At 43.3% G+C, this 122,605-nt stretch overlaps 11 protein-coding genes and 2 long non-coding RNA genes across 20 annotated transcripts; 4 read left to right on the top strand and 9 right to left on the bottom strand.

Moving 5' to 3' along the window:
• Positions 1–3,410: 3,410 nt before the first annotated feature.
• slc12a6 (solute carrier family 12 member 6) lies at positions 3,411–24,018 on the bottom strand. Of its 5 annotated transcripts, none has more exons than XM_079370800.1 (27): positions 23,816–24,018; positions 20,424–21,024; positions 17,911–18,005; positions 17,420–17,548; positions 16,032–16,178; positions 15,877–15,931; positions 13,393–13,523; positions 12,438–12,679; positions 12,226–12,353; positions 11,974–12,147; positions 11,286–11,450; positions 11,045–11,143; positions 10,872–10,929; positions 10,609–10,783; positions 10,205–10,323; positions 10,020–10,118; positions 9,806–9,925; positions 9,544–9,648; positions 8,890–9,058; positions 8,613–8,808; positions 8,270–8,439; positions 8,041–8,172; positions 7,372–7,479; positions 7,078–7,137; positions 5,176–5,408; positions 4,927–5,060; positions 3,411–4,421 (listed from the first exon to the last, which is right to left on the bottom strand). In XM_079370800.1, exons 2-27 carry the CDS (start codon positions 20,632–20,634, stop codon positions 4,330–4,332), a joined length of 3,546 nt encoding a protein of 1,181 aa, XP_079226926.1. In that variant the 5' UTR covers positions 20,635–21,024; positions 23,816–24,018; the 3' UTR covers positions 3,411–4,329. The 5 variants fall into 5 exon arrangements, with proteins under 5 accessions (XP_079226926.1, XP_079226929.1, XP_079226927.1 ...); XM_079370803.1 differs by having other exon boundaries at positions 7,078–7,134; XM_079370801.1 differs by lacking the exon at positions 23,816–24,018 and adding an exon at positions 23,643–23,769.
• Positions 24,019–24,644: 626 nt separating this feature from the next.
• On the bottom strand, positions 24,645–26,118 carry nop10 (NOP10 ribonucleoprotein homolog (yeast)). Its single transcript, XM_079370812.1, has 2 exons — positions 25,877–26,118; positions 24,645–25,019 (listed from the first exon to the last, which is right to left on the bottom strand). The coding sequence occupies exons 1-2, from the start codon at positions 25,928–25,930 to the stop codon at positions 24,879–24,881; spliced, it is 195 nt and encodes a 64-aa protein (XP_079226938.1). The 5' UTR covers positions 25,931–26,118; the 3' UTR covers positions 24,645–24,878.
• A 2,640-nt stretch (positions 26,119–28,758) lies between these two features.
• On the top strand, positions 28,759–32,566 carry LOC306841715 (uncharacterized protein). The gene is made up of 3 exons (XM_079371669.1): positions 28,759–28,865; positions 29,365–29,460; positions 29,612–32,566. The coding sequence occupies exon 3, from the start codon at positions 29,870–29,872 to the stop codon at positions 32,372–32,374; it is 2,505 nt and encodes an 834-aa protein (XP_079227795.1). The 5' UTR covers positions 28,759–28,865; positions 29,365–29,460; positions 29,612–29,869; the 3' UTR covers positions 32,375–32,566.
• Positions 32,474–40,315, bottom strand: lpcat4 (lysophosphatidylcholine acyltransferase 4). Of its 3 annotated transcripts, none has more exons than XM_079371671.1 (13): positions 40,083–40,315; positions 38,699–39,062; positions 38,475–38,587; positions 36,874–36,934; positions 36,703–36,761; positions 35,539–35,573; positions 34,805–34,859; positions 34,585–34,667; positions 34,374–34,499; positions 33,884–34,040; positions 33,719–33,811; positions 33,493–33,628; positions 32,474–33,144 (listed from the first exon to the last, which is right to left on the bottom strand). In XM_079371671.1, the coding sequence occupies exons 1-13, from the start codon at positions 40,170–40,172 to the stop codon at positions 32,969–32,971; spliced, it is 1,548 nt and encodes a 515-aa protein (XP_079227797.1). In that variant the 5' UTR covers positions 40,173–40,315; the 3' UTR covers positions 32,474–32,968. The 3 variants fall into 3 exon arrangements, with proteins under 3 accessions (XP_079227797.1, XP_079227798.1, XP_079227796.1); XM_079371672.1 differs by lacking the exon at positions 40,083–40,315 and adding an exon at positions 39,829–39,991; XM_079371670.1 differs by having other exon boundaries at positions 33,719–34,040.
• Positions 40,089–40,487, top strand: LOC306841718. Its single transcript, XR_013781571.1, has 2 exons — positions 40,089–40,200; positions 40,313–40,487. It is a non-coding gene; the product is annotated as an uncharacterized lncRNA (long non-coding RNA).
• Positions 40,488–42,314: 1,827 nt separating this feature from the next.
• Positions 42,315–45,096, bottom strand: emc4 (ER membrane protein complex subunit 4). Its single transcript, XM_079371673.1, has 6 exons — positions 44,952–45,096; positions 44,462–44,636; positions 44,268–44,379; positions 43,536–43,689; positions 43,284–43,444; positions 42,315–42,510 (listed from the first exon to the last, which is right to left on the bottom strand). Exons 2-6 carry the CDS (start codon positions 44,569–44,571, stop codon positions 42,475–42,477), a joined length of 573 nt encoding a protein of 190 aa, XP_079227799.1. The 5' UTR covers positions 44,572–44,636; positions 44,952–45,096; the 3' UTR covers positions 42,315–42,474.
• Positions 45,097–45,693: 597 nt separating this feature from the next.
• cyld3 (cylindromatosis (turban tumor syndrome) 3) lies at positions 45,694–54,128 on the bottom strand. The gene is made up of 16 exons (XM_079371460.1): positions 53,552–54,128; positions 52,984–53,101; positions 51,954–52,111; positions 51,299–51,838; positions 51,003–51,108; positions 49,682–50,163; positions 49,416–49,581; positions 49,186–49,327; positions 48,884–49,006; positions 48,616–48,707; positions 48,466–48,529; positions 47,177–47,396; positions 46,977–47,085; positions 46,725–46,843; positions 46,223–46,430; positions 45,694–46,139 (listed from the first exon to the last, which is right to left on the bottom strand). Exons 1-16 carry the CDS (start codon positions 53,720–53,722, stop codon positions 45,955–45,957), a joined length of 3,003 nt encoding a protein of 1,000 aa, XP_079227586.1. The 5' UTR covers positions 53,723–54,128; the 3' UTR covers positions 45,694–45,954.
• A 91-nt stretch (positions 54,129–54,219) lies between these two features.
• LOC306841529 (adenylate cyclase type 4) lies at positions 54,220–67,867 on the bottom strand. The gene is made up of 25 exons (XM_079371459.1): positions 66,849–67,867; positions 64,936–65,133; positions 64,697–64,858; positions 63,643–63,792; positions 63,078–63,232; positions 62,695–62,806; positions 62,472–62,599; positions 61,344–61,502; positions 61,088–61,247; positions 60,789–60,971; positions 60,648–60,679; positions 60,440–60,493; positions 60,248–60,311; positions 60,067–60,164; positions 59,862–59,946; positions 59,052–59,189; positions 58,893–58,970; positions 58,455–58,630; positions 57,593–57,677; positions 57,334–57,492; positions 56,934–57,080; positions 56,736–56,843; positions 56,524–56,638; positions 56,273–56,397; positions 54,220–55,814 (listed from the first exon to the last, which is right to left on the bottom strand). The coding sequence occupies exons 1-25, from the start codon at positions 67,602–67,604 to the stop codon at positions 55,680–55,682; spliced, it is 3,762 nt and encodes a 1,253-aa protein (XP_079227585.1). The 5' UTR covers positions 67,605–67,867; the 3' UTR covers positions 54,220–55,679.
• Positions 67,868–72,669: 4,802 nt separating this feature from the next.
• LOC306841379 lies at positions 72,670–73,862 on the top strand. The gene is made up of 2 exons (XR_013781487.1): positions 72,670–73,008; positions 73,106–73,862. It is a non-coding gene; the product is annotated as an uncharacterized lncRNA (long non-coding RNA).
• Positions 73,143–82,295, bottom strand: khnyn (KH and NYN domain containing). Its single transcript, XM_079371258.1, has 10 exons — positions 82,029–82,295; positions 80,968–81,224; positions 80,376–80,510; positions 76,476–78,256; positions 76,219–76,349; positions 75,634–75,730; positions 75,257–75,364; positions 75,044–75,145; positions 74,264–74,945; positions 73,143–73,863 (listed from the first exon to the last, which is right to left on the bottom strand). The coding sequence occupies exons 2-9, from the start codon at positions 81,184–81,186 to the stop codon at positions 74,585–74,587; spliced, it is 2,934 nt and encodes a 977-aa protein (XP_079227384.1). The 5' UTR covers positions 81,187–81,224; positions 82,029–82,295; the 3' UTR covers positions 73,143–73,863; positions 74,264–74,584.
• A 1,850-nt stretch (positions 82,296–84,145) lies between these two features.
• Positions 84,146–102,126, top strand: ripk3 (receptor-interacting serine-threonine kinase 3). 2 transcript variants are annotated; one of them, XM_079371462.1, is made up of 15 exons: positions 84,146–84,199; positions 84,867–84,942; positions 86,181–86,326; positions 86,407–86,569; positions 86,962–87,117; positions 87,856–88,004; positions 88,437–88,486; positions 88,952–89,113; positions 89,264–89,346; positions 89,462–89,519; positions 89,638–89,705; positions 89,916–89,967; positions 90,078–90,253; positions 90,674–90,862; positions 102,095–102,126. In XM_079371462.1, the coding sequence occupies exons 3-14, from the start codon at positions 86,187–86,189 to the stop codon at positions 90,860–90,862; spliced, it is 1,446 nt and encodes a 481-aa protein (XP_079227588.1). In that variant the 5' UTR covers positions 84,146–84,199; positions 84,867–84,942; positions 86,181–86,186; the 3' UTR covers positions 102,095–102,126. The 2 variants fall into 2 exon arrangements, with proteins under 2 accessions (XP_079227588.1, XP_079227587.1); XM_079371461.1 differs by lacking the exons at positions 84,146–84,199; positions 84,867–84,942; positions 102,095–102,126 and having other exon boundaries at positions 86,173–86,326; positions 90,674–90,955.
• Positions 94,466–100,461, bottom strand: LOC306841193 (cerebellin-1). The gene is made up of 4 exons (XM_079370908.1): positions 100,217–100,461; positions 98,031–98,735; positions 96,787–96,906; positions 94,466–95,697 (listed from the first exon to the last, which is right to left on the bottom strand). Exons 2-4 carry the CDS (start codon positions 98,334–98,336, stop codon positions 95,500–95,502), a joined length of 624 nt encoding a protein of 207 aa, XP_079227034.1. The 5' UTR covers positions 98,337–98,735; positions 100,217–100,461; the 3' UTR covers positions 94,466–95,499.
• Positions 102,127–104,252: 2,126 nt separating the features above from the next.
• LOC306841704 (E3 ubiquitin-protein ligase TRIM39-like) lies at positions 104,253–108,365 on the bottom strand. The gene is made up of 10 exons (XM_079371659.1): positions 108,317–108,365; positions 107,411–107,645; positions 106,950–107,319; positions 106,689–106,784; positions 106,357–106,590; positions 106,120–106,267; positions 106,008–106,034; positions 105,834–105,898; positions 105,479–105,595; positions 104,253–104,918 (listed from the first exon to the last, which is right to left on the bottom strand). The coding sequence occupies exons 1-10, from the start codon at positions 108,330–108,332 to the stop codon at positions 104,535–104,537; spliced, it is 1,692 nt and encodes a 563-aa protein (XP_079227785.1). The 5' UTR covers positions 108,333–108,365; the 3' UTR covers positions 104,253–104,534.
• Between the last annotated feature and the right edge of the window lie 14,240 nt (positions 108,366–122,605).

Here is a 122,605-nt window from a genome sequence, read left to right as displayed (position 1 = left end):
CTGCGGTGCTCTTCAGGTAGCCCGTTTTTATATTTCTTTTTTTTACCGACGGTCCTCAAACGTCACATCAAATAACCCAGACAAACAGCCACGCGCGCCGGGGTTTTTGACAGCTCGCGCGACACCAGCAGCTTCAGACAACGATGATAAAACTCTGTAAAAGGTGAGAGAGACAGAAAAAAAGACAGGCACACCGACCCGGGCCAGCCTGCTCAATCGAACCCCGAGCAACGGATCATTGATTGAGTCAGCGGCGGAGTAAAGTCATGCTGTACACGTGAGACACCGCCGGATGTTTAGTGACGTTTCTTTTCAAAATAAGAGCAGATAGCCACAACAGAGAATAAATTAAAAGAAATAAAATAAAAATAAAAAATAAAACATAAGTGCCTACAATGAAAAACAAACAAACAACAACAATAATATATATATATATACAGCCATAAGAGGGGCAAGAACATCCACACAACAGGCATCTCCCGATAAAGGATAAAAAAAAATAAAAAATAAAGTAAAAACAGACATTTAATCTTCGGGGCCAACATGATCTTTACTAAATGTATTTTGTATTGAATATGCACAGACATAGATGTGATCATCATATTTAAAGTTGTGTAATTAGTAATCATATTTTCACTCTGTTTTCTGTTCACTTTACGATCCAATTTAAACTTTAGATAGCGGTGCTTTTGTTTGCCTCTTCTGTAAATATAAAAAATAATTTAAGAACACTTTCTGTAAATAAAAACAACCCCCTCATTAATCAAATACCATCACAGGCTTCAACCTAACACACATTTAATTCAATTAATTTGAGCTCATAGATGAAAGCTGGGGTTTTGTTTAAAAGATTAATAATTACAGATTTTTTAAATTAATTTAATTAGTTAATTTAATAACGTTATTGTGGCGATCTGGAAAAAAATAGTTAGCTGTTTGTGTCTTTATTTTGAAAGCTGTGACAGGAAGTTTTTTTTTTTAAATGTTTCTAATATAACTACAACCTGACTTTAATACACTAAAATGTAAAATCAAGTTAAGGAGACATTAATGCAGTGTGACAGTAGAAACCAACACACAGATCCTTTAATAAAACTATTTATTTTATTTAAAATAAAAAACAACAATGGTTATTTATCTCACCTGCTGTTCAAAACAATGGTACGGTCCAATCCTCCGGATAAATACGCGCTGAGGTTTGGACTATTTATTTGTTCAGATTTAAAAAATAGCCAATGAGAAATATTTATTTTACAAACTCTGGTCAACAAAAAGAAGTTGACCAAAAAGATTAATTATTAAAAAGAAGGAGCAACAAATTAGACTTTAAAGTCATTATGTTTAAAGAGATAAACAGTCTTTAAAGGGGAATCATTTATTTGTCGGACTCTTAAAGGTAGCTGTGACAACAAGGCCAACCAAAAAGATGTTTTAATTCAATTATTACGTAAAAGACAAACGTGACTCTTTTATTGTGTCGAGCGTTTCTAACACCAGCTACTCTTACCTCCATGCTCACCCCCCGAAAAGTCAATATATTTTGTGTTTATTCCAACTTTTTGTGCGAGTGAACTTCGGCCAGAATGGATTTCCTCGAGTGTCACAAGGCAGCCAAGACTTCCGGGATTGTACGTGCGAGTGGAAGTGACGTCATCACGCAAAACAAATCTGTTCGTCGTCATTCTGGACCAAAAAAAAAATACATATTTTCTATTTGTTTGTGTGTAAACGAATATACATTACAGAAAAGAAACAAGTAATAAAGATAAGAGTAAAACAACAAGTTAATTATTTGAAGGTTTTATACTTAAAAACAAAACAAAAAAAACGTTATAATCCAGTTAAAATCTGTTTCAAATACGTTTATTTTATGTATTAAATGTCGAGTCTAAAGTTTTAGACAATTATGTTGTGTTGGGTTTTTTTTTTTTGATGAAACATGGGTTAATAAATAACCTTGAATATAAAATGGTCATTATGAGGTTATACAAACAGTTTGACCAGAATCGTAAATTTTCTTTCAAAATGTCTTTATTTCTTCCAGTATTTTTTCAAGCAAAGTTTTTTTTATGCTTTCTTTTTATATTAATGTAATTTTAAAAAAAAGATACAACTTGGGATCTTTCTCGTCTTTATGTACAAGCAAGAAAACAAATGTTTAGGAGAAAAAAAAACAATGAACAGAAAAGAATCCCTGCACGATAACAAAAAAAAAAAAAAAAGCATTAAAGTGGAATCAAACACCTCGAAGTGTACAGCACTCATTTACACACAATCTCTGAGACACACACACACACACACACACTCAGCAGCAGGAACCAGCGGGTTACGTTCAGGTGTGTGATGAGGAGGATATAAGCACACACAACAGAGTGCAGCTGATATTCTCATTAGAAGGAATGCATGACACCATTTATTATTTATCCCACTCACACACACACACTCCTCTCTGATTGAAGATGGTGTTCTGACAGCATGCAGTGCGATGGTCCAGTATGTCCACATTAAGAGTAATCTCCATTATTCACTTCTCCTCATTGATCTAACTCTGGAACATTTATAAACAAAGAATAAAATGTCAAACTGTGGATCATTTCTGTGTTTTATGAGATTATATGGAGCATGTGTGTGGAGGCCCATTTCTACCAAAATATGACAAAGAGTGAGTCAAAGGTACGAGAGAATAGAAAATATTAGAAAAAAAGAGAGATCTTATTTATGAGAAAACATTCATTGTTAAATTCCCAGAATATTTAAACACCAATCACAACGTTTTGTCTCAAACTGGATATTTTTTTCGCCTTCATTCCCTTTTAAACTCCAAAGATCAGAACAATATCTTCACATTTTTTAAACACATCTCTGAGCAAAAAAAACAACAACCACGTTCCCAGAATTTAATTATATTTCCCCAAAACTTGAAGATAAAATTAGATTTTTTGAATCCCAAAATCCTGATTATATTTGTACATTTTATCCTTTAAATTAAATCCCTGTGAAATCACTTTAAGTCAGCTTTTTTTTTTCTTCTTCTTTTAATGGGGGGTTGGAGCAGATCCCAGCTGTCATTTAGCGAGAGGCGGAGCTACACCCAGGTCTGTTCACCAGCCAATCAGAGCTGACACATGGAGACAGACGACACTCACGTTCACACCTACTGGTGATCGAGTCACCAGTTCACCTAACCAGCATGTCTTTGGACACACAGAGGAACTGTCCGACAGGGATTCGAACCAGGAACCTCCTCGCTGTGACGTAACAGCGCTATGACCCGCGTTTGTTATTCTCTTTAAGGATTCACATTTTTGTTCTGAATCGATGCGACATGAGAGCAAAGAGAATCGAGGTTGGATTTATTGTGATCAAAGTGTTCAATCATTCCTCTGAGAATAAAGTTCATCATCACAAACTCGATTATGTCAAACCTTTAATTAAAATGTGCAGATGTGATGATTTAAAATTAACTTCAAAAAAGAAAAAAAAAAAAAAAAAGTGCCCTTTTTGATCGTGGATCTTTTTTTTTTTACTCTCTTTGGCAGAAGTGGGCGTCCACACAGGACGAGTTCAGAAGAAAAAAAAACACCCATAAGAATAAAATGAAAATAACAAGCTGAACGTCTGTGTGGATCAAACAATCGGAGGTAAGAGAGGAAACATTTTAGAGACGAGCAGTTATACGAAGTTTTCCTTTCAACATGTTTATAAAAAAGAAAGAAAGAAAAAGAGGATTTCAAGTCGAGTTTCTTCACTTCCTTTGCAGCGCTGTTTCTTTTTCCGTTTGGTTTCTGGAGTGCCGGTGGGTGGATGTTGGTGTCTTCACGGAGAGAGAAAAAGACGACACACACACACACACACACACACACTCTCGAACCTCGCACACTCGTATCTGCTCTCAAAATACATTCTGTACAAAAAGCAACCCTGAGTCTCGTCTGTGGGACGCCTCGCAGCCTCTCGCTCTTTCATTCACATAAAACGCCACACTGGTCCGTCCTCCAGATGACTTCAACACACACACACACACACACACACGCACACACACACGCACACACACACACACACACACACACAGCTGTTCACTCTCAGTTTTTTGCTCGTTCCTGGAATCGTGTCGCGATGTCTGTGTTGTCGTGAGTGGAATGGAAACCCTCGTCATGCCAGAGGAGTGTGATGATGGAGGGAAAAAAGGGGGCTGATGCTAACAGTCTCTCTCTTTTGTTTTTGTTTGTTTTCTTTTTAATATTTCGGCCCGACACCGGAGCTCACAGGACCTGACTGCCCTCTTTTAACGCTGGCTTCCTTCTCGTTTTTTTTTTTCTTCTTTCCCGTTCAGGAGTAGATGGTGATGACCTCACTTCCTCCGCCGCGGACCAACAGGACGCGCTCCAGACCTTCAGTCAGGACCTCGAGGAACTCCATGTCTGATCGCAGCGTTAAGGAGGGAGGCCGAGTGGTCACTGTAGATCTAAAAAAGAAAAGATCAGCAAACACTACAAGAGGAAGGACATGGTCTTTCTTTTCGAATTGTTTCCCAGGAACAAATAAAGTTTTTTGAATTTGAAAAAGACAGGAAGAAGAAGGCAGAAGAGAGACGAAACCAAAGAGAGCTCAACGATAACAGGAGGAAGAAGTAAGCTGAAGAGAATAGACGAAGAAGAAGATCAACATCTGGTTCCATAGCGTGACAAACAGCCTGTCAGATCACTACTGCCCCCTCCTGGAGAGTTGATCACAGGTCTCGTGAGAGGAGCTGGAGCTTATTCAGAACCTCGTCGGCGAAAGAATCGTACATATTGTGTGAGCCTTCAAAACAAGCAAAGATCACCTCACTGCTTTTTTTCTTTTCTTTCTTAAAATCAAGTTTTGATGCGTCCTCGACACAAGTAGAACTATCAGACGAGGTCGGAGCCTCGGCGTGAAGGATACAGTTCTCGTCTCCGTCTGTGTTCCTCGGGGGTCCGGGCATGTTGAGCAGGACGAGCCGAGCATCGTGGGATTTGTTGACGATGACCTCGTTGAGCTTGACGGCGGTGTGCATCCGCCTGACGTTGGAGTGATCTCTGGAGGAGGGGCACGAAAAAAAAAAAAAAAAAAAACCCACAGGTTAAATAAAGGCGCCTTTTCGAGTATCTGACACATGATTGGTGGTGATGACGGGATTGGCGGGGAACTCACGGGCGCATGCTGAGCATGTCTCTGAAGCCCTCGGGGGTGGAGCAGCCCGAGTGCGCCGCTCTGTACTGCGAGGCCTTCTCTTTGGTCCAGGTCATCTGGACTCTCCGGTGGTGCTCCGAGCTGCTGCTGCTGCTCGCCGGCTTCTCTCTCTCGCCGGCGTCCGTGTCGTCGTCGTCGTCCGACCCGATGCTCGTCAGACGCAGCATGGAGTTGCGGTCTTTCACCAGCTGGGCCTGTTTGAATAAACGCACTCAGACATTTCCTCTTCCTCCTAAACCTCTGACCTCTGACCCCTCTCCTCCTCTAAAGCCTGCTCTAGTTTACTCGGATCTACAGGGAGAAACTTCAGCAGAGGACCCGAGTCAAACGGAAACGGGAAGATTAAAGGGGAAACGTTCTGAAAGTAGAAAAAATAAAAAGAGGAGCAAAGACAAAAACAGAAAGACTGAGAGCGACGGAAGGCGGCAGAATATCAAGCGATTCATCCGACTTGAAAATGGCCGATTTCACTTGAAGCCTTTGGCTCGATCTTAAATGTCTGATTAGTAACCTGTCATCACGACTCTGCACTTTATCTGAAATCTGATCTGCTCGTTGGAATTGTTGTTTTTTTCCTTAACTTATTGTCCGTGAACGGTTTTAATCATGACGTGTGCTGCTGCCCTCTTGGCCAGGTCACCACCGTGAAAGAGATCTCAGTGGGTTAATTACCTGGTTAAATAAAAAAATGAACTGTTGGACAAACGTGACTTGCTGAAAGTGTGTCGGGTAGAAACTCCCGGTGAAGTCAGAAGGAAAACTTCGTCTCCTCGTGGAAACATCCGGAGTTTCTCAGGACGAGATTTCTGTTCCTGTGAGCCGAAGAAAGCTTTCCGTGTTTGACTCAGGTCTCACTTGAGTGAATCCTTCAGATAAAGAAGTTTAAATGTGACGAGGACATTGATTTCAAATCTATAAGGACGTCCGTCGATGTGACATTTGTTTTTGTTCGTTTGTTTTTTTCTCAATAGCAGAAGTCGACTTCATCCTACAGCAGCGATGATGAGTCTGCGTTTTCTAAACGTGCATTTTATTGATAACATTTCTAAGACGATGCCGTGAAAGAGTCTTTGTCTGAAGGATCTGAGAGGATCTAAGCACCTCCTGTGTTTGAGGATTTGTCTAACTAGAGGAATCTAAAAGTCTCTACAGCCGACTCTTGATTAAAGTAAAAAAACAACTTACGTCGTCGAAACTCCAGCGTACCCGCTGAGAGGCCCGGTGACCAAAACAAAACAAAACAAAAACAAAGGGTGACACAAGCTTGAACGTCAGAGCTGAACGAGACAACTGATCCTGCTGCAGTTTATTTAAAGAGGCAGAACACGAAACAATCTGAGTCTCATCCTCTAAATGTGTCATCACACCTTCGGATTTTGATTTCCTGAAAACCCCGTTTCATGACAAGTTTCATGAATGTGAAAATGTTAAAATTATTTTAAAGAGCCCGGCGATAAATCAGCCGGCCGATGTCAGCGTATCCAGTCGCTATCATTATCAGCTCGTTATCGCAGATTTCCAAAGTTATTCACCAGTCATAACATTTCATTTGAGTTTGATTGTGTTACGCTCGCAGCTCTCTGTCACCAGCAGAGGGCGCTGTGTGGACAGCAACAAGCAATCTCTGAGACAGATATCGGCCGATACGTCGATGTCCAGTTTTTCCTCGTAATTTGTCCAAAAGTGAACGTTTACACGACACCAAACACAAACATGATGAAGACACACAAAACGTTTTCTATCACAGATCAGCTCTTCTAAACGAGTCTAACTAAAAACACGGGAGCTGTGCTCGGGACTCCACGACACGCTCTACAGATCTGAGTGGAAGCCCACGGCGGTCCAGAAGAGCACTGACCTCACCTGAGACCTCGTCGCTCCGCCTGCCTCTGGCCTACTGCTGCTGAAACCAGGATACGCCTGCTAAAACGAGTCACAGTCACACACACACACATCACGTCTCACACCAGCACTTAGAACACAATCATCCCCCCCCCCCTCCCCCTGAGGCTGCAGAAAAGTCCTTTAAGAAGTGTGAAGGCACGGCGGGGAGTCGTTTTAAGTGTCCGGGCTCGTTTTAAACTCCAGGTGGAGACACTTTGCCTCTTAAGCTCTTTGTTTACACACACGCTGCGCTGTAATCTGGCCCCAGCTTACCTCTTTCTCCCGGTCGGATTTAGACAGTCGCATCTGCCGCAGCATCTGAGACCTCTGCTCCATCATCAGGGTCCTTTCATAGGTGTACGCGCTGATGTCACTGTTGTGCTGCGGCGAGAAGGAGGAAAGAAACACAGGTGTAAAACCTTGAGGAGTGTCTTTAACGTAAACATGATTTGTTGTTTGGGTGAATGAAGGCTGGGCAACGTGTTGAGCTAGTTCTTAACATGTCAGTCAGATGATGGCAATTTTAAATGTGTCAATAGTTGATCCTGATTGATCACTTTTTTTTTCAAGCTTGTTGGAAATTTCATAATTTTACACGTAAAAATAAAAATAGTGAGGCTTTTATTTTGAAATGTTGTGCAGTCTGAAGCTGAGAGAACAGTACTTGTCTGAATTCAAACCTGCTTTTATTTTGAAATGAACTAAGGGCATAAATGTATAAATGAAAACAAGTTCAGGAAACAGTAAATGAGGGAAACGTTTGAGGCGCCGGTGGCCTAGCGGGTAGTTTGTGCGCCGCCTGTACAGAGTCTGTAGCATTTAAAATCATCATGGTGTTATAATTGAAGATTTTGATGAGTCTGAATTTAGTCCCAAAGAACATGTCGAGACATCCAGACTGGGACTCGGGCCTCGGACCCTCTACCCCGTGGGCGAGCGTACCATCTCCACGACTTCCACCTCCGCCTCGATCCGGAGGTGGTAGAGGAACGTCGCCAAGTCCTTCTTCATCTGGATGGAGTTATCCTCCATCTGAGCCACCGTGAATATCCGCATGCTACACCTCCTCCACACCTGAGCGAGGGAAAGACGCACCAGTTGTTCCAGATTAAAAAAACAAAACAACCACAACGACTTAAAAAATAAAAATACCACGGAGGCTTTTTCCTACTTTGTGTTGGCGCAGCAGGAAGGGCAGCAGCATGAGCATCCCTCCGTCATGGACGATCCACCACACGTCGATGTAGCCCTCCGTGCACGGCTCGCTGTTGCTCGGGAACAGGGAGATGTTTTTAGGCACCAGCAGGGCGAGGTGAGCCGCCGTCGTAACCCGCACCGTGTCTGGAGGGAAGAGAGGGGGCGCCGTTAGCCTCATAACCTTGAATTCAAAAACCCTTCTCACACATGCAATCCTTTTTTTTTTTTTTTTTTTTTTTTGGAGGGGGGGAATCTCAAACAAAAAAAAAAACTCTGGACATATTCGGGAGTTTTTGGCAGAAGAAGAAGAAACTGACTGATGAAGGTCTTCCAGGCCTGGGGGTCCTCGCTCTGCCTCCAGGCGTGCGGCCAGCCCATCACCACCGTGTTGGGCTTCATCCCCCCGAGCCCGCTGGACTGGATCATGTGACTGATGCCGTCTCGCGGCTTCTGCGCCACGATGCACTGAACGAAGCCCTTCACTCGCTCTTTGTCCATCAGGTGCTTCAGCGTCTGAAACACATCATTTCTGGAATGAGCCGCGCGAGTCATCCACGCTGCGAGAGCTTTTTGTTTTCTTGGGGGTGTTCTGACCTGTTCGGCAGCGAGCGCCTCCCCGTAGCTTTGCAGGAAGTTTCCGGAGACGACTGTGCCGACGATGGTCAGGCCCTTTCCCGCCTTCAGCTGGCTGGCGAAGGTCAGCAGGCGGGGAGACTTGACGTGGGCGTCCTCGTCCAGTTTGAGCAAGACCAGCACCTGGGGCCTGTGGGAGGAGAGAGAGAGCACTCAGTGTGTTCGAGTTTGAAGCAGGAGGGATCTGACTCATCCGCTGTGAAGAAGCAGGAAGTCGTTTTTAAGTCACCGTACGCAGAGCGCCGGTGATGAAACGGCGTCTCTAAAATAAATCTCCAGCATCACAACGCTCAAAGCAAGCTGAAGAGTCTGAAAGGTCTTCCTCCTCCTTACACACACCCTCAAACAACACGGTTACTACGGCAACAAAGATCAAAGTCCAAGGCTACGTTTTTAGTTTTTAATTACCAACAACTTCTCAAAGAAAGGTCTTTTTTTTTTCCATTTTTTGAAAAAACGTTTGAGTAAAGTTGCTACATATTTGCAGAATAACCGTGCTCGGCTGCTCGCTCACTTTTCGGGCTCGCTCACCCCTCGTGACCTCGAAGGGTTAATTCAACTATCAATAAAGTTGTAATTAAAGGTGAAAATAGTGGGAGAAAAGCAGCAGTGTACCTCCAGTTTTTGGTGTGCGGTGGTCCCTCCTCCAACCTCAGGAGGGCGTAACGGGCGGCGCTGAGCGACAGACCCCGGATCCCGTCCCCCCACTCCTTCTCTGCGCTGTCAGACGCACGCCGACACGCGAAGGAATGACGATCACACCGTGAAGAAACACGAAGAAGAGAAAGACAGAAGATGAATCACTGTGGAAACAACATGAAAGCATGCTGTGACAGGATCACAGCATGGGGGGGGGTACATCTCCATGGTAACATACCCGTGGTACTCGATGTACTTGTAGATCATGCCTGCGATCACCATGGCAACGATTGCGTAGTACCAGGAGGAGATGAACATGAGCGCCAGGCAGATGGTCATCCCCAAAAACGACAAGGTCCTGCACACACAGGAGGCCCGGGTCAGAGTGTGAGTGTGTGAGTGTGAGTGTGAGTGTGTGTGTGTGTGAGTGTGTGTGTGTGTGTGTGTAGTACCAGTGATAATAGGAGAAGCGAGGCCTCCAGTTGGGCGTCCTCAGGAGAGTCTGGAGGCCACAGGCGAGGTTCACGAACAGGTAACACATGAGGAAGAACCTGAAGACGGAAACGTCATTAAAAGGAGGAAGCTCAAGCTTAAGAAAGACCACGCACACACACACACACACACCGCTGTGTCTCACATCGTAAGAATCGGAGCCACAAGGTCCAGAGAGGCGATGAGGATCCCCAGCTCTGCGATGAGGGCCGTCAGCAGCAGCGCCCAGGTCGGTTCCCCGTTAGCCTTCCCGTGACCGAACACCTGAAACACACACACACACACACACACACACACACACACACACACACACACACACACACACACACACACACACACACACACACACACACACACACACACACACACACACACACACACACACACACACACACACACACACACACACACACACACACACACACACACACACACACACACACACGGTCATTTAGTCCCTCGTGGTTCGTTCAGACGGAACCCCGGTGGACGACCACGCCTGACACCGAAGGTCGTAAATCAAGGTGGGAGGAGAGGACGGGTTCTGACCCGGAGGAAGGGGATGATGTTGTCCTTGGCGATGGCCTGCAGGAGTCGGGGGGCGCCGGTCAGCGACTGGAGACCCGCGCCGCACGTGGAGAAGAAGGAGCCGATGACGATGACCCAGGGAGACGGCCAGGCCAGAGTCCCCACCACCAGGTTCCCCTTCACCGAGTCTCCAAACCTGCCAGAGAGAGAGAGAGAGAGAGAGACAAAGAGTCAGAGCGAGGTTCAAAGGTTCAACACCGACGTGGGACGGCAGGGACACTGACTTGTCTCGGAGGACGACGCCGTCGATGCAGGCTCCGAACAGAACCACACTGCTCAGGTCTGAGAGGGACACACTCAGGAAAAAAAACAAAACACTGAGCAGTAAAATCACAACAGAGACGACTCGGATTCAGCCATCAAACCATAAAACAGTGTGAATGTTTGTGAAGGATACAGACGAGGGTGGTGGTGAGGATGGCCATGATGGTTCCGATTGGGATGGAGCGCTGGGCGTCTTTCAGATCTCCTGAGCGGTTTGAACCGGCCATGATTCCTGGAAAAAGAAAAAAAAAAAAAAAAAAAAAAAAAAAAGATTGTCTATTATATTTATATTTCGATGTGATTGATGCGATAAGATCGGATACTTTTTAAGTTCTTTCAAAGAAAAGAAAAGAAAAGAAAAGAACGATCTTTACCCGTGACGGAGGGGAAGAAGATGCCCACCAGCAGCGTGAAGGAGGTAGTGATGTCAGCAAACACATAAGGCTGATGGGTGGAGGCCGGGTGGGCGTCGTTGGACGAGTCCAGGGAGCCTTTCTCCACCACGTCCCCTTTACTGAGGTAGGCGCTCCACAGATTCTCTGTGAGGACGAGATCGGGACAGTTTTAAGGCCAGTTTTTCAACATGTGCTGGACACAAAGAAAAATCTGAAAAAAAAAAAAAAAACGTTTCTCTCTAAGCTCTCGTGTTAGCTAATAGTAGAAAGATTTTAAAAATATAAAAAAGATAAACAATAAAAGTACAGATTTACAAAACTTTCAAGATACCGTGTAAAGAAAAAACAGCAGCAACAAATGAGCCTGGACTTGTATTAACCACAAGTAATTAAATATAAGGCACTAACTTAGAGAATGAATGAGTAATTATTTGTTTTGGTATTTTAAGAGTCCTTTTGTGATCAATTATTTATTTTGTAATTGACATACAAATGTAAAGAAAAAAAAATTTTTACAAGGAAAAGAAGAAAAGAAAAAAAGTTAATAAAAATTACAAAATTAAACCCCAGCTCATGGTAACATGAGAGAGAGTCTTTTTATTTTTAAAGTGACTGATGCTTGTGTGTTGCTGATGGTGGACGTCTTTAGCTGCTCATGATCAAATACCTGAAATCACGCCGCTCGCCAGTCCCGGGATTCCTAAGATCTCTGAAAAGTTGTTGGATGTGAAGTATTTGTCGCAGGACGCGTTGAGCTCCGAGCCCTGGCAGAACTGCTTCCAGAGGTACGTGGTCTTCTCCACAGGGGGCGGAGCCAGGCTGGGGTCCACCGTGCTGTTTTCTAAAGATAGAGCCACTAAAGTTAAATATACTTCATATGAGGCGTGATGCTGTACTACACTCTGACTCTTCTCCCTACCGTTTATCATGGTGAAGTTTTCCCCCTCGCTCTCCCCTCGCTCGCCCATCTGCGTCAGGTACTTCTTGGCGCACTGGTTATCTAAGATTTCGTGGCCGCTGATGGTTCTGTTTCCCAGCATGCACACGCTGTAGGAGCAAGCAAGCGAGCGAGCGCGTCACGGAGAGAGTCAGCGCTTGGATCGTTCCGGGATGTTTGTGCTCAACACTTACGGGAAGTCCGGCGGTTTGAAGGCGGAGACCAGCGCGCCGATGTAGATGGACACGATGGAGACGATGACGCAGGCCAGGAAGATGGACGCCAGTTTGTTGACATATTTGACGCCGACAAAGACCAGCAGGGACATGAGGAGGAGGCAGATGGTGCCGTAGACTCGCATGTTGTTCAACATGGCCGCCCCTTCGCCCTCAGGATGTTTGGCTTCAAAAATGGCCGCCTTAGGAGCAATGTACATCTGAAAGAGGGAGGCAGACTTGAGACTTCTTTGTTTTCAGAAACAATTTTTTATTTTTTTTAACCTGCATTCTTTCTAACAGCCAGCAGGGGGCCAATACATGAGCTGAAGAAATAGTCATTACCTCACTTAAAGGAACTAAAAAACAAAAACGTGACGACAAAATGAAAACTTGCGCTTACAAAAAACAGTCATCCACAAAATCACTGGGTGACAATATTAATGGTAAAACCACAGCGTGTATAAAACATGGACGTAGTCTCAGTGACATCACCTGTTGGTTTGTGCCGTTTTGAAGCCAAATGTTGGCGGTCACTTTATTAAAAATGCTCTCTCCACCTAACAATTGGGGCCAAGGCGGGACTTAAGCCTCTGAGGAAATAGTTAAAACCCGCCCATGTGTCAGTCAAGGCAGGCAACTAATGATGAGAAATGAAGGCACAACTCCTGGTCCCAATATAAACAAAAAGAAACACCCATCCAATGGTTTTTGTCAGGAGAGAAATGAGCTGTTGATACCAGATACATTTTTCTAAACCAGGCTGTCAACATGTTTAATTATGCTGTTAAAGCGGGCATGTTCATATGGGCACTAATGGGGATTTCTTGCCTTTTGGAGCCAGCCCCAAGTGGACACTGAAGGAACTGCGTTTTATTTATTTTTGCATTTCTGTATAGACTTCATAGTTCAGAGGTTTGATCTCAAGACTTACCAGGAGGATCTCAATGGCTCCCAGGATGTACATGGCTCCAGCGAAGGTGGTGCCCAAGTAGAAACACAGGCCCACTGCCCCACCAAACTCCGGACCGAGAGAGCGACTGATCATGAAGTACGCGCCGCCCGCTGGAGGTGGAGCAGAGAGAACGAGAGCGAGAGCGAGAGAGAGAGAGAGAGAGGGGGGTAGTTGGAGAAGATGGAGGAGGCAGAGAGGGGGGAGTAGGGTTGAAGAGGAATGAGTAAAATCAAAGAGAGACAGACAGAGAGATGATGGAGAGGAAGAAGAGATGGGACATAAAAACAGAGAGAGAGAGAGAGAGAGAGTGAGAGAGAGAGAGAGAGAGGGGGAGAGGGAGGGGTGGATGTTAGTGACATTATGGTGTTACAGGAGGTAAAGAGAGAGAAAAAGAGGACAGCTGATGAGAGGACTGGTCCTATGCTTGAAGAAATAAGCATAAAGTTCTCCATGAAACATCGGCGAAAGAAGACAGAGCCGATCTTTGGTCAGATAGTATCTGCAAACCCGCGTTTGTAGCGTCTGAAACGTATGTATAAATGAGACGGAGACTACAAATAGTATTGAAACAAAGTCTGTACGGTGTTTGAGGTCGTCTGTGCGAGCGGCTTTGTCTTTCTGTAATCAGCCGACCCCGGAGCAGTCCGAGTGATTCTGAAGGAAAGGACGCCACGTTCAAATGAAGACCTCTGGGTGCTAATTTGGAAATCAAAAATCAAAACATTTTCTTTGTGAGTTTAAGCGACCAAAACGTGGCAGGTTATCCGTCCTTTGATTGAAAAAAAACAACAAAAAAAAAGAATCAAATCAAAGGCGACCTGAATCACGTCACAACAACGAGCGCTCAAAGCGAGCCGCGACATTAAACAGCAGGCGACGTTTGCAGATACAATTTGAACCAATCATAAAACAGAGATCATGAGGGAATCAGACAGTAAGAGAGACGACTAATACTCTACTGATCGTCAGCTCAGGTTCAGTGTTTGGCTTCCCTTTCACAGCGAAGGAATCCTCCAGGTTGTAAATGAGACCGAGGCGACAAAACGGCCAATCATTTTTTTTTTTAAAAAGCCGCCGTGTGACTGAGATGTTGTCGAGGTAAATGTAGAAAAACGTCGCTCGTCCTTTGATCCACCTGCACAGTGATTCTTCAGTGCGTAAGGAAGCCAAACACTTTGAATGACACTGTTACATGGACTACAGTCGTACAGAACTACATCTACCATCTGACACTGGATGGTGAGAAGAGCGTGGAGCTGATCGGGTGAGAAGACGACGGCGTGGGATGAAATGTTAAGACTCACGCTCTGTGGTTACGGGGTTTGGTGGATTTGTTTTTTTTGTAAATGTCACATGCTCGTGGAAATATCACACTACTTTGACATTTTTAGGCTTTTTGTCGGGAAGGGGGGGGGGGGGTTATCCTGGAGGGGGGGGGGGGGGGTTCTTTAATGTGTGTGTGCAGACAGACAGGGGAGAGGCAGACAGAGGGAGAGACGGGACAAACACAAATAACAACTCATTAGATCCAGTGAAATACATGTTTTGGTCGCCATGGAAACCAGCTCCTGGCTTTCACCGTCAAAAACGTTAATTCTCTGCTGCGGAGCTGTCACATCAGCTGAACCTCCGTCTCCTGCTAATTCATCCATTTACTCCCTCCCTCCCTTCGGCTGCTCAGGCTGGACCGCTTCATTACCGCTAATAACTCAGCTAACGAACTCACACACACACGTATGTTTATGTGTACTCATTTTGTCATGCTGCTGATCAGAGTTGGATTTTTTTTTCTATAATATTTACATAAAAGCACTTTCTCTCTGTTGGTTCCTCTTGTTTTGGAAGCTGGATCCAAAGCCAGCTGGACGTTTTAATCTCTCCTTCTGACCGGCCTCTAGACCTTCAAGCGAGTCCTGGAGGACTGAGAAAGCTCCACAGAGTAAAAGGGATCACGCTGTCCATCAGGAGGGATTCATTTCTCTCAGGGTGATCATGGTGATTAATGCTCAGAGATTTTTGTCCCCCTGCTGAGCACATATGAGACGCACGTTTGCACCTTCGACGCCAAAAGAAACAAATCTGATCTTTGGGAATGGTCGCGTTACAAACAGGAAGCTCCTGACGTAATCGGCTTCATTTACACACACACAAGAAATCTGCTCCGTTAGCTGCACACGTGGACACATGACCTCTCAGAAGCCAGAGGACATTAGACGGGTTTCACCTGCATCCTTGTTTGGACTTTGTCACAAAGAGCTTGAATCAAACTTAACGCACTCCTGACTCCTCCTCAAAGACGAGGATTGTGAGCAGAGAGATCTTCCTCTTCTTCTGATGATGAAGATGATGATGATCAGCTCGAATGCGATCAAAAGAGGACATTTTTGTTCCGCGTGCGGCGTCTAAAGCCCCCGTGTGTGTTCAGAGAGGATGAACGTGAAGGAGCGGAAGGTGAGGGAATACCTGGTACAACTCCGTTTGTGGCGATTGCACTCATGGATATGGCGGTCAGCATCGTCTGCAGGGGAGAGAAAAACAAACACGTGTTGTTTGTTTGTTTGTTTTCCAGCACGTTCAGGGAGTGTCCCCGTGCGTCTGCTCTTCTTCAGATAACTCACACAGCAGCAGCACATGAAGACGATGCAGAGGCCCTGCAGCACGCCGGCCGTCCCCACCACCCAGGTCAACCTCAGGAACAGGATGACGCCGAAGATGTTCTGGAGGCACGGCAGGTAAACGCCCATGAAGGTGCCCATCTGAGGCGACTGGAGGGAAGGAGGACAGAGTCAAAAAGATCCAAAAGATAGCAGACACCAGTAATTCCCGAGCCGAGCCCGACAGAACCAGAGAGTCAAGACGCCTCGAGAAGACATCAAACTGTACGAATGTTTCCTAAAGTCATCCAAGCCAGAGGAAGCCGTCATATTAGAGTCCTAACAGGACGGGTTAGATACACTTTATTCATCCTGCAATGAGGGAAATGTGGTTTTTACCACAGAAACAAAAAATAAATAAATAGGAAATATAAACATAAAAAACCCAGCTATGAGCAAGTTTACATTCATGAAATAAAACTAGAATAAAACATTATGACGTGTTGATCGTTGCCTCGATGTCAACTTCTGTTGTTGTTTTGAATTTAGGTACGCTGCATTTTGTAAACAAGTGACGAGGAGTGTTTGAGCTCTCTCTCTCTCCCTCTGTCTCTCTCTCTCTCTGTCTCTCTCTCTGTCTCTCTCTCCCTCTGTCTCTCTCTCTCCCTGTCTCTCTCTCTCCCTGTCTGTCTCTCTCTCGCTCTATCTCTCTCTCTCCCTCTGTCTGTCTCTCTCTCCCTCTGTCTCTCCCTCTCTCTGTCTCTCTCTCCCTCTCTCTGTCTCTCTCTCCCTCTGTCTCTCTCTCCCTCTGTCTCTCTCTCTCTCTCTCTCTACCACAGACTCATGTAAAGGCTCAGCCTGAACACACGGTGTGGCTGTCTGTGGTGACTGCGGTGACCACATCACACTCTGTCATGGTGAGCCGAGCGCTCCTCATCAGGGTCACATGACATGCCTGTGATGTCACAGCTCCAGTCAGAGAGACAAAAAAAAAACCGACAATAAACGCGTCCGTCGTTTCATGAAGGTAAAGAGCGGCGTTTAAACTTTGAGCTGGCTCCGCCCTCACTGAGCCCGTAATCATTCCTGAGGCTGAGAGACGGAGTGACAGCAGCTCAGTCAGCTCAGCTTTAACAAGAAGGACATCATCGAACTTCACTGTGTGTGTGTGTGTGTGTGTGTGTGTGTGTGTGTGTGTGTGTGTGTGTGCGCCCTGTTTCCATCCATGTGCTCAGTCTGATGTGTTAGATGAAGTTCACAGCTCACCTCATGAAGGTCATTATCGCCACACGGGAACCAACACTTGACTTGTATCCTTGTTTGTTTCGGGGTTTTTTTAACTCGTTCCATCAGAGGTGTTACGTTCAGTTTGTTCCATGTTAACACACACACACACACACACACACACAGACCTTTCCTGCCTTCTTCTTCTCCCCGATGCTCTCCGCCTCCTCGTGTTCCTTCGCCCCCTGCGTCAGGTTGGTGTAGTTGGCCAGGCGGTTGAGCAGAGAGGACACCTTGGGCCGAGTGTCCATCTCCTCCTGTGGCATGAGGACAGGAGGACAAAGGGAGGAGGAGGAGGGAGTGAAGAGGGTCCAAACGCCACAGGGGTTTAAAAGAGGAGGGAAAAGAAGAGCGAGGACAGGGAGGAGAAATAAGAGAGGAGAAAACAAACTGAGCAGCTTCCAAGGAAACTTCAAAATCTATGGAACCTAAAATGATCTGCAGCCAATCGCAGGTTTATTTCAGGCCCGAGACGCTCTGCCAAATCAGCAGCCGCCGTCTGGAGCTTCTGTTTTTAACTCCTTTGCTGTGCAGCGACACGGCAGGAGGTGAACGCGGCCATCGATCGCTCCTCTGACTAAAGGAAGTGAACGTGAGAGAGAGAGAGGCAGGTCGGTACCTCAAACAAGGCCAGGTTTCTGTCGTAGAAGTCATCGTCGTCCACGCCGTGAGTGTTGTTGATGTACACGCTGGAGATCTTGGAATTCCCGTCACCTGAAAACACGAAAAGAGACCATGGATCAGAAAGAAGGAACGAAACAAGGTCACGAACAAGGACACAAACAAGGCTTCCTATGAGGAGCAAACGGACGAAGCGTTGGCTGGAAGTGTCCACGGATGTTCTTTGAGTATTCACACCACAGGGACTCTCTCTTTTGAGAGAGAGAGAGAGAGAGAGAGAGAGAGAGAGAGACAAGCAGGTTGGATTTGAACCTCGGCCGTCTGCTTTGAGGACTACAGCCGGTGTACATGGGGCGTGCGCACTGACCACTAGGCCACCGTTGCTCTGGGATTAGTCTTCTTTAATGGCGATTATTGGCGTGCTATTTTGTCCCTTTGGGCGCTCCGTAGCTGGTTAAGTTTGTGTCCTAACCTTTAACATACCAGAAGAGCCTTCGTTTATTTCAAAATAAAAGCAGGGTGGAATTCAAACAGCAAGTTAAGTACTCTCAGCTTAAGACTGGTCAACATTTCAAAATAAAAGCCTAGCAACTTTAATATTTAATGTAAAATAATGACATTTTAAACATGTCATTGATGGTGACTGATTAATGATATTTTTTAAAAAAGTAATTACTGGTCATTTTATTTTATATGAAGTTATCAATCTGTTTCTTAACAAACAGCAGCCTTTCTTCAGTCTCTGTTCAAATAAACATCCTGAAAAAACTGGGAGAACGCACTTTTACTCTTCACGTCATCGTATCTACCCGCCGTCCAGTTGCACTCCATTCTCACTTCTCTCCCAGACACACACAGAAGCAAGCAAGCAAGCAAGCACACACACACACACACACACACACACACACAGACTCGTGTTCTGCCTCAGTCAGCAGAGAGTCCTGCATCAGCAGCACCTGAGTCAGCAGCATCACTTCCCTTCCTGCTTCGCTGCACGCACGCACGCTAACGCTAACGCTGGCGTGCAGTGTCACACTTTACACTTAACATAACTCAACCAATCAGAATCAATCTAATCCTTTTATCTACTCTGTAGATCCTGATGTGACTGAAACAAAGGGAACATGTTTAATTCATTCTGTGTGTGCAGAGTGCCGGCCCGACGTACAGACGCTACGGTTGGAATCCCAGCCGTAAAAGCCCAGAAATAAACCAACATGACACGTGTGCTGGTAAATCCCCAAGTGCTTCATCAACAGCTGGAAACAGCCAGTCCATTCACTTACAACACACACACACACACACACACACACACACACAGACACACACATGGTGGGTGGGTGGTAACTTCCCATCCTGCTTGCACGCCTTTATTTGGCGAGTGTGAAAGCATGTCACCTGTTCTTCTTCAGCGTCTGTGCTGGGAAAAGATTAACCGAGCGAGATAATCAGGAACGTTCCGACACGCTGGCGTGATTGACGGCGTGTTTATTGAAAACACGTTTATCTCCATTCTGCCTCAAAACAAACTAACAAACTGTTTGTGCATACTTTAAAGTTTCAGATTAAAAAAAACAACACAGGCCACGGGAAGAGGCGAGAGGTCAACCATTGGCTCCGTGTCTGAGGGCGAACCGGTCAGGAGTGAAAGGTAACGAGAGGTCACATCATCAGGGCGAGCTGCAGACAAACGCCATGACATCACTCTGGAGTTCCAGTCTGACTGGACGGACTTCCTCCCACGCACGCAAAAACTGTGCCGATCACTTCTGCTGTCGACTGGCGAGCGGCTGGTCTGAAGAGCGCCAGCGCCCGCGTCTGTACGTTACAGCTCCAGAATGTTCTGGAGACTTAAAACAAGACACGGGGTTCGATGCCCCGACAGAGAGAGTCACCTTTATTTTGAAGGACGGTTCTGGGAATGACCCAGCCGAGGATCTCAGGGTACACGGGGGTCAAGAGGTCAGCATCATAATCTGCAGCTGATCCTCTGCGAGCTTTAAAAGGGATCCAGAGTCTGACCTGGGTACGAAGGCCTCGGGGTCGGTGTGAACCTGCGGCGTTACAGCACTTTGAGCAGCCAGAAGACGAGAGAAACGCAAAACAAGCTCCAGTCCATTTTTGTTTGTTTGTTTGTTTGTGGGATCAGCTCCGAGGACTTTGAGTAGTTCAGTGACACAAACAGGATTTTTTCCCCCAGACTGTTACTGAAAACCGAGCGGCTTCAGAGCCTTCCAGAAGAAGGCAGGAGGCCGGGCTCGCTGACACGTCTCAAACATGTGGATTAAAGTGTCAGTAATGGGCTTAGCTTCAGTGACGGCTTGTTGTGCACACCAGGTGTGTGAGCTGCTGCTCACTCCGCCCTTTTGTCCGCTCCGTGGAGCGCATCAAGTTAAACATGTTCCAACATGTGTGTGTGTGTGTGTGTGTGTGCGTGTGTGTGTGTGCGTGTGTGTGTGCGTGTGCGTGTGTAGGTGTGTGTGTGTAGGTGTGTGTGTGTGCGGGCTTCACCTTGCTCTATGCTGCTGTGTTCGGGCGTGTCGGCCCCTCCTCCTCCTCCTCCTCCTGACGCCTCGCTGAGCGGGTCACTTCGATTGACGCTCTCCCTGGAACCGAAGCGCACGCGGGCGCCCGAGCGCGAGCTGATGTCGGGCGACGTGTCCGACAGCCCCGGGAGGTCCTCGGCCTTGGTGGGCGTCACGGTGAAGCGCACTGATGCCATGGCAGCTCACTTGGGACAAAGTAGAAATGAAGGGTGGGGTGGGGTGGGGGGGGGGGGGGGGAGGGTGCTAGGTTGGGACGGCGCTGAACCTTCAGCTGGGCTGGTCTGGGCTAACTCTCAGGTGATGCTTAGGTAACAGTGGCCTCTTTTGTTTGTTCTTTTACTCCCGCTGTTCTCCATCTGAGCAGAGATGTCGACTGTCAGCGAGCATGAGAAACCTACACCTCTCTCTCTCTCTCTCTCTCTCTCTCGCTCGCTCTGATTCAGCAGGCTGGTCAAACTGATTTCAGGATGTCCCGTCCTCTCCTTCAGCGAGCGCTGACACACCTGATCTGTCCTTCTTACGGCTGAGGAGAACCGCCGCACCTCTCCGTCTGCACTGTGAGAGAGCTGATAGCACCCATCGGTGGCCACGAGCAGGGTGGGGACAGGAAGGGGGGGGAGAAGAGAAGAGATGAGAAGTTAGAGTTTGAAAACAGATGCTAAACAGCTGACTGTAAAAAAGCCGCAGAGCCTGAAGGCTGCGTCGCCCAGCGGGACACGTCCGTATCTGCACGCACGCCGCCGGACACCACAGACCACGGGGTCATGTCGGCGTCCACTCGGGTCTAATGAGTCTCTGTGTTCTTGGTTTTTCCGGTCGAGAGCTTCATGGCCCACGCCGCTGTCACAGCAAGCGATATGACATCACAGGGGAAACGGGCACGCTTTGGTTGGTTTGACGGCGCCGTTAAAGGTCGGTCAGAAGTCACTCTTTTCAAGTCTGGGCTCGTCAGTTCAAGTTCCATTAAGATATTAAATAATGCGAAGGTTGGTCTGGTTGCTGGAGAGATGCCAGGGCGCTTTGCCTTTGAGCAAGGCACTGAAGCCCCAACAGCTCTGTCGATAAAGTGTGTGTGTGAGGGATGGATAAAAACACGCCGTGTCACTCCTTCATGTACACGACGACACAAGCACAGCGAGGGGCCGTCACGTGCAAAGTCAGCGTTACCGTGGACGACGCCCTCCTCCTGGTGAAAAAGTGACAGAGGCGTGTTTGTGGACGGAGCCGACTGTGTTGTTTTAGCCCAGTTCATCATTTAATCATTGAAGGGAGAGCGGTCTCAACCGGCTGCTGCTGCTGCTGCTGCTCAGGGAGCCGCTTCCTCTTCGCCCTGTCCTCTAACCAACGCTCCCCGCGCCACGTGTCCGGCCCTGACCACACACGGACGGGCCGCAGAGAGGGCTCCGTGTAAAATCAGACGCCGCAAACGCTGTTGTTCTACAGCGAGAAAGAAAACACACTCCAGGAAGAGTAGAGGGGATATTTATGACCTCACACTTCCAGCTACATTTAAACCACTCACTGTGTGTGTGTGTGTGTGTGTGTGTGGGGGGGGGGGGGGGGGGGGGGGGACGGGGACCCTGAGGCCTATCCCAGCATGCACTGTGCAAAAGACTGGGGACACCCCGGAGGCTTTGTTAGTCTAGACATAACACATTAACACTTACAGGAAGTAGACGCGTCCCAAACTAGTCCAAGGCAGTTTCATGAACATGTTTCCTCTGTATGTTATCACGACGCGTGCACACACGGCGTGATAATGACACACGGGTGTTTCCTTCTCTTTTGTGTGTGTGTGTGTGTGTGTGTGTGTGTGTGTGTGTGTGTGTGTGTGTGTGTGTGTGTGTGTACGGCTCATGTGTCGTCCCTGTGTGCTGTAAGAGCAGAGCAGGTCATTGAGTTTCTACTTTTGGACTGTGCTGAACATTTAGTCGTCCTGAAATTGCAGCCAATCAGATTCAGGCTGTTTGCATGTCATTCTGTGTCACGTATGAGCGGTTCTTTCTCCCACTGCAGAGCGTTAAACGAGCAGTGTGGCTGACTCTCACTTCTCCAATGAGCCCGAGTATGTCGTTTGAATAAATGGGATAAAGGTTAAACACCACAAACACACAGAAACAGGAATAACCCTGGTGGGGATGTAAAGAGACATCAATTCTGAGGTGTCAAAGTTCACGTGAACCTCAGGAATCTAGCAAACTTAAATCTTTTAAATGGAAAAGGTGTGTGGAAACAGTTTGTCTTGCCCAGGACAGAAAGTGAAAGATCAACACAGCAGCACGACCAACATGATGCAGGGTTTAAATCAACCGAACAACGACAAGCTCCAAATCACCTGAGAAAAAAAAAAAAATAAACCCGACAGACAGGTTAGCAGACATGAAGGAATCTTCTTCAGTCATTGTTTGTCTTTAAACTCATTTTGTCAAATAAATCGTGAAAGAATCGTATGGTCAGGTGAGTGAATCGTCACATCTCGAACCCCTGGTTAACTTTCTTGATTCTTTATCACCTCTTTATAAAAGGCACAGGTCATTTTGTATACTTTCTAAATGTCTGTGTACTTTACATCCTGAAACTGTCTCTTAACACAAGTCTTCATGATGGAAGACATCGCTGCCATTGTTGTCAATAAGGATGTAAACGGGTAAATATACCGTGTGCTGCCTGTAAACAACAACAACAACAAGCAGGAAACTGTGTAACAAACAATCAATCAGGATAAACATCCTCTAATTAATGTAACTGACAGGCTGCAACTTCAGCGAAGCAGCAGCTTGATGCTAACTCACTCACTTCACATTATAAGCCAATTAAGCTAGCCCTAATAATTCTGGCTTGAACCGGTCTGTAAACACCTCCCGATATTAATACACACATACACACACGCACGCGCGCACGAGCTTTCCATTTGATTAAAAATAAGGAGCCTTACTGTGTTTTTTTTTCTCCACTTAGTCTTTTCAGGCTGAATTGTCACGATAACGAGGGGATGCGGTGAAGCTGCCGGTTTAAGTCAGTTTAAAAAAAAACAAAAAAAAAACATCGAAAACGGTTGAAATAAGAAAGGCGCGCGCGAGGTGTTTCAGGGTGAATTTCGGTTGATTAACCGTCCTTGTTATTTCCCCCTCCTCCGTAACAGGAAACGCTGAGCTGAGTGTAAAAAAAAGCACCGAGCCATCACCTGGGGTATCTGTAGGCACCCCGGGGTGAGGTAGGTGGTCGCTCACTGTCGGGCGCAGTTAGCCGATGCTAACGTTAGCCACGCCGTTGATAAACTCCGCAGACCTCCAGCCTCTCTAACGCCCACCGATCATCTCCAAAACCGACATTACCCCCCACGCGTGAAGCGCTTACCTTCCTCGAGTTTACCCCCCTCCTCTCAGGTTGAGTCCCCACAGTTACGGTTCTTCTCTCGGTTACATCTGGGAAGATTTTGGCTCTTCTCCCAGGCTTTTCTCGGCACTTTTTCTTTTTTTTGTTGTCCAACCGACCCGTCAAATAACACGCGTGACCGCCTCGCTGGTCCTACTTCCCTTGCCGTCGTTCCAAACGGCTTGCGCATGCGTAGAGTTAACGAAGCTCCGAACACGCCCAGGGGAAATGTAGTTTTAAAAACAAAACAGGTACAGATAGATTTCCGATAGGTTGCAAAAAAAAAATTTGACATATTGAAGATATCAGTGTCATTGTATTAAAGGTGCACTATGTAGGTTTGATGGTGACACTTGTAAGATGAAGTTAAGTACAATTAATTTTAGCATTTTATATTCTTTTATTACATGAAACAGTGAGTTATAAAATAATTCTTAAACCTGACTCTGCCGGATTCTAAAAGATCACATTTACGATAATGTTTCCTCTTGAGAACTCATTTGAGACACTTCACGTTATAAACTTTTGTATCTTTTACTGATCAGTTTGTTAATTTAAGCTGCAGTTGAGCTAGAACTCATTGAAAACATGCATCTTTATTTTTAAAAGAAATATAAATGTTGCTCTGATGTCACAAATTTATTGAGCCTTCATGGCATGATTTGTCATGATGCTTTGACATCTTGTGTGGAGAACTTTGATTTCCTTGTTGCTGAGATGTTCCTCTAGAAATAAACCGGCCTGGTCTAGGTTTCTATCACAAAGGGGTTTTTTTAGACTGGTTGTTCTACAAAGAGAGACGACAGACAACTCACCAACAACATAGAATTTATTTAGCATGAAAAACAAAATTATAACATTGATCTCAAACAACAATCAATGGTAAACAAACATAAACACCCTTTTGAGCTTTTGGTGGAACTGAAAATCCTTGATCCTAAATGTGGCTTTCTTTACAATGTCACTGTCTCCTTCCTCTGTCTGTCTTCTTGGTCTCGTCCCCTTTCATCGATCCATCCATCCTCCTCCTCCTCCTCCTTCCATCTCACAGCACAGGTCTGGGCTGCTGGGTGAGCAGAAGGCCAAAGCGTTTCTTCACCAACACGCGGTGCCGGGAGAACTTGTCGTCTGGGGAGAAGCGGGCCGGGTGGGCCGAGCTGGTGGGCTGCCCATCAGGACGAGCTTTCTGTTAGTCACAAAGGAAGAAGAGAGATCTGAATAACACGACCATTTACAGACATCAATGAGCCTTCACCCAGTAAAAGGAAGGATTTTCCATTTATTATTTTCAGGTGAAGAAATGACTAACAGAATACATATAGCATCACTTGTGTCTGACCTGAAAGGAAGTTGTTTAGTATAATCAGGGATTAATTACGTAAAGCCTACAATTTAAGAGCACACATTAAAAAATAAATATGATAAAATGTTCGTATTTACTGATTATCTGAATTCATTTATAAACATAATACTGTTAAACATGACTGTAAAAGAAGGAGTATAACATTCATATGATGTAAGAAACGTAACTGTTGGCACATTAAATACATATTTAAGCTTGGTTCTCTGTTTAGTGTGACCATTTTTCAATGTGTGCATTTGTTGTTCTTTTTGACCAGCGTTTTTTTCCTGGATTGTATTGAGTAATGTGTTATTCTGTTCTGTTCTAAGACTTTAAATTTCTAGATGTCCTCTCCCTTTTCATCGAAGTACTTTTGTCCTATTTGGCCTCAAATACATGGCGGTAAAAACGTTTGTGTCACTCGTTTTCGTCATTTTATTTCCCATTGTATCATAATAAAATATACAATAGATGAAAACTGAACAAATCAGATGTTCAAATCCACCTTCATTATCTGTTTAAGAGTTTAATGCGTTTATCTCCCTGCACGTTTATTAATAAATTGCGGGCCTAATAATCTGCTAAAATGATCTTAAAGAATGCATTGTATTCATTCAAAGAGGGCTACATAGACTTTAAAGCTCCATTATAAAGGAATAAAGGGAACTTTGAGGAAGATGTAAACACGACGCGAACGTTACCTTCAAGGTGTAGACTCGGTCCCCGGCCTCGTTTATGTAGAACTGCAGAAACATGTTGAAGATTATTTGTTTTTAAACGCTCAGAATATAAAAACAACGTGTGTTGTGTTGCAAAAAACGACAAAAGTTTTAGACAACACGTTCAGTCTCTTAATTCCACGTGCGGCGAGTTTTCTCGAGGTTCGCACAGCAGAGCGGACATCCGGTTTAGACTTGTGGCCGCTAAGCATTCTGGGAAATGGGGTTTCAATTTCAAAACAACTGTTGTTGCAACTTCATCGAAGTTCTCGAGGGAGGGATTTTAAAATATAACAGGAGGGGAATTAAAATGTTTTTGAGATAAAATAGTCGCACTTAAACGTAACGAAGCCGGTCGGAAACAAAAAGTCAACTTTTTAAAGAAATCTCATCGCGCTTCCTGCTACGCGTTGCCATAGAGACAGTCACTATGCGTCATTGTGTCAGAGCTTTTTTGACCACATGTAATAATAACCATAATAAACATAATTGATTTCAATCAAATCATTAAAATTTAACTCACACTGATTTAACATTTTGAGAACACGTAAAATATGTGTTACATATTTATTAATTAAAAGCTGATTAATTAATCTCTCTGCAACTGTTATGGTTTACGCCAAATAATTGTCTTCTTTCTCTTTCTTTTTTTTAAAAGAAACATTTCTGCACAATTGAGTTAAATAAAATAATAAACCTTCAGCTGTTAAAAATAAACGTGAACAAACAAATGTAAAAACCAGTATAAAACCAGTGAACTCCCTAAGAAGTGTGGAATGTTTTTGTGTGCAGATAATTCAAATCATATCAGTCTGGGTCAAGTTTGTTTTGAATAAGAAAAAAAAACACATCACATGCAAATCGACTGTCGCAGTTCATCACAAGAAAGGTAGGATCAATGATTTAGATACTGAAATGACCACAGACGAGTTTCTTTGCTTGTTTGCACACTAAAAAATAATTGCTAAAATGAGAAACTACAACATTTAGAGTTTTAAGTTTTAAAATGTTAAAATTGAAGAAGGAAGAGGCTGTTAGCAGATGGACAATCTTTCAATGTGCTCTCATTCAGTTTAAAATGATTGGGGGTTATTTTGGACTATTTGTCATGAGTTGAACCCAAATATTTTTTTAAAAAGAGAACATTATATGAAATGCTTAAAAGTATTACAAGACATGTGGAAATTTAAACATTTGTCGTGAGATATTTGTTGCTAGCAAAAGTCAAATTGTTTTTTGGGTTGTTGTTTTTTTTTTTGCCACTCTGAAGTTCAATCTTTCTGCTGACAGCTATAAACAACATTGGCAAAGATCCCCAAAAAAAATGGATCCAGTGTCATTAACCCTCCCTGAAGTCATCCTGAACGACAGGGAAGACTTTATTTCACATCACCACCAAGCTTTTCCTGCTCATGGGTCTGCTTTACAAGACCAACCACACAACCACAAACCATCAGACTCTCAGGTGAGCCCTGAGAACATCAACAGAGCTGGGCAGCTCAGTCCATCAGAGGCTGCTCCTGCATCGGACGAGTCAACGGCAGCGAGAATCTCCGCTGTTGTAGAAATGCTGCGTAAGATGTCCGATTCTGTCCCCAGACCGAACTCATTTTGTTTACCTCAAGGACAATCAAACCAGCCACCTGTGCCACATCTCATCCCAAGCTTTCCTGGGACAATCCCGCTGATAAAACCTTACAGTTGGCCCTTGATTTACCTTCAGACTCCATCACCGAGTCCAAAGCCCAATCCCCCTTTGACACCTGTGTTACCAGAGCTGCAACATCCCCCCTTTCCTCCACATCACGGCTGCTGTATGAACATGACCCCAGTCGCATCCGCGCCAAGCCCTGCATTTGGGTACATCCCATATGCTTTGGTCCCTATCAGCCCGTGTTTAGCTCCTCGTCCTTGGTTCATCCTGCCTGACGGTCGTCCTAGCTGGTGCTCGTGTCCACACATGATGTCCGCACCTCCTCCCTGCACTCCAGACCTGTAAGGGACTCAGCAGCACAACACAAGTTGAGATTTTTGAAGAATTTTCATTTAATGTCATTTTTAAAAAATCCTGCTTGTGTATCTAGATTCAGGGTCCCAAGAGAGACAGCCCGGCAAGTCATCGAGCAGTTCAATGTAACACCAGAGGTTACCGCACCGGGGAGGAAACAGCAGGACATCAAGCGGGCCAAGTCAGAAGGTCAGAGACAGTCCCATTTTGAAGTACATAGAAACATCTACTTTTGACCCTTTTTCAAGTTAAACTTACATATTATGGGAAAAAAAAAGGGATAAAAAAAAAGTGTTAATTCTTTCCCTCGCTTTATCAACGTTCCTGGACTTTCTTTTCTCTCAGAAGACGCACACATACAAAGTAAACCTGATCAGGACAAACTGCATGCGAGCAACATAGAGGACGAAACAGAAACACAGTCTGATGTTTCATGTGGATGTCTGACCTGTTTGAATGAGGAGACAGCGGCTGAACTGGACTTTGAGGACTGCATAACAGCCATGGAATCCATTTGCACCAAGGTAACCTGAGAAGACAAATCTCTGTTTAAAAAAAAAAAAAAAAAAAAAAAAAAAGTGCTTATTTGAATTGTTTTTCTTGCTGCGTTCACCTTGCACTGGAGAAGGAAAAATGGTTGAACGAGAAGGAGGAGCTTGAGGTAGATGACAGCTCATTTCAGGAATTCCTGGATAAACTGTGCAGTGATGAGGAACTCATCCAGGAGGTTAGTAATCAGAGGCTATAATATAATTATCTATTTGGATTAGCTTCAAAATCCAACTTTACAGCACTGAAATCTAGGGCTGTTCTGAGTGTATACGTAAAAAAGATTTTATCAACCGTGTTTTAATCCGCGCTTACTTTTTTTCCCCCACTCAGTTTGGCTTGAACAGGGACCTCGATCCCTGTATTTCTTCAGACTCTACATCCACTGGCCATGGTGTGTCTGAAAAACAAGAGGTAAAATGAGCGGGAAATGTTGTGTTTGTTAACCTTTACCTCTAATATCAGTTAAATTGTGCCACTGTTCTGTATAAATGTTTGCAGGGGAAGTCACATCCACCAACATAGAACTTTAACTGAGGGCAAATGTCTGGTTGGTTGTCATTATTTTCAAAATGAAAATTAACTCACCAGAATACTTTTCCATATCATCACGGTAACTCCCTTTGAAAGTGTAATTTAGACATATTTTCCCTAACCCTCTTAGCGTGAGTTTGAAAGATAAACATCTAAACTGTGTTGCAACCATGAGGCTGTCAAATTGCATTATGGGAAACGTAGGATGAATTGGGATTGTAAGGGGTGTGGCTTCCTATACAGATTACAAATCTCTGCTGCTTCATTTGTAAGGATTACATATATTTATATTCTGTGCAGTGCAAGACCTCCAAATTATTAAAGCAGATTTTTTTGTTTAAATGTCGAAGTGCCCTTTTAATGTTTTTTAATCTCTCAGGTGGAGTCAACACTGAATGCAGAGAACTGGGACTTCCCCATTTCTTCTGACTGCCAGCCCGCTGACTTTCTTCCACTAAGGCAACTTCAGCAAGAGGTAAAAAAAAAAAAAAGAGAGAGGTGGATTTATTTTGTCACTATACACTATTTGAGACTAAAGAGAACTAAAGAGACTACATTAGCTAGATTGTTTTAGCTAACTGTCATTGGTCGATTGTAAATTGAACTGTCTTTAATTGCATCTCTAGTCTATTCAGGACATCTTCGAGCAGCTATTAGATCCACAGTCTGGTGACTCCAAAGTAGCATCTCCTGAAACTGAGGAAAAATCTCTGGAAACCTTCCTCGTCGATGCACCAGACCAAAGGACTCATTCAAGCACGCAGATCGACATAAATCCAAAGCACAATGCACAGACGTGTTTTGTAGAAGAACCACTGCCAACTGGTGCCGGAGCAGCGTCCTACAACGTTCAATACCAGCCCTGTTACCACGGCTCCCCCTGCATGGACAATGGTTTCACTTCGTATTTGGACTTTTTCCCTGTTATTTCCCCAGACAGCAGCATTATGTCTGAGCTTGAGAGAGAATTATCGGCATCCGTTGAGGAACTTTCTTTCTTTTCCCCCTTAAGGGATCTGTTGCAAGAAAGCTCAACTCCAGTTTCTAGCCTTGATGATACAGAGTGGGATCAGACACTGCAAGAGCTTCAAGCAGAACCTTGGGCAGGGGATCTTCCTTCCTATGAGACCTCCTTGTCCCCCAGTCATTCAGGATCCAATGGGGATCCTCAAACCAGACCTAATTTGTTGTGCGTCAGCCCACCAAGGTCATCCAGCCCTTTGAGCACCCTGTTTCTGACAGCAATGTCTCAACTACTCGCTCAGACAGAGGAGCAGGGGGAACAACGTAGTTCTAAAACCATCCTCCCAAAGCCGTCTCGTCTTGAGGACTACCCAGTTCCCGTACAAGCAAATTCACCTTTCCTTACTCATTCCAAACCAGAGTCCTCTGAGTCCCAAGTTGATGCCAACACATCTGACTCAATGCCTGAAAAACCAACACGAGAGACACCAAAACATCAAGAGGATCCTGAAGACTTTCCATCCTCTGGTGTTTCCTCAGAAATCAAGGCAGGACAGTTGAGTGAAGAGGAAAGAACATGTGGCGAAACTCAAGCTAAAGGTCTTGAAACAGCATTTACACAATCGCAAATGGCTTTGGAAGCAAGAGAAGAAGGAGAAACTAAGAAGACTACAGAAGGAAAGGAGGAGGATAAAGACAACAAACGCAAGGGCAGGACAAACAGCAGACGCAGTCAGAGGCTGTCAGGTCAAATCAAGAAAGACGAACGAAGTCTTGGGAAAGCAATTGATGGAAACACTGGGAAAATGTCACAATTCACCTCGGGGAAAGATGAAACACCAGGGAGACGGTCCTCAAGGAGAAGGCAGTTACATGAAAGCAAGTTGAGTGAGTTGGCGGAGCCACTGTCGGAGATGGGAGAGCGGGGACAAAGCCAAAAGATTGTCGAGGAGTTAGATAGTCAAAGGTTGTCAGGTCAAACTGAAAAAGAAAAACTACGGCTGAGGAAACCAGTCATAAAGAGCACTAAAAAAACAGCAAAGTTCGCCCAAGAGAAAGACGAAAAACCAAGAAGATCCTCAAGAAGAACACCTGCAGGGGAGACAGAAGAACTTAAGGCTGAAGACGAGAGGCAGTGCAAGGACAATAACCCCAAAGTGCGCCCTGAAATTGGGGCAGAAAATGCTCTTTTAACCGACATTGCACAAGAGGAGAGAGAGTTGAATAAAGGGACCACAGAAGAGGAACGTATTCCAAGGTCCAATGTCGCAAGAAGTCCTAGAATGATAACAAAGGAGAACCGATTGCACCTGATCTATCTTCCCGAGCATCCTGGATGGCACCTCAAACCATTTGAGATAAAGTCCTCATCCAAGAGGGAAATGCAGGACGACCACAAGCTGGAAGATACACCTGAACGACAGACTCCGTTGCTTTCAAGTCCACTGAAAAGAGACCAAGGTAGAAGAGATGAAGAAGAGAGTTTGGGAAGGGATGACCATGTGGATGCGACTGGACACAAGACCAAAGCGGTCAAGGTTTCAGAGGACTGCAGTCCAGTCTCTCACCCTGAATCTCCTCTCAAGGGCCCGAAGAGTCAGACTCCAGAAGAACCACCTCCTGACGGACAATCCAACAAGGGACACAAGTTATCTTTGGTGATCAGTGGCGGGGAAAACCCTCATTTAAGCCCCGCTCAAAGTTCGGAGACCTGGCAACAAGACAAAACCGTCGCATCAGGTGGAGGTGACGTGACGAGAAGCAAAACTTGGGACTTCTACAGCTTGAGATCGGGAACTTCCAGGTCTAATGTGTCAAAAATGACCCAAGACAACAAGGCAACCAAGATGGCGCACCACCAACCAAACCCCGAAAAGAGTCAGTGCCAGACGGCAGGTTTGAAAAGTGGTGATGGACGGCTAAATGGAGGAGGTGATGCTGGATGTCTTGGACCGTCGAGTCCGACGAAAAGAAGGGCTTCCAAAGAGAGGCGGAGCGGGGCACATCAAAGGGAAATCATGAGATCGAGTCCGATGAAAAGAGGAAGGTGGAGGATCACAAATGAGACACACTTGGACAGCGACGGAGCGCAAGACTCAACTGGCAAGGAAGCGGAAAAAGAGGGATCCGAGGACAAAGGTGAGGCGGGCGCGCCTGCCTGTGAACAAAGATCAACCTCATCAAGAAGAGATGCAAACACTGACAAGATGGACGGTTTATCCCGAAGAGAAACTCTCGTAGGCGGAAAATGCAGCGCAGTGACAACCAGATCGAGCTGCAAGGGGAACGGCGTCCCACACTTGCCCGCAAAGTACAGTGACTTTCTCTTGTTCAAAAGCGAGGGACACAAACGCTGGCTGTCGAAGAAGAAAGAGAAGTCAGAAAGAGGGAAAACACGCAGAAGTGGGAGGAAGAATGATAACTAACGTGAACAAAAAAGCCAAGAGAACAAAAGAGCCATCCACGGAGCACAAAGAGGATGAGCACGCAGACGTGTGGAGACAAACTACACAGAAGCAACCTCCTTAAAAGAATTCACAGTTTAATGAATTGTTAAACATTGAAAATATTCACACAAAAGATATTTCAATTAAATAAAATAAACGTCTTGATTTACAGAGTGTTATATTTCTTGTTTGCACAGACCATTGTCCCGTTGTAAAAACATTCAACATACATACATAACATCATATAAATAACACAGCATATGGCTTCAATGGTACAAAAAAAAAAAAATGAGTTAGAAGGTCCCGTTACAGCATCTGGATTAGCTTTTCTGGAGGGTAATTAAGACATGGTGGTAAACAAAGTGGAAGTCATCAAATACAAACAGGTACAGGATTTAAATCTCGACATGGTTTTCAGCTTTACAAAGTCACAGACATAAACATTTAAGAATACATCCGAACACTCGCGTTCGAGTATAAAAACATTCACCACCGTTATCGCAAAATGGAACGAACTGGACATGGGATTTAAAAAAATAAAATAAACAATCAGCTATTATTACGCACAGAGGCTCATTCAAACTTTTTGTTGTCTTTGTAGTCAACGGAGCCGTTGCTGTTGTGCATTTTTCCGTTGTTGTTTACAGCCTTCCCATTGGCCGGCAGAGAGCCCGCCTCCACAGGCTGCAAGTACTCGCTCACCACTCTCTGATAGGTCGGGTGGGTTGTTAATGTTTGTAGCAGGTATTCTGTGGAGACAAGGCGGACACACGATAAGTGTTTCGGTGGGTTTTTATGCACCCGATGATGATCGTTTCACTCCGAGTCTTTACAACGACGTTTGTCTTAACTCTGTTTTTGTTTACAGCACTACAGCCCTTTAACCTCACAAGAAAACAAACAATTTGAGGAAGACATGGAAATCATTTGAGAGTGAAATCAGGACAATATATCTGTAGAAATGAGACAAATCAGTTGTTTAAAGTTAAAGTAAAGATTAAGTAAAGCTCTTTTTAACCTGCAGTCCTAAAAAGTATTTACTCTCATATTGTCCCGTCATGATACAAAGAATTGAAAGTTTACTTGGAGACACATACCTTCAGTAAGTTGGCCATCATGGCAGGCTTGGGTGTAAAAGTCAGCAGTGTGGTGCTGAGTGTGACCCAGCAGCGCCCCCATGAGGTCTGACAGCTCCTCTGCACTCAGACTGCCTCGGCCCTCTCTATCAAACAGCTGCAAAAACAAAGAGAGAAAACTTCAAAAACACCACCAAAAAAAAAACTGGATCTCTTTATGATTGATGTCAGAACATTCAGGACTTACAGTAAAGGCTTTATGAAGCAGCGACTTGAAGCTCACAAACCCTGTAAGGGCCGAAACGCTAAAATAGATCCATCTGAGGTCCACGCTTTTCTTCTGAAAAACACAAACAACATGATCAGCTTTCAAACATAGTCTTAGTGTGAGATTTAAAAGAACTGATTCTACCTTGGAGTAGAAATCCCAGATGTCGACAGCTGTCCGTTTGTCCGTCAGCCCCAGGATAGAGGTGAACTCCTCTGTGCTGACCTTTGACCCCTCTGCGCCCGACTGACACCTGTCAATCATTCTCTCCAGCGCTGCCTCCACTTTCTGTGACCCCACACTGGGACAGAGAAAAAGACGGTGAGAAGAGAAGATGAGGAATAATAATGTCTGTAATACGACTTTTTTCTTACAGCCTACAAAACGCTTCATGCAAGCACGACCACGAGCACAGCCAGCGCTCCTCTGCCCCAGAATACAACGCGAGCTCCACCATCGTTTAGTCTGAGAGCTGCAATGCATTCTGGGACGGTTTAGTACAACCAGCATGCTTTAAAAAAAAAAAACGAACAGTCCATTCAATATGACGTCATTTAAGTATGAATAATGTGAGTGGGGTTTTTTCTCTCTCTCCAGGTACAGTCAAAGTCTGATGGTTTTTTTCCTCGCTTACCCATGTTGGTGCAGCAGTGAGAGAGTATCCCTCGCGGGCGAGTCCAGGGGGAGAGAGAGACCGCCCAGTTTACTGACAGGAACCCCGCAATCCATCAAATACTGTGTAGCTGGGATTCCCAGAGCGCTGCAGCACAGCAAGAGGAGGGAAATATAACAAACACATCACACTTCATGAAGACCCCCCCCCTCCCAAAACAGCTGCTACTCACTCTGCCATGAGTTTCTGCACGTTCCCTGCGTACAGGTTGGGGTCACTCTTCTCCTCCTCGGACGGATTGTAAACAGGCAGAAACTGCAGCACAACAAATAAACACTCAGTCATGGTTTTTGTTTCGTCCCCTCAGCGGAAGGGGAAAAAAAAAGGTGGGCGAAGTTTTCATGTGTCAGAGCGTCTGATCTACGACGGGGGGGGGGGGGGGGGGGTCTTACCTCGATGGTCATGTTGGTGTAGAGCTGAGAAGTCGTGTGCCACAGCGCCTCGTACCTAACGGGGACATAATGACATCACATGTGAACACTTGAATACAGCCCGTGTGTGTGTGTGTGTGTGTGTGTGTGAGAATGCTACCCCGGAGAAAATCATTAGCTGCAGCTAATGCTAATCCTGTAATCATTACGCGTGTTCTGTGAATTAGCAGCCAGATGGAGTTATTTATTCTTAACTTAGATGAAAGGTCAGACAGGTTGTCGACTGCTCGCTCAGAAAAAAATCAGCTTCTATGTTCATTCAAAGACACGTATGTGTGTGTGTGTGTGTGTGTACATCGGTCGACATGATGCTGTGTGATGTCATCACATGGTTTGACCAGTAAAGAGCGCTCTGATTCGTCTAAGTCTACGCTCTCTGCTCGGCTGATTGACCATAAATACAAACGTTAATAGCGTGATCATTACTCATGTTGACAATCCTTTTGACTCTTTATTAAAAACAGACCTTCAGTAAAAAAACAACTCTCATCTACACTTCACTGGATGCCACGGGCGGCTGTGGCTCAGTGGGTAGAGTCATCGTCTCTCCACCGGAAGGTCGAGGTTGTTTGTGAAGGCTCAAAGGTCTGGGAGCCGGTTCGTGTTAATGTTTCAGGGTCTTATTCCGAGAAACGACGCTCTGATTCGTCTTTGGAACGGGGAGTGTCTCTGTGAGCTGCAGGAGAGGAACTCACCAGGCTGTTCCTTTGTGCGTCCAGCGGACAGTGTCCTGAGGAAGAGACGGAGGAAAGGGAGTCAAACCTTATAACTGACTGAGAAGGCGTGTGTGTGTGTGTGTTTCTGCTCACTTTCACTCACACACACGCCAACAGGAAGCAGTGTGTAAACACACCCGGGGGGGGGGGGGGTGTACAAACATTACAGCATGTCCATAAACAACCACAGGCGACAGTCTGTACAAGCTACAGTCAGATAAAGTGAAGGACAGCCACGTGTACACACACACACACACACTAAAGCAGCTGCTGCACCGTACGTATGTGCAACACACAGCTATGCTACTTATGCTGGTTGCTCAACGTTTGAGGAGCAGACAGGTTCAGTCGTTCACATCCAGTCGTGTTTGGAGGCCTCGTGTCCGCCTGACATCTTTGACAGGGCAGGAAAAAACACACACACACACACACACAAAAAACTGTTTGTACTTCCGTCCCGTCTCCATGACAACAGTCTGTTGAAGAAGCGAAGAGGACGAGGGTTTAGGACCTGAGCCGCAGGACTAAAGAGGGAATATCGAACATTTGGACCAGAGTGTCGCTGACATCAACGACGCCTCTCTGAAAAATGTTACAGATTTTCAGCGCAAGGAGCGAGCTCACAAAAAAAAAAAAAAATGGGGAAGAGGTGGAAAAAAAAAAAAAACCAAACTGGGCACTGCACTTTTGCTCCAGACGCTGACGCTCAGAAAAATATCCGCTTGGTGGACACGGACGCAGGAATTAGTCATTTTGATTTCAACTCTTTTTCACTTGAATCCTCGATCAGCATTATTATGATACCCGTTTAAAAATAGACTGCTTATGGTCGGACTTGAACCCGGGCCGCCCGCTGGAGGACGACAGCCTCCACTAGGCCATTAGTACCAAATAAATCTGCTGTTTTTAAATTAGAGTTTTTTTAATTTAGAGTTTTTATCTTCTGATAAACGACTTCTGGATTCCTTTATAGTAAGAAGTCGAGTCGTTCTTTTTCCTTCCCTGAGACTGTGAAACGAGATCGTCGCTCCCTGCGGTTAAAAACGTGCTGACTCACTTTTCCTCTCCAACAGGACGAACTGCAGCTCAAGGTGTAATATTTGTCATTTTAACAAACCAGCCGTTCCAGCTGACTTTGCTCACCAGCTTGTTGGGGTAACGCAGCAGAACAGGTTGGATCGGGACTCCGGCGAGGAAGGCTCCTGATGACAGCCGGAGGAGAAAAGAGACGAGTTAGAGGAGACGGGAACCAGCGTGTACCCAAAGGCTGCTACGCCCTCGCCCCCCCCCCCCCCGCCCACATCATCCACTCACCGGGTTTGAATTTGATGAGGGCTCTGCCATTAGTCGTGGTGCCTTCAGGAAAAATCAGCATCTGTCAGAGAATGAAGGAGAGACATGAAGACAGCTTTAAGGTTTGAATCGTTCATTAAAGCTCCAGAGATGAGCGAGGGAGGGAGAAACAAGCGTCTGCTGTCGTTTGAGCCGACCTTCTATTAATCCGACATGTTAACACATTTACTGCACATTTCTTTTTCCCGAATCCCAGCCCGACTCTAAATGTGGTGATTTTCCCCCTGAAGAGCTGCAACTCAAGCTGACTGTCGGGGGGGGGGGGACGTCATCTCGTTAATTACTGCTACACCATTAACGAAGGATAAGCACATCCGTGTGTGTGACTGTGTGTGTGTGTGTGTGTGTGTGTGTGTGTGTGTGTGTGTGTGTGTCATGGTTGAGAGGCAGCTGCCCCAGACAGTGTCAGTGCTGTCACTCCCACCAGTTCACTTCACCCTGATCGTCCTATCTCGATGCTGACTGAGGCAAAATGTTTTTGAACCACAGGTTACAGTGTGTGTGTGTGTGTGTGTGTGTGTGTGTGTGTGTGTGTGTGTGTGTGTGTGTGTCTCCTCAGCTGTAACATCAAACAAAGGCAAAATGACTTGAGGACAAGGCGAGTGCCTGGCGGGCTGATTCCACTGGACGTGAAGCCCTCTGGTTTAAATAAAGTTTGGTTTGAAGTCTTAGCGTGTTGGTTTTTTGTCAGCTGTTTGTTTTGTTTTGAGGCTGTGTGCCGAGCGTGTCCAACATGCGTCTTCATGAGACGCAGCGTCCTCCTGCTCAGTGTCAGGACTTTTAGCTCGAAACAAAGCAGCTCTGTCACAGCTGCTTGGTCCGCCGCTCGTCACAGTTCACACAGCTGCAGGACGGCCGAGAATTAAACAAAAATAAAATCTTTTTGGTTGGATAGTTCTTATCATAAATAAAGTTCAATCAAATAACTTTTTTTTTTTTTTAATGAATTGAATCACACCTTCGTTTGTTTCTCTCCACACCAGCCTTCACAGGCCCCGCCCCCTTTCTTCTCTCTGCCTCTTTATCTGCTGTGTTGACTCCAATCATCGCCTCAACATTACATCAAGTCCTCCTGAATTCAAACAACAAACCCGCAGCCTTCATCACAGCAGGGGAGCCGTGGACGGAGACGAGAAAAAAAAAGAAAAAGAAAAAAACCGACTCCCTGACGTCACGTCAGAAACGACCGCTTTACTGCGCCAAGTCTCCCAAGGAGACGTGCAAAAAATGGCGGACGAAGCAACAAAGCCCGCTTTACATCGATGCTACGTGTAGCTCTGCACTCTTTGACTGTGAATATACGACGACTAGCGTGCAGCTAAGTGAGAAAGACTTCGGTTTGGTGTTTTGTGCAGGTGTGAAAGCAGAACGCATCAGCTGCAGACGAGGACAGAAAGAGCAGAACATCGTCCTCATACGACATCTGTTGCTCTTCTGCTGTTGTTTGAAGGAGTACGAGCGTTGACCTGAATGATTCTAACTGTGATTGGACGAAAACAAAAAGCAAGGAGCAGCAGCAGCTTCTGTGAAGTTTTGAGTGGCCGATGGTTCAGACGTCTCACCTGAGGCCAGTAGCCGCCAGAGGTCAGCCTCTCCGTGAGCTCGGCCACCGCCTTCTTCCTCGACTCGGGATCGTTCCTGCTCACGATCACGGACTGGTTGAACTCCAGCAGAGCTAAAACAAACACACCAAGGGAGTCACACAGGGAGAGAAATCGGATCCAGAACCTGGACCTGGAGACAAATCCGGGCAGGCTGTAGATATCACTGCGCTGCATTTCCTCACCTCCGATGACCGGCAGGCTGGTGTTCTCCGACCGCGACACCACCGTGGCCAGCTCGGCCGGACACAGAACCATCATGTCCAGGAAGGTGCTGTGAGGCGCCACCACCAGAACCGGCGCCTCCTTCAGGTCTGCCCGGCGCCCTTTCACTTTCACCCAGGGGAAGCCCAGGCTGAGGAAGATGGCTCGGCTCAGACACAGGATGATCGGGTGGAAAAACCAGCGGCGCCAGCCCTTCACGGGGCGAGAGCGCTCCTCCTCGGACAGGCCGGCGAGACGCAGCCGAGCGATCGGCCACATGATGAGGAAGAGGGACGCAGCCAGGATGGCCCGGAGAGGGAAGAGGATGCTGCCCAAGATGACGCCCTGTCGAACATCAGAATTTGACTTTTTATGGATCAAATAATTTAGAATTAGTTCGGATATCGTTTGGTTTTCCCTCCTTTAGGATTTTTCCTTTTAAAGTGTTTTTTATTTTTATTTTTTAAACAAATGTTGTGAACATATATTGTCAAAGCCACATTTTAAAGTCTGGTTGTTTTCATGTGTGGGGGGGCATTTAAAGGCCTGTTATTATCACTTACAGGGGGATGACTGTCCTAAATCATGTCGTTAGTTGTGATGTCACAAATGGAGAAAATTGTAAACGGAAAATTCTCCCATCATCATCAGGATGGTGACACTATTTTCAGCCGTGATGCCCATCCCTACTGAGGTGACTTACCCGACTGTGCATGTCATTGTGATGTGTCACACTATTCTTTTAGGACAAGGTGTTTTACTTGAAAGACTTCTTTTGTTCTTTTGAGGGATGTTGTTTGAAAATGTTTTGAGAAGGAAAAAAAAAAAAACAGTGCTCACATGAAGATCTCTTAACTGGGTGATTGATTGATCATGTTGCTGTCTGCTCTGTAGTTTGCAACCGACATTGCATTTTTGCTTGTTGATTTATTCTTTGTTTTGTTTTATTTTTATTGTTGATTCCCCCCCCCCCCCCCCCCCTTTCCTGTCCTTCAGTGTTTCAAATTAGCACACGTGCTAAAAACAGTCAAATCAATGCATCTATGGTCTGTTTAATGTTATTGTTATGTCCACATCAAATACACTTGATAAATCAGATACAGGGTATTACTTTAAAGCTCGGAAGGATACCAGGTGTGTTCACATGTAAAGATGCAGCATGCAGGTACGTTGGTGTTTATAGTGAAAGGACAAATCCTGTCCATGTGTTCGCGTTGTTATCTTCTATAGGAGTCATTGTCCAGCCTGTCCGCGTGCTGTTACGACTGTTTAAATTTGTTGCTGAATCGTGCGCAGAGTGTCTGCGTCACTGCGTCACTGTCGTGTTTAAATATGGCGACTTTAAAACGGAACACTTCTTCTTACCCTGATCTTCTGCGCGCGGGTCATCTTCACCTCGTGAAAGAACGGATGTCGAAACTCGCTCGTTGCTGGGTGACGGTCGCGCTTCTCCATGGCGACCGAGCGAAACCCTGACGGGCAAGTTTTGCTAAAAAAATTAATTAATTAATTAAAAAAAAATAATAATTATATATTCCTTTCCTCTTGACTTTTTATGTGTTGGCGTGAAGAATAAAGAGCAAAAAAAAAAAAAGTGCGTACGTTGAGTGACGTGAAGTTGGAAGTTTCCCACTTCTTGGAAAACACGTTCAAAGTGTCTCGCACAGATGAAGAAAACACGGAAAACTTACTGATTTAAAAACAAAAAAGGTTGAGTTTCCCCCCCAAGTAAAAAAAAAACCCCAACAAAAACACACTAAACAACAAAAACCCGTCGATAAGTTGTTAAAAACCAACTTGTTCGGTTTGCAGGCTGAACATAACACAAACCATCCCTTCACTCTTGTACTCTGTGTCCTCACCTGCCCCGCCCCCTCCGTGCTCCTCTAGCAGCCCGGCCCAGCGTCACTCATGGGCGGGTCAGGCGAGTCGAACCGGTCCGCTGAAACTCAGCTACATCCAGACTCACTGGGTTGACTGTACGGATTACTTCTGAAAGCCCATTCAAAAAAACAAAAACAAAAAAAATAATTATTTGAAATATTAAATAAAATCAACTCAAAATTAATAAAAAATAAAACATAGCCTATAAACATGGCTATAAGATCCTCATAACTTGGACTTTTTGTTGTTGTGTTTTTGGCATTGCTTAGATGTATAAACTTTAGTGTTTTATTGGTTTCCTGTGAGCTGATAATGAAGATAATGCACATTTATTGCATTAATATTTATCTCTTGGTTTATAAATGTTGGTTTTGATAGGAGTATTAACCCTTTGGAGTAGTGATGCTTAAAATAGTTTATAAGGATGTTACAGGTTATTGATGCATTTAGTATACTGGGCCTTGGCACTTATCTTTTTGTAATTGAGCTTTTTTTTAACTGTCATTTGGTTTGTTATTGATCACAGAAGACTGTCAGAATGCTTTAAGATATTTAGTGTAATATTTAAAATAAGGACATTTCACTCTAAAATAACCTAAAAATAACATGAAGTGTGTTTTAACTTTTATTTCTGTCCTCATCTCAGATCTTTAGCAGGAAAACAAGACATGAATGTTGCTTTTGGATGCTAGTTGTGTCCTAAAATGAAACTTCCTGTTACGCCCTTTCCTTCTTTTCCTCTTAAAGTAAACAATCAATCTGAACCCTGCTGCCACATTTTTTTCATCGATGACTTTTACTGAGGCAGTTCAGGTTTTTTTTTTTTTCTCCCTCCACCCTACCTGCTTTTGTTCTCCGCCTGGGTGTTCCTGTTGAAACTAACAACACAAAAACACACACAGAGAGAACAGAAGAAGGCATGAGAAAGTCAAGAGAACCTTTGTGAGTGAATTCACTTTTTTTTTTTCTCAGTGAGGAAGTGAACACGTTCACCTGACGTAGCTTTTGTTTACCACTCGTCGACTGCTGAGTTGTAAATCCACGTCGACACACAGTCAGTGATAAAAATAAAAAGTGTATTTAAATCGAGTGCAGCTGTGGCGGCTCATAAAGCAATTTATTCGTGCTTCATTGTTTCATCTGATTGTGTTTGATAAACACACGAGGACTTCATAACACTCCATTCAGAAGTGTTAAAGAGGCCCGGCTCGTCTCTCAGCTGATCCTCGTACGTGGAAATGTTCTCCACAATGACCGCCTTTTAAAACCTGAGTCAAAGCTCAACTTCTTTTATGGAGCTAAAGCGTCCAGCGTGTCCTCGGCTCAACCAGCCAACTTCTTCAATAAGACACATGAGAAAAACAACATTTGACGTGAAGTCATTTGTGAGATTTATTTGATAGAGAACATCTTCAGAGACAGAATCAGTATAAATTAAAACAGAGCTGGAAGTTAAACAGGAGGGTTAAAGGTCAAACTGACTCTATCAGGTGTGAATCTAAAAGAAGGGAACACTAATCTACGAGTGAGTAAGATTATGTTTATAGAAAATAAACTCTGACCTACATGAGGAGCAGATACAGGAGGTTAAAGTTCACTTCTATTCATGTTTACTAGCCTGCAAAATGCTCACATAATTAGCCAAATAACCTCATAAATATTTATGTCACTGAGTAAAGACTGTAGTCCAATCAGTCGGCTGCATCTGTAACCTTTCAGGTTTTCAAAACGTCCTGCGTGTCGCGCTGAAGTTTGAACCTGTTGTGAAAACAAGTTAAACATCTGTACAGTATAAACCTCTGGAAATATATGTGTGTGTGTGTGTGTGTGTGTGTGTGTGTGTGTGTGTGTGTGTGTGCACGCCAAGTCCTCTTCACAGCACCATCCCTCCACCCATGATCTCCATCCTCTGAGAGAGACAGAGAGAGAGAGAGAGAGAGAGAGAGAGAGAGAGCGAGAGAGAGAGACAGAGAGAGAGAGACAGAGACAGAGAGAGAGAGCGAGAGAGAGAGAGAGAACACATTAGAACCTGTAAAGCTGCTTTTTATTGATCCTTGTTTTTACTCTCCTGTTTTTACGGGAGCTGTGTTGCAAATCAAAGCACAAACACACCGGATTTATTCCACGAGGAGGAGCTGCATGTGAGAACGCAAACTCCTGACAGACCCTCTCGTTTTTTGTTTTTTTTTCTCGCAGCAAGTTTGAGTGAGAACGCGGCAGGATATTCTCTGGAGAATTAAGCCGGGGGGGGGGGGGGGGGGGGGGAGTGATGTGTGTATTTATTCCACAGATGATACGTCCTCCGTGTTCTGTGGAGATCCAACATGAGTCTATAGTGTGAAGAATTACAGCGACATCATCTTTGTTAAGATCGTGTTTCTTTAAGGTCTGAGACTGTTTCAATAAACCAGAAAGATTAAGAGCAGGAGTCTGCTGCCCTCTACTGGCTCAGACAAGAACAGCAGCCAGAATCAAAACACACACAGAGCAGGAAACATTCAACAGTTTGATTCATCTGGGGGTTCGGAATAACTCCGACCCGTTCAGTAAATTTAGACGCAGACTGAAGCTTTTATTTAATTCATCTCTTTGGTAACTATTGTTTTTTTATTTTTTATTTGGTGTTTGTATTTTTGATGAGGAGTGAAATGCTGCTCATGTAGCGTACAGCTCAACTCTCACCTGAGGCGGGTCAATGAACGCCAGCCAATCAGACGAGTGCGTCGGCAGCAGTCCCATAGATTGACATTTGTAGATGGCCAAGGCCGAGCCCAGCAGGTTCCCAACCAGGTAGACGAGGCCCTGAAGCCACTGCTGACTGGAGCTCTCCAACAGCTTGAAGGCTGAAGGGCGAAGAAGAAGGAAGAGTTCAAATCAAGACGAGGAGAGAGAGAGAGAGAGAGAGAGAGAGTCAAAAGGTCGGCGTGCACTCACTGGCTGACATGGACATGAGCGCCTGAATGGGCCTCCACGCCATCATGCACACCATCATGATGGGGAAGATAGAGATGGTGTTTCCTGACATGTACATGATGAACAGGTTCATGGGGATCTGCTTCAGGGGCCCGAGGGCCACGTCCCAGCAACGCTGCACACACACAGAGAGAGAGAGAGAGAGAGAGAGAGAGAGAGAGAGAGAGAGAGAGAGAGAGAGAGAGAGAGAGAGAGAGAGAGAGAGAGAGAGAGAGAGAGAGAGAGAGAGAGAGAGAGAGAGAGAGAGAGAGAGAGAGAGAGAGAGAGATGTGTTGACTTTGAGTCTAAGGTGAACAAACACTAATCATTTATTCCTAATTCTTCTTATGTTTTATTTTATTTTGAAATGTACTGATATTATAATGTTCTATTGTAAAGAGAGAGAGAGAGAGAGAGAGATAACTGGACTTTTGTTGGTGAACCGGTCCCAAAATACAGAAGTTGGTCTGGTTGCTGGAGAGGTGCCAGGTCACTTCCTGAGCACTGCCGAGGTGCCCTTGAGCCTGACTCTGACATCTCTCCAGTAATGATAGCAGTGCGTGAACCAGAACAACCCTCAGAGATGAAGTCAAATTAAAATGTAAAAATGCAGTCAAACGAGGGGGAAGCACTGAGTGCATCTCAGTTTATTTTACTTTGAAAATCTAAAAAGGAATCTGTCCAAAGAAAGCAGCGCTCGTCCTCGTCGCTCACCTTCTCCACCAGGTTCTTGTCCGTCTCCTGGATGCTCGTGTCGGGGACCGGTTTCTCGGAGTATCCGATGGGATACACGACGTCTCCCTGGCCGCCCTGCCGGTCTCGACTCCTGCAGCAGAGAGGAAATGGCACGTTTAGAACAGAGAGAGGCAGGAGCTGAGCTGCCTGCACTGGGACTGTCTCTGTGTTACCTGGTGTTTCCCAGGCTCAGCTCCAGAGCCCACTTCATCCTCCTCGCCCCGCTGCCTCCTCCTCCTCTCGCAGACAGAGCTCCTCCTCCTTGTCCCCCCGGAGACGCCATGACAACCGGCTGCTCAGCTGGACCTCAGAGACAGAAAAAGCCTCCACACACACACACACACACACCTACATCGACAGAGAGAAACAGACGAGAAATCAGATCACATCGTTCCTGACACATTTGATCACGCGCACACTTCTTTTTAACGTTTTTATATGATTTCGTCTGTATGAGCGCTGGTTCATCACAGTCCAAGATAACTACCCCCCCCCCCCCCCCCCCCAAAAAAAGGAAGTTCAAGTAGCAAAACAGTGGTGTAAATCAGTTCCCCGGATGTTATCGTTATTTTACAATTCAGAGAAGAGAAAACTCAAACACGACGGAAATCAGCGTAACATCATTAAACATTCACCACAGAGCGGGATTCAAACTCGTCTTACCTTGTTGGAAAAAAATCAAACGGCTGCTATTTCGGTTTTCGCGTCGCTATTTTTGTGGATAAAGCCGAAATTAACCTGCTGTTCTGATACACAAGTCGCCTCCTCGTCGCTGTCGCTCTGGATCCCGTGTCCCGTCGTGATGACGTAGGCACGTACTGAAGCTACGTCACGTGCGCCCTCTAGTGGAACTTCAGGGGAAATACCGTGTACAAGGCAATTTTTAAAATACGATGAAACACTACATTAAAAAAAATTAGAAACAAAAAGGAAACCAGGCACATTTATTCAAATAATTAAAGATTTATTTGATAAGAAAAAAAGAGTCCTTCAATGTTATCGTATAAGACTTATTTTTTTAAGTGGAAAAATAAAATGTTCCATTTACTTTTGTTTAAGTTGGTTGTTAAATATTATTTCATATTAAGGTTTTTGACGTATTTTTAATTCACTATAATGCGCCATCTATCTCACAGCTGAATGATGTCTAATCATTAGCTGAACTAAAGGAATAATCAGTGCATTTATTTATCAGGACAGATGTCCCAATTGTGTGCAGCTGTACTATATTAAACAAGCTGGAAGTATTACAAACATAAACATCTGTGTGCGGCCTTTACAGTCAGTTTAAGGCAGGTATGTCATGCAAAGTAAACAATTACTGACGTGTAAATAAAGGTGTGCAAATGTTAATGTTAAGAGTGTTAACATCATAGACACATTTTTGTTTGCTGTGTGAGCGTTAATAAGGCACGTTGACTCATCTCTACTGCAGGTCAACTCTTTACAAAAGTTAACTCCAGGGTTAATGGAGCTGATTGTAACGTTTAGGACGTTCAGCACCCGTTCTGGACTAGCTCTGGTTACAACAGCAGGACACATAAGCTCAGAAAAGGTCTAAAATCTGATCACTCAAAAGTTAATAATCTTGGACGTCATCGTCTTCCCCTGATGAGTGTCGGACGGTGACGTGCGCCGAGAGGATCTGCGTTTGTGCGACCTGTGTTCACTTGTACAGGCTGAGATCTGGGCTGTGATACAGACACATGTAGGAATCACAGAGGAGGCGGCGGGCGGACTCCCGTAACGATGAGGCGTCTACTCTGCTCAGCGCCTCCTCTGATAGGCTTAGGAAGCGCCCCACCTCCGGACACGCCCTCACCTGGGGGATGTTGAAGCCGTTCTCTCCACCTGCGGACGATCACATACAGAAAGGTGAATACTTCAGCCACGATTCATTTCTTTCCCCCGGCGCACACCCCTCCCTCCGTTACCTTCCCGGTCCGCCATGCTGTCGAAGAACAGCCAATCAGTAGGGAGGGGCCCGTGTTTGACGAAGCTGACGTAGTGGCTCGTCTCGATGCACGTCACGGCGAACAGAGACATGAGCTGACGGGTGCCGTGCAGAGGGCCGGTCCACGATCCCTCAGGAAGAGAAACCTTCACGGGTCTGTGGGACTCCCGCTTCCTGTGAATGTGGACCTGACGATGAACAGAACAGCATGAGCCCACGCCGCCTCAAACGATGAAAACCCGTTTGTTTAAAATGTGCGTGTTGTTATTTCTGTCCGCTTGGGGGCAGTGTCAGAAGATAAACACTCCTGGGCTGAGAAATAAAGACCATCAAATGCTCTAAAGGAAGAGGAGCACCAACAGAACTTGGTGATATTTTTATATTTTAGTTCTTCTTCTTGCAATTTGATCGAGGTCGAGCAGGTTTTTTTTGTTTTTTTTTTAACTGAACTCTTTCCAGGGTCCAGAGTACGAGGTGTGTACCTGTGTGTTGCAGGTGTGGCAGTACTGTTTTAGACGACCGGGGGTGATGTCAGGGTCTTCATAACACTGGACACACTCCCACTCAGCCACAGCCTGACAGATGCTGCACTGTCTCAGAGCTGGAGAGGCAGAAAGAGACGAAAAACTAAACTCAACACAAATATAATAAAAAAAAAACCAGACAAGGATTATGTCTCCAAGCTGACGAGAATTAAACCAAAATCTGCACAAATGTTCATTCTTTTCTCGTACTGTCGTCGAGCAGGTCTGTGATGTCCAGGCTCTGAGTCGGCAATATGGCGTCGAACATTTTGAAGTCTTTTCCAAATCTAGGCATGAGCAGAAGGAGGCAGGAAGGAGCCTGTTGGAGAAGCGAAAAAGCACAAATAAAAGTTGATGATCTTTTAATCTGACGTGTTTCAAAACACAAATGATTGATTTACTCCGGCTACCTCGACAAACTTGAGGCCGGCGTGGAGGAAAGAGGACTCCAGCAGCGCCTGGACGGTGGCGACCCTCATCCGAGCGGAGGGCGGCGAGGAGAGGGGGATGGGCGAGTGGATGGGGGAGAGAGACGGAGGTGAGGAGGAGGAGGAGGAGGGGGGCGAGGAAGGACGCGTGGGCGGGAAGAGCTGGTAGAGGTGACACTCCTGAGGCTGCTGAGTCATCGATCTGTTCGAGGAGAGACGTCAAAAAAAATCACTCGAGAGGATCTAATCTCAACCTCGTGGCTTTAATGAGTCCGACTGTCATTTCTAATCTGTCCAAAAGACTCTTCTCTTTACTTCCTGTTAGCCTCCTCCGCGTGCTCCGGAGTCCTGCTAACATCCACAAGAATCTGTGGCGACCCTCAGGGATCTTTGACTTACAACAAACATCATAAAACCCGCTGAGGGAAACCAGGCAGGTGTGAAAAAATATAGATTTTCAGAGCTAAGGAGATGATAAGTGAGTGTTGGTGCTTCAGCTTTGTTTGGAGTCCTGATATCTGGGAGACGTGGTTGTTGTTCACTCCTTGACGTCAGAGACGAGTCTTGGTGGGTCAATGTGACCCGACCCAAATGGTAATAATAATAACATCATCAGAGTCTGCTTCTGTTTGAGCATGACACTGAACCACACCTGTAATACGTCTCCTGCATCATCTGATGTGTAAACAAGTCTGAGGAGTCGACAACAAACTGCTAACACAAACTAATCCTGGGTTTTATTTTGCTGAAAGACAAAAAAAAATGTCCCACAGTTAAATTGGATTGTATCCATTGTTGCCTCTCACCATTAAAAACCTCCAGTTTAATAATGCTGTTTGACTGTGTTAAAGAAGTCCAGGCCTGCTTTTGTTCCTCCGAGACGTTTAACCACGAGCAGGTTTTTATCTCATTATCAGGTTTAGATCAGAGGTCAAAACAGGACAAACAATCCTGTTCAATCAGCAGCAAAACAATCAAATCTTTCACTTCACTAAATATGTTGTTCTCTCCTACAACACCAGAATTTAAGAGCCGACTTTATAAATGACTTTTTGTTTTTTTAAAGGTGTCTGTAAATGATGTTTTTTATTGATTTATCAGGCATCAGTTTCACATCGTGATGCAACAAACTGAAGACGACGAACCGTCATTTTAAAAAAGGCAGCTGGTGATTGTGTAAAGCGGGGTGAAACTGATGTGCGTGTGAGCGGGTTCGAGGCCTCTCTGTCCGTCCGTCTTTGAGCGCGAGGAAACGACGACGAGGACGTTACCTGATTTTGAGGAGTGGCTCCACTCGGAGGAGCCGGAAGAGCATGTTGAGGAACTCTTCAGGATCTGAGGGAACAGAGAAACGGCTGCGTGACGGCATTCCTAAGCCTTTACTCACACACACACACACACAGACACACAGACACACACACCTTTCTCCTGGTTGGTGAAGCCTTTGTCGCTGTTCTCGGCCTCCAGCAGTCGTCTTAAAGCCATGGTCTTACTGGCACACACGTAGCCGAACCTTCACAACACACAGGCAGATCGTGATTCTGATCAGGTCAAACATTCTGATCGGTTCCTTCCAGTGAAAGTCGAGTCTTAAAAGCTTCAGTCAAACGTGAGTCAGAGAGTTTTAAATCAATGCTTTATATGTTTTTATATTCTTTAAACACTTGGCACCAGTACGAGTTTGCACACCTTCTCAGCGGGTTGACCACCTCGCACCGCAGCAGCTCCTGAGCGTGCTTGGAGTTCTGGTCCTGTTCAGGGTCTGAGGGCCAGAACAGGACCCAGTCTGCCGAGCTGCAGCAGGAGAACAGACTGTAGACGCACACAGACAACGACCAATCAGCTTCCTTTGTTGTGTTTGAGGCTCGTCTTTTTTTTTTTTTTTTTTTTTAACGAGGAACCCCGATGAGAATGGGATTATTTCTGTATCGTTAATCATGGGATCAATGAGAGCAGGATTTAACCATCAAGTGGAGGCGCTGGCGTCTGACCTGAACAGCGTGGCGTCCAGGTAGCAGGAGTTGAGGTGACCCTGGATGCCTCTCTTCCAGCCCTCGTACAGCTCCCTGGCCTCGTCTCCCTCCACGGGAGGAGTGTGGTCGTCCACGCGCTCGCTGCCCCACTCCGCGAACGCTGTCGGCCCGCACAACGCCGCCGCGTTACTTTATACAACAACAACAACAACAGGCGCCGCAAGCTTTAAAAGACCCCGCCCTCCTACCTATGGAGTTGCATCGTTCCACTTGATTGACAGGCGTCTCGGGCGCCGGGAACCTCGAGTCCCGCCGACAGTTGCGGAGCTTGACGAACAGTCCCTTGTTGGCCGGACAACGGAAGTGACGCTCGCCGAGGTAGCTGCCGTCTGTTCCTGCAGAGAGCTCCTGATCCTGAGGAGTTTGGAAGATGACAGAGAGGATAAAAAAAACAAACGAGGATCTCGTACAGACCACGTTCTACCTGCTCCACAAGAAACCAATCAAACCGTACCAGCTCGATCCCCGCCACAGACTCCGTGATCCCGCTGATACTCCCGATCCAGCGGATGACTCCAAAGAGTGGCGGCTCGTTCACTTCCACCATCGACCCCACCTCCAGCTCGCTCTCCTGCCCGGCCTCTCCGTCCTCCCCCGCTGCTTCGCCGCCGCCGTCCGGCGTCCACAGCGGCGACGGGGGGCCGTGTTCGCCGTTGCTTTCCCACGGCTGGTCGTTTTCCGGCAGCGGCGGCGGCAGCGGTGTTGACGGGCTGACGGGTTTGGGAGGCGGCAGAGGGGGAGGGGACAGCGGTTTGTTGAGCGGTTTGGGCGGAGGGAGGGGCGGAGCTCTCACCGCTTGCTTGTTCGGGGGCATCAGAGCGACTTTAGGAGCCGAGGCGGAAGGCGATGACGGGTCGGGTTTAGAGACGGGGGGCGGGACCGGCTTCAGGATGGATTTGGGGAGGTGAGACGGACTGTGGCGATGAGATTTGGACTCTGAATGTGCAGAGGAGAAACAAAAGTTAGCTTTTAAAATCATCTCTAAACAACGACGACATGGTTTCATCTCACAAATGTTTTTATTGGTCAGTTTTGGTGTCAATCAGAGACAATCAGAGCTCTGCTGGTGGGTTAGTGTTGTTGTCTCCCAGCAGGCCCAGGTTCTCCCTCTCTCTCTTCCTGTTTCCTGACTCTGTCCAGTCTCCAACTCAAGGCAGAAAAAAGCCTAAAAATAAACCTCGGAAAATGTCTGAATTCTGTTCAGCTGCTTCAGAGTGCCAGCTGGCTCACTGTCCTCGTACGCTGCATGAATGAAGATGACAATGAGACTTCCTTTGATTGATTTACTTTTTTTCTTCTTGTTGTTGCCAAAAATCAACATATTTCGTAAACCCAGCGTTAAGTCTCAGTCCATAACGTGTTTCACAACCATTTTTTTTTTTTTTTTTAAATTGGAATGGGACAAACAGTTTTATACGATCTCACTCCTTTTTACATCCAGTGGAGTCGCCCCCCGCTGGCTGTTCGGTAGAACGCAGCTTTAAGACCTCAATAACGTCGCTTTGAAACAACAGGCTACAGCTGCTTCTTTTTTCGTTTACAGTCTCACTTTCACTGAGATGTAAACATTGCGATGCAACGAGCCTGACAAAGTGGAGGACGAGTCTTTAGCCTCAACGATATTTTTGACACAATCACTAAAGTTGCGACGTGTCTCCAGGAACAGGAAGCAGTCTGTTCAAGGTTAAAGATAGAGATGAGTATCCATGATTATAAAGGACTCTGAGAGCATTTTTTTAGTTCGAGTTTAGAGAGTTGGAGGTGTTGTTGTTTACCTGGGGACACCTTGGTAGCTGGCACTAGTAGTCCGTAGTCAGGGGAAGGAATGTGGCAGAGCTGCTCTCCTTTAATGGATCCGTCCCAGTTACCGACAGGATGGTCCTGTGACACAACAATCAAACAGAGCTGTCAATATTTATACGCGTTTGTTTAAACCGTTCTATTTCAGCCCTGCTCAGAACAGCCTGTTTTATGCGTCTGTACCTTTAAATATGTAAATGAGCTGTGTCTTGACCACGCCCCCTCTCTGGAAGGGCTAAATATGAAATGCTCTTATTATTCTTGTACTAACCAGCAGGACTCCGACGTACAACCCTGATGAGGAGTGGCCGGGAAGGAGACCACAGAAGCGAACCTCCCCAGAGTGCACGTTGTCCTCCAGGGGGAAACACACCCGCTGACCCACGTGGACAGGCGGAGGCGACGCAGGAGCTCGGACTTGGACCTGGTTTTGAGCCATGATGGGTGCAGAGTCCGCGGTCCGAGGCAGGATGCCATAAGTGTGCGGCTGAGGGGGGCTGCTGGGACGCTGCTGGCGGAAACTGATGTGTCGGTTCTGCTGCTGATGGGGAGGGTTCGGGTGGTTGTTGCTGCGGTGTTGCCCGTTGCCGGGGTGGTTGTTGTTGCCAACGCCGCCGACGCCGCCGCTGCTGCGGTGTTGGTGGTGGTCTCGCTCGCGGGCTCGATCCTGCGCCTCGGAGATGTTGCCGCGAGACCAGCGGCGCACTCTGATGTGGTGGACTGGGACGAGGAGGCCGCACGCATCAGGGCAGCTGAAGAGACGATGACCTCGAAAGGTGCCGTTACTCACTCCTTTACCGACCGCTGAACCCTGCAGGAAGCCACGGATATTTACTGACCTTTGAACCGTGCAGCGTTTGCAGCCCGCACTTTCTGCTACCATCAGAACTAAGAAGCTTCTTAAAACTTTTCACTTTCGAGTTTACCTTGAGCTGCACGCCAAACAGCACAGCGGCGCTCCCTCTGCTCGGCTGCCCGACGTATTTCAGCTCCGCTTCTGCCAGCTCGTCACGAGGGCCGATCTGGACCCAAAGTGGGGCACCGACGGGCAAAGAAGCCACCTGCTGCAACCTCTCTGGATACACTGAAGAAAAAAAAAAAGAAAAAAAACATGACACAGAGGAAACCTGACAGCAGAGGGAGGAAACGATTAAACTAAACTGGAGTCACTTTTTACTTTGATTTGAGCGCACACGTGTGTTTATGGTTTTAAGTTAGCATGTAAGTAAGACAGGCTGAGAGTCAGTGAAGACTAAAACATGATACGGCTGCTTTATATCCCAGAAAACATAAACTGAACTCAGTATTTAAAAACACATCTGATGTCAGGAAGGTCAAATGTTCTCTATTCAAATAGAGGAAGCACTTTACAGTAAATGGATTTGGGCACTTCTTCAGTCCTCTGACTTCTCAAAGTGCTTTTAGGACGCCCTCACTCGAGGAAATCCGTATTGAGCCTGAACATGCTTCACCCCTAAAGTCTAGTTCCTTGATCCACTACTCCAAGTCTACCTCCCCTTCTCTCTCTCTCTCTCTCTGTCTATGGCTCCTTTCACTTCTTGCAGCCTTTGTTATTTATTTCTTGTAGTTTTGTAATGTCTTTTCTAGTTGTAATCAGTTGATGTGTGTCTGTTGAAAACCAATTACATTGCTCCACCTTCACTCATTTACTTATTTTCTATTGTATTTACCTTTTTAGTTTAGTATTGTCTGATCTTTTCTGCTTGTCTGTCTTGTACACCTCACCTGTTGTCACGCTATTGCACCAAGTAAATAAATAAATAAAGAACATGTATGAATGGGATTCATTACGGATGGAGGTGTGACTTGCGGCCCTTTGAGTACCCAGAAGACTAGAAAAGTGCTGAACAAGCTCAAGTCCATTTACCATTCCTACGTGCATGTGTAAAATCTGTAACACTGCGACTTATAACTTAGTAACCAATTATGTCTTACAGAGAAGTTTGAGGCGGGCTTCAGGATCAGCTACAGGCTCAAGCAGGCCGCTGAACTCGGTCGGGACTTCGTGCAGGTACTTCCTCTCCAGTTTCACCATCATACTGTTGTCCAACACCTGGAGGAGAGACGAACACTTTAATAAACACGCATGAGATTTAGTCCCTGGGGTACAGAAGTAACGCACACTCTTACATGTATCCACAAAATAAATACAAAATAAATACATGTGGATTTTAATGCTCAGTCTGAAGGGACTTGGGTTGGGAACCAGAGAGTCACCGGTTCAAGTCCCCAGAGGATCAAATCTGGAAGTTGACTTCCTGAGATGCTGAGGTGCCCTTAAACAAGGCACTGCAAATGTATAAAACGGGCTATTTATATTTTAGACGACACAAAAAAATCAGCAAGTCTTAGTCAGGATAATAAACTATTGCTTTAAAAATGTGTTAATAATTTTTGCCTTATTCACAGATATTTAAATAATCTCTGTGTTAAATGTATAAATCAGTGAAGTATGTTTGTTTAACTAACCCTGAACAAGTTTATTATTAAAGATGTACTGAACCTTGACCCAAAGAGAGTCTCCTCTGCTCCTGCCAGAATCCTGCTCCTGGCACATGAACCCCCTCTGAAGCCGAATGGTTCCGTCCAGCTGGTCCTGCACCTTCAGGTCGGTCGAGATCAAAAAGGTTTTAGGGGGGCGGCGCTTCCTCGTTTGATCGTGAGCTCCTGACATTTTCACGGATTTTTGATTTGATTTTTTTTGTTTAAAGGATTTTAAAGGTTAAAACAGAACAAACGCCTCCATTTAAAGAGAAATTAAGCGAGCAGTTAAATTGAGATTGCACAGGTCGAAGTGAGCCCGTTCACCTCAAATAAAGGTAAGTCCAGGTGAGTAACTCTCTTCATCCATATTCACGCGCTTGATAAAGCCTTAAAGAGCGCGCGAGAGCCTTTCAAAACAAACTATAACGACCGACAAACTAAACTTGTGAAAGCGCCCATGAAAGAAAACAAAAAAAAAAACACTTTCCAACTCCAGGAACTCACACCGTCAACATTTCCCTTCGCACTTTATGCAGCTACGTTTCAATAATAAAACGCACGGCGAAGCAGGAAGCGCAGTGACTGCCACGAGCGTCAGCCAATGGCAAGTGAGAAAAAGTTAGGCAGGGACTTTTTTGTAGCCAATCACAGCGCGTGTGGGCGTTACCGAGAATGGGGGGGAAATTCCACAGTTCTTGAATCGGGGAGGAAATATGCATGAATGACTGTGAGACACACACACACACACACACACATCATTATAGTTGTGTTTTTTTATTGGTTTATAAATAATATATATAACTTCTTCTCATGTTTTTATTACATTCACATGTCAGCCCAGAAATAAAACAACATTGTCAACAATGTATATGGGTATTGCAAAAATCCCTTTTTTTTTTTTTTTCAAAAAGTGCAATTTCACATGTGCATTATCTGGCTTTTTCATGGCACAACATGTGTCGAATCATCAAGAGCAGATGTGTCAAATCATCGAGTGTCACATGAGACACCGTCTTTTAATTTACAAAAAAAAATAATAAGGCATCTCCGACTCCAGCAGAGAGCGATAACACGAGCAGTGAGTGACGGCTCCAAAACCTTTAAAGACGAAATATTGGGAAAAAATCTGAACATTTTTAACATATAAATAAAACCATCCCGTCCTTTTGTTTGTGGTCTGTATGAGTCTTACAACCCAGAGGAAAATGCTCCATTTCAAATGTGCACTCCTTGTGATGTCACTGGGGGATTTTGGTAAAAAAAAAAAAATTAAAAAAAAAGAATCCCCTTCCCTCCCTTGGTTGTTCCACCCATTGACTCCAGCCCCAGCCTGGAGCAAAACTTTAGCCCACGTCCACTATTTTTATTTGTGGTAATGACAGAGTCATGTCAACAATAAGCACTTATGGGAGGAGTTGGATTTAAAGAGACACACACACCAAAACGAGCTGGGTCATACAGGGTCACAAACATCCTCTGGTGCTTGATTCATGTTATATTTGGACCAAAGCAAAGCAAAGGTGTCCCTTTGCTTCATTTTTTTGTCTTCGTCATCACATACATCTTTCTTCTCTCCCCCCCCCTCATAGTTTCTGACTTGTAAAAGTTTCAGAGTTTTGGATCACATAACCAGAACCTTCTTAAAGACACAGCGTCATCTGTAGCTGTACGAGCTCACGTGAAACTTTTGAAGCTGTGAAAAGGTAAAAAAAAAAAAAAAAAAAAAAAGGGAACGCCTTCCTGTTTTGTGAACCTGAAATAAAGTGAAAATATAACTAATTTCCTACAACGTACCTCATAAAACATCTGCAGTACATCTGAAACATACGGGTTACACTTCTCATGCATGAACTGGACTGGAGTGTGACTCAGAAACCAGAAAGTGAAACCTCCTTCAGATCAGGTATTAGGCAGAATAGCCCTGATAGAGTTAGCGGTATGCTAATGCTTTCAGTCAACAGCTGTAGTCTTCATTTCACCGGATCTCAGGATTTTATTTAGCGTCTCATCCTAAAGACGAAGGCAGCTCGTTTCCACACGTTGCGTCAGTGCAAATGTCCATGACGTCTGAGTGCGTCTAAAAATGACTGGAGTGGATTCAGGTTGGTCTGCAGCAGGTCCTTGTTGCTGTCGTGTGTGTTTGGAGGTCAGAACTGAGGAGAGGACGGCTCCGTGTTCACAAAGTAGGTCTTGAGGTCTCCTTTCCCTTTGACGTGGACCACGCCTCTGAGAGTGACGTTGTACCCCACGCTCTCCACCATCTGAGCCGTCTCCTCCGTCACCTGCCAGCAGAAGAGGATTTATTACAGATAGTAAGGACAGGGATTTCCAACGGCTCTTCGAACTCTGGAGTTATTCATGTACATTCGTTTGTTATCGTCTTGAAATGTGCGTTTGTGTGTGCAGTCAAAAATAATATAAAATGGAGGGTCTAGGAACAAATTTCAACTGGGATCAAAACCTCAAACTCCTACGACATAAAAGAGAAAATCAAATAATATTTTTTAATTTTTTTTCCCATTATTTCTCATATTTCTATCTATTTTTTTTAAAATATCGTCTTGTCTTTCTTTCAGTACTATTTTACTTTGTGTGTTTTATGCTTGTATACCTGCTTGTCATTATCGGTTGTGAATAAAACTAAACAAAAATATGGCTGGTAAATCGGGTGCTCTCATGACGTCATGATGTCACACATGTTGATTTACATGGACGCCTCGACCCGGTCTCCCTCTCTCACCTGTATCTTGTCCAGCACTCCGGTACTGTCCATCCTGCTGGCCACATTCACCGAGTTCCCCCAGATATCGTACTGAGGTTTATTGGCTCCGATCACTCCTGCGATCACCGGCCCGTGGTTTATCCCTGCGTGTAAATTAAAGGTCATTAGCTTGACGTCTTGGGTCGGTATCTCAAGGATCCAGTTTGGAGTTTGTGAATGATTCAGTCGATTATTGTTGTTGAGTACTGAGAATAAAAAAAGGGACTCACCGATCCGGAGTTTGAAGCTGTTGAAGGAGTGCGTGTTGATGAGCTCCAGTCTGCCCATCAGAGAGATGGCGAACTCCAGCATGGAGCGCACGTGACTGTAGGACACTTCCAATTTCTGTAGGGGGCGCCAGAGATCACGTCAATGTTTTTTTTTTCCTTTCTAAAAACATCCGGTCAAACTTTAATAAAAAACGAAAAAAAAAACAGCAGACCTTTGTTTCGTCCCCTTGAGGTGACTGCGTCAGCCCCGTGGCGGCCATGTACGTGCTGCCGATGGTCTTGATCTTCTCCACCGAACAGAACTTGGGTTTCGAAAGCAGCTGACGAGCAAAAACAAGAAAGGAGGCAAAGTTAGAGACGCCGCATTCCCAGCCGACAGGCGGAGAACGTCACGTCCGACTTCCACGCACCTCGTCGAAGTCCGATATGATCTCGTTGAGGAGGCGCAGACACTCCAGGCCGTCCCTGTTGACGCTGCTCTCGCTGTAGAACTCTTTGAACTGAGGCACCGAGGCGAACATCACGCACACGCAGTCGTATGATTGGCTGTACAGATCCTGAAACCGGAAAAAAGACATTTATAGTCAGAAATCATTTTGCACCCCGAGGGCCTGATGAGTATTTCTCTTTAACGCCTCTTTTAACCAGCAGACTTCGACTCTTCAGATCAACTATCAGACATTTTTCCTGTCGAACAAACTTCGTCCATCCAGTGGAAAATGAATGGCTGGCTCGAGCGTGAAAAACGCCGTGGTGTGAAGTCGAGATCAGCACGTGCTGTGTTTTTCTCTCCTTTTTTCCGGCGATTACCTGGTTGCGGATAGTTTTTCCCATGAAGAAGGAGGCGACGTGGAGCGGCAGCACGTTCTGAAGGAGGAGCTTGTTGACGTTCTCCATGGTCTCCATCTCCTCCCTCTCCGCCACGAAACAGCGCTCCAGCAAGAAGTCCACGCGACAGCCCAGCTCGTCCTGAGAGAGCGGGGTTCGAACAGATGTCATCAGTGCACACGCTACACAAAGGAGACGTTTAGTGAAACACACACACACACACACACACACACACACACACCTGTCTGGCCAGAATGAGGCACACGATGTAGAAGATGACGAGCCAAACCCCGGACATGATCTGAGGGTCTTTCAGCACTCCTGGCCTGTAAAAAAAAACACACACAGGTAAATCAGATATTTAAAGCTGTACACACGTAATCCCGCCCTCTAAACTCCTCCCTCTCTCCCTCCCTCTCTCTCTCTTTTTGTCTTTCAGTTACATAACTCCTCACAAAGGAGTGTCTTGTATCCCACATTGAATGGGGTCTGTAATCCCCCTGATCGGGCCTCCTGCTGCTGAATAAAAGATGCTGATCTGAAACTCCACACGACAAAAGGCTGGAACTCAAAACCTCGGGCGAGCGGGACCGACGGACAGCGCCGTGACTGTAGATAGACAGAGAGAGAGAGAGAGTGTGTGTGTGTGTGTGCGTGTGTGTGTGTGTGTGTATCTGTGTCACAATAAACAAGGAAGTAGCTCAGTCTGTGGGAACTTGAGCCAAATCAAAGTCTGCAAGGTGGGAAGGTGCCAGCTCACTTCCTGAATCCTGCCAAGGTGCCCCCCCCCCCACAGTGTGCAGCCCCCTCACTGGATCCTGTTTGTGTGTCTGTTTGTGTGTAGCACGGCACAAGGACAGAGTGTAACACAACAACGAGATAAATCTGACATCTTATCAAATAAAAACAGGAGCAGTCACTTTGTCCCACAGACAAAAGTGTTCATCATGTTTGTTTTTGCTTGAAGTCAAAATGGCCTCAAAGCTCTTTGAACTGAAACGTTTCCTTTAATAACAGTGTGTTAAAGCTCCTCTGATCAGCTGCTGCTGTTGTTGTTGTTGTTGTTGTTGTTGTTGTTGTGGTGGTGTGCAGCGGTCGCTCACTTGCTGTCGTTGTACAGCAGCTCGATGAGGCAGTAGGACCTCGGGGCGTAGACGTGCAGGAAGAGGGCGAGGTAAACCACCACGGCCAGAGTGAGCAGCAGAATCTTCACAGACATGCACGTCCTGATGAACACGATCGCTCCCAGCATGGCCAGCAAGCAGCAGTACAGGTAGTACTGCATGTTTGGAGACACCGAGGAGGAGGAGGAGGAGGAGGAGGAGGGGGGTTAGTTATGATGAGTTATGTGTTATGTTCAAGCTGTCAATCAACAAGCAGCAAACAAACAGTGATAATCAAATAACCAATGCTTCTGTTATTATTAATAATCACTGTTCTTTTACACATGCACAGAGTCTGTTGATCTATGTTTAGTTTGGATTTTTGATTTCACACCATACGTCCTGACAGGAGGCAGGAGAGGTGACGTGGTCACTTACAGGCACGGTGTAAAGTTTAAGATCCTCCAGCTCGGTCCTGTTCACCACGGACGTGCAGTTATTTCCCGGCAGGAAGACCTGAAGAACACAGCACGTCAACGTGTGTGAGTGTGTGTGTGTGTGTGTGTGTGTGTGTGTGTGTGTGACAGAATAACTCACAAGGTTGAGAAAGGCCATGAGCATGGTCATCAGCACAAGGAGAGAGACCACGAAGAGTCTCAGTGCCACCCGGGTGGAGACGCCACGAGAGAGCCCCGAAATCCACTGAACACCCGGCGGCATCTTTGAACGCCATTTCTGGAAAAGAAAAAAAAACAACAGACATTTAAATATTGATCTGAGAAGATGAGTTGAAAAACATGGAGGACGCAGAGTGTGAAGTTCACATACCAAACCGGTCAGCTGTTCTCCAGTAATGTCGTCAAATCAGTTTTTTTTTGTCTAACCCAAGAATGTAGCTCCTCCCCCTTATCTGCTGTTTGTTTAGTTTGAAGACGCACCTGTTGATCACCTGTTTATACAAGACTGTTGAACAGACAGATTTCGTCTCTGCTCGACGTCGTCGCTGAGCGTCGGACCATCACAGACTCGTATGGATCAAACTTTATTTAAACTTCCTGATTGACAAAAACCATTTTGGTTTTTTATTGTGACAAAACTTTTAATGCTATTTGAATTTCCCTTGGGATCAATAAAGTATCTATCTATCGATCTATCTATTTTTTTCTTTCTTATTTTCAAAGATAAGACGGCTGAAGAGAGACAGGAAACGTTGGGACACACACACACAGTGACGAGGATTACAGTCTCCATACGGGACATAATGACGCCCGATGCAAATTCCTTCAAACATCATTTCCATGTTTGTAATCAGTCTTCCCTGATACAGTGTGACGGTGTCTGTATCCGAACAGGGTCGACGTGTTAGCCGCTCAGTGTGGCCGACATGAGGCGCACGTGTTTGTTTACCTCCAGGTATCCCGTGAAGGCGATGGAGAGAAGCAGCACCAGAACAGGGAAGGTGGCGCCGTAGGACACGGCCATCTCAAAGTTACTGAAGAAAAAAAACAAACAAACACACACAATCAGTTTAACTCCTGAGCGTTCGACCAATCAAAGGCTAAACCAAGAAACTTGACTTCGCCTTCATTCAGAACAGGAGAGTTTCACTCACTTCTGAGAGACGAGCATCTGGACAGCGAACAGGGTGACGAAGATGAGAGCGATGCAGCTCATGGAGTGATGTAGACCTGTGACTTCTGAGAAGCGGAACTGAAAACACAAACACACTCAGAGTCGCTGACTGAACATACAGACACACGCTCGCTCGCTCACGCTGGGTTACAGGACGCTACCTTCCTCTCCAGGCTCAGGTCGTTAAACAGCAGGGTGAAACAGTTGAGCTTCTTTAACCTCCGCCTTGATGGTTGAGTGCATGAAGGAGAAGAAATAAAAAAGAAATATGCAAACAGGTGAGAAACATCAGCGACAGGAGCAGCAGTCAGGAGAATCCACTGACAGAAACCAAGACTTGAAGAAGGTCTTACTTTGCATGGTCCACAGTGTCCAGTGTTCCCACAGCGCCACTGTCAACATCCAAACTGGAAAGAAAACAGAGATTAGAACCTGCTCCAGTTAAAATCATAAAAACAGGAAGGAGCAAAAACAATAAAAAAATAAAACAATAAAGTTAGTCTGTGAGTGTGTGAAGAGCTGCATGTTGAATTGATGTTGATGCAGGTGTGTGTTTTTTACCTGGAGGGGTTGCTCTGGAAGGATGGTCGAGCCTGAAACACACACACACACACACACACACACACACACACACACAGACACGTTGTCACTTCTGCTGCATGAGAAAAACAAACGTGTGTGAGAGTTTCCAGCGAGCCTTACTGAGGTCAGGTGGGACTGCTTCATGACGTTGGTGATGCTTCTGGGCAGTTTCCTCTTCTTGGAGGGCGTGGCCTCGGGGTTACTGAGGTCAGCGAAGGGGTGGATGGTCCTCCAGGACTGCAGGTACTGAGACATCCGCACCGACGCCCGCTGCCCGTGTTCGCCCGACGTCTGAGTGTTTAACTGAAAGTCAGATCGAGTCAGTTTCACTCGTTTTACTTCACCAAAAGATCGATCGAAACTATTCAGAATCGAGGACAGACGTGGAGCGCAGGAGAGCCTGCTGGTTTTTCACTCACTGATTTTGGTCTGCGGGAGATTCTGCGCGCCTCGTGGGGGTCGATGACCAGGTAGGTTTTCCTTCCTTTAAGAAGCGCGTCCCGACTCCCCCCGTCGCTCTCCTCCACTTGGTACGCTCCGTTTAAGTGCTGCAGCGTCTCCTCTGTGATGTGCACTCGCCTTTTTAATCAACAAACACAACATGAGTTCATCACAAAAAATAAAATAAAAAGGCATCCCTTCATTCTCTACGCTCAATCGGAGTCATCGTCTTACTCGGGTAGCCCTCCAGACTCCATGTGATTGGCCAACGTGACGTCATGTGACCACACGTCGTACTGCCACTTCTGCAAGCCGATCACACCGCAGAGCACGTTGCCAGTGTGGACGCCGACCCGCATGCTGATCTCGACCCCCGTCGCCTCTCTCAGCTTACTGCAGACACAGAGAGAGAGAGAGAGAGAGAGAGAGAGAGAGAGAGAGAGAGAGAGAGAGAGAGAGAGAAGGAGAGAGAGAGAGAGAGAGAAGAGAGAGACAGAGAGAGAGAGACAGAGAGAGAGAGACAGAGAGAGAGAGAGAGAGAGAGAAGGAGAGAAAGACATGAAGTACAACCTGAAGTCAGAGAGTTACATTTGGTAATGGGTAATGCCCCAGAATGCATTGCAGCTCTCAGACTGTCCAATCACAGAGCTCGCCAGCCGACTAACGTCTATAAATGAAATAAATGTACGAGTAAGGGAGGTAGGGAGGTTTGCATTTTCCTGCTGAATCCCATTTACAGCTCGACTGGAGCTGAGTAAGTCACGTGACCTGTATCTTAGCATGTAGCTAACGGCATGCTAACAGTGGAGGTTCGTTGTCTGTGCTGTCTTTAATCCCGTCCCGCTGACCTCTGGCGTCGTTTGTGGAGCCGACTGACCACAAGAACTTGGTCAGTTTTTAAAAAAAAAATCATCTCGGTCAGATTTTTGTGTCTGCAGGACGACGATCAGGAAAATACAAGTTTATATATGTGGAGGTGAAGTGAGTAAAGTCAAACTGTGTTTCTCTTTTTGTTCGATTGCATGAATGACACCACGTCTTCTCGCTTTGTGAAGCTGGGTGAAAATGTTTGGGAATATTATTTATTTTGCTCCCCTGCTTTGTCACCGTGTGATGTTTTTTTTTAGCTTTAATACAAAGGGCTGTTTCAGCTGAGGTGTTATAACAGTTCCAGTTAACCAATGAGGAAGTCTCACACATAGACAGCACAAAAGCCGCAGATGCAAATTAAAAGATCTGACAGCTTTTTTTTTTTTTTTTTTTTTTAATGTGGCCGGATGTTAAAAAAGGGTCAATTTAAGAATAACAAGAGACCGACTGGTGAAAATAAAAGAAGCTGAACTTAGATTCAAACAAACGGACCTGATGGCCGTGCACATGTCCAGCCCCATCTGAACACAGTTCTTTGCGTGGGTGGGAATGGCGTCGGGCAGGCCGGACACACAGTAGTAGCAGTCACCTAAGATCTTAATGCGAAGACACCCGTTCTTCTATGGACACAAACAAACAAGAGAGAGGGAGCGAGTGAGCTTCTCCGACACACTAATCTGTCACTTCTGAAGAGTTCTGCGAGGTTTTATTTCACCTTGGCGATGTCATCGAACCGACCGAAGAGCTTGTTGAGCACAGCGACCAGCTCTTCTGGCGTGCAGCTGCTCGCCAGCTTTGTGAAGCCAACAATGTCGGCATACAGGATGCTGCAAAAAAAAAAAACAACACACACGCCACACAGTGTGAGTCATGTTTGCATGTGACCATTTGAGAATTTGCATCAGAGAGAACATTCCTGTTCGGGAGTCAAATCTGAACACACAGGAAACGGTTTGTCTCTCACGGCTTACCTCGCCGTTTCTGAGGATGATGTCATTACAGAGTCGACTCGTACATATTTACAGTTTGAAATGCAACTGGACCCGAGCGTAAGACGGATCATAAGAGAGGCCCGTTGTCACAGTGCGCTCCTCCTACCTGACGTCTTTGTGTTTGCGGATGTAGAGGCTGTGGAAGTTGTTGACGTTGGACTCGCTCCTCTGATTGGCCGTCGGCTTGGTCAGCCTGTTCACCACCTCCGTCTTCAGCTCCATGGCGATGTAACGCGGCAGCACCGACAGGAGGAGCTGCTCCTGTCGCAGAGGAAACAGAGAGAGGGAGAGGGAGGGAGGGTGAGGGTTTTTTTTGTGAGAGCGTGTGCACGTCTGACGTCCGTGCTCCGTCTCGCGGAGGCTGTAAAAGACGGACGCGGCCGTCCAAAGGCGGCCATGTTGACTCTGTGAGCCACGTTTCATCTATTTGTTTGCTCGCTGGGAATATTGTGCGTCCAGGTTTGCATGCCGGACTGCTGCTCGGCCTCAGACGAGTGAATGATTAACACGCAGCCGCCGCACAAAGACCGTTCAGCGGAAGAGCCCTTTATGAGGACGATAACGATTTTTTCATTCAGAATAATTGAAAAGGGAAACACGATGTGATAAAAAAAAAAAAAAAATCCAATCGATAGAAAAGCAACTTGAGGTTTTTGAGAGTCTGCGCTCACCTGCTGATATTTCCGTACATCCTTCTGGGAGCGGATGGCGCTGAACTCCTCTCTCTTCTGATTGGACACCCTGAGATCACGCTCCGTCACCCACAGGTGGAAAATCCCCACGCAGTTCACGCACACGAAGAGCACGGCGTTGGCAATCAGCTGAGGAGGAATTCAGAGGAGGAAAGGAAAGGTGGTTATCGCCCTCTCGCAACGTCAGCAGAAGGAGAGAAACGAAGCGAGCCCAGGCATAAAAATATGGATCGATCGGTGAAGGGTTAATAGGAAACCTCAGAGATGATTTAATTCAATATGTATCAATCATTGATCTGTTTCATTTTTAACTTCTGTGACAAACATCGGTTCCTTCAAGGATCTCTGCCTCACCAGAAAAGTGCAGCCCGGCTTGAACGTGACCTTCTTTATTTGATCATTGTTTTGTGGCGTTTATCGCTTCAGATGGGCAAATTATTTGCAAGCATTCGCCTCCTTTTATAATTTGAGGTTTTATTATGGGTAGCTTCGACATTTTCCAAAGCTCAGCTGTCCTGAAGATACTTAGATGCACATGACTTTCTCCTTTAGTCAGTGAGCACGAGACATTCCTGGCTACCTCCAGATAACGCAGATTTATTTGATCTCATTAAAGTCGAGAAAACGGAGCTGGCGTCTTCGCTCCCTCTTCACAGCCTCAGCAGCTTCTCCTCCTTTTTGCTTTTTAGTCATCATTTCAACCCCGTGCATCATGTTGTAGTCCTGCAGTCTTTGTAGCCCCCCCCCCCCTTTTTTTTTCCAGATCCTTCTTCTTCCTGCATCCCCGTCTATCCCATTTGTCAAACCGGTTTAGTTTTAGCAGAAGGCATTTCAGCCCAAGCATTCTGCCTGTTCAAAAAATATAAAGCAAATTGTATTTCCCTGTACACAGTAAGAGCTATGTTCTGTCTTTATCTCTCAATAAAAAGACCTTTGAAAAAAATAAATACATAAAGCGATAGCTACCACACTCACGGTTTAAGGAGCCGATTGAAGGCGTTACTGTAAATCGATTCAAAGACTAAATGTTCACCTGAACGGCCAGATCGGGCGTCTCTGGTTTGGTGACAGGGACGTAGACACTAATGATGATGATGTGTGACACGCTGGTACCGATCCCAACCATGAGGGCCCAGGCCATGGAGAGAGGAAGGACCGTGTACACGCTGAGAGACAGGAAGAGGAAAAACGCCACCTGCACAGAGATCCACAAAGTCAACGAAAAACCTCGGCACAAATATTCAACTTCTCCGTTTGCTGCCTCCTTCTCACCTGCTCCCACGCAGTGACGGGCCCCCCGGTGAAGATGAAGACGATGGCAGTGACGTACAGAGTGCCCCAGACGAAGAGGGCCAGCGCCCCGGCACAGCGCCTCACTGTGGCCAGCCAGGGCAGGCAGATGAGCAGCACGGCGCTCAGACACAGAACCACGCACAAAACGGACAGAGCGCCGACGTGGACGTAAATATCCTGCGTAGAGACAGAACGACACCTCAAAAAAAAATAAAAAGATCCACCCAGTATTGTCCTGTTCTAGCTCTGCGGTTTACGACCAGTCAAAGAGGTTTTATTCTGCCGTGGAGAGCAAAGGTATTGTAGTATTTGTAACAGAGCGACATAAAGGCGGACATCTTTTCTCTCAGGGATTTCACACAGCTGTTTGTACATCACAAACAAAGACATGACGTCACAAATCACTGATTCATTACAGTCCTGTTTAAGGGTCATTTGTTAATGAATGCTGGCAGGATCGATAGGCTACGTTAATCGTACAAATAAAGAGGGAATCAGAAATCAGTTTTTAAAAAATCGAATCGTGAGATGGGGAAAGATTCATCCGCCTCTCCCTTAAAGTTGAGATTTATGCATCTACAGCTCTGAGTGCATCTTTGATCACGTTCAATGTGACCCATCAGGCTGCAGGCAAATCACATTTGCTTGTTAAATCAGATTTGGTCCTCGGATGAGTTTCTGTTTTCAAAAAAAAAAAAAAAAAGGATTGAAAAATCATATTTGCGTGTGATCAGATCAGACGTGTGTCTGCTGTTCATCAGCTTATCTTGCACTGGGTTGCTGTGGTAACAACACGGCCATCAGTTACTGTGTGTGCATCCAGACTAGCACACAAAAACAAAACAACCTTTGGCTCAAGATTAGTGACGCCGGAGCAGACGGACTGGGAGAATCCAGTGAGTGACATGTTGTAAAGTTAAGCTGTGATGTGTTGATCAGATCTGCTGGATGAATCCGGAGAGAAAGGACAGACTTTGTTGTTCTTTTAAAGCTTCCCAGTCAAAGTCTTTGTATTTGAGGGGGAGAAAGGTTTCACCGGAAAGAACCGGTTTGAAACGAGGACTTTCAGAGCGTCGTGGTGTGATTAAAAGGGAGGGCACATTTTAAAGACTTTTTAATTACAGCTTCTTTCAGATGACCTTCTCACACCAGGACGACCATGTGTGCCATGACGACGACGCTTTGGTTTATTTTGGCTGACAGAAAAAAAAGAACGTGACAATGATCAGCTCTCGTGCGTTACTGAACGAATAATCAGCAGGTTGTTCGATAGTTATTTGTTTCTGATGATGAATTATAATTTTGTACTTTTAATTTGGTTTGCATTGCAATAATAATGTAGGGGACAAATTGTGCAATAAATCGTTTATAAAGACTTACATCTTGATGGTACGGACTCTTTAACTATTTTTTGATGCATATTTTTCTTTTACATTTTTATCTTTTCATCTCATTTAATTTTGCACTGTTTTCTTCTGCTTTAACACTGTAAATTTCTCCCTTTGCGGGATGAATAACGGATTATCTTATCTTACCTTTTTTATTATAATTGTATCTTTCAACTATGGGAAAAAAAAATCTTTAAATTAAAAAAATAAAAATAAAATAAATATCTTTAAATAAAAAAAAAAATCTTTGTATCTTTCAACTATGGGGGAAAAAAAAAAAAAAATCTTTGTATCTTTCAACTCTGGGGAAAAAAAGCTGTTAGGACTGACAGTCCTAACAGCCTAAAAGTTGAATTTACAGCAACATGTGAGACGCTGGGACCAGTTAAAGCTTTGGGGAGCACTTTTAACGCAACTATTGATTTCAGCCCGGTGTTTTAAAACCTTTTATCAGACACGAGGAAACAACATGCAGCTTGTGCTGTCCCTCTCATCATGTCTCACCCTTCCTGTGGTTGGGATGAGGACGATGAGGGCCACACAGAAGGCCAAAGACAGCGTGAGTCCACACAGCATGGCCGGCGTCTCCTCCACACACTGCAGAAACGCCCTGTGGAACGCCTGATAGCAGCAGCACACTCCCTCTTTCACACTCCGCCCGGACCGAGTACTCCGCCTGTCCTCCTCTTCGTCCTCTTCGTCCCACCTGGCGTCGATGCTGTCCCTCGGCTGGTAGGCGTCAGATGAAACTTCACTAAGGGATTTTTCTGCTTTCGGTTCGTCGGTCCAGTCTGTTCTGGATTCGCCCCCGACATCCTCTGGACTGTTTTTGGTGTTTTTGTCTGAACTGGGTTCAGAGAAATTGAGAGGAGAGATATGGTTTGTCTTTTCAAAGGAGCTTCTGTCGACCTCAGATAACTCGTCATCACCGAGGTCAGGGCTGAAGCCGGAGTTAACAAATCCAGAGCTGGATTCTCTTGTGCTTTGGTGTGCTAGCAGCAGATCTTCATGCGGGGTCACAATTGCACCCTTTAACAAAGAAGTTGCCGTCAGAGGTTCAGGAGCCTGCGCTGTTTTCGCCCTACCAACCTCGACTGAGGTCTTCGATTCATCCGATCCTAATTTTGAAATATTACTTTCCTGTGTAGGTTGTTTTATTTTGCCCTCCCCAACACTGGAAATGACTCTAATGTCCGGAACCAAAGGAACCGGGGATGCTTCTTCTCCAGGCGCCCCCTTCTCCTGTGTCCAATCTGGCATTGTGACCTACGAGAGTGTGAGGGATCTCACAGTCCAGCAACTTGTCACTCTGCTTTTTCTAATAACCTGTCCTTTCTTCTCCAACTCCGTCTACATCACACTGATCCAGAACACAGGACCCGCTGTTGACGAGGGCGGCGTGACTGGTTCTTTCTGAGGTTACTCTGATCCATTAAGGTCCCAAAGTGAGCTGATACGGACTCCTAGACCACAGCATAGTCTTCTTTGATGAGTGCAGATTTCATCCTGGGTTGCAGAAAAGGTGGGCTGCAAGAAAAAAAAGTTTTCAACACAATTAGTAAATAATTACACCATCAGATGTGACTGTGATACTGTCTGAACTGCAGAATTGATTATCAGTGAGTGGCGGTCTATGTCAGTGAGTGGCGGTCTTTGTTAGCGAGTGACGGTCTTTGTTAGCGAGTGACGGTCTTTGTTAGCGAGTGACGGTCAATGTCAGCGAGTGACGGTCTTTGTTAGCGAGTGACAGTCTTTGTTAGCGAGTGACGGTCTTTGTTAGCGAGTGACAGTCTTTTTTAGCAAGTGACGTCTTTGTTGGCGAGTGGCGGTCAATGTCAGCGAGTGACGGTCTTTGTTAGCGAGTGGCGGTCTTTGTTTGCGAGTGATGGTCTTTGTTAGCAAGTGACGGTCTTTGTCAACAAATGATGGTCTTTGTTAGCGAGTGACAGTCTTTGTTAGCAAGTGACGATCTTTGTCAACAAATGATGGTCTTTGTTAGCGAGTGACAGTCTTTGTTAGCGAGTGACGGTCTTTGTTAGCGAGTGACAGTCTTTGTTAGCGAGTGACGGTCTTTGTTAGCGAGTGACGGTCTTTGTTAGCGAGTGACAGTCTTTGTTAGCGAGTGGCGGTCTTTGTTAGCGAGTGACGGTCTTTGTTAGCGAGTGACGGTCTTTGTTAGCGAGTGACAGTCTTTGTTAGCGAGTGGCGGTCTTTGTTAGCGAGTGACAGTTGTTGTTAGCGAGTGACGGTCTTTGTTAGCGAGTGGCGGTCTTTGTTAGCGAGTGGCGGTCTTTGTTAGCGAGTGACGGTCTTTGTTAGCGAGTGACAGTCTTTGTCAGGAAGTGACGGTGCTGAAAATTCCTTCTTCTCGTTCCTACAAAACAGTCAGCAAGTTACACTGTTCTCACAATAGAGGTGAAAATCATTTCACACTAGTACTGGGTGAGGAGTTGCAGCAGGTCATTATTTAGTATATAGCTGGTATCTAATCAGTCACCTGTATCGGCTCATTCACGAATGAGAGAATCTGAATTTGAACCACAAAGAAGAAAGAATAAGAGCATTTCTCACAGAATAAATGTGATTTCTTTAACTGTGTATTTCATCTGAGAAACTGTTCTGATGTTTGTATGCGGCAGGAAACGCCGAACACTAACATTAATGACGTTCTAACTTTGCATTGTTTTCATGCTTTTGATATTACAAAGTGCTTCCATTCATTTACCTGTTCCACAGAAAACTAGTTCGTCGAGCTGTGAGCTCTTCCCCAGTGACACACACACACACTTCATTCAGGTGTGTACAGGTATGACAATGTCAGTGACGCACCCAGTGAATCTTAAAAAAAAAATTCCATTCACTCAGGGGGTGCAAGTCACTTCACATGTATCATCAGTTCACCTTGATCGACCTGCCCTGTGTGGCAGATCACCTTTGTTATACGCTTTTATTCGAGAAGACAATAATCTGGTTTCTTTATACTTTGACAATATTGTGTGACCTTCTGTGGCACTGTGTGGTAATGTGACAGGACATTCATTGGTCCTTCTTGTCTTCTTCCACAGGTGTCCATTTACCCTTTTCTGCTGCTCTCGATGCCAAGCTCGATTTAGCAGCAGATTTCAGTCAATTCAATCCCTCAATGGAAACTAGTTAATAGTATATTTTTATGTAATGATCATGTTATGATATCATTTTGTAGTTGTTGTGTACTAAACTGAAATAAGCTTCATCTCATTTCAGTCTCCTTTCTTCAAATGATTGATGAATCTGGACGTTATATTCTGAAGTCCAGTTTGAAGGCACATCATTATGATCAAGCTTTTCTATAGGTGAGCGGGTGCAACCAGCAAATGTTTGAATACGTTTTACTTAAACTTCTTCTGTTATCATCTGACCTGCTAATAAATGTTTGATGAGTTTGAAGATGAAATGTATGATTAACTAAAAATACATAACTATAGTGAATCAATGACTGTGAACAAAGCTGTCTGTTAAAGGGGACATATTGTAAAAAATGATCTTTCCCAGTGTTTTTTTAATATTTATCTGGGTAACCTGAGTGTCTATTGATTCACAAAATGTGAAATAAATCCATCCAGTCTTTTGTTTGTGGTCTGCGGAAATCTTACAAAACAGAGGCAAATGCTCCGTTTCAAATCTGCTCTCTTTGTGATGTCACAGTGGGATTCTGTGATCCCCCTTCCCCTGATGTCTCCACCTATGGACTCCACCGCAAGGCGAAAGCCAAAGCTTTTCGCAGGTCCACCGTTTTGATTCTCGCTACATAGGGGGGGCTCTTTTCATTTAAAGAGACACACACCAAAACGGAGCGTTCTGAGAGAGCTGGTTCCTACAGGGTCACAAACTTCCTCTGCTGCTTGATTCATGTTATATGTGGACCAAAGCACAGAAACACAGATGTTTCATTTAGAGCACAGGAGAGGGACTATTTGAAAAAGGGGGATAATATGTGCTCTTTAAATCTCACCAGCTTGATCTTTGCATTATTGTTACGCATGATCACAGTCAGCAGGTACACACATCATAAAAAGACAATAAAGTTATTAGTAAGCATGTTTAAAAGTAATTAAAAAAAAATACACGTTTTCTCATTATAAAAGTTGGCGTCATATTTCATATTGACTACGACAGAAAAATTATATTTAAAATACACGGGTGGGTACTTACAAAATAGAGTTAAGAAGGGTGAAATAAAGACAGAAATGCAGGCTTTGGAAATGTATTTAAGGTAGAAGTTAACAAATATGCGAGTTTTTAAAAATGTTCATATAGTTTTCTTACCTTTTTTTTGACGTTAAACTGCTCATGCACGATTATTTTAATTTTCCTTCTCTGTCTTCGTGGCTCCACTTACTCCAAGAGTCTCTGTCACCTTTTAACTTTAATCCCACAGCACTCGGAACAGTTTACACGCTGTTTTAAACAAAAAAAGGCGTAAAACTTAAAAATGATTTTAAGTCAAACTTGTTTTTTTAATGGCAGAGGTTAGAAAGTCTGCGCCTGGCTGGGTTTGTTCGCACGAGCACCTGTGCGAGACTCTCTAAGCAGCGCGAGGAGGCAGAGCTGCGGTGTGGGGGTGTGCGCATGCGCATGCGTGCAGGCACGAACTTCTTTGGTCCAGCTATGCAAATAGATGTAGGATGATGTAGACAGAGGCATAAGGATGGAGAGGAAAGGGAGTTTAAAGGTCGGACTGCAAGCACAGGTGGAGGAACAGTTTAGTTAGGAAAAAAAATCAATCAATCTATAAAATGTATAATACACAAGTAGGGTTGTACTTTCTTTTACTTTTAGAGTACCACAAGCAGGTCTGCACTCTGGGAGCTTAAAGTTGTAGAGAGGCAAGTATAGAAAAAATATCTGATCCTAAAATCAAAATAAATTAATCTCCCTATTTGAGAAGATTTAACTACATTTCTGCCATGAATATTTCCAAGGATTATAAAACAACATCTATAGATCATGTATGAATTTTATGTGAATGGTATTTCCTGTAATGCAGTGAAATTTGCTCCCTTATCAACTAGAGTTAAGGGCTCTATGATTTAATATATGAACACGGTTTTCAAACAGTGTGTATTCTTTGCTCAGTCAATCTATATATAGCTCAACAAACTGAAGACTGACTTTTTCAAAATGTTTATGAGTGGAGTAATATTTCCAAATATTACCAAACATGCAATTTTTTACAACATCGGCAAACACACACAGGCTGTTGTTACGATGGGGCAGCTGCAGGTTTTAGTGGCAGACGGAGGCTGTGTGTTTTTCATTACAGATGAAGCCTTGCATGGACTACGATATTCAGCTATTTCTATTGAATTTTAAACAGCAGAGTGAATAAGATTAAGGTCATTTAAAGATGACATAAAAATACAAACAGCACTATACTCTCATATTTATATTTACAGTTGTAAAGCATGTACTTTCACTTCATGCGTCTCTTTGTGCATTTTTTGACTATTTGAAATAGTTAATAGTGTCACTGAACAGATCTGCAGCCACCGCCCGATGTACTGTCTCATTCAGAGGCGGATCAGACGTCAACAGACACGCTGAATGATATAAACTTGGCGGGCACATTTAACCATGTTGTTTAGGATGTTCCTAAAATAGATGTGCTGTGTGTTTGAACTATTGTTCCAAACCAACTAAACCGGTTAAATATGAATCTATTCCCATAAAGAGGAGGCTTAATCCTCTCGTGTTAAGTCCAAAAAAGAAACTAGGCAGTCTATATTTAGAAAGCTATGTTATTAGCAGGGGTGTGTCCAGACGTTTTTAAGGGGGGGGGGGGGGGGGGGGGGCACTGCATGGGGTGAATGTGGACACAAAAAAGCAAATTATCATTTCTTCTTCTCACTTTCTATCCCCACTATTGATGTGTACTAGGAAGTAACACAATGTGGCAACTATACATTTTCTTTGTTTGACTCTTTAGAGATTCAAAAACAACAGACTATGCAAAGTCGACCTTTTTTAGGAATTTAGAAAGTGCATGTCAACTCTTGTACCCTGTGTAACTGGCAAAAATTCATGTATTGGCAACTAATGAGTGGAACGATCAAAGTCTGCTCTCAAATGGATAGACTCAGACATTCTGTCCAAAAGCATTCATGAGGACATATTAACTGCTTTTTCTGACAATAAATCTGAAATATTACCAACCAAGTCATAATAAACTTAAGCATCTCCTGTCTTTAAGGATATTCTATGTTTTGTTGCACACGCATCGCATGATTTAATTCCTTTTAAATAGAAGAGTGACCTCTGGTGGAATTTATCGCAAACAACATTTTTTCTGTTTTTATTTTTTTAATTAAAGTGATTATTAAGGAAATACATATTGTTTGAATTAAAAGGGATACAAAAGGTACAAATTATAGGTCTATGAATGGACGCATACCAAAAAAAGGCAACCAAGTTATAAATTAAAAAAAACAACCGAATTTTGACTGTTTCTAGTCCTGCTTTACAAATAATTTAAGATAATAAAATTTAGAAACTCAAAAATCAACATGATGTGTGACGGGCTATTTTTCCACGTCATTAATGAGATAAGAAGGAAAATGTCTCTTTCGAAGAGAACCAGTAACTTCAACACATTTCTTATTCCACGCTTACCCTTGTTATGTTCTAAGTGTGTGAGTGACACGCCCACAGCACACAAGATGATGATTTTTCATTGATCTTGATCCTCAAATGTCTTGGTCTCAAAGCAATCTGGTCTCTGTTAGTGTGGTCTTGACTACAACACTTACTCAAACTCTGACATGTTAACAACACTTTGACAACAAACCATCATGTGTTTTATAGAGAGGCAGACAGTGTAAAGGAAACACTTCAAAGAACAGAAGATTTTTTTTTACTTAAATGCGAAACAAAGGCAGCAGTTCAGTATCAAGCTCTAAAAACATACAGATATAAACAATACATATAAGAATAATAAATGTCTCAATTAGTGAACCATAATACAAAAATAGTATCTGAGTGTCTGGCTCAAGGATCTACACTTTGTGTTCTTCGGCCCACCCGCTCAGGTCATGACATCTTTAACCTGTCGAAAAATAATAAGTTAGAAACACCAAGACTAGGAATAAAAAAATATAGTTTTTTATATTTTTCAAAGGTGGCACAACACTTCTGACCCACAGCTAGAGGTACACACGTTAACAAAAACCACCTGATTCAACCAACGCATTAATGCAGCAGCTGCAATTCACAAAGCTTTAGGCCTACAAAACTGAATTAAATAGGGAACGATAAACTCAGAAAGCCTAAAAATAATATTTCTCATATTGCTTGTGCATTAAAAGCCTATTGTCCATAAACATGATTTAAAAGAATAGCACATTTACTTTTTTTTAAATTTTTTTTACTGTTTTTGCTCAAAGGGCCAAAGTGATCAAACAGTATCAAAGCAGGCTACCTCGTTAGCACTGCTGCATGATTAAAACATTTTTAAAAATAGTGCATTTTTGGCTGTTACTCAGACCTTTAACCAACCAAGAGGATGTCAGTATTATTAGCCCTGGTTGTGTTTTTAATCAGTCTTTCAAAGACACTATGAATCTGAAGACAAGCTAACAATTCATTGACTAGGTACTAAATGCTAGCGTATCACGAAACAGAGCTAGCTTGTTCTTCTTGATCGTTTGGTTTCAGCTTCTTAACCAGTAAATAAATAAATGGGGTTGGTCAGATTATTCATGTCATTGGACAAGTAGCCTACAGAGAGTCCCGATCACTTGGTCTCTATCGACGTTTGAACAAAACAAGCGTATTGTTTTAATGTGCAACATCTGGCCTGCCTCTACAGGTGAAACAGGTCTAACTCACCGGGAAGAGAACACAGAACTGTAATTTCTCTTTTTAGTTAAAAAAAAAAAAGAGACAAAAAAAAGACTTGGACCTCAGAGAGAGGTACATGTTTAAAACAATGGCTGAATCCATTTTTAAAAAGAGTTTTAAAATACTTTTTTCTACAAACGTAAGAGTTGTGAGTGGACAGAAATAAATCAATATCACATTAGAAAAATAACCCCTGATTTTTTTTGCAAATTCCATGCTTCTTGTATGCAAACCAATATAGCAAGTATGATCTCTCATTAATCTGTGGAGAATCTGGAATTATAGTATATCCCTTAAACTGGGCGAATTTAGATTAACATTAGTCTTATTTCACTTCATTAAAAACATTAAGACTAACAAGCTGTCTAGTCCATCTGCTGCTGTAAGATCATATCCGACAGCACGTTAACGTCCATCTCGGACGGGTGGCTCTGAAGCACCAGCGCCACCATGTTGTCCTGACCCAGAAACACCTGACAGAGCTGCTCTCTAAGACTCTCTGTTTGCTGTAGACTCCTGTCTGCCCTGAAAGCCAGATCAGAACCTGGAGCGCCGTGCTGTCCCTTTCCTCTCCCTTTACCCCGATTCCCTCCCTGTGTCGCATCCAAAGCGCCCCCTGTAGTTCTGTCGCGGAAGTTCAAGACCTCCGTTTTTGAGCGTGGAGGTTTGAAGGAAGGGAAAGCGGTGGCTGTGCCGGCAAAAGAATGGTTTCCTGGGTCAGGAGTCCTGAGCAGAAACAAGGAACTTCATTAGGACAACAGAGCAAAACTACATTTTAAATTTTCTCTAAATATTTACGGGCCTGTGAAATAATGAGGTGATACCTGTGTTCTGAGCGCAGGAAGTCGTCCAGGTGAGGCCCTCCTCTGCCCAAAGGGTCATCTGGCACCATAAAGTGATCTCCGACAAACGTGTACTGAAGAAGTCTGAAGGAAATTCAATTGGATTTGAGCACATCATTTAATCTAGATCATCTAATAATATAAATTGTACATTGTGTAGTGAAATGTTTTCCGAAGACTGATTTTTTTCTTAACCTCTTTTTGATGATGTCCCTCCACGCGACGGACTCATCCGAGAGGTCTCTCAGGTTGTCGTTAGTTACGATCACTCCATCTGTCTTCTGTGCATGCTGCAGCATAAATCTGTGGAAACAACAACAAAGAGACGTGTCGAAATTTACCATGACAAATCTAATTTGAACACATGTATAATGATAAGCATCAAAGAGCTAGATTCTTCCATATAGATGCTGTGTACAATCAGTATTTATTTAAGATTTAAAATTTAAGATTGCATCAAATCAGAGCGATTGAAAATATGCTACTGTTCTTGTTCTACTGTAATCCAAAGGCATCTCTGGTGGCCTCGTCTGCAACAACATGAACAAGACAGTTCAGTCGAGTCTGTCCACCTGTCGTCGTATGAGCTGATCCTCTTGCCTTGGACCTCTCTGGAGGGCGTGTAGGAAACCAGGCCCAGATTCTGCAGCTCGGTCAGATAGTGCTTCTCTGATGGGCAAGAAAAAACAAAACAAAACACCATGTTTACTTTGAACTAAAAACACTCTTTCCCCCAGATCGGATTTGTTTCCCCCTGGCATGTATGTAAATGAGAATCAAATATGTGCAGGATACATAGTTTTTCATGAGTTTCCTGCAAGTTTGAAAGCCCTAAATGGGCGTCGCCTATGTATGTAAATACGAGCCATCAAAGACTGTCAGACATCTGCTATCTAAAAAAAAAGACTTCATGTTATCTCCATCATAATAGACCAGGACATCACACATCCACTGAACACCAAAATCACCCCATGGAGCACTGAGTAGTTTGGTGGGAACTGTCTGTTGGACAGAAACGGGGCTGCGAAAAGTAATTTCTCCATGGGGACAATAAAGTCTGATGTATTTAAAACGTCCAAATGTTTGCAAACTTTGAGTTTCCTTTGTGTTGTTAAAATAAGAGTTTCAAATCATACTCAAGGAACAGGTAGTGTTACCTTTAATCCTGTTGTCGCTCTTTTGTCTCCACTGGGGCAAGAGGGCGCTGATGTGTCGATGGCCTCGGTCCCAAAAGTGCTGAACGGCCAATGCAATCCCACGGCAAGAAAAGAAATGACCCAACCCGTGGCTATAGGAAACATGGAACAGTGGATGTAGATTTATGGTTTAAGAATTACAACCTATATTCACAAGAAAACATTTAACCAGATAAAAAAAACTCCAAACATAATCCAAATGAATAAGTAATTCTCACCTCATGGCAACATTGCTCCCGTCGATGATGATGTGCCTCAGTTTCGGGTCTCCAGGTTTGTCTGTTAGCTGAAGGTCAAAGCTCACCTGCAGCCCTTCCAGAAAACGCTGCTCCCCTGTTACGCCACGTCGTTCCTTCGCTTTGTTTGGAGACGAGTCAGCACTTGGGAAAAACGAGGGTTGTTGCGCTTGGAGTCCTTGTTTGAATGAGGTAGAAGAGTGGGGCTTTGGGTTTAAGATGTTGTCGTGGTTGGGGTGGGTTTGTTTTGGTATGGCGGTATTGGCTCTGTAGTTGGTTTGGCCAAATGGTTTGTTGATTGGGAAATTGGTTAGTGGCGAATCCAAGGAAGAGGAATAAGTAGGCTTTGGCGGCCCTTTGACATCAGGCAGGATGATCTGGTGGGAAGTTTGTGAGTTCGGAGGCTGGTGATGCTTTGGATGTGACTTTTTTGGACCAGTCGAGGTCTGTGGGGGCTGAACAAGCCAAGTAAGCAAATCTCGCTCTGCAACATTTGGGTTTGGCAGTTCTGCCCATCCTCTAACATCAGATCCTCTCTTTTCAGCGGGTCTGAAAAGCTCAATCCCGACATTTGCTTTGTTCTCTGTTGGTCCAACTTCTGGTCTTTCTTTAACCAGCACCACGTCATCCATCTCTCTTGGTCCTTCCTTAAAGACCCCCATGTCTCTTCCCTCCTCCCTCTGCAGTTCCAGGATCAGCTGGTGGGTCGATCCATCGTGCAACTTGTTGTAGACTTTGGCTACGTTCTGCTCCATGTAGCCGCAACTGGCTGCTGCTTTTTTCATCACTCCCAAGACAAAGTCCTCTTCAGAATCCACTTTTTCCTCATCCATAGCCTTTTCATCAAGGTGTCTTGTTCCTGTTGCACCATTCTTATCATCACCGCTAGGGTCTTCTGCCTTTACAGTGCTACCTATCTGGTTATCTCCCCCAGCTGCCAGTTCTACATCTTCTCTGTGCTCCGTCTCACAAGGCCGATTCCTCTCCCTGTGATTCAAGGCAGCGGTACCTTGATTGTTCTCACGGTCACTGCGATCCTGCTCCTGTTGCACCACGTCCAGTATTTGGGAGGCCTCTTTAGGGCCAGTTCGAGCAAGAACACGTTTCACAACATCCTCCGTGTACCCCATGGCTGTGAAGAACTTTAGGAGAAGCCAGAACTCTTTATTCCCCACTGGTGACTGGAGCTCCAGTAGTTCCCCCTCCCCAAGTTCTTCTTTCACCTTGGTTCCTACAGTTGCCACTTCCATCTGCTCTCCTTCTTCCACCTCCTGTGGAGAACTCTTAAGTCTTTTCCCATCCCCCTCAGACCCCTCTGCCCCACCAAGAGAGCCTTCAGACTGGAAGGGGGACTTCCTAGCTGTGTCTTTCGGCAAGCTAGCAGTTGCGCCTTCAAACCACTGATCAGTAGTTCTGTCCCATCTACCCTCTGAATCCCCAAGTGCTCCTGCCCCTGTGTGTCCATCTCGAACAGTAAAACTGGGGTTAGATCCAGACCCAGAGTCTTTTACCAAATTCAGCAGAATTTCCTTCACTGACCATGGTAGAACCAGAAGATCCAAGGTGTGCCTGTCCTCCCATTTCTCTACAAGGGTTTTAAAGGCTCGACGGGAATCCAAAGACTCCCCAGAGCTTCGATCTCCAGTGTCAGAGCGTCTGGACTGTGTTCCCTCATACCTCTCCACCAGGTCCATAATAAGGGAATAGGCTCGGACCACTGGCTCAGCAAGACCTGATATTAGCAGGAATCCTGTGGAGCCAACCTGGATTGGATTGAGGAAAATGAAACAATGTTTAGGTTGTCCCTTGTTGAGGAAATTACCAAGACTTGACTCCACTACAATAAGACTCCTTAGACTCAAATGGCTCACGTTGATGAAAGTTTATAGATCAGATGAATACAGCAGTAGAAATGGGGCTCCGCTATAAGTTTGAAATCAATTCGTGATTCCACTGTAACGGTAGGGGTTTCTGTATCTGTGTTAAATGAATAATTGGGACATTATCAAACAGACTTGTGGATCGTCTTAGATTTATTTGTCCATGGTCAAATAACATAATAACATAACAAACAATGGCTCAGACATGCTTCATGACCAGAACCTTACAGTGACTGGCATGCTGCTCACAATCTCACATGCTAGTGAACCAGGACTCCGCAGTCACTGGACCTGTGCTTGACCAGGATCTCACGATCACTGGCAAAGTATTCTTCTTCACAGTGTGTACTAGAAAGACAGCCCACAAATACTTCACTCTGTATAAGGCATGAAGAACTCATCTCCTTGACTCAAATGTCAAACATCTATGTTAAGCTAAATCTCTCAGATAACAACAGACACTTGGCTCCAAACCAAATATAACTCTGCTACTACTGTAATATGATCTCTTACACATGTATGTAGTACATCTTCACAAACCTAAATGAATTACTCTCACATGGTTGACACAATTAAAAGATATATCCACAAATGTATCAAGATGAATGAATACATGAAAATACGTACTATCATCCGCATATATTCAGAAGGATCTATGATGTCTAGAAGCCTGGAGTGAACAACACGTACTCCTAAACATCCTGCAGATATCAGTCAGAGCTGTTGACTCTCTCCTTGGTCTCAAGACAAAGCTGAACTCTATCAGGTCTGCCTGACATCAGCAACAGTGAATTAACATTACACATTAATTAAGAAAATACAGAAATTCTATGACATCCCTCACAGTGGGAGGTCTCATGGGGAACACTGGGAAGTAGCAGACAAAGCAACGGACTCCTCTATACAACACTATATTTAGAACTGTTTCCTTGTCAACAAAAAGAAAACTTGTGAACAGAAACCATAATGCAGGATGTAAACGTCACCAACCCCTCCCACTCACTTTTCCTACAGTGTTTTTTCCTACATCTGCTCACCCCGACTTCACACTGGAAAATTTACAAGGGGACTGGCAGTAAAAAAAATCTGGGTAGAGCCCGTGTGAAAGATTTGTCTGTTTGGGTTCACACATAAAAAAAACTTCAGGAGTTTTGTGCAAGTGTGAAAGCCCCATTAGAAAGAGCTGCACACAAACAAACAGTTGAGTGAACTTGTAGCAACTAATGAGAGCAAAAGAAAGGTGTCCACATTTCCTGTGGCTGTTTGTTTACCTTCTCACTAATATTCAGTAATAAGAAGAATAGTCTAGAAATTCCCAATGATGACACTGTTACATAAAGAGGCCATTGTTTCTTCACAAGGGGTTGACACATTTCTTTGCTGGTGACACAATAGCGATCTTGACTAACAATGTAATTTCTTCTAGTTATTGCATCATAAGTCAAAAATAAACTCAGAATGATTTGCCAGTTTGCTTGTTTACTTGGGAGGGGCTACTATTATGATATCCACCTGATAACATCAAACATTTCACTTTTTTTTAAAGCTATTTCCATTTACTGTTGATCCATAACGTGTTCCTTTTTCTGTGGTCGAGTTAGTGTACTGACCTTTGATCTAGGTCCTCACTTAATTTCAAAATAAAAGCATGGTTGAACTAAAACAGCAAAAAATAAAATAAAATAAATAAAAATACTCTCATCTTATGACAGTATTAAAAAAAATAAAGTAAAGTAAAAGCCTAACAATTCTTATTTTTTAAATGTGAAATAAAGGAATTTCAAACGCAATTAATCATGACTAACTATTGAAATTTAACGGCTCATCGCAATTAAAAAAGAATGATCTTTTGATCGCCCATATTTTATTTAAAATTAAAGTCCTTGTATGTTTATTGTTCATAGTGCGATGACATTTCTGTATATCTGTAAATGTGCAGACATTTAGCTCGCTCTCTGCCTCAAATGAAACACCAAAGAGAGACCCTGAATGCAACACTCACCACTATGTGTGCTGAGGTGCTTTTGATCAGGGAGTCCATGAACAGCCCTCTGGCTCCGCAGAAGACGCAGTGAAGGAGCCCGGGATAGGAAACCTCCTGCTGCTCCTCCTGGTTCACGACTCCTTTCACAAACAACTGCAAGAGGGGAAATACATCACGTTAACGCTGCACTGGTAAAGAAAGTAACACACAGAGCTGAAAACAAAATGTGAAAAAAAAAGACTACTTTGTGCACTGAAACATGAGGAGAAGAGTTGTGTTATTTTTTCATCCAAAAGAAACACAACAAAGGGACAGCCATTTTTAGATCAAGCAGACTTTCATTCCAAACTCTGCGGCTTGGCTTTACACCAGGACCAAGAGGAGGGAGCTCGTTGGATCTCAGTCTTATCTGCTCTGTACTTCCTTCCCTTTAGCATTTAGATTTTACATCAAATTCCTCATCCTCACATGACACATGTTTGGAGACTAGAGACCTCCAACAGCATGGTTTGAGTCTGACCTCTTATCCGACGTCTTAATCAATCCACCGTCCTGCCTCTAAACTAACAGCAAACAAGCCCCAAAAATAAACTTTAAAGAAATGACTTACTTTGGCCGCCGTCACGTCGTCTCTCCGCCCTTGTAGTTTGAGCCATATCTGCCCGTTGTTGTCCTGCGATGCATCCTCCACCCCGACTTCAAACTTCACCCCGAATATCCGCTCCACGGTGCCGTGCATGGACGCCAGAGATCCTCGAAGAACGCCGGCGCACGCAAACTCGTCCTCCACCTCCCCTTCTCCACCTCCATCGCTCCTCTCACCGTCCATGACGCGTTTCTCAAAGCAGCGTCGAAGAGTTGAACATTCTGCACAGAACAAAAACATAAACACACAGACGCTTTGACATTAACAAGAATCCAAAAAACAGATTCATGAAAGACAAAAAGCCTTTTGCTAAACGTAAAGAGTAACGCTTTCTTTTCATCAACATTGTTTTAGTGAATATTAAATGAGTTCCAAAAAAAAACCCAAAATGTGAACGTGATCCTAAATGTCAGGAGATCAAATTAAATATTGAATGAATGTGTGGTCCAGTTACAAAATGAGTAATTCCCCCATCAAATATCACAGTTTAAATAAATCCCAGTGTTGTCAAACAGTGAACACGATTGATGATTATTTCGGATATTATGGGGGGGAAAAAAAGCAAAAGTTTGGTTCAGGGAGGAAATCCCCCAGAGACCACATGCTACTTATATTATCAGCATACTCCACATCAATGTAGGGACTGCCCCCAGATGTTGGCTTTGTTACAACATCTGACTTTTTATTTACAGTCTCCTGGAGGTGTCCATGTTGCTTTTAACGACTTGCAACTGTGACGTCACTCCCAGCTCCGACATCAGAGGTGAACACAGAGTCTGAATAACTGGGAATATTATAAAGATTGTTTCGACTGGGCAGGTCTCCCATTATATACAAAAAGCCGAGATACTTTATTTCAGCTTTAGTTAGACACGTATTTTCCAGCTTTTACACCAAACAGCAGAAAACAGCCTGAAACATTTAGTCATGTAAAAACAGACCTGTGGGAAACATGTCTGACTGAGTTGGATAAAAAGGTAAAAATGAACAAACAAAGTGATCGTGTTTCTGTGCTGTGGTCTTACGTGAGGTCGATCTCTCTTTTTCTTTTGCCTTCAAAGTTTCGTTTCCAGCAGCTTCAGCAGCGACAGAGACGCAGCTCGGCTCGCTTCTCTTCTAACGCAATAAAACAATAACAAGGAAGCGATCAGTCCGAAGGTCAACACATCATGTGCTTATTATGTCGAGAAAAAAAAAAAGTCTCGCTCCTGGAAAAGGTTTGTGATCTGACTTTACTGCGGCGAGCAGGAGAGGCGGATGAGGAAGTGTTTTTTTTTTTCAGTGTCTGGACATCAAATCCCCGGTAGAGGAAACCAGCAAGATCAAATCGAAACTAAACGAGAAACTCACGCAGTCCTAGAATATTTTTATTATAGGCTGACGTTGTGTCTGGCCATTTTTCAAAAGACAATTTATAATTTATTGTGTTTTATGACGTTTGAATATTGTTTAAAAAAAAAAAAAAAAAAGATACACGTCTTAGCCTCTCCTGTTTTAAAAATACAGCTTTCATTTCATAAACATCTCTGTTTGAGTCAGAGGATGAAGGGGATTTCCAGTGACGTCAGAAGCGGAGTTTTTTTTCTTTCCTTTTTTTTGTTTTTTTTCCTGTTAACTCAAAGTTCACAAATACAGACTTTTTGTAGCTGATTATAACTCTTTAGATCCGATCTCATTGTTTCAGTGTCTTAGTCAATAAAAAAAAATACTTATAAGAGGATGTGTGTCTACATGGCAAACACTGGTATAAAAATGTTGGCACCTCCCATCCCTTTGTTTACTGGAGAAAAGTATCTTATGATGAACTGGATTTACAAAATGTAGTATATTCTGTGTTTCTCTTCTTGTGTATAAATAGAAAAGCCTAAGGAGTATGATCCAAGAATTTAAATGATTAAGCAAAGTCAGATCCTCCACAGTGAGTCATAGTTTGTTATGAACATGATGACTTTATATATTTTCTGCTATGTATCAAAATGTACAAGTCCACCCCTGAAAATAGTCCCTCGGAATAGTGTTTTTTTTTTAAAGATAGATGCAAAAGGTCATGAGCCTGAGTGAAAAGAGAAATAAGAAGCTTCAGATGTGTCTGTATGATATTGTGAAGTCATGACGTGGCCTGGAGGCAGAGTTGGGCTGTATCGTGTTATCTGGGTTTGTGACTAGTCATCGAGTTCATGGAAACCAACTCATTTACCGTAATTCATGTTGAGGACTGCGCCCTCTGCTGGCCAACAATGAAGATGGATCGACGATTCAGTGTCATTTTTTGACATACACTGCACTACAAAATAATTTTAACAATCAATGAGATTGTCATTTAAAAATCCGACTTTACAAACTCTGGTGTCATGCAGAATTTCTTTTTTTTTGTGATCATACAATTACCACCACGAATTTATTAAATAATTACATAAATAAATAAGTAAGGTCAATCAAAACAAAAGCATGTAGTGATCTTTGATCAATTCTTTCATTCACAAATCCCAGCTGGAGAGATTTGTGTATAGTTAATAATAATCGATGCCTTTTTTTCTTTCTGTTTGCTGAAGAATAAAAACAAAAAAAAACTTTAAAAGTGAAAAAAAAATTGCAGAAAATGTTAAACCATTTCCCCTGCGTGTCTTGTCTCTCGATCACATGTTTTTTTTTGTAAAATAAATAAATAAATTGAGGATGTTTGGGAATGGTCTGGTAGCTTACGCTGCAATACGATACATTACGATGTGATACACGATACACGATAAGTGAGACAACACATCAACAGGTGATAAGATGTGTGATACTGGATGCGTGTCAGCTGACGTCAATCATTTTGGGATACAGTGATTCTGTAATAATTCAAGCTGACCAATGAATTAAAATGAAGGTGTAGACGGAGAAATGTGTTCAAGCGATCTATAAATAAAACCACACTGCAAAAAAAGAATCATGTCGAGGAAAATAACCCATTTGGAAAAAAACAACAACAAGAAAAGTAAATTCTTTCGTAACTGCACACACTTGCCCGTGTTGCTGGGCAGTCCTCAAGCAGAAGTTAGAAAAAGATGTTTGAGAGAAACTCTTTCACTTCCTCATTTTGCCCACAACACCCCATCACACGCGAGCTTTTAATCAGACATTCACCGAATGAGCAGGAGGCTGTTTACACACTTAAAATCCATCTGTGCAGAGACAGAAGAGTTAATCCTTAAAGGTGAGTGTTTCCCCCTTTTATTTAAAGTTCATCGGCCTGTTTATTCAGTCTGTAATACTTTGATTTAATCTGGAAGATGTGATTTTTCATGAATGTGTGCCTATAGTGTGATTATCGGCTCAACCACATCATGTATTAGACGTCTTGTTTTCAGTTTATAAACTACAGTAGAAAGTTGTGTTTGAATAGAACATTAAATCAGTCGTTTGTGGGCTTACCAGGATTCATGCAGATCTGATTTTGAACACTTTTGAGACGTCGCTGTTGTGTTTTTCTCTCCTCTCTCACTTTATATTTGTTGATTTTATTTAACTAGAACAGTGTGCGCATCAATCAACATGCCAACAAATAGCCTCCATGTAAATATGCCAGAGTTTGCATAGAAGCAACATTTCACATGTAGTCCTAAAGCAGGCACAAGCAAAAAATAAAAACACAAAAAAACACAAAACAAATGTACAATTGCAGGACAGTTTGATAGGAACATACAAACCAAACTCAGAGACCATTTTACTAACAAAATGGACACGGCCCTTGTGGCATTTCCATAGTAGGTTAAACACACACGTGATTTCCTGAAGCAGAAAAGAGTTCAAACCAGAAAAGGTAACAGTTATAAAACGTGTCAGAGCCTGCGGTAAGTAACAGTCCGTCTTTATTTGAACAGAGCAGAGACAAGGAGCCACAGCATGACATCGAGAAAGGACATTTAAAGCTCACCTTGAAAAGAAAAGTCAACGCATGTGAGTACTTTATTTTGATTCCCTTTTTCATTCATGAAACATCTTTGGTTTTTTTTTTTTAAACACTCGCAATTTAAAGACATAACTTTGCACAGCATCTGTGATTTTTTTTTTGCCATTTATTTTAAATGCTTACTGTACGAAATAACAAAATATACTCTGTAATCTGTGTTTGTTTTGGTACTTACATGGATGTATGACAGGGATGGTTTCAATACACGTTGAAACATCTGACTTTCACATTTCTGAGTGGTTGAGGAACAAAAACTCGATTTGAAGTCATGAACTCTCTTATTATATCCTCAGTTTGAGCATCAGGAACAAAAATAATCGTTTTGTTGAACCATCTCACTGCCTCCATGTTTCTGTTGTAGCTCATTGATCTAATAGCAAACTTATGAGAGGGGAAAAACAGGGAACAGGTGAGTAAATGAGGTGGGATGGTCAGGTGAGATTGACGGGGAGTCAGCATAAAGGAGTGGCTGGGTCTCTCAAAATGAAACTACAGTTAATCAGTTACAGGAAAAGCAGAGCACCAAGTTGTTGCAATAAGGAAGCTGAGTGAGCGTTGATGACACGTTAAATACAGGTGAGGTGGTTACATAACGCGGCTGAATAAGTGTTATGAAGCATTCCCCTGAGATCTATGGGGCTTTTCAGTCTATTTGAACTGTTTCTTTAATTGGTGCGAGGCCCTGATCATCAATGGTGTTGATCCCGATTTTGATACTGGGGAGGGAAAACAATCTAAAACCGATTTATCGGCCAATATCTTTCATAGGTCTACGTTCGACCTGTAGAGATAGATATATAGTATAAATTTGCATTTATTGCATTGATCACTGCAGGTTAAACAGAGAGATTATGACGATAGATAGATAGATAGATAGACAGACAGACAGACAGACAGACAGACAGACAGACAGACAGACAGACAGACAGACAGACAGACAGACAGACAGACAGACAGACAGACAGACAGATACTTTATTGATCCCGATGGAAATTCAAGGCATCCAGTAGCATGAAGACAAGATGGTAACTGTGCATATACGTGCATCACGGCCTCACAATTTTGCTTAATTCATGATCGGAAACTTTTATTTTGAACATCCGGCATTGTAACGTGAGTTTTAAAATGGGGATCAGCATAATAGGTCAAATGAAATTATAAACCTGTAAAAAAGTTCATGACCTGTGTTCTTTTGCACCTTGTAACTGATCATTTCTTCCTTCAGTAAACCATGGCACTGAGGTGTATCGAATGCTCCAGCCTGGGGGACTGGAGGGTGATTGACTCCGGAGGCTTTGGACACGTCTACAAAGTCAAGCATCGTCAGTGGTGCTCCGACGTTGCCATTAAACTGCTTCGTTGTGATGACAGGTAATCATCATCGAGAGTTTCTATTTTCTACAACCAAAAGTTGTTGAGTGTCACTAATGATGCGAACAAAACTCACTCAGCAAAGCTTTGCTGCGAGAGATCGACATGATGCGTCAAGGGAGCAGCCCGTATGTCATCCAGGTCCTTGGGATCTTCAAGGGTCGACTGCCATCGCACCCAGTATCAATACAGCTTGGACTGGTCATGGAGTTCATGGAGAGAGGATCAGTGGCTTTTTTACAGGTAACTAGTACAAAAACAACAATCAGATATTTTATTTTAATTAATTAAGGATACACACATTAAAAGTTTGCATTAAAAAAAACTCAGCTTAAGTTCAGGAACAAAAATATGAGTAGATATTTTAAAAAAACTTCAACAGCCTGATTGACCAGGCATGGTGTGTTGTTTTAGTTGTTTAAAACCAGGACATGGACTTTTCAAAACAAGGACATGTTAGTGTTTTAGAGAACTTTGTGGGGACTCAGAACATGGTGCATGAAAGTGGCGGGACACTCCCAATGCTAGCATGGTTGCTTTATAAGCACATACAACAGCCTCTTAAAGTAGGAATATAAATAAATAAATGTCACAGAAGCTACTTCCTACTCATAGCTAACATCTTGTTCCAACAGAAAACCTTAGCCGGACCTCCACCCTGGCCGTTGGTCTTCAGGCTGGCACACCAAGTGGCCTTGGGGATGAACTTCCTCCACTCTCTGTCGCCCCCCATGCTCCATCTGGACCTGAAGCCCAGCAATGTTCTGCTAGACCCGTCTCTTAACGCCAAGGTGAGTTCGAGGCTTGAGTGGGAAGGCAGTTTACTGAGACTAGAATGTAATGCTGTCTCAAGTGTTGTACTGCATGACAAGTTGTATGTCGTACACATGCAGGGCAACTTAAAGTCATCATTTTAACTATTTTACATAAATAAGTTGCTTGGAAGACAGTTAATATTGAAAGAAGAAAAAAAGGACTTGCCAATCATCCCTATAAAAACAATGCATGTTTGATAGCTACTTACATAGCTAACAGCTAATGCTAAGATTCAGTCACTTCACACTGTTGTGTTAGCTATGTTAGCTTAGTCTTGTTAATTTGATTAAAACAACTTTTTTTTGACGGCTAGGATTTAAACTTTTTCTTTTGCGTCATTAAAAAGCTACTGAATGGTAGCATGTTCTATTAGCGTCTACAAAGCTAGCGGTAGCTGTAAGGTGGCTGTAAGCTAACGTTAGCCATTGTCCAGGTTTTTTCCAATCACATTATTATATCTTGAAATGCAGAATCAGCACCAGGAATGCCCTATTTCTCTTTGAGGAGGAAATGTGGTTATGTAGCCGCTGTGTAAAATGATAAATGGTTTCCCCCTTAATGATGCAACTTGAGAAAATGTTGGTGACTCCATCTGTGATTCAGCATTTTAATAAGAGAAGTGAAATTAACGCGGAACTATTTTTTTTCTGTAAACTTTCTGTTAAAATACGTTGGATGTGTCCCTTCCTCCTTTTAATTATCTTCTCTTCCAGCTTACAGATTTTGGCCTTTCCAGATTTTACCACAGTAGCACGCGGCTTTCCAAGGACACTGGGATGAAGGAGGGAGGGACACTTCCATACATGCCACCAGAGGCGTTTGATCTGAACTACAAACCGACACGAGCCTCTGATATCTACAGGTATAAAAGAACTAAAACAGAACTTGGATTGTAGTAACCACCTTGCCACCTTTATCAAAATACTCATACTGAGGCTAGTTTGACTGTTATGGGAGCAAGTAAGATGCCTTTGCTTTACTAAAAGAGTTGCTTTAGTAAGCCTACAACCAAGCAAATATTTTCACAGGAAGTAAAACTAACACGAGAGAGAAGTTATTTCTGCTTAGCTCATAAGGTTACAAAGTAAAAGCTTTTACAGTAGCTACTGAATCAGACTTTCAGACAATCAAGTGACTTCCTGGTCAAATAAACAACAACCAGATGCACCTGGACAACCATTGCACTTTTTTTTTTGTTAGTTTAGTTTGGCTGCAGTTTACAAAAAAACCCAAAATACAAATGTATGATGTACTTGCATGATCAAATAAGCTATCCTCTTCCCTTTTTTTCCAGTTATGGTATACTGTTATGGTCCATTGTCACAGGGACAAAACCTTATGAAAGTAAGAGACACTCGTGCCTTTTTGGCCTCCCCTCTTAACTTTGCTTCCTTTTCTTTTCTGTACTCTCTGCCGACGTTAACTAGCATATCTCAGATTTACTGGACTGGCGACTATGAATATCGAGCCGACATGAACCAACTTTTTTTTCCCATATCGAGGCGTGTTCATTTCCAGTTGACAAATACTGGTTTAATATTAACTCTGTTTCCAGCTCTGTTTTGGTCTCCTCCAACTACTTACCTAACTATGCGTGGCTAACGGTAACAAATGCAGTTATTGTTGTTTTTGTAGTTTAAATTCACAGATTGTGTCTGATTTTTTTTATTTTTGTTACCGTTAGCTAACCGCTTCTGAAGGCTCTGCTTTGTTTGCTAACAAGCTGTCTTACTTTTGTTTGCTGGTAAGGTAGTAAAGCAGTTTTCAACAGCACATCTAACCAACCTTAATGTCCTCTCCCTTTTGTAGATGCGACATCCAGCATAGTCCGCATCCTAGTCCCGGAGGGACAACGCCCATCACTGGCTGAGATCAGGAGCCAAGACATGGGGGTTGCAGGTTTGGAGGTCCTTATGGCTCTCATGGAAAAATGCTGGGAGGGAACCCCCAACAAAAGGCCCTCATCCCATGGTGAGAAATACATTTTGATTTACCATGAAAACCATCATGCATACAGCAGGAGAAATGTTAGTATCCTGATAACAACAGGATGACTGTGCCACATAGATATTCCTGAAAGGAATTTCAGTATTAATTCACCTTTTTTTTTTTTTTTTACAGACTGTACAATGGAGACAGAAGAATTGTATAAAATGCACAAACATGCAATTGTTGACGTTGTCCATCAAGTGCTCAAGGAACTGGTAAGAAACAAATTTCCAAATCGACACTTAAATCATGCGTAGAGGCAGAAGGTTTTGGTGATAACTTTTTCTTTCTGAACTGACATTGACTCACACTTTCTCTTCCTCTTTAAAGGACCAGGAAGTAGGGCTCATAGAGCAAGTTCAGGAGTTTCACATCACCGAGGCGTCAGGTGGGTTTTTTTTACTTTACTTTTTTTCTTTTTTTTTTTTACATTTTTAAAGAAGACTTCTCTATTAAATGTTTAAACCTTTATTTTTTATCAATATATTATTATGTTTTTCTTTTAGCAGCTGCTGTCATGCGTAAAGAAGTGAACCTGTGTCATAGCGTGCCAACTGGGCCTTCACCAGTACAGGTATAAACTCGACAGCTCAGCCTCAGTTAGAGACCTCGACATCTAACAGCTACAACTTTAACTTTAAAATGTCTTTTCTTAAAGATTCATTTAGTCCACATTTAAACTATTGATCCCAAAACAGACTTTAAAAGTATTTTGACAAACTATACAAACTGGAAACTAGCAGTCATTTTGATGGTGTGCTACTTGTGGTTTGTTTTGTTGCAGGAAATGGCAGGTGGTTTGATGGCAAATCAAAGATTCAACCCAAGACTCAAAGGTAAAATGGAAGTTGGTGTCTGAGCTGCAAAGAAACCACAAAAGCAGACGTTTAAAAAAAACACCGCTCGTGTTTGAGTGTGATAAAGATTTTGTCCTTCTGTCTTTCAGATTCCCCTTCACATCGTCCAGTTAACGCGTGTGAAGTCGACAGTTCAGCGATGGGACATAAAGTGATGTGGTCGTCCGTTCAGCCCATTTCGTCTTCACAGCCCGCGTCTTCCAGGGTGCACTCGTCCCACAGATCACATCACAACAGAGAACAAAATACATTACCACAGCTCTTAGTGAGTTTTTTGTCTTTAGCTTCAGACAAAAATCCCAAAAAATATTTCATCCTCAAAGAAAGTTTTTGGGTTTTAAGTCATAAAAAAATTAACAATATATTATAAGTCTGGTTTTTATAGTTAATCCTGAATTATCTTCTTTATCAAACTGAAACATTTTAAGGTTCATTTGGTATTTTTGGTTTTATTCGAGAGGACAGGGAATAGAGTAGGAAATCGGGAGGAAGTGGGGAATGATATGTGAAACAGGAGCCGATGGTCAGACTTGAACCCGGGCCGCTATAACTCTGTACACTGGGCATGACCTAACCACGTGGTCATCAGCGCCCAGAAACTTTCTTTTGGATGAATGTTTCTTTTATGCAGAAATATCTGACGGTTTTTCTCACTTTGTATTATTATTATTCATTTTATTCACAGCGTCAGTTTTTCTCCTGCTACCCCTCCGTCAAGATGAGCGACGTGACAGGAATTCAATACGGCAACAACAACACCATGAACATCAACAACCCGGACCTCCGTGAGAGGAGGCGGCACCCGACAGCACCCCCTAGTGTCGACTTCTCATCCATGCAGTCAGGACGTAGATCGGACAAGAAAGAAGGCTGAGTGATGTGAAGCATTTTTAAACTTTTCTTGGTTTTAAAACCTGCAGAGAGCTGCAACCCGGGAGCGTGCACAAACAATATGGGGGGAGGGGGCCGAAGGACAAAGAGGCAGCTGCCCACCCCACTCTCAATTTCTCTGAAGACGCCACACCAGCATTCATCATTACAAACTTTTCATACTGTGCTGTTTTAAAAATTGTACTCCTCAATGAACCAGTCACATTAGATAAGTGAAGATTTCAAGTGCGTAAAAAACTCCTGACATTTTGAGTATTTATTTATTTAGTCGGATAATTAATTAATTTTCTGACTGTTTAGGTAAATCTGTTTCATTACTGAGCAGGAATAGAAACTTCCTTTTGCTTTTGATGACTGAATTAAGGTAGCTAGTTCTGTTGTGCTGACCCACCTTGAAACATACATGGTGCCAAAATTTGCACAATGCACTTCATTGTACTTCTAGCTAGTTATGTAAAGACCATGTTAGCTCGACAGAAACACCCTAAGTTTGTTCTTTTTTTTCTCAGAGTACTTCCTAGTATAAGAGGAACCTCAAGAGAAATAATGAACTCCGAGTTATCGGCTCTTACAGCATTAATGATGTCAGTCTGGGACATCCAGACATATAGCTCACGAAACTCCTTCTATATGTGATACAGGCATCAGTTAGATCTCTCATTGGTTCAGCTCTGTTTGAAAGAGTTCATTTCAGCTGCTGTCTCTTTAAGACCCCCTCACCCCACGTGCCAACTGATTGATCAGCTCCCTAGAGGACTTTCATGGTGATCAGAACGCTGCAGGGCTGCCAGGGGGACGACTGCTCTCCATTGATGGAAGGAGAAAGCCGTTTCATCGGCTACCGATTATTGCTCTCCACATGCCCAATTTCCTCTGATTTATCGGCGCTGTTTTCAGTTGCAGTGAAAGTTTGAACGAGTGAGCTTCCGATTGGGCATATCCTGGAAAGAGCTGCCCGGATGGACTTGTCCGACAACTTTCCCCCCATGCTTCGCTCTAATATGTCGGTACCTGACCTCTGGCGAAATCATTTATTATATTCTCGTCATTATTTATTATGGACACCATTGTACCATTATATGTACAGTATGTATTTAAATGTGGCTCAGCCTCATAGATCTCATTTGAGACTAACACATGACCCAATACAGCCACAACCTTTAAAGCTACCAGTAAGAACTTTCATTTTGAGTTGATTTTGGCGGCCGCTGTGAAATAAAAAAAAAAAGCTTTGAAGAAGCATTTTTATAATTTTTAAAAACATCCTCTTTTGTTCTTTTAACAGTCAAGGGAATCACTCAATGTGAATGTGCTGTGAAACATGTAAAGGTTTTGGCAGTGTGCTCTTAACCCCCTCCTCGGACAGGCATTAATACACTGCAGTGTAGAAATCAGCTTCTTCTTTATCCAATGGAGGCCTTCAAACTGTTAAGATTAAAATCACATATTAGGTTGAACCACAGCTCTCTTAGGTTGGTTTATCCTTTTTTTGTGTTGTGTAGCTTCATTTTGTCATGTCTTTTTTTAATTTAAAATCTGTTTTTTGAAAGAAGTGCTTTTGTTATTTTTGTTTCAGTATTTATTGATTGTGGTTCTCGTCTGTGAACATGTTTAACTTTGAGCCAGGCTTAACACCTCTGTTCTGTCCTGTCAGCAGTGTAAATATCAGCCAAGTGTGTTCATATGGTTTTGCTTTTGTACCAACTGTGGTCAACGAATATTCTCAGTCCCAGTGCCAGCTCACCATCAGATGCCAGAAATTGCCTGAAGAACACATTGACCGATCAAAACAGGAGGATTTATTGTCACACAGAAATGTAAACTTCCTAACTCAATACTTTGTTGAAAAACGGTTCTTGAAGTTTGACTTGTGGTTCTTGAACATAAAATGTATTTTGTATAACTATAAATATTTGGAAAGCACTCGTCTCTGATATGTTGTTTTCTTATTGTTGTGACTGTTTGTGCAGCTTCATAAACCCATGAAGTGCAGCAAGAAAAACGGTGTGGAAAAAATGAATTCAACTTATATTTTTAGATATATTAAGAAGTTTTTGAGACGCCCCCAAACGGTCGTTTTGGACGCCCCTCGGTTTGTCAGATATGAGAGCAGTTATCAGGTCAGCGGAACTGCTTCAGATAGAAGTGATTTTACCCGAGCTAAACACTGAAGCTTCAGTGTCCACCACATGGCCACCTGTGTGAGGAGACGGCTCTCTGTAAGGTTTTGAAATTGGACTGCAGTACCAGTTTTAAACACTAGGTGTCATATTTTTCTTTTAAAAAAAAGTCGTTTTTTTTCTTAAAAGTAAAACTCTTGTATACTAAGTTTATAACTGATTCACGATACAATTGATGTAAAGGTGGTGATGTAAACATGTTGATAGGAATAATTCTTCACTCACAAGAAACATGACGCCAGTTAAAAATCGTAATAATTGCGTGCAATATTTAAGTTAAAATCCTAATTAAACACAATTGAAATGGCTATTTTTGAGCGGTTCCATGTTACGTAACAAATATATGTTCATCCACCTGGAGTCTCCAATATGTCCTGCAGTTTCTTTATTTTTTGTTTGAGTTTGGGGACGTGGAGTTTGCACTTGATGTGCTTTAAGTTTGTCTATGACTGAACCTTGACTGTAGGTGGCGCTACTGCTTTTCAAATCAGCTTTATTGTCTCTTACTGACTTCTGTCTCTTCTCTTATATTACAAACAAAAGAGTTCAGTAAGCACTGACAATGATTATTTACACCTTCCTTTTCATTTGTTCGACTGTGGATAATGTTGAGAAAATGACCCTGTTGGTGAAAATCCTCTCGTTCATGTCGATTATTCTCCGTGGTCAGTTTTGGTGTTCCTCTAGTTCTTGAATGAAAGCCCTCACATTGTTTGGTCCTTCAGACACGAGTCTGTAAAGTGCTTACACAGACCTCTGCTGTGCACCGGGGCGTTGACACTGATCGGATGTGACGGTCCAGTGTGAACTCTGCAGGCTTCTGGCACAGGATCCCCTCCATTTCTGCCAATCCTCCATCTGCTACCGGATCCACCGCAGAGAGACCCACTGTTGCTGCGTGCCGGCCTGACGACAAACTCACAAATGATCCGTGTATAAAGTTGAAGATTCTCATCGTGAAGCTGCAAAGTTGTTTACCTTCATGAGTCCTGTTCAGTTATTGCTGAGTTTCAGGATGTGTTTGTTAGTTTACTCCCTCTGTTGCCATCAGTGAAGCTCTTTGGACACAGCAGGGACACAAACTATCCTCAGAACAACAGTCTGTTTGCATCAGGTGATCGATGGCACATGTACGAGGTTTGTTAGGGGTCGTTCAGAGGCGATAATAGTGTCAGCATTTTCAAGGAGAATGCAATAAGCAGCAGCATTTATGAACTCGGGACTCCCCGTGTCTGCTCACTACTTGACTTTAAGTGAACAGAGTTAGCGACAACTGCGGCCCTGGAGCAGACCAATAATTGTCTCCTGTGATTTCTGACCGTTTAGTTAGAACGGTGAAGCGAAGCAGGAAAAGTTGATACGAGGAAGCAACCAAGTTAAGCTCGCAGATAGATGGATTAATAGATAGAATGAAAAGCAGACAATTAGACACCATGATTTTCCTTTATTCACTCAAAGAAGTCTTATCACTGTATTTCATGCATTAAAAGTTGCGTACACTGTACAATTTCTGACAGCTTTAGAACCGATTTTCGAGTCGTAGGACTGCACTGTGGGCCGTCACGTTCTGATCAGCTGCTCCCGACCGCTCAGATGATTTTCTGGCATGTTCGAAATTTTTGGTTGCCATCAATTGCAAAGTGAGAGCAGAGCCACAAGCCGATTCCCCAACTGTGGGTGTCCTAAACTTTCTCCCGGGACCCCTCCCTCCAAACCCTCGGCTGGAGTTATGAACTGTTATTAAAACCACGAATCTTCCTGCACAAACTGACAGACATCGTCCAAAATCACTCCGACAACAACAACAACAGGCATGATTTGTTTCTGATTCCCCCCCTCCATGACGTCTCCAGCCTCCAGCCTGACAAGGAACAATCTGTTATGATTTAGCTTCCAGTCAGCTTGTCGTTCATGCCCAGCGTGTGATCGAGTGAGTGAGTACTTTTTTCTTACAGGTGATTTTGAGCCGTGCATATCAGACATAATACACGTACTGTATATCTTTCAAGGATTGTGAATGCTCCCTCCTGATTTAACTCGTACATGTGCACATACAGTAAACTGGGAGCTTTGGTTGTGCGTTTGTGGGAGCTGACATTCCCCCCCAAAATAGTATATAATCATATAGGATTGAAAAATTTGTTGTTAGCAAGCATATACAGTACAACACACACAGTAGTCAGACAACACTTAGACAAAGTAGAATAATAGAAATGTAGACTACATTCAGGGTTATTTGGGGCAAAGTCCATTTGATACAAGTCTTTGCATCAAACCAGTTTGCTGTCACTTCCAACGTCAGCGTAGTGTTCAGCTTGTGACCACTGAACTTCCCCCTATTCCTTTCATTTCTTATACTATCTTTTTTTTAAACCTTGCCCTCCCTTACTTCCCCTGTGAAACAACAACAACACACTCTTCATCCTACCACGACCGAGATCTACAAAGGAAACACCAGAAACCCCGAGAAGGTGGAATACTTCCACCCTCCCATCAGGTTTCCTCTCTCCAGTTTGAGGTAAGCTTTGTCTCCCCTCTCCATTATCACCAATCCAGCATTGGTGGCGGCTTCTCTGGTCACGTCCTGATCACCTGCGAAAGCTGATATCACCGGCCAGCCGTTCAGAACCAAACTCACCTGAGAGAGACGGGTGAAGGGAATGAGATAGCATCAGAAAAAAATGCCCAGAAGACATACATTTGATTTAAATCTGGGTAATTAAAGGCACTCTGAATTTACAAGTGTCTATATCAGGGGTGCCAAACTCCAGTCCTGGAGGACCGGCTTCCTCAGACTGTTAGATGTCAGAACAATACAATATCATGGTAGCTAGATGTCTAGGTTAGTTTAACCATTTACTGCAATTGTAGACAGTTTAACCTGCTGGCTAGTTATCTTTCACAGCTGACTCCCAACCTGTAAATTCAGCAGCTTGTTTTAATGTCCTTAAGCTTTGAATCGTAGCTGTCCAGAAGCACGTTGAATATTTGGATGAGGATTCTGCAGTCAAGCTATCAAAAAACAAACAGCAACTTCTGGCTAACTGAATAACTTGGCTCTGTTAAAAGCTAACAAATTCTATAAAGCTGTTATTTCTGAATCTCTGTAATAAATTCACTAACAACAGCATCTTGGTCGTGAAAGAAACGAAATAAGATTACATGTAGTAGTAGCTAATAGTAGATTTGGTTTCTTTCAGATTGACCCTTTCCCATCTGGTTTATATACATGCAATGCAAAAATAAAATCATATTATGGGGCTTTTGTTCTTATTCTGAAAATTTGAACTGAACTGAAAAGTCACATAATTATCCTTCTTTTCACTAGATTTAAATAAGTCTCAGAACTCCCCAAAAACTCCATAAAAAAATCCACTCTGGTACTTGATCATGCCTATAAGACCCTTTATTTCAGTCCTGATGAGAACAGGCTTCTTCTGTGTCTGGAGGTTTTAATGCAGGTGAGCTGTGTTCGACCGCACCCCTCTCTGGGAAGGAAAAGTGGGTTGGGCTTTTGTGCACCATGCACTATTGTTTACAGCGGCTGGCAGGACGATCACCGAGGTGTGGGAGTGTCACCCACCTGGGTGAGGGTTTACATTCTCCAAACAGCCTGTTTGAGCATAAGAAAGACTAAGAAGATGGACTTTATTTATAATTGGGGGGTTTGTAGACAGACTCAAAGTGTATTTTGTATTTTATGTGACCTTTAAGCTGTTGTTCTTACTTGTATTGTCTGCCGGTTGTAAACTTTGACAACATGAAAGCTGAAACTGTAGACTCCTTTTCTGGGGGCCACAAAGATGCTCCTCGCAGGGTCAAAGTGGCTGCCAATGTTTACTAGAATCTAAGAAGAAAAAGAGATGAAGAGAGGTTATTTATGGTCCAGTAAAGCCTTGAATTGGTCTACTGATGGTGTGTTAAATTAGTCAGATATTTTATTGAAAATCTGTTATTGGAGATTTTTCTTTTTTGGGGTCGACAAAAACTACACAAAACAAGTATAGATACAGATACAGGACACAGAAGAAACATTATTATTTATCACTTCAAGATCACGAATAATACAATTTTTATTAGCTTTCAGTTAAAGCTACCCAACAATGAATCACGCACCTTAAACAATAATTATAATGTTATATTGCCAACATTTCAGACCAACATGTTTCACGTGCAGCCAACGTATCGAGGCCTAAGCTTTAATTATGTGATAGTGACTCACACGGCGGTTATGACTCAGACAGTGCTTGTTGATGACACTCTCTGGCCTCAATCACAAGAATTCTTTCTGTCTGTGCAGCACGCACACAGACGAAAGAGTTGGGCAATTCCAGCTTGAACTTTAAATGAGAATTATTTCCCCACTGACAGCAGCAAGAGGCAGTATTTTACCCACTGAGTGGAAAAGTTCACCACTGCAGCAAATGGAAATATTTCAACAACAGTGTGATGCAATGTCTTGGAAAATTGGTAAAGCCATTCATTTTCCACTCAGGATGATTTGGTATAATTGTGAGATTATTTTAATTTTCTACAAGGCCACCATTGTCCAATACTACAGTATACTAACTACTGACCCGACCCTACTGAATGACCTGCCTGAGGAGATAAATCCTTGTTTGTGTTTTGGTTTTTGTGTTGTCTGGGTTCTTACGATGGGTATTTGCATGCTAACAAACTAATAAAGTTGCACATCATCAGTAATATATAAATATTTTTAATGAGCACTGAACACAGAAGGTTTTTTGGTACAATGAAAAATGAAAAATAATTGTGTTCAGCATTCATTTTAAAATGTTTTAAGTTCAAATTTAGATATTAGTCACTTAAGTTTTTTATTTTCTGTGACAATATTTAAGCAGCATCAATCTATTGAATAATTACCACCTAGAAGCATATCAGCTAACATGAGGCTAACATATTTCTTCTTCTTTCATTTATGTGTGATCTCGAAACGTGACTGAGACCAACCTGGTCAAAGTAGATGGTCATGGTTCGGTTGCTCATCTCTGAAGGCTCATGGTTGGTGTTACGGATTGCTGAAAAGGCCACACGACCAGTTCCTGACCTCACTGACATTCCCAGGGCGTTACCCGATGGCTCAGCTGAGGGGGTGGAGTCACAGACCACCAGACACTTTCCCTCCAAAACGATTGGCTCAGTGTCATTCTGGCAACTGACCTCTGTTGGCCCCAAAAGAACCAGAACCAATAGTCCCAGGAAAAAAACATATCGATGAGAAAAATATTGCAAGTAGGAAGGAGATGGAAAGGGCATAGCTCCAAAACTGGATGGGCGTTGCTGGTTTCTGGGCTTTGTTGATGGTTTAACTCCCAGCTGTGACTGAATAGCCACCACGAATCCTCTCAGAGAATGTATCAAACTTTGTGTGCACGTTACTTTACCAGCAGGATCATCATTTATCCTTGAAATCACTCCTCAGCCACAGTGTTCTTGTGTCCCTTAAGACATTTAATGATTCAGAAAAGTCCCAGCTCAAGTTGGATGTGGAGTCTTCTGAATAAAGATTACCAGTTGGCACCGACACGGTCGCTTCCCATAACAACAAACAAAGAGTCCTTATATGGACGAGGTTGAGGCCAGTTGACGGCTCACTTGACGGCAATGAGCGAAACACAAATCCAAACTGGTTCCAGGGCTGAAAGGGCTTCAGGCCTGTTTGAAGCAGGAGATGACAGATATATGTAAAACCAGCACATAAAAAAATGATGACAAGACTGAAGCTTGGCTACTTTATCATCCATTTCTGTTGATTTTTATTTTTTATTTACCCTTTATTTAACCAGGCATGTCATTAAGAACAAATTGTTTTTTTTACAAAGATGGCCTCTATCGGGGTTCATTTCTTGCTATTTTATAAAATTGTAGCAGAGGCACTGGCTGGAAAAGATTTTCAAATTCAAAGTACATTTACAAACTTAGCTTGAAATATGATGTCTATGTTTTTGTGTAAAAACATGGATGTCATCATTTACACTCCACATTCTGTGTAAAGAGGCTTTGTGTGTCTCAACACGAGAAGTATTTGAACGTGCGTTGTGTTGGGAATCTCAAATGCTTTAATCTCAAACGCCGATGGTTTTCTTATAATTATTCCATATATAATCATTTTTCTCTCAGTTGTCAGTGTGAGAAGTTCAAATTAAAAAAACACATTCAGTCAAACTCAAAGTACGACACTTCCTGCAAACGTCAGTGAAAAGACAAACAAGGAGTCAAAACAATCCAGTATTCAAGGCCTACAGCGACATCAGATCTTAGCTTGAGCGTCATATTTAATTATAGGGTTGGATAACAGGTTTCCATATAACCCAGATAAAACGATGAACTGATAAAATTACAGTAAAAAATCTGAAAAATCAAGTGGCAATATATTATTTTAACCTCTTTAAATTATGATATTAGCTTTCTGTTTGTATAATTAACCACCATGTAAACAGAAATAATTAGTTTTACACCACAAAAAAAAAACAGACTTGTATTGCTGAGTGCCAAATTGGATGCCCAAATCTTCTCCTGCCAAAAATATTGGGGTCAAGTTTTTCTTAAGATTCAAGAAAAACTGGAAAAGAAAGCTTCTATTTAAAAAGTGAGCTGAGAGACAAAGTGGCTGGCAATATTAGGAGGAAATTATTATCTGGCAGGAAGATATTAGTTAGAGAAAAATTGATGAGGTAATGGTTTGGCCAGGAAGAATCCCGCATGAGTAATGCCAGCTGGACTCAAGAGGGGGAGGGGGGCAGTAGACTATCACAATCCCTCCATGGAGAGGCCATCTGTGGATAAAAACTCCCACACTTTCTCCCCCTGCATCCTTCCAATTGAAGCATTTTCACTGCACTAGCATTCCTTTACACACAGACACTATAAATAAACCCACTATTAAAAACCCCCCAGATATGGTGATATAAGCTCAAGCATCATACAGTATGTATTCATAAGTATTCATGCAATATATTCAAGGAATTTGCAACAAAATAAGATTTGTCAGAATTAAGTGAAAATCTCACATTTTTATGCAAAGTTGGTTAAATTGGATAATTTGATTTCACAATGCTGCTCATACTGAAACTTATGCTACATGTCAGATTACAAACAACAAATATCATGTTTGAAAAAAATGGAAAAGAACTTACCTCTGACTTTAAGTGTTGGCTCAAATGAAAGTGTCTGCAGTAAATGTCAAGCATCCCAAAAGCCCGGGTTCTCTTTTAGCTTTAGTTCTTTAGTTCTGTTCCTTTTCCTCTATTTTCCCAATCTCGCTTTCTCTCTCTTCCTCTATTACTACCTCTCTGCTCCAGACCCTAGCAGACGTTTAATCACTTCACCAGCATCTCAACCCTTCTGTTCTCACAGCTCCTCAACCCCCTACTGTACCTGTTTCCCCTCCCTCCTCCTCATTTTTCTGTTTTTTTTTTTTACCTCACATGACACAGAAGACGGCAGAACTGGAGGGTTCAAATGCAAACTGCTATATTTAGATTTTTGAGGGGGGGGGGGTTATCGTCTGTTAATAATTAGAATTATAATAAATGTTATTTGTGCACTTTACATTTTTGGGAAAAATCTCAAAGTCTTTTTATATCTAATACATACGTTCGATATGTTCATTTTAGTTTTCAATGATGATTTAACTCTTTTTACTGACACTTTTCTTGTGTCTCTTACTCCGACTGTTTCTGAAAGATTTTGGACGGGTTTGGACAACAAAAATCTTAATATGAAAATAATCATTGTTACTGTGTCAGAAAGTTGTAATAAAAGTCATATGACATGGACTTCACCATTCAGACAATCAATCAGTGAAAAGTTGTGAATAAAGTGAACGCAGACCTGACTATGAGCCTTATAAAGCTTTATATGGACAAACAATTCTTACATTATGTGAGAGGGGAGGGAACTATTTGGCAGTGTTTGTCAGAAGATGGGAAAAAAAAAAAATCTTAACTTGGTATTTCAGGTGTCAAAGACGAGGCCGAGCCGACAACGACTGATGAAAGGAAGCACATAGGGCCGAGTTCCAGCCATCAAGTGAATGTAAGAGGAGTTATAGTATCCAGGACCGCACGAAGAGTAAGAATGAATAATGTGTTTTGTGTATGGGTCATTGTGACCTAGATTAACCTTTGACTTGGAAATAAATAATTCAATCCCACTTCTGGAAATAGATACAATAAATTGAGAATAAAACTGGGCCCAGTATTGAACCCTGAGGAACCTCTGAATGTCAAGACACTGAAAGAAGTGTCCTCACAAATAATAATAATAATAATAATAATAAAGATGACAACTAGTAATGTTGTAAGTTAATAATTGTGCTACCAAAGTATATAGGCCCAAGTGCCATCCATACATTCATGTTTAGGGTATTTATAGCATCAAAGGCCATATTAGATTATACAGTCAGTGGGATCTGGCAAGAGCAGAAAATGGTTATTAACTCAGATATGTTTTGATGAAGAGACATGAGTTGTTCTGAAAGCAAAAAAAAAAAAGGTAACAAAGAAATGTGAAAATCAGTTGTTTTAGATAAAGAAGAGGAACTGAAATATGACGCGTGGGCAATCAGAAGGTCAGGAACAAAAGAGACCATTCATTGCTTTAGTATGGAGGACAAAGAGTCATACACATCATGTTGCATAACGTTTTACAGGATTTTTTTTTTATTTATTTTTTTTACATCAGATCAAGGATATATCCTGGAAATGTGGTCATAACTTTTCATATGACAGAGTTCAAATAGAAGAGAAAATCTGGGCCAAACAACATTTCTTTTGTTTGTGTTACTGGCACTGACATCAACACAATGACAGCTGCTCATCGTTAAAATGTTTCACCAAAAACCACAAAGGTGTGGCGTCTACTGTGCCTGAGGTCACGTTAGTTAACAAGCAGCAGTGACTGTAATGTCTTGTTGTGGATAATTTTTTTGACCTTTTTTTTTCTTTTCTAAATTGTATTTTTAAATGTTAGAGGTTATGGTCTGCTGACTCTCCCCTCCCTCTCTGTTGCAGGTTGGTGTCATGGTTGGGTGAGAGGTCTCAGTGCTTATTGAAAAGTTTAGTTGTTTGTTCTTTGTTATGGAGAACAGGTTTTTTTTTTTGTGTGTGATTTTTTATTATAAATAAATTCTTACTTTATTTTTTATGACAATTTCCAGTCTCCATTCTTTTAAATGATCCTGATTTATTGGTGATTGTTCGGCCCCACATCCCCTAGAAATTTGGGGAACGTTACAATTTAAAAAATGTGATTTTACATGACTTGAATTCAGTCAAAAATATGTCGATCAAATGTCGATTGAAATGTCTTTCGTGCATTGATGATCAGAGGTGGAGTCTGCAAAAAACAACAACATGTTAAAGCAAGAGTGAAGGAAAAACAAGGCAGGAGAAACAGGATTCAAAAGTATCAATAAAAAGCAGCTCAGTGCAATAATCTCCTTCTTTACATGCTCAATGACAGGGAACCAAATGTGAAGAAACAAAGGATGCGTGTTTGACAACGTGTCTTATTGTGCACGTTCAAGCACCTGACTTTTTATTCATCGCATTGTGAATTCTTCAGATTTTCACGAGAGCTTTACGGGATCAAGGTTGGGGAGATTTTTTTTTTGTTTTAGTTCAGGGTGGAGGAGGCATCGATGCTCTTCAACACAACGAAATACAAACCCACACAGGAGAATCTAAATCACGTTGCACTGGATGTGCGATGTGAATGCGCGTCCTAATCCACCCGAGCAAAACTGATTTGTGCCTTTTGTTTCTTAAAACAAAACAGTCGCTTCGGTTGTATTAAAGAAAACAGAGCGCGATGAAAAGAGACTCGTAAAAATATTCAATGACTAATGAGGCCGCGGACTCCACCAAACATAAACAAGTCGTGTCGACGGGTCACATGGCGGCCTCATTTGGACACACAATGCTGACTATCATTGTCGGACAACAACTCAGGGCCTCTGGGAAATTTAGGGAATTCTTAAATAACCAGCAGTTAGCGCAACACAACTTCTCGCCAAGACGTGTTTTTTTTCCCCAGATAGAGCTGTTAAATCTGCAGCAGGGCGCCGAACCTGTTGAACTCGAATCGATTTGCCAAGTCAGCTGTGAAAGCTGTCAATCAAACCCTGATGGGACCAATCAATCGAAGCCAGACCAACTCGAAAAGGGCGGGTCTTTGTTTTTCATAAGAACACGACTTCACCTTGATTTAACAGCCAACAACCGCAGACAGACACACAGTGCATTGTGGGTAGGATTGTTATGTCACTACTAAAACAGCCACATGATGAATGGCGTGCAGACGTTCATAGATGTATTTAGTCAGATGGCTTTAAATGTGTGAAACACTGAATCTACTCGCTCTTTAGGAAACAGCACAGAGGAGACAACATGAAGACAGATGATCAAAGCAGACATCCGTCCTTTTAGTTGTTCGTCCAATCTGAAATTTAAAAGTGTCTGAGGAGCAGGAACAGAAAAGTAGAAGTCAACAAGTCACATCCGAGATGTTTCCAGCAAGAAGGTTTGACCGATAACAGCTCGGACATGTCCCTGTGTCAACACAGAGCAAACCTGACGTTATTATTCAACCATGTTGTGGACATTTGTTTCATGATTTGGACCAAAGCAAACAAACCCGAACAGGAAACAGATTTTCTGTGTTTAGTTTGCTGAAAAGACTCCTGATGTTGTTTTTAACGAGTAATAATAAAAGCTTTGTCAGGACTGTCCCCAAGAGGAGAGAGAGTGTGTGTGTGTGTGTGTATACAGTGTGTGTGTGTATATATATACAGTGTGTGAATGTGTGTATGTGTACACTGTGTGTGTGTGTAGGGGTACACAGTGTGTGTGTGTATACAATGTGTGTGTGTAGGTGTGTGTGTGTGTGTGTATGCAGTGTGTGTATGTGTGTGTGGGGAGGCATCTGAACAAGGGGGAGCCACAAGGCTAATAATGATTAAAGTTAAAATCAAAACCTTGCATGTAAAGTGTCCGTGGGTTTTTTGAAAGGCGCCCTCAAATAAAATGTATTATTATCATTATTATTAAAATATTCCTAAAGTTGTGAAGTTAAATGAGCTGACTTTGCAGTTTAAAGGAGTCAGAAAAGAAGAAATGTCAGCGTCAACATGGACAAAAATTGAAAAAAAATGAGGCGGCAAAAATGGAATAATTTCACAGTTACATTTATTTGTCACGTTGTTTTTTCAGTTTCACACTTAAATGTCTCAAAGTACACATTTGTCATATTTCACAGTTCCTTTCACCACATATAAAGTATCTGATATACATTTATAGAGATCTGCATCATAAAAACAGATCTGTGGTTTCAGCCTGTTGCAGGCCACTCAGGGTTAAATACTAATACAGTAAAATAAACGTGTCGAAACCTACAAAAGGTTCAAAATGTCCGCCGACCTTCCCTCATGATTTTTTTTTTTTTAATTTCAAATCAAACATTCGACTCGATGGTGATCTGTTTCTTCAGAGGACAGATGATCAGGGGGGCCGTGTTCCTCCCGTTGTCTTGGACGCAGGGGTTAAAGTACGGACACAGAGGCTCGCTGAAGGAGCAGCCGCCGTACGTGTAGATGTGAGTCTTCGCCTCGGCGTCGTAGAAGGACACGGAGCCCGCGTCGTGATCCAGGTACACGCCCACTTTCTTGGGGTTTTTCGGAAGCTGGAGGTTGACGGAGGGGCCGGCGCACGCGCTCAGACTGCCGCCTTTCCTCCGACAGATCGCCCAGTATCCGCTTCCGGGACTCACGGAGATGGCCCCCTTCCTGTTGACGGACTCCCTCGCCACGCCGACGTCCCATTCGATTTTATCTCCGACCTGAAACACGACGTCGAACATGGTGAGTCACACGATATTCAACGGGAACAAACATCAATCCCTCCGTTTAAAAAGGCGTCAACATTCATTTAGTAACGTTTTTCCATTAAGGTGGATATTTGAAAAAGATATTTTAATTCTCCTCTGAAAAAATATTAACAATAAATAATAATAACTAATAATCCATGATACGGATCAGCTGTAAGAAACAAAATAAAAAAAGATTTGTGGTGTGCTAGAGATGATTTAAACGTGTTTCATGCCTGTGATGTAAATTATACATTTCAATGCTTCAGGATTATTTATTTATTTTTATCATGTGTTTTTGACCTCGCTGTGACTTCAGTTATTCTCTGTAAAACACTTATTTTCAACCTAAACCCTTTTTTAAAATATTTTTTGACTCTGCACAATCTTAGTCTGTTATCTGTGTCATGTCCTCAAAAAACAAAGAATTAAACCAGAAGTTTTTCATGTTTCTTTGAACAGACAGGACACACAAAAAACTCAAAATCATTTCTTTTCTTGTTTTTTTTGGGGGGTTTTTTTGGATCTCGTACCTCAACTTCCCAGTAGCGCCTTCCAGACGTGAAGCTTTGTTTCCCCAACACGCAGACGCAGGCGTCAAACCTCTGAGGAGTGTCTGTGACGGGATCCTTCGTCTGTTGACTGCTCACCTGAAGGATCATATCAGTGTCAGTGTCACGGTTGTATAAGCCAGCATGTGACCTAAGGTCCCCTCATTGTGACGAGCTTTTTCACCACCACACCCAACCCAGATTAAACGTCTCAACTTTTCCACCTAAAGTGGGACACAAACGAGTTCAGCGTGCTCTCAAATCGTCCCACTAAAGACATCTGAAGAGTTACTGGTTTCCCCTTTCAGACTGTCGAGGTCATGAAATGTGACAATACCTTCTTTTGGTCCGGAGACACGACCAGCCAACCCGAAGCCGTCTCAGGATCCAGAGTGACGTCGACTGCAGAGACAAAGAGAGACATCAGTGAGTCGAGCCGTCCAACAGATTCTAATCAAGGTTCAAACACGTCATTTGGATAAAACAGGTGGATGCGGGTTTGCAAGCTTACCAGCATATTGATGCAGCTTGTCTGCTTCTGCAAACATGAAAGGAGAATAAAAAGGGTTATTTTCAGGCCTTGTGTTTTTTTTTGTTTTAAATTCTGCAGAAAGGTTACTGACCTTCTGCAAAGAGTTTGATTGCGAGTTCTTTCCAGAGTTCGGTGAGCTTGAGGACGGCTTCGCTCACAGTCCCCATGCAGTTATCCGTGTACACCGTGACCTCCGACCACTCTTTGGTCGACGGGAGTCTGCTCAGAGGCGGGAAACTCTAAAATAGAGAAGACACAAGGGATTGTCATGACCTCTTGAAGTGACCTTCCAGGAGCTGTTTGACTAGATTGGGGCGTGTGGATTTACCTGCAGCAGGTGCAGGGAGTTGGGCGTGAGCTCCAGGTGCTGCAGCTCGTTGCTCCTGCTCTGCAGATCTTTGATTTCGCGCTCCAGCTCGTCCAGCAGCTGCTCGGCTCTCCTCTCGGCCTCGCGCTGCCTCTCGGCCAGCTCCTCCACCAGCTCGGCCTGGTGTCGCTCCACGGTGGAGATCAGCACCGAGCACACCTGGGCGCTGTGTTGTATCTCCCTCTCTGTGGCTTTCTGCAGGTTTAAACAGGACGCGTGAATACAAACACTTTCACTCCTTTTTTCTTTTTTTTCTTACTCTTTTTTTTTTTTTTTTTTTAGAGTTAACTCACTCTGCTCAGATCCACCGAATTTTTCATCTGCTCCATTTTCATCCGTCTTGCATGGATCATCTGCTGAATTTCCATTTTTGTTCCCCTCAAACGAGCCTGCAGAAAAAAATCCCCCAAAAAAAAAAAACATTCTTAAAAACGACTTTAGGAAAATAAATGGAGATTTATTTGCATCTATGAGCAAGGAAAAAAAAGCAAACAGAGCGGCCTGATTTCCTTTTTTCAAGCCAATTGATGCCAGGATAAAACTCAATTCCTCACCTTGAACTTCCTGCTTGCTTTCTCTATGACGACGACCTTGTGCTGTTTGTGGCTGCCCTCCGTGCACTCCTCGCACACGGGCGCCTGGTCCTTCCTGCAGAACATGGTCAGCGGCTTGTTGTGCTTCCTGCACAGGTGGCTGCTGGAGAAAGTGGCCGGCTCGGTCAGCCGGTGTCTCTTCAGCGCCGCGTCCTTCAGGTGCGGCGTGAGGTGAGCGTCGCAGTACGAAGTCTGACACACCAGGCACGACTTCACTGACGTCAGCTTGTTCCCGCGGCAGATGTCGCAGGGGACTTCTTCTGCGTGTATCAGCTGGTTCGGGGAATGATTCCAGTCCTCCTCCTCTGGGATCAGTTCGTGCGTCTTGGACCTTTTAGTTTTGAAATCATCGGTTTAGTTTTATGGCTGGATGTGAAAAATCGTGACACGACAGATCGGCTAAAAATGCCGGCAAAACAAACCTTTTAAAGAGTTCAACGATGTCGGAGAATCCGCGGTTGATGCGGAGCTCTGGACGTTGCCCGAACGTCTCTTTGCACAGGGGACACTGAGACTGCTCCTTGGTGTCCCAGAAGCCCTCGATGCAGTCCAGGCAGAAGTTGTGTCCACACGGGATGGAGACGGGGTCGGTGAAGGTGTCCAGACAGATGCAGCACCTGAGCTGTAACTCGAGTGGCACAGAGGCCATGTTTGTAACTGGAAGGGAAAAAAAAAAGAACTGAATTTAACAAAAACACTTCAGCAAAGTGATTCACTTGGAATAAATCCAGAAAAGGCACTCTTACTCATTGGAGCCGTTTGTAATTAATGAGTCATGTGTTCCCAGATTACGACACACTAATGACAAACGGACTTTTATTTTTTTCCAAACCGGAAAACAGACAAATGAATGTTTGATCATCGCTTTAAAACTGAGAACATATAGCTAGTACAAGTTTATAACCAAGCAGGTCGAGCACAGCGAGTAGAAAAAAGTTGAAATCCAAATGTGACTATAATTAGTTCTGTCGCCTGCAACAGGTTGTAATCACTGAGCAGTGTGATGGAGCAAAAGCAACAAAAAGATGAAGTTCACGAGCACAAGATGTTGCAAAATGTGCTGATTTGTAAAAGTCATTTAAAGAAGGATAATCGTGAGCGATTTCAAACAATATGACCAAAAGATAGAAGTCCAAGTAAACATGTTTTTTAAGTTAGTTATTAGACTACAGCCCAGATAAGTCATTTTTGTTTGGATATTTATCTAAATGATTTTTTTTAAAAAGACGTCCACATCAAATATTAAATATTAATATTATTCCAAATATTAAATCCACTTTCAAAGTTTGTCGTCTTTTCTTGCAGGAGTAAAATCAGCGCCTTCTTACCTGTTTGTGTGCTCATGTTGACGGTTAGTGATTCATCTTCGCAGGTGCAGCCTTTAAATAGGTGACTGTACCGTCTGGCTCCTCCCCCTTTTACGCTGACACTCACTCTTTATTCTGGTCTGGTTCTTCTCGTCTTTCCGGGTGGATAAACGAGACATCACATTAAACCCTTTGTGAATGACTCTGACTTGAAGATCCGGAAGGGTTGGGTTAGAAAGTTTGACTGGATGTGATGATGAAATGTGGGATTTTTTTTTTAATTGCATACAGGCTGTAATTAATGGTGTGGATGGGAAAAAGAACTCACTTACGATTATGTTCATCACCTGTAATTATATAATTATCATTAAATAAACTTCACCGGGAACTTTGACCGGCCTAGATCTGGAAGACAATGACTGAGGGTCATGTGCACCCGTCATGAGTCACGACCATCACATCATAAACCTGAAGTAATAAAATCTAAGTCCCTGTTGTTATCTGACGTCTTTGATTACTTAAACAAACTATCATTATTATTTTGTGTTATTATTTATTTAAAGGTGCAGAAACCTGTGGCATCCTCTTAGATGGACTGAGAAATAATACCATTTATTTGTTCATTTGTTTATTTTCTCATTTTGTTTTTATCTTATTTTTATTTTCTCTGTTGAGCGCTTTGAACATCTAAAAGCGCTATATAGATGTAAAGCATTATTATTATTATTATTATTATTATTGTTAAAAAAGACAGAACGTGTTTCTAATGAAATCGCAGCTTCTTTCTTAAAGAGAGAGTCGGTCGTTTTTTGGGTTTTTTTCCCCGGAAAAATATAAAAATAGACTTATAAAAACAGTAATGCTGCTCAATGGTCACTTCTTCTGTTTTGGTTGATGTAGCAGGGATTAAAGTTAAAAAAAAATGTTTTGACTGAGAAAAGATTCGGCATTCCCAACCCACATGGTGTGCATTATATAGTGCTTTAACAGTAGCGGCTGCCACATAGGCACCTATAAATAAGAATGACTATTGGAGATCTTTCAGCTCACAGAACCAACACTGCCTAAACTTCAGCATCAATGACAGAAACAAAAACATTTTCAGGTTGGTCAGAACGGATCAATTCACTGTCAACAAGCACCATCGTTTTCTCCAACTAATTTACGTTGGTCTCAAAAAGGCCCTCAAGAATCTGGTCAAACCTTTTCGGTTTCAATCATTTCAAGAAGGGTTTTACAAAGATGATTTAAGAAATAATTGTCCACATGCATCCCTGTGATGTAGTCACTTTAATGGACGGGTGAGTACAGTTTATGTCAGAGACTGGAGGGGAGGCGGAAAAGAAGAGAGAATATAATGTCAGTGAGGCGAACAGATAAAGCTTGTAGCACACCGCCTGGTTATTAATCCTGCAGGTTACGTGCAGAGTTTTTAGCCTTTATTTGACATGACACTAAACAGAAGTCACACAGAGGGCAGAAGGTCGAGCTTGAACCCAGACCGCCCACGTGGTGGACTAAAGCCTACATGGAGGGCAACCTTACCGCTGGGTCGTCTGAGAATTCAGATTTGCTGCCAGATGATAAAAGCTTAATGTTGTTTTTATATAACATATGCCAACCTGCATACGTAACCGACCTGAGCATTATACAACCAGGGTAAAACTGGAGTCTTCTCTAATATAGGCTTCACTGAGCATTATAATTGTAATTGTGCTGCTGACACATTTCTTTCAAGAGATAATCGTCACAATCATGAACTGCAATGTGAAGATGTCGTTTAAAGAGGCGTTCAGTTCTTCTGCTGTCTGGACGTCAGAATGGTCTCGATAATCGGGCCGTTTTGTGGAGAGAAAAATAATCCTTACTGATCAGAGATTTGTTCACGTTACAGTCGAGTTCACAGAACACGAAAGCTGACGAAGGAAACGCTGATAAGGCGCTTCAAAGCAGCTCACGCCTTTCATGTGAGCTGCTTCGTTAGGCATGAATGAAAGATCCCATTGTCCGAGGTTTCAGCCGATAAGACTTGTGTGGTTTTGTGACATTGAAGGTTTGCACAACACATACGTGTTGCGTGATATTCTTGAGGAAGTAAAAACTGTTTTTTTTAATCAAAATGTCATGACCTTATTTTTCCAATGCATTAGAGGAACATTTCATCCTTTGGATAAAACAAAAACTCAGATCCTGACTTAAATACAAGCAGCTCAGACTGCAGTGAAAACAACAAAGTCAAAGTCACAATAATTCAATAGAAGATCAATGTTTCAAAATGTAGATAAAGGGTGGTTTTAAGACTAAGTACTGATGTAAATATTTATTTTCGGGCTTTTATGCCTTTATTTGGATAGAGGGAGAGAGAGTGGACAGACATGCAGGAGGTGGTCCACGGGTCAGAATCGAACCCGGGCCACCCACGTGACGCATGCACTGCCACTGCACGACCGGCGCCCCCTGATGGCTTATTTTAAATGTGCTTATTATTACCTGTAATAAAGCTGGGGGGGGGGGGGGGGAAAGGGTTAATAATGTAGTTGAATGAAAAAGCGCATGTTCACACAGTCTGACTCATACATGAAATGATTCCAGACTGACACGGACAGCTGATCCACATCTTTCTTAATCATCTCCTCTTTGAATCTTTGGCAGTCACAATGTGTGCAAAGTCCTCGCACTGGCACAGCGCTGCAAACGACACGGCAAAAAATAGACAATGAATCATCCACACCCACGCAAGTTGTGCACACAAGCTGACAGATACGCTGATTCTCCTGGTCGTGTCGTAAAAGATTAAAGGCCCTGACAAAACAAGCAGACGGGAAATTACTAGTGTCGACGACGGCCGACTGTGACGAGTCTGTCTGGCTCGTTACGACCCACCTTCCTGCTTTTGGGACGAGAGTTCTCAATCAAAGCAGCGTGGAAACACCAGTCTCAGTTTTGTGCATTTGTCTGGTCACAATCACACGATCACACGGGCAAGCTGGACCTCTAACAGGTAGTCCAGTCTACGTTAATAGACTGCATTTTACCAGCTTGTTTTCTTGGCCCATGTGAATTTTTTTGGCAGTTCTGGGGTGATAACTGATGCCACTAGCATTTACAATAACCTCATCAGATCAAGTATCTCAGTCTGTGGGGTCTTTGGGTTGGAGGTGGAGGTCTGCCTGTAGAGGTCTCAGTACGGACCAAGGTATGGACATGGGTCTGGTAGCTGGAAAGGTGCCTGTTCCCTCCTTGGACACCCCTTCATATCCAACCTTCAATCCAGTTCTTGTAAATGGGATCCCTGCGATAGAGAACGACTTGAATTTCCCCCCCGGGGACAAATAAAGTTTTTTGAATTTGAATTGGAGGGGATTTCTTCAAATTCGGCAAAGAAATCCACTTTTAAAGGCAACAGGTACACCTTCAAAGAATGTCCTATAATTTGGCACGGATGTTTGTTTGGACTCAACGATGATCTGATTACATTTTGGCGGTCAAATGAAACCGTTTAGGGAGCTTCGGTACCTCAGAGAGAGTCTTATTTTATGAGCACAGTTCACAACTTAATAAACAGTTGTGTTCACATAGCTCTGCAAGCTGTTAAAAAATGTCAAACCTGAGGCCAAACGTGGGTGTGACTCATTAAGGTGATTAATTGTTTTCTTTCTATGCTGTTTGACGAGCCTATTCAACAACAGTAATTAAGACAGGGGCGAGTAAATCATTTACTACGATGCTTAAACCTCCAATTTTACTTACAACACATCACTGTTTTTAAAGGCCAGGTATACCCTTAAAAAAAAAACTGAACCTAACTCAAAGGAAACGAAAGTAAAAGAAACGTCTTGTTTGTTGCATTCTTCCTCCACTGATGGTATTTACTGATGGACCCTTTAACCTTAAGGAAGCCTGAGTGTTAAAGGATTGGCTGTATTTGCTCTGTTATTAAGGTAAAAACATCATTATATGCTGATGATAGAAAACTACATCTGTCAGTCCTTCCAAAAGCTGTTCTCCTTGATCGACTTTCTTGGGATTAGTTTCTTGAAGGAGGTTTAAAAAGGACATCTTGTACTGTACCTGCTGAGTAGATCATATTTCTCCCACAGTAACTTATCTGCACTGACAAATCTAGATAAAAGTCTTTCTTCTCACCATATCAAAACATAGGGTACAATATATGATACCTACCATTTCCAAAGGTAGTAGGGGAGGTCGGGCCTTCAATTATCAGGGCCTATTGTCTTTGAGTTGTAGATGATTCCAAAGACAATAGCCAATCAAACAATGTATGCTTTAATAACACAAGCTGTTATTTAGATATCTTGTTTGTTGAAGTAAGTTTTTATTTGGTGAGAGGTAGAAAGCCCCCCAATAACCCGATCCAGAGGAAGCCTGTGGAAACACTCTCCAGTGCCTCCAGTGCCAAGACAAGTTCTTAAAGAAACCTCCATGTTCCTTTCTGCCAAGACATCCTGTACACGTGCGAACACCCGTAAGTAATGCGAATGTTTTCATCGCCTGACTATCAGGTTTCACAGACTCCAGCGGCCTCAAAGATTGCTTCCGTCTTCAACAACTGAGACGTGAAGCTAACCTGGAACGCCTCAGTATCAACCATCACAGTGAAGCTGGCAACACATCTTTGTGTGTCGTGGATAACCATCAGCTGTGGGCTCTCACGTTTCACCCGTCACTCACGAGTTTGCAATGTTTACGTGCAAGAAAAACCTGCCGGACGTCATCTAACTAGTCAATTCTTTCATGAAATGTGAACATTTGTTGGACATGGTCTCTCCATTAACTGTGGAAGATTTTTGCGACCTTTATCTCTGGTAAAAGTTGTAACGCCGAGGAACAGAAAGACTCCATTATTACTTCATTATTTAAATTCACTAAATCAGCCCCCACAAACATTTGTTTTACATGTGATTTGGGCGATATTAAAGATGGTGCATATAAACAAACTGACTGTAAGTGAACAGACGATGTCCTACATATTCCTTTCTGCCAAGACATGCACGTGCGCACACCTGTAAGACGCACATTTTTATCGGATCGCACGACTATCAGGTTGCACAGATTCTTTGTATTCACATTCAACCAGCGAGACGGCTCTTTGTTTGACCTTCTTTTCTCACATGCAAGGAAGTTTCACAAAGGCTTCAAAAAAAAAGAATGCACTCACTGCACAGACACCTTGATTGTTCTTAACTATGCAAACTGTCATGATTGAAAACATATCATCACCATCGTGAAACTTGATGCTGGTCTTGTGACATCGAAGGATGGGCACAGAACGCCTTCAAAACACGATAAGATCTTCAGAACTGTATGTTCCCATTCAGAGTGACCTGATCTGTACCGTCGGTACTCCTTCAGATACATGTTTAGTACGTCTGTTGTTAAAGGACATTTTTTCAGCGATTATACATATTAATCCAACCCTTTAACAAAGAAACTGATGAATGCTAGATAGCCAAACATGTTTTTACCTCACATCACCTCCTTTATTGTTCTCAACATTGACACAGTAGGTCGAGTTTGCCTGGTCTCACTGTAAAGTTGGGGGATCGATCCCCAGCCTGTCCAATGTGTCATTGGGCAACATGCTTAACCCCAAGTGGCTCCCGCTGCTTCGCCGGCGCCACATGCATGTGTTTGAATGGGATTAGCTACTTCCGATGGCCACTTTTGTAAGCTCAAAATGTGAGTAAACCTCGATTACCACATTGTTCGTGCAAGCTTCGGACCATCAGCACCACAGTTGCCTCTGATCGCATTCCCCTCACGTTTCAGAAACGGGAGATGAGTATCACGGGGGAATAAACATGCAAAACAACATTTTGGTGTTGACCTGATGACCGTGATGGCGTGCATTTCCTTGTCTGACTTCCTGTGTGCTTTGATATATTTTGTTCAGCTTGACACTTGCCTGCAGTGTGTCGAAGGTGGACTTGCAGAATATTTTACATTATGGGATTCCACAAGGCATTTAACATTTAATGTTATCTTATCTAATGTGTCTTTGTTCATGTTTCTTCAATTCAAAATGCTTCATCAAATCAGAAGAACATGTGCAAAGATTAAATATATCTGATTTTACCAACCTTACAAAAATTGTGACGCTGTTGTCCTTGGACTTCTTTATTTTAATTGTGGATTAAGTTGGAAATAGAGGCTTTTTTTGATTGGATATTTGATGAGATATCTTTGGCCTCATAGTTTTATTTTGAGAATAGTGGTTAGTTAGTCATCGCAAGTTACAACAGATCTCGACACTCATTTGGAAAAAAAGAAAAGTTAACTAGCTAACTAAACTAGCTAAGCTAGCTATAAACGGTGGCGACTTCTTGGGTCTGTTGGGTTTAATGATTTTCTCAGGAATAATTCTTGATGAGCATTGCAGGGCAACACGCGTGAATGCTGTCCGATGGGGCCCCTTCAGGGAGGTTTCCTTCTATCGTCGCAAAATTTGCACAGTTTGTCAAGTTTGTCCGCCTTTGGGGGCCTTTACTGACCTTGGGACACCAAGCAGTTACCTGCTCTGCCTGTTGATAAAAGGTGTGTCGGCTGGGAAAGAGAGCGTGCATGTTAACATCAGTAGGTTACTGGTGTTAAAATTAAAGAGAAGAAGATAATTACGCATTTTTCTGAAGGCACAATGTCAAATGGCTTTCAGCCAACAATCTCTTAATGAGCGTCTTGTGTAACAAACCAACACTGGAGTAAATTTGTTTGACACCATGTTGTATAACCTGTACCTACAAAATGGTTATGTGCTATTTCTGTACATCTTTGCGTGAGAGTTGTTAAAAACAACTCCAGAGAATTGCGTAACCCTCGATAAGAAGCCCCTTTGAAAACACGATGGTACATCTGAAGGGACGTATGCTAAAAAGATAGATATGAATATATAAACTTTACTTTAAACTATGTCTGTTTTGTTCCGTCTTAAACAAGCTGTTGATTTCACATCATTCTACCCTGATTTCTGACATCAGAAGGTTTACTGGCTGACTGTAAGGAGTAAGTATGAAATCACTCACTAGTTCGCCTTACAGCTTGCAGTCATGCTATTTAGTGCTCTTGCAAATATTAGGTTAATAAACAACTTATTGAGCTACGTTTATGCTAACTTGTCAAAACTGATGATTAGATCGATGAAGCAGAACGATCGTGACGTAAAAATCAACCGACCGAGGTGTAGTTTGCGTGTAGCTTAGATTTTTTTTTTACTAGTGATGGGAATTTCAGCTCTTTTTAGAGAGCCGGCTCTTTTGGCTCGGCTCACCAAAAAGAGCCGGCTCGTTCGGCTCCCAAATGGCTCTTCAGATTTTTTGTAGAAATTTGCATTATATCAAATGTTTATGATATAAACACACTTTTATTTAGACACTCTGCAGAGTTGCAGCTTGAAGAGTGAGGGAGAGAGAGAGAGAGAGAGAGAGAGAGAGAGAGAGAGAGAGAGAGAGAGAGAGGAAAAAAACAAATTTGTGTGTGTGGAGTTGCTGCCTCACAATAAATAACTAAGGTGATCTCTAGCTGTATGTTAAGTGTTTGGTTGATATGTTGATTGACTGAGTGATATAGAGACTCTGGTCTTTGTATGTAACTGGGTCCTGGTCTTTGTATGTAACTGGGTCCTGGGCTGATAATGGGCTTCCTGGACCTGACTCCACATTCATCTCACTGGTTCTTTCTCCTGCTCTTTCTCTCCTCTCCTCCTGTCTCATCCTCTGTTAAATGTTTAAAATGAAAAGCCTCAGTATGCTGAGTCATGATTATTATTATTGTGATGTCATGTTTAGTCACAGTTTTACTTATCCATCCAAACAATATTATAAAATGCTGTTCAGCCTTGAACATGAACTTCAAATATTCTGATTCATGTCCTTTCATTTTTACATCTTTATTGTCTATCTGTTGCATCTATAGGCTCATTCACTGTTTCTCATTCTCTTAGCTCTTTCTAAAAAATCAAGTTCAAAATAAAAAGTTCTCCTCTCCTCTTAGCCTGATCATCCTCTTTGCCTTTCTTGCTGCAACAAATGATAACTTGATTGAGGCTGCCTCTTAAAACTACGTTACATCGTTGCTCCGATTCATTTAAATGCCGTTCTAGGAAACAGACCTGCAGACTTTTGGTTTTAATGAAACAAAACTTAAAGAAAAATACGAGGAGGACATAACAGAGGAGTCAACTGTCTCTGTCTCTCCTGTTCGTCTGCTGTGTATAACCCCTCCCCTCCTCCCCCTGATCAGTGAGGACACAGACACAACCGCACATCTTCACCAATGATCTCCGGCTTTAACAGAAAAAAGACAAGAAAAAAAACTAATCGGCTCCCATCTGGCTCCCGATGACGAGCCGGCTCCTGTCGTTCACTTCACAGAGCCGAGTCTTAGAGCCGTTACGTTCGCGACCGACACATCACTATTTTTTACTTCTCTCGGCTGCATTAACGCTTCAAACTTCACATAATTGGTGTTCGTCTGTAAAGATTACCCTGCTGAACTAAACGCATCTGTTTGCCACAGAAGTTATTTTCTGCAATGATCCACAATCCAATGCAAAAATCCCACAGGCGAATTCTCATCACTTTTTTGTTCTTTATGGGCGTGTGGAGACAATCAACCAATCAGAGGAGAGCACCTATCCACTCACCTCTTCAGAAGCTTGGTCAGTTATCGGTCTGGACACAGCACCTTGTGTCTCGGTCTCTAACTCGTCTTGTGTCATTACTGTTCTGAGGCGCTTGGTTTTTGTTGGACTGGTATGTTTAAGTGTAGTTAGCGCAGGTTCAAATCTGGATTCGTCTTTGTTAGAAACACTTTGGGACCTGGCCTTTGGATAAACACTCGCATAACAAATGTAGACTGGAGAAAGATGTTATTTTGAACAACCTGTTCATGAAATGTAGAAAATGACCTGACTTCTATCAGCCACAGCAATATACTTAAAACAAACATCTTTCCAAGCTGAGTCAAGGTTCAAGGGTTCAAGGGTTCAAGGTTCAAGGGTTCAAGGTTCAAGGGTTCAAGGTTCAAGGTTCTTTATTTGTCAATTCCAAAATATGTCAGACATACAGTGAAATCGAAATTACGTTTCTCCCCCTCCCCACGGTGTAGATAAAAAGGGTACGGTAAATAAAATAAAACGAGGTAAAAAAGATAAATAATATTTACATTAATATACCTAAATGTGCAAAAGTACTAAGTTAAATAAAATGGAGTATAAAACAAGATTATAAGAAAAGTGAAACTTGTGCATGCGAAGAATGAGAAGTAAAAACATATTGAGTTTCACAGTGAGATTCTATGCATACCGAAGGGTTTGGTCTTTCGTGCTGTGATAAGAAACTATTTACTCACAGTGGCTTTGAGCCAACTACTTGTCCATCATATACAATAAATGTATACTTGATGTTTTCTTGTTGAACCTGTCCAACCGAAACAGTGAACTGTGCTACCTTTCGTAAAAAGGTTCACAGCTGTGGTTCATAGCCGTTAATTTCCTCGTTTAACATCTAGCTGTCGTCATTAGATCCCCATTACCAAAGAGTGAAAATAAAGAGTGAGAAGATCTGTTCAAAAAAGGAACCCCCCAGATCGATCTGGTCGAGATAAGGCAAGATAAGCGTTCGAAGACCCCTCTCTCACACAGTGAGGAGAGAAAGAGGCCCCGAGAAAAGGCAAACATGAAAACTTATACATTTCCATCACACTACACAGAGCACTCCCCCATCACGCCACATAGAGCCACTGCCCACCTGGCAGGGCAACATCTATCCCCTCGTGTGAGAAAAGAGACTACATGACTATTTACCATCTCCCAAGGCTGAGAAGGAGATGGAGTCCAGTGAGGAAGAGTCTGGGTGACTCTTCCCACATGTACAGAGTGTGAGAAACAGAATAAAGGGAACAAAATGATGGGAAACAAAACACCCAATATGCTGTGCATGTAGTACTCTAAGATATTTCACATACATTTTATATGACAGATTCTATGAGACATTCGTGGTACAAATGGAGTAAAATCTTCCATGACGTTCCTTAGCCTTGTTAAGATTTGTAACCATATATCAGTGATCAGTTTTTGAAAGAAACAAATGATCGGGAAGAATCTGTAGTTTTCGTTTGCGATATGAAAATATGAGCAATATTTACAGTTTGTTGCGCTGACGTTTTCTTGGCTCTTCTTTTTGGCTTCTCCGTTTTCTTTCCCATAAAACTACCGCACACCTGCGTGCAAGGCTTTTCGTTTTAAATGAAAAAAAAAAAGCTTGAATGCTTCAGAGAAAAACATCAAAAGGAAGTAAACACCTCAATCTACGGTCAATTAAAGGAGGCGCGTTACGGTTGCATAACATGCTAGTGGTTAGAAGACAATTTACCAGAGAGATACTGTGACTAAGCCGATTATCACGTCATTAACTTTCTTATGTAATAAAGGCCTTCTGAAGAAATGATGATTTATGCGCTTTAGGAAAACTTGGTCGACAGACTACAACTACTCAAGACAAACAAGCAGAGACAAAGACAACTACCATAGAGAACAGGTGTGAAACTCCAGTCCTGGAGGACCAGCTTCCTCAGACTTTTAGACGTCTCCCTGCTCGGACGCAGCTGAATCCAATGAGTGACTCGTTATCAGGCTTCTGCAGAGCTGGATGACAACACATTGGTTTAAAGCAGGTGTGTTAGAGCAAGGACCTCAATCTACGGTCAATCAAAGGAGATGTGTTACGGTTGCATAACATGCTAGTGGTTAGAAGCCAATTTACCAGAGAGATACTGTGACTAAGCCGATTATCACGTCGTTAACTTTCTTATGTAATAAAGGCCTTCTGAAGAAATGATGATTTATGCGCTTTAGAAAAACTTGGTTGACTAAAACGCACGTATTTATTTCTGTACACCCAAGGGCGTAACTTTGGGTGTAACATGGGGGGGAGGGGGTTCTAAGAGGAAACCACACAAACCAAACATCAGGTCAGTGTTCTCTGTGTTTACATGCACAATTTAGTTACCTGGTCATCTGTGCCTCCTTCACTGCCTTTCCTTGTTCTCTCTCTCCCCGTCTATGGTCACCTGATCCTCCGTCGCCTGCACCTCCTCCTCTCTCTCCTTCCTCAAATGCTGCACCTCCTCTGTCACCTCCTCCTCTATCTCCTTCCTCAAATGCTGCACCTCCTCTGTCACCTCCTCCTCTCTCTCCTTCCTCAAATGCTGCACCTCCTCTGTCACCTCCTCCTCTCTCTCCTTCCTCAAATGCTGCACCTCCTCTGTCACCTCCTCCTCTCTCTCCTTCCTCAAATGCTGCACCAAAGGGGAAAGAGGCTAGTTATGTCTGTATTATCAAACTGAGACAATCACACGGTGTTCCATCAGAACAACATCACTCAGATTAACAATGAGTAAAAAACAGATATACAAGTTATTTTTAATCATACAAACTAACTTCACCATCAACAACTGCAATTGAATAAAAGAAAATAGCCTCTGAGCTGGCGAGCAGCCTCTTGGCTAGGCTAGCACATGGTCATACGGTCTATGTGAAATCCAGAGCAAAAGCTAAACTTTTTTTTATTTATTTTTTTACGTAGGCCGACTCGAGTCACATTCTGGACTGAAATGATACGGAGGGGAGGAGAGGAAACAAACGATCGGAAATAATCTGGAGTTTGTGGCCAAAGACAAACATATTAGCACTATTAGGATTTTGTTTTGCTAATGTTTTCACGTCTCTTCTTTTTTGACTTAAAAAAAAAAAAAAACTACCACACACCTGCTTGCAAGGCTCCTCGGTTTAGATTAAAGTAAATAGCTTTAATACTTTCATAAAAAAAAAAAAAATCAAAAGGACGTACGTGCATCTATGTACAGGTTTATTGAAGGTGTTAAAAAATGTGTTACGTAAGCTTCTTCAGTACCCTTCGTTACATAAGATGCTAGTGGTTAGAAAACCATTTTTTATCACGTATAACTAAGGTCTTTTGAAGAAATTGTGATTCATATGCTTCAGAACCTGTTAACTAAACAAGTATTTTTGCAAGTATGTGTTTTCCTTTGTCTTTACATATCAGACGCGCCTTCTTATAGTAACAAAACACAAGTTAAACATTGATCCGCTTTATCTCAATACTCTAGCCAAGAACAACAAGTCTCAGCCAAGAGCAATATGTCTGTCACATCGCCTATGAAGTGAAGCTCAATGTGATGATAGATGACAGCTGCTCTTGGCTGACAGACGGGTTGCTCTAGTTTTCAAAGATCTGGGAAAGAGAAACCTAGAGCGAAGTGCAAAAATTAAAGACATTTCATTTAATTGAATCCCTCTATTTGTATCGACAAGTGAAGATAGATTTATTTCTACTCTGCTCACAACTTAAGACGTTGTATGTTGCATATTTTTTTCAATTCCACACAGTAATCCAAGTTAGAGAAAGGACCCTGCATTGTGAGCCGCACTGAAAGGCCTCATTGTGTTTTTAAGTGCCGACCTCAGCATAGAGATTCTCACAGGAACAGATCGCACATATTTAGCAGGTATATCAACCATATTTTACGTTTCGCAGGTCATTTATGGGCATCTGATTCAAATTCCTTTCTGAGAACAACCTCTGAGAGTTTTATTTATTTTTTTGCTATAGTTTTGGCTCCAGAAAACCCAAAACGGCAAAAGGCCAAATTGAAGGCTTCAACAAGGCAGTAAACTATCCAATTGGTCCCATCATAATAGCGTCATCCATTATTTGTTCAGTCAATGATCTTATCCGACAGGGCCATGAAGATTAGCCGTTCTGTCAGTCAGCCGAGCATTGGATCAGTAAACACGTAACACAAACACGTCAAAGACATTGCTTTATCGAGGCTTTGCTATTTGTGTCACGGAGTAGCAGGCAGAGTACAGGGGAGGAGGACCCGAATGTGGTAAACAAAAAATTTAACAAAAAGCAAACTCAAAATTGAAACGCAAAAACACAAAACTAAAACTTACTCAATACTAAATCCAGAAAGGCAGGGAACAAACGACAGATTACAACTAGTCAAGACAGACAAGCAGAGACAAAGACAATGAACCGACAGGGGACTGAGGAAAAACACAGAGACTAAATAGACATGGGGTAATCAGACACAGGTGAGACTAATCAGACAGGTGAGGAACATCAGGGTCATCACAAAGAGCGGGAAACAAGGAACTGCAAGACCAGAACGACTGAGGACCAGTACAAAGTAAAACCTGACACTAAAAAGACCAGAACTAAAATAAGATATTACAAAATAAAACAGGAAACACTTAAAACAAGACGAGGAAACATTAAACGAAGAACCTGAAAACACAAGTAACAGGAAAACAAGCCTACAGACAACATAGAAGGATACAGGGAAACACAGTAAGGACTAAAGTAAACCTCACATACACAGGACACGAGGGAAAGAATGAAAACTAAAACAACATTAAATACAGAAACAAAACCAAACCATGACATTTTGTTTTTTATGGCTTGTTAGACATCCATAGAGCCTTTCAGAAACATGCCAAGGCTTTTTCGGTCGGGTACAATCATGTCGACCTGAACCAACACCTGTTGGTTTTGGGCCTCCAAAATGACTGTGTGACAGAGAAGCCATCACTTCTACACAGTGCGTTTCCTTAATTTGCGGGGATATCGTAAGCTCAGTGTAAGGTCACATATGATTCACTTCAGTAGGTGTCTTACAAAATCAGTCCTTAAGTTTTCATTTTAAGCGAGAATATTGGAGAGAAAGAAACTTGAAGCGTGGGGAAGGAGCCTCAGGTCGGACTCAGACTGTAGCCTCCATACATGGGGAGTGTGCACTAACAACTCGGCTGCTGGCGCACCAAAATAAAATGACCCGATGACAAAGGTTAAGATTTCACCTTGGATACATGACTGTTGATACCAAAGCTTGAGACTATTATTCATATAGATATTGTGATATTTATGTCTGGACCGGTCACTGTCGTCATTGCCCACTCTGGAGACTCGCTAGCTAGCATGGCCATATTGGCAGCATATTTATAGTGCTGTATGTCGATGCTTTGAACTTTTACAGCTCCTGTACAACACAAACTCTTTCTTCAGCGATGCCAGTCCAGACTCTTTTCCTGGCGAGTCTGGATGCATTTGATGCATCCCAGTTCAGAGTCTCACGAGGCCTTTTCTGTTTCAAACGCTTGTCCAAATGGAGCCTACTTTTGTCCTAATTTATCACAACCTGCGTGTCAGTCTGCAGCCTTCAGTATCACCCAGAGATATAAAAAATAGGAGGTGCACTCTTATACTTTAT

Source organism: Symphodus melops (assembly GCF_947650265.1).
Source record: "Symphodus melops genome assembly, chromosome: 20".
Taxonomy (NCBI): Eukaryota; Metazoa; Chordata; class Actinopteri; order Labriformes; family Labridae; genus Symphodus; species Symphodus melops.
This window is presented reverse-complemented; position numbering and strand designations above follow the sequence as displayed.

Excerpts from the sequence above, each read along its gene's own strand:
- emc4 (XM_079371673.1), bottom strand. The coding sequence starts at position 44,571 with ATGGCGTCTCCGGGGGGACAAGGAGGAGGAGCTCTGTCTGCGAGAGGA. Across the intron at positions 44,380-44,461 it reads CTGAGCCTGGGAAACACCAG|GAGTCGAGACCGGCAGGGCG; the intron begins GTAACACAGAGA and ends TCTCTGCTGCAG. Across the intron at positions 43,690-44,267 it reads ACAAGAACCTGGTGGAGAAG|CGTTGCTGGGACGTGGCCCT; the intron begins GTGAGCGACGAG and ends GTGTGTGTGCAG.
- LOC306841704 (XM_079371659.1), bottom strand. Across the intron at positions 106,591-106,688 it reads ATTCGGTGGATCTGAGCAGA|AAAGCCACAGAGAGGGAGAT; the intron begins GTGAGTTAACTC and ends TTAAACCTGCAG. Across the intron at positions 105,596-105,833 it reads TGTCTCCGGACCAAAAGAAG|GTGAGCAGTCAACAGACGAA; the intron begins GTATTGTCACAT and ends ATGATCCTTCAG.
- ripk3 (XM_079371462.1), top strand. The coding sequence starts at position 86,187 with ATGGCACTGAGGTGTATCGAATGCTCCAGCCTGGGGGACTGGAGGGTG. Across the intron at positions 89,520-89,637 it reads TCACATCACCGAGGCGTCAG|CAGCTGCTGTCATGCGTAAA; the intron begins GTGGGTTTTTTT and ends TTTTTCTTTTAG. Across the intron at positions 90,254-90,673 it reads ATACATTACCACAGCTCTTA|CGTCAGTTTTTCTCCTGCTA; the intron begins GTGAGTTTTTTG and ends TTTTATTCACAG.
- cyld3 (XM_079371460.1), bottom strand. The coding sequence starts at position 53,722 with ATGTCAGGAGCTCACGATCAAACGAGGAAGCGCCGCCCCCCTAAAACC. Across the intron at positions 51,109-51,298 it reads TGTACGTCGGAGTCCTGCTG|GACCATCCTGTCGGTAACTG; the intron begins GTTAGTACAAGA and ends GTTGTGTCACAG. Across the intron at positions 46,844-46,976 it reads CACAGACCTGCTCGACGACA|CTCTGAGACAGTGCAGCATC; the intron begins GTACGAGAAAAG and ends CTGCCTCTCCAG.
- LOC306841193 (XM_079370908.1), bottom strand. The coding sequence starts at position 98,336 with ATGCCCTTTCCATCTCCTTCCTACTTGCAATATTTTTCTCATCGATAT. Across the intron at positions 96,907-98,030 it reads TGACCATCTACTTTGACCAG|ATTCTAGTAAACATTGGCAG; the intron begins GTTGGTCTCAGT and ends TTTTCTTCTTAG. Across the intron at positions 95,698-96,786 it reads ACAACCGGCAGACAATACAA|GTGAGTTTGGTTCTGAACGG; the intron begins GTAAGAACAACA and ends CGTCTCTCTCAG.
- nop10 (XM_079370812.1), bottom strand. The coding sequence starts at position 25,930 with ATGTTTCTGCAGTTCTACATAAACGAGGCCGGGGACCGAGTCTACACC. Across the intron at positions 25,020-25,876 it reads ACCGAGTCTACACCTTGAAG|AAAGCTCGTCCTGATGGGCA; the intron begins GTAACGTTCGCG and ends TGTGACTAACAG.
- slc12a6 (XM_079370800.1), bottom strand. The coding sequence starts at position 20,634 with ATGGCATCAGTGCGCTTCACCGTGACGCCCACCAAGGCCGAGGACCTC. Across the intron at positions 10,784-10,871 it reads GGCGTCGTCCTCCGAGACAA|GTTTGGAGACTCGGTGAAGG; the intron begins GTCAGTGTCCCT and ends TCTCTCTGGCAG. Across the intron at positions 8,440-8,612 it reads GGCCTGGAAGACCTTCATCA|ACACGGTGCGGGTTACGACG; the intron begins GTCAGTTTCTTC and ends TCTTCCCTCCAG.
- lpcat4 (XM_079371670.1), bottom strand. The coding sequence starts at position 40,172 with ATGGAGAAGCGCGACCGTCACCCAGCAACGAGCGAGTTTCGACATCCG. Across the intron at positions 36,935-38,474 it reads CTGGCGGCTACTGGCCTCAG|ATGCTGATTTTTCCTGAAGG; the intron begins GTGAGACGTCTG and ends ATTCTCTGACAG. Across the intron at positions 33,145-33,492 it reads TGATGGCCAACTTACTGAAG|AATACCTGCTACAAACATTA; the intron begins GTATGTGTCTCC and ends TTGTCTCCACAG.
- LOC306841715 (XM_079371669.1), top strand. The coding sequence starts at position 29,870 with ATGGACAATGGTTTCACTTCGTATTTGGACTTTTTCCCTGTTATTTCC.
- khnyn (XM_079371258.1), bottom strand. The coding sequence starts at position 81,186 with ATGGACGGTGAGAGGAGCGATGGAGGTGGAGAAGGGGAGGTGGAGGAC. Across the intron at positions 76,350-76,475 it reads GGGAGCAATGTTGCCATGAG|CCACGGGTTGGGTCATTTCT; the intron begins GTGAGAATTACT and ends TGTTTCCTATAG. Across the intron at positions 75,146-75,256 it reads AGGGACATCATCAAAAAGAG|ACTTCTTCAGTACACGTTTG; the intron begins GTTAAGAAAAAA and ends AATTTCCTTCAG.
- LOC306841529 (XM_079371459.1), bottom strand. The coding sequence starts at position 67,604 with ATGCCAGATTGGACACAGGAGAAGGGGGCGCCTGGAGAAGAAGCATCC. Across the intron at positions 63,233-63,642 it reads ATGTACGGAAATATCAGCAG|GAGCAGCTCCTCCTGTCGGT; the intron begins GTGAGCGCAGAC and ends CCTCTGCGACAG. Across the intron at positions 60,312-60,439 it reads GACACTGTGGACCATGCAAA|GCGGAGGTTAAAGAAGCTCA; the intron begins GTAAGACCTTCT and ends TCAACCATCAAG.